General features: G+C 36.3%; 2 protein-coding genes and 2 long non-coding RNA genes across 7 annotated transcripts; 1 reads left to right on the top strand and 3 right to left on the bottom strand.

Annotated features, from left to right (window-relative positions):
- The first annotated feature begins 36,217 nt into the window (after window positions 1–36,217).
- Rab3GAP1 (RAB3 GTPase activating protein subunit 1) lies at window positions 36,218–75,334 on the top strand. Of its 2 annotated transcripts, XM_014240467.3 has the most exons (8): window positions 36,218–37,576; window positions 37,632–37,804; window positions 73,670–73,794; window positions 73,849–74,058; window positions 74,117–74,239; window positions 74,324–74,424; window positions 74,500–74,625; window positions 74,701–75,334. In XM_014240467.3, the coding sequence occupies exons 1-8, from the start codon at window positions 36,338–36,340 to the stop codon at window positions 75,187–75,189; spliced, it is 2,586 nt and encodes an 861-aa protein (XP_014095942.2). In that variant the 5' UTR covers window positions 36,218–36,337; the 3' UTR covers window positions 75,190–75,334. The 2 variants fall into 2 exon arrangements, with proteins under 2 accessions (XP_014095942.2, XP_014095941.2); XM_014240466.3 differs by having other exon boundaries at window positions 73,670–74,058.
- LOC118682500 (uncharacterized) lies at window positions 46,450–50,369 on the bottom strand. 2 transcript variants are annotated; one of them, XR_011395139.1, is made up of 3 exons: window positions 50,324–50,369; window positions 48,415–50,014; window positions 46,450–48,003 (listed from the first exon to the last, which is right to left on the bottom strand). It is a non-coding gene; the product is annotated as an uncharacterized lncRNA (long non-coding RNA). The 2 variants fall into 2 exon arrangements; XR_011395140.1 differs by having other exon boundaries at window positions 46,530–48,003; window positions 48,415–49,284; window positions 49,345–50,348.
- On the bottom strand, window positions 64,487–110,236 carry haf (leucine-rich repeat and fibronectin type-III domain-containing protein hattifattener). 2 transcript variants are annotated; one of them, XM_036371409.2, is made up of 8 exons: window positions 109,911–110,233; window positions 70,154–70,359; window positions 68,788–70,056; window positions 68,022–68,719; window positions 67,527–67,665; window positions 66,925–67,049; window positions 65,523–65,804; window positions 64,487–65,068 (listed from the first exon to the last, which is right to left on the bottom strand). In XM_036371409.2, exons 2-8 carry the CDS (start codon window positions 70,313–70,315, stop codon window positions 64,939–64,941), a joined length of 2,805 nt encoding a protein of 934 aa, XP_036227302.1. In that variant the 5' UTR covers window positions 70,316–70,359; window positions 109,911–110,233; the 3' UTR covers window positions 64,487–64,938. The 2 variants fall into 2 exon arrangements, with proteins under 2 accessions (XP_036227302.1, XP_036227304.1); XM_036371411.2 differs by lacking the exon at window positions 65,523–65,804 and having other exon boundaries at window positions 109,911–110,236.
- A 292-nt stretch (window positions 110,237–110,528) lies between these two features.
- On the bottom strand, window positions 110,529–114,430 carry LOC118682499 (uncharacterized). Its single transcript, XR_011395141.1, has 4 exons — window positions 112,918–114,430; window positions 111,863–112,526; window positions 111,563–111,629; window positions 110,529–111,479 (listed from the first exon to the last, which is right to left on the bottom strand). It is a non-coding gene; the product is annotated as an uncharacterized lncRNA (long non-coding RNA).
- Window positions 114,431–137,764: the final 23,334 nt, after the last annotated feature.

The following is a 137,764-nucleotide window of genomic DNA, read 5'->3' as shown; positions in this document are numbered from 1 at the left end:
ATAGGTAGTAAGAAAAACCCCCTGTACCAAGAAGCGTGCAAAAATATCAAAAAATGAGAGTCATGCAACTAAACTTGAACCACTGCGAAGCTGCACAAGAGCTCCTCAAACAGGCGGTATACGAACAGAAAGTAGATGTGGCTTTACTCAGTGAACAGTACAAAAACTTAAGGAAAAGCTTTCCAAGACAAGCCGCTGTTAGGGAAATCCTTCTACACCCAAACAAAAATTTGTGGGATCAACTTTTACAGTTGCTATATCCCGCCAAGCGTATCTCAAAATGATTTTGAAAAAATCTTAGATGATCTGGTGAGAGAAGCATTAACTACTACAATGAACGTGATCGCAGGCGATTTCAATGCATGGGCGATTAAGTGGGTTAGCATTTGTACAAACAGGCAGGGAATGCCCTGCTAAAGTCGTTCTCGTTGCTAAACATGGTGTTTCTAAATACCGGGAACAAAAACAGTTTCGAGAAAAACGGTCATGACTCTATCATAGATATAACTTTCGTTAGCAGCTCCCTGGTGCGGACAGCAAGCTAGCAGGTGTGTGACCTCTAAACTTAAAGTGATGATCAAGCTATTTTGCTTTAAATCGGGCCCTAAGCCGCCCAGAATCGAAGAAAAACGCTCGCAAAACCGGTACAAATGCAAGGGTGGCAAGTCGAAACCTTAGACGTAGAACTGTTTGAACTCTTGCTAGACGCCAATATGAGATGTGCGAAAGACGCAAATCGGCAGACGGAGATTCTGGTAAGACACATTAGCAAATCACACGGCTCTTCTATGAGCAGAAGAAAAAGTAGAGCCTACAGAAAACCCGTATACTGGTAAGGTAGTGAAATTAATACCCTAAGAAGTGAATGCCACAAAGTGAGGAGGAGCTGCCAAAAGAATCGGGGATCAACGGATCATACGGAACTACGCAAACGCTTTGCAGAAAATGCAATGTCCTTAAAAAAGCAATCAAAAAGAGTAAAGCATGTTGCTTCAAAGAACTTTGTGGAAAAATCGACGAAAATCCGTCGGACGATGCTTACAAGAGAGTAATGTCGAAAATCTAAGACGGCAAAGGGTAAACACCGACCTGCCTCAAGCTATTGAAAAACGTCGTACAAGCCCTCCCAGCGCAGCCTACAGAGAAACTTCAGGCTCAAGCAGATGGGCATGTGGGAATGGATGCCCCAACAGTCAACGACGTGAATGTGATTGAGGCGGCACAGAGATTTGGTAATGCTAAATCACCAGACTGGCTAGCTGCAACAAACCTTCAGCTTGCTGGACAAAAAACTCAAGCAGTGCTGATCACAAGCAGGAAGAGGTTCGAAGGCATCACGCTTAATATCGACGGCTATAAAATCACCACTTGTTGACACTAGACTTAAATATAAGACGCACATTGACAAAGTCTGTGAAAATCCGGCTTGTGGATCAAGTCAGCATGCGCTATTGGCCAAAGTGGAGGGGGACCAGCACTGCGGAATAAAACCTACGTCAAGAAATCGAATCTGTAATTCGGTTCAGTGCCATTAGAGTCACCTGCGCATTCCACACAGTATTTCACGAGGCAGCTGGGATCATAGCGAGTATCATACCACTGGATATAATGGCCATAGCAATCAAAAGAGTTTACGATAGATTCATGAGTATAGGAAGGCGACTAACGGTTTCGGAGCGGAACGACGAAAGGCAAATAAGCATCAAGGAATGGTAGAAACGATGGGGCGCAGCAACGAAGGGAAGAAGGACCCACAGGCTTATTGGAAGCGTGCAGGCATGGGTAGAGAGGAAACATTAACAGGAATATCTCCACAAATACGGCCATGATGATAGAACAAACTATTCCTTCTGTGACAGAAACGGATAAAACGCGCTGCACATCTTCTTTTCCTGCCCGAGGTATGGAAATGGGAGAGCAAATTTGGAGAAGCTAATAGCGCAGTTAGTGACGCCAGATAACATAGTACGTCACAGGATTAAATCGAAATTGGTGTGGAATCGAATGAGAATGTGGTCTGCGATAGTTCTGCAAGAACTTAGAAGGAAAGAGTGGCAACGGAACGAAAGCAGAAGGATGAAGGAGAGATAAGCATGAAAAGCGTGACGAGCCGCATAGCCAAACTTGGCCGCAATTCTGGATGGACGTGGTCCCAAATGAGGTGCACCGTTAGCAGACAATTCGAATCGTGCATATCGTCCACAAAAAATAATATATCTTGGAAGATTCTACCTCCGAAAAAAATGTATGCATTATTTGTGTGGCAATGTCATATGCACATATGTAAGTATGTACATATAGAGCAGTGCGCGCACATGTTCTTATATAGATTGATAGATTGAATAGAGGTATACCCTATGGTCTATTTTGCCCTTCTCTATGCCACAGCGACTCACCTAGCACCAGCACATTGACGAACCCCAATATACTATTAGGTGCTAGTCAGGCGAAATGATCCCTATTAGGGAACATGCATCCAAGGACCTTATTTCGGCATCTGCAACCTGCTACGCAGTCTACTAGCAGGTGTTCTGGGGTTTCCGGCTCTATGCCGCAGAACCGGCAGTTTGCACAAGGCACATGTTATTACTGATAAGTGATAATGGCTAGATGAGTTACGCCTCCCCCCTCCATACACGCCACTGCGCGCCAACACACCACATCAACACGATCCACAACAGACATCACACCACTCAGACCACCCACACATACACATCACATCACACCACAACTCTACACAACTCAACACTCAAAAGGGGCTAACAGAGGACCAAATCTTCCCTTTTTCGTTAGCGAATCGCACCGACGAGACGTCCGCAAGTTGCCCGTGTTTTTCCCGCAAGAGTACGAGCCGTATCCGTTTTCTTATTTTTAAATAAAATAGCCAACAAAAGTGCAAAAGGTGAGTGCGCAAACGAAGTAATTAAATATTGGTCCTTCGAGCCATAGTGAGCGGCACTATGGAGTGAATAAAAAAAAACAAAAAAAAACTATAAATTCGAGAGAAAAAAAAGTTCTCACAGCACAGCACAAAGTGTGGCTAAACGTTAAAATACACACGAAAAAAAAAAAAAGACAAGTGCTGTGCAGTGCAGTGAAAAAAAAAACATATATACACATACAAAAAAAAAATCAAAAAGAAAAAAAAAAAAAGGTTCTACATAGATAGAAGTGCAGTGCAGTGGAGTGACATATACACATAGATAATAAATAAAAAACCGTACCAGCAAACAACAACAACCAAACCACTCCAGCTCACCAAAATCACCCACCGCAGCCAAGCAGCAAAGGACTGGGCAACAACGAAAGGCACACGCACAGGCACAGGCACATAGTTAAAATATTGTCCCTAAAACCCCTTGGCGGAAACCCCAAAGTGAGTCGTATCGATTCCATTTAGTATATGTATATATCCTCTTATTGTATGTATGTTGAAATTTATGCCTTTGCGGTTTATTTTTTACAAAAATCCGTCTTAATAAAGGCAATAATAAAAAAAAAAAGCGGTTACCAAACTGTTTCTATATTTCGGTTTCTTTTCCGGTAAAAACCAAAATACCGCTAAGATATAAAACAGTTTGGTAAAAAATATATATCCAACGAACTCTTGATTACCTAAATGCTTACCGTTGTGTTCAAATAAAAAATAGTTCTAAAACTAAATAATTCAAGTATTTACTTGCACCAATTTCCAGCAATACCCCTTATACTTAATCAAGTATAAGCAGGATTGCGTAAAATAAGCAAAGGCAAATCAAAAGCAGAAACAAACAAAAGCGAAAACGTACAAAATAAATTTAAACATACATATACATATTATATTTAATATATATAAATATATACATACATACTATATTAGGAGAAAACCTCCGTTTAAAGCATTAAAATATGTATGAAAATATTCAAACATACATATTATACTAATAATTGCTATACATACATATATTACTAAGCATTTGCATATATATATACATATATACATATATACATAAATTTTACTCGAACAACTGCGGTAAATTATTCTACTTTTCGCGATCTTTTCGCACTGCGTACATATATACACGCTCAGGTATACGAAAATACATTAGTACTTCGCTTCAAAGTCCACATTGGCAAATATTCCGCAATACCCCTTGTTCTTTGTTAAACAAAAACAAGTAGGATTACATTTAAAAGAATACCTGCGGTATATTTTTTCTTTTTCGCGGTCCTTTCGCACTGCGTACATATATACACGCTCAGGTATACGAAAATACATTAGTACTTCGCTCCAAAGTCCACATTGGCAAATATTCCGCAATACTCCTTGTTCTTTGTTAAACAAAAACAAGTAGGATTGCATATATACATATAATATTCTAAGTCCACATTGGCACATATTCGCAATACCCCTTGTTCTTTGACCAACAAAAACAAGCAGGATTGCGCAAAAATATTTAAACATTAATATATTATGTTTAAATATTTTTGCGCAATCCTGCTTACAGATGTACATATGTACAAAGTGCATTGATCTCTAAGACGAGCTCTCAATTGCGCATAACGTCAAGTACATATGTATCAGCTGATCCGCTTATAGGTATACCCTATAGGAATTACGGACACATAATACTTACAAATAAAAGTAAAAATAAAAAATATTTGCGTTTAATATTAATCAATTAAATAATATTAAAGGAAAAAAAAGCGATAAAACACGAAATACGCGTAATATATTCATTTCATAAAATAAAAACTCTTATTATCATAAAAGAGTTAAGTACTCATACGAGTTTAAAAAAGTTATTAATTTGTTAATTTTTAAAAAAACAAAAACCAAAGACCCTTATTTTCTTAAAAGAGGTTTCAAATACATATATTTCTTACATTGAAAATATTTTATTTTATTTCGGCGCATCTCTTAAATGAGCTCAGACTCGAAAGATTCTAAAACAACTCAGTTGCTAAAAATTCCAAAAATGATTTCTGACGAAAGAAGTCCATGTACACCTGCAGAAGCTACACGCTCAAAGCAAGGTGCTACAAAGCAAAAAAGAGGGAAAGACATTACATACAGTAAATTCATTGCTGAGAGTGACAGCTTAATAAGATACTGCACTCGATTTTCTTCTTCTCCGATTCAAGATAATTCTGAATCGGTATTAGAAATCAAAAAAGACAATCTTGACAATTTTTGGTCACGTCTCCAAGCTGCATATGATGCAATTGTAGAATCTGACGACTCAGATCTACCAGAAAATTTCAAATCTTCGGCTTACGCAAAATACGAAAACTGCTTAGACCAATTCGAAGAAACTAAAGCAATGATTTTCGATCAACTTAAGCTAATAAAAGCAATTGCACCTACTCCAAATCAGCGAGTAGAGCTGCCACAAATACAAAGTCATGAGGCAAGTTCAGGCATCCATCTCAAGGTGCCCACATGTGATACAGAAATATTTCATGGTGGTTATGAACAATGGCCGTCCTTCCGGGACATGTTTACAGCCGTTTACATAAACCACCCAAAATTAACAAATGCGCAAAAATTGTATCACCTCCGATACAAAACAAAAGGTCAAGCAGGCGTCATAGTCAAACAGTTCGCACTAAATGACGATAATTTCAATCTGGCTTGGGAAGCTCTAAAAGCGAGATACGAAAATGAAAGAATATTGGTCGATAAGCAAGTAACGATACTAATGAACTTGCCTAAAATTCAGAAAGAAACAAGTGATGAATTTATTACATTACAATCCACTGTTTCTAATTGTTTATCGACACAAAATATTCCCACAGACAGCTGGGACCCTATTCTGGTAAATATATGCACCGCGGCATTACCAGAAAAATCGTTACTTTTGTGGGAGCAATCGCTCTCATCTCGGAAAAAATGCCCAACGTGGCAGCAAATGAAAGAATTTCTAACTACCCAATATGAAATAGCAGAAAGGGTAGACAAAAAACTAGTTAGAACTAAAAACGTTCAAAACGACCTCAATAGAAGCTTTAATAGACCCCAAACCAGTAGCAATAACCATTTAAATAGAAGTTTTTTTAAAAATCAATCGTTCACGTCAGAACAGTATAACCAAACGTCATGCGAACTGTGTACAGGAGGGCATAAACTTAAATCTTGCGATAAATTCAAAAAATTAAATATTGTCGATAGGAACAATTTTGTGAGAACAAAAAGACTTTGTACAAATTGCCTATCACATGCACATACACTTAAAGAGTGCGAAAGCAAATTTAATTGCGTTTATTGTCATAAACGACATCATTCAATGCTGCATTACAACACATTTCCCAGCTCACCCCCAAACAGCGCAAATATGAAAAGAGCCACGGGTTTAGTTGCAAACAGCAAATCCCGAAGTGCGAAATCCCGAAAATTGCCAAGAAGCACCATGCTGCTCAAAGGCATTAAAAACCCAAACGCTACACAGCGAAAATCAAAGTACAGTACTACTACCAACAGCAGTCGTCTCCATCGAACACCGAGGAGAGCTGTTTAAACTTAGAGCCTTAACAGACCAAGGATCACAACGATCTTTCATAGCGTCGAGGCCCCAAAATAGGCTACAACTGCCAACAAAACTAGCCAATTTTGAAATTACGGGAATGGGCGGAAGAGTAGTCCAAAACTCAAATAAAATCTGCCGCATTACCCTAATTTCCCCCCAAGCGGATAAGCATATACAAGCAGAAGCTATAGTCTTACCGCAACTAACAAATATGCTTCCAAGCTATCATATAAATAGCAAGCATTGGCAAAAGGTTTCACACCTAAAGCTAGCAGATCCCAACTGCAACACTCCCGCTCAAATAGACCTTCTATTAGGCAGCGATCTCATACCACAGATAATACTCGAAGGTATTGAGGAAATTTCGAATACACTATTGGCACAAAATACTATTTTTGGGTGGATCCTAAGTGGACTAGTTTCGGAACCAGTTACCACCATGACCACTCAGGTTGAGGAAATCTCAAACGAATACCTCAATTCACAATTGAAAAAATTTTGGGAGTTAGAAGAACTCCCCCCCTATATCAATCACAACCCCTGAAGATCAGTATTGTGAAGACTTTTACAAAGCCACAACTACTAGATCAGATAATGGTCGGTACGTCGTACGACTACCACTAAAACAACAATTTCCCAACACAATCGCCTTAGGTCACTCTCGCACCTCTCTCAAACCAGTATATGATGGTGTGTTGGAAGAATATCTCCATTTAGACCACATGGAGGAAGTAAGTCCATGCGAAAAAATCTTAAATGGCAAATATTACTCATTTTACTTGCCTCATCACGCAGTAGTAAAGCCAGACAAAAAAACAACTAAAGTAAGAGTTGTCTTTAATGCATCAAGATCCACCAGCTCGGGGAATTCCCTAAATGATATCCTATTTACGGGACCCACGCTCCAACCAGATTTAATGCTACTCATTTTAAATGGGCGTATATTCAAATACGTATTTAACGGAGGCGTCGAAAAAATGTATAGACAAATAGCCGTACATAACGACGATCAAGATTTTCAGCGAATTATTTTCCGAAAATCTCCCAATAGTCCACTCCGCGACTATAAATTAAAAACAGTTACCTTTGGCGTCAACTGTGCTCCATATTTAGCCATTCGAACACTGCACGAATTGGCAGAAAACACCAAGTCAGAATTTCCTCTGGCAACCCAGGTGTTAAAAACACAAACGTATGTAGACGAAATTCTGTCTGGAAGTCACAGTCTTCCACAAGTATACGAGTCACTAGCACAAGTGACACAAGCCCTCAAAACCGCAGGGTTTCCGTTAAAAAAGATAACGGCGAACCACCCTAATATCTTAAAGGACATACCTAAAGAAAATCTATTGGATACTAATTTCCTTAAATTCGAAAAGGAAAGTACAACAAACTCTCTCTCTCTGGGGATCCAATGGAATGCGATATCTGACCAGTTTTCATACACTACAGAGTCAATATCAGCATTATCCGCCATAACAAAACGCCAAATTTTATCCTCTGTGGCAAAACTTTTCGATCCCGCAGGATGGCTTTCGAAAATTATGATACAAGCGAAAATCTTGATACAAGAATTATGGCTAGACGGAACCGACTGGGACGAACAAGTGAAACCTCTTCGCTTAGAAAAATGGTCCCAGTTCGCAAACAATCTGGAAGAAATTTCCCAGATACAAATCCCACGATGGGTAAACTATTTCCCCGAACACAAAGTCGAAATACACACTTCTGTGATGCCTCGGAGAAGGCATACTGTGCCACTATCTATGTGCGCACACAAAGCGATACTGCGACCAAAAGCCACTTATTAGTAGCAAAAGCAAAGGTGGCTCCTTTAAAAACGCTAAGTCTATCTCGACTTGAGCTCTGTGGCGCGCTACTACTCGCAAAATTAGCTTCCATGGTGGAGACCCATTTAAACATGAAGAAACATAGATTGTATCTCTGGTCCGATTCTGAAATTGTTCCAGCCTGGTTGGAAAAACCACCACATGCATGGAAGACGTACATTGCTAATCGAACGTCTCAAATACTTGACCTAGTGGGGTCAGCCACTTGGCGACATGTAGCCAGTGCTGACAATCCTGCTGATCTAGGTACAAGAGGATGCAAACCCCTACATCTCGCCACCACCACCCTCTGGTGGAATGGCCCCCGATGGTTAACAGAATCTCCCGATTCTTGGCCACAATCGCCCATGCGCAATATAATAGCCCCAGAAAGTCGAAAAATCGACTCCTTTCACACAGCAGTGGAGGATACTGACATCCTTGAGCGATTTTCATCGTTCTCCCGAGCCCTCAGAGTAATCGCCTATATGTTAAAGTCAACGCGCTACTTCAGCCGCGATATAACACTATTAAGAGAATCAAAACCCGTTGACACAAGGAGTTCACTCTTAGTTCTTAACCCATTCCTAGACACGAAAAGTCTGCTTCGTGCGAATGGTCGGCTTGCCAATTCAAGCCTCACGTATAATGAACGCCATCCTCTAATCATACCAGAGAAATCTCGACTTGCCACTTTACTCCTCAATTATATCCACTTACTTATGCTCCACGCAGAACATCGCCTAATGCAACATATAGTCCGCCAAGAGTTCTATATTCCCCGACTTAAGCCCCAAATAAAAAAATGCATTTTCATGTGCAAGATCTGCATTCTGCATAAGCAGAAGTTGCGAACGCAGATTATGGCAGCACTTCCACCGGAACGCTGTAACTTCGCTCTGCCTTTCACAGTCACAAGTGTCGATTTTGCTGGGCCTTTTCAAATAAAGGCGTCCATGCTAAGGTCGCCCACCATAAAGAAAGGCTATGTGGCTGTCTTTGTCTGTTTTACGACAAAAGCAGTGCACCTCGAGCTATGTACAAATCTGACTAAGGAGGCTTTTCTCGCGGCATTTGCTCGCTTCGTCGGACGACGCGGCTTCCCCTCAAAACTAATGAGCGATAACAGCAAAACCTTCATTGGAGCCCAAAGAGCCACTGAAAAACAGTTTGTGGATTTTATTAAACAAGTATCACCTGAAATTGTTCAGAAGTATGCTCCCCAAGGCATTAATTGGCAGTTTATCCCCCCAAGCGCTCCTCATATGGGTGGTTTATGGAAATCAGCTGTAAAAAGCTTCAAATCCCACTTCAAAAAAGTAGCTGGAAATTATAAATTCAATTATGAAGAATTCACTACCTTATTAACCCGAATTGAAGCCGTTCTCAATTCACGGCCACTCACAACACTCTCGCAAGATCCCTCCGACTTCACAGCCCTAACTCCAGGGCATTTTCTCAAAAGAGCACCCATTCTGGCCATACCTGTGCCAGGCGTGGGGTCGCTATCCCTATTAAATCGATGGGAAAGAATCAAAATTCTCCATCATGATTTCAGCCGCCGATGGAAGGAAGAGTACATCAAGGACCTTCATAAAAGGTACCGATGGAAAACTCCACAAAAGGCACCAAAGCTTGGAGACTGTGTTATCATACACGATGATTGTCTACCCCCCACAGAATGGCTACTTGGCCGCATAGAAAAACTATATTACGGTTCCGACGGTCATATACGTGTAGTTGAGCTCCGTACTCAAAGCGGAACGCTGACAAGACCGCTCGTGAAATTATGTTTTCTGCCAACCGTATCTAATGACAAAACCGCAAATAACAAACAACCGATCTTACCGCGACGCAAATGAGTTAGTCGTATAACTAACCAATAAACCCGCAAATGACAAAACCGTTATAAACCAACCATTCTAACCGCAATGATCGATCAAATTGACGATCCATTCCTGCCACATACCGTGGCACATTCGCCATAAATTTACATGCCACAAATGTATAATCATTCCAACTTCTTCATACAGATCAATATGGCAGCAACACCAACGCCAGCTGTGAGCACCATACCATGCTGCACCGCACCCCAAAGCGGACCGTCGGGCGACAACTCGCCCCAAGCCGTAGATCGCAGCAGAGCAGTCATCCGGATCGCTCCCGAAGACAGGCAGCTCCACCTCCCTCCAGACCAAGGCGACAGGAGGCATCAACGCGGCGTCGGCAGCCCAGGCCAACATACCGCCGCTCCACTGGCCTCAGCAGTGTTGTTGCTACGCTGCAGCAACTACAGCGATTGCTAGGCTAGAATTCGCCTAGGGGGGCCGGGATGGCTAGATGAGTTACGCCTCCCCCTCCATACACGCCACTGCGCGCCAACACACCACATCCACACGATCCACAACAGACATCACACCACTCAGACCACCCACACATACACACCACATCACACCACAACTCTACATAACTCAACACTCAAAAGGGGCTAACAGAGGACCAAATCTTCCCTTTTTCGTTAGCGAATCGCACCGACGAGACGTCCGCAAGTTGCCCGTGTTTTTTCCGCAAGAGTACGAGCCGTAGCCGTTTTCTTATTTTTAAATAAAATAGCCAACAAAAGTGCAAAAGGTGAGTGTGCAAACGAAGTAATTAAATAGATAATATTGAGATTTGAAAGGGTAAAGGTGAACATACATACATGTGTGTGCTTGATACATGCGTACAGGTATATAAGTTTTAAATGATGAGAGGTAAGATTAATAAAAATTACTATTGTAATATACGAAATTTATTTAGTATATTATGATAGTATGATATGCTTATAGTATTTTATATACAATACATAGCATATATATGTATGTAAATATACCAGATATGAAAGTATAATATATAATATTATATTTTCAAACAAAAGAAATATTTAAAAATATATGTCTTATTTGCACATTCACTATAAATATTACTTTGAAAATTGCATAATTAAATTAGAATGTTATCAGTTTTGCATGTATTTATAAAAATTCGCAAATTATATGTATAAACGTATAAACATAAAAGCCAATAGCACAAAATGTTAATGAATAAAGAAGGCGCAAATGTTAAATGAACTCTTTTTGAGTACTAATTTGTAGTTTCATATGAGGGAACATCGAAGAATATAACTTCGAAAAAGAGAAATACACCACGCAATGTGCGAAAAGGGGAAAAGGCTATAGATAATATTTAGAATTGTGTTTTCAATTTCTGTGATATGACAAAATTTGTAATTATTAAAAGTTTTTTGAACAAGGAGGATTACTGGTAAAAACCCCAGAATTCATAATAAAATAAACATTTAATACGCAACTTAAACGATATTTTTATTTTGATTAAATTTTGCATTGTGAGTTTACTTTTGCGCAGTCAAAATAATAGCACCATAGGTATTATTTCTGCTAGAACGTACATAATTTCAGAATTCGATGAAATAATTGTAAAGAAATCGTAGAAATATATTACCTTTATGAATTTTTAGTTAAGTTTAACGAGCACAATATGGGTCGAGGAAAACACTATACGCCTAAACGGCCTATATTATGAATGGAAAAGGAAAACGCGTGGCCGCAAGCGAGGAATGTAACCAAAAATTATAGCACGCTCAACCGGGCTATGCAAAGCAAAGCCATTTACGCCAGCAACGGAACTGAATTTGGATGTTAGTGTAGAGGCAGTTCGCCATTGACTGCGGGGAACAAACTAAATGCTCGCCGTATTAGAAAAGTGCCTCTTCTCACAGCAAAACATGTAGTAAAGCGCATACAGTTTGCGAAAATCCACTTTGCCCCAGTTCACAAACGGACTCTTTTGTCGCCCAAACCGGTTTTTCGTGGGCGAGGGGACGCTTTGTGTTCTTGTTCATAACAGTTCGCTGCCACGCATTCAGCATTCCTTTTCATATTGATATTATTTTCATGGTTGCAATAGTGCTCGATTTCAAATGAATATATACGATATTATGACGAACACGGATGATAGAACAAAATAGAATCGACGATAAATTGTCAGAAGCAAGTAGACAGCGAATTCGAAGTTGCCAGAATGTTCTACTTGCGAACTTTTGTTGAGTGCTGCCATGTAAAGAGCAATTAAGACAGAAGTTGTAAGTTTGGATAATGAGTAGTAAAGCGTTATGTTGTTGGAATTAGAAATAAAGATAAGTGTATAGCCATTAAATTGGGATTATATAACACTCCAGTGATCGAACTCAAAAGTGAGTTATAGGTAGACGATTAATCGAGAAATCCGTTAGAATTACAATTTGTATGAGGTTTGCACCGCAATCTAGGGTCTATTGTGCGCTCTCCTCCATCACATGTATACCTAAAGGCCCAACACTCTGATAAACTCTAGCATGACCTCAAGAGCTGTGGTGGGGCAAGTTCGCATTTTTTCAGATGCACAGACGCAGGCAAATCTTTGCAGCTTTGATAGTTGGAAACCTATCGAAGTCTGCGATGCTTTCGATGCCCAGACCACCGCTCCATATGTAACGATAGGCCCTCACGATCATAGTATACAGCTATCAGATGATACTTGGCTTGCAGCCTCAGGGTCTGCCGGCCAAGCGTCTGCACACCATGAGCGCTTTTGTGGCTTTAGACAGTGTTAAGTCGACGTGCCTATTCCACAGTAAGGTGGAGTTTAATGAGAGAAGGAAACCTAAGTATTTGACTTCCTTAGCCTTTCTAGGAGCTCCTGTGTGGAAGGAGCTCCCCTTCCCCCTCGACAGCTAAGCCCTTATTTTGTTCTCTTCCTGCGGCAGCTGGAGCAGTAGCGAGTAGCGGACTGAGTGGCCGCCTCATCCACCATCATAACTTCCTTTGTGGTATCTTGCACCCGCTGTGGTTTTAGGCTTCCAAGGCCTCATTACCATGGCGCTGAACCTAAAGTTCAGCCTAAATCCCTCCTTCCGGAAGAATTTGTAAGACTCATCATCATTGGTAATGTTGAAACTCCATCCGGCGTCCTCTATGCTGCTGTCGACAACCCTCCAAGTCGATGTACTGAGCCCCTCATTTTGATTTCTTATGAGACCAAGCTCAAACTGGTAGTGTTTTCCTGCGCTCCTCGGAAGAAACACCGTCATGATATGCATGGGCGGTATATCTTCACCCCTCTTCATGCATAGGACCGTGCCCTCAACCCATCCGTGTTCCTTAAATAGTGCGCGCTCCACTGGTACTGAGCGTCCAGGAAGCTGAACTTGCGCCTAGCTTCTGGCCCAGTCTGTTCTCGCTGTCCGTTTTGATGGTTGGTGTTGTTGTTCGATCTTTTGGTCTTGCTGAATTTGTTTGTTTGTACTCATCACCTTTGGCTCAGAATGGAGAGTTTCCAGGTATTGTCTATGTCAGAGGGAACACAAAGGTCTGCCGCGCCAGAGTCTCTTGACGCGGTAAGGCCACCGTTATTTCCCGAGGCGGCCCGGTGTTGGGAATACTCTGTTTAAATACAGCCGAATTTACCAACTGGATGCAACTCATCCAATGGGCACGGGAACCCTGGATTAGAAGGTGTCAGCTCTTGATCATGGTACGCTTGAAGCCCATGACAACCCGTATGAGGAGTGTATATTAGGAAATTTGAATTTCGTTATCTATTTTTTGTATGTAATATGCAAATATGTATGCATAAAACAATAGAAATATATAGGAAAAAATTAAACTACGCCAAAAAATTTGCCGATAATGAGCGATAAAATAGTCCCCATGTGAACGGAGTATTAGAATGGCTAGCTGAGAAGTGGCCGAGAATTCGATCTTAATTGGGCGTACTTTTCTTACTATGGTGTTGGCCCAATTCATTGTATTAAAACTAAATGTATACGTTGATACTTTGCAAAACGTGATGTTGCCGTATCCCTAAGAGGAAATGCCGTTACTTTCGACAACGCTGCAAGATAATGAGCCAAAGCATACCAGCAAAAAGGCGCGTAGTGATTCCAGGACAATCAGGCTTGACAAAGCATGATCGAATGGCTTCCACAATCGCCAGATCTGAACACATTTGAAAATTTTGGGTCGATTAAAAGAAAGATGTGTTTAATTGTCAGCCAAAAAACAATGCTGAGCTATATGCTGCTATTAAGCGGACTTAGAGTGCAATCCCGGGGAAATATGAAGAAACTAGTTGACTTCATGGCAGGATGATGTACCGCTGTTATTGCCAACAAATTTTTTGAATAATGTGTTATTATTATTTTTAAAATTTAATTACTATAAAATGAATACATGTTTTTGATATACAGTTTTGTTATTTTCTTTTATTTAACAAAAATCGAGTGGAGGTGCTATTTTTTTGACCGAGTGGGTTTCTTGAAGTTGAGAGCAGATATATCGAAACTTTTCGATAAGGAATTAAATACTATTTTATTGTGTGAGTTATAATCCTGTTTGTTGCACTGAGTTTATATAAAAAGTAACGCCTGGATTGTTAAACAGTTCCCGAGATTTTGTTTGTTAAACATATATTACCGGCGAGGTGCTATTATTTTGATCGCAGCTGTATGCGAGTTGTGTAAGCAATATGCTTATTAAACATATAATATAGTATAGTAATAAAACTGTGACTTAAGCGATAACGTACCCACTTTTGTGGTGGCTTAGGTCGTAAGCGTGAAAGAAATAAGCTCAACTCGAATACCAGCATTTACGTTCGAATTTTACCATATCTTACTTAATAGCATATTTTACTTCCTGAGATAATTAAAATATTTTAAGAAAATGTGTTCATATGTTTAGGTTTATTGCAATAAAACTAGAAAAACTACACTAAAACTAATTATAACCAATTTCTACATATATTTTAAATACTTTTATATAATAACTACATACAAAACTACAATACTTGTAATTTCTATACTAAACTTAATTTTTTAACCCTAAAAAAAAAACTTAAAGAAAAGCTTAAAATAGAAGAACATCTAAAGTTGGAAGATAAATTAGTAACATTTTAATAAGTTTGTACTAAATATGTAGGTATGTACATATATGCTTAATCACTTACACAAAAGAACACACCTTTTACTTATTGCCCTCAATCAATGGAATTTTAGTTTAAAATAAGCCCTACATAAACCCAATTTTACTTTTATTAGTTTTTTTAGTTTACGAATCTTTAGGCGTTGAATGCTTTCTTGCTGCTTCTCTTTAGCCAGCCATTTCGCATTTTTAAACCACAACACTGTTACTAAAGACAGTTATTGTCGGTGGTCCAGGCATTCACCAGCTTCTAAAAGCCATTCCGGAAAAAGGTTTTTAGTACTATCCACTATGTCATCCTCGATGAACTTTCGAATACCATAAAAATGCCCCTATTTTTCGAATAACTCTTTATACCACTTCATCTGTATCCAACAAATTTCAAACACTCTGTCAGCCGGATTAATTAGTCGCAGATCGGTGCAATCTTTGTAGTTTTTGAGGGATTAAAAACTCTGAGTGCTTATTTGAATCTCCTTGAGTCTTCAACAGCTCTTTTGCACAGTTATCGCGCAGTGTAATACCGCTGTACTTGTAGTTCCGCAGTATTTTCTTCACTTTCCGCAAAATGCTCTTCGGGAACGTCAACTACATCAACGGCATGTTGCTCGGAATTATCAGTTACATTACAAGTTATGATCTTCTCTGCTGATATTCCAACCCAGATTCATATCGTCGTCGCAGTTTAAACCTTTATTATTAAATCTGCATCTCAATGTTTTCGTTGAGATAAGACGAGCGACTATGAATTGAATATCATAAGCCGATGGATGAATATTTATCCCCTGAGTAGTCCTAATTTTATAAAAACAGTTTACTATCACGTCTTGGTAGAATTTTCCTAACAATATAAATTTAACATCTTTGTAAATAGCAAAGATTTCTGTCGATAAATTCATCGTTGCAAGCATTGAGTATTTATTTGCCGAAATATTTACAATCAAGCTTATCGAACAAGTCGTTCATGCGTTTTACAAACATTTGTGTGGCTTCGGTGCATTTCAATACATGTCCATATATGCATCTGTGCCCAATAATCCCTGAATGCAATGTCGATGCCAGCTCCTACTGAATTGCTGAACACCTGTGAAGCTTTTAAGTTGTGCTTTAATAAATTATTCCTAAGCGACTTATGCAAATGGCAATAGTCATATAAGCAATAAACTGTTTTGTCACTGATTATGAAATATGGTCTGCATTTTGTAATATTTAAATTGCCATATAAACGGACATTCACCGAACCTTGAACGCAAATGATCGCTTTTACATTGAGTCCTATCATTTCCAAGACCGTTCGTATTCGGACATTTCCCCAACAAGAGTTTTTAAATTATTTATAACCTTAGGAATAATCCCTGCCATAACATATCTAATTGGGTGCCTTCGCAGTAGAGATATTTTATGAGGCAGCGCAAATTGAAGATCATCCCTCAAGAAGCTATATGCCTTCGTTGACATATACTTAATATTTTGCGCTAAATTTTTTTGATCTTAAGTGTACGTAATGATTGTATTAACAATAATCTAAGAAAATCAGTAGCATTTTTGGATTCAATGATTATCCTATTCTCTAGTTCAAATACTTTTTGTTTCAAATCCTATTCTCCTGCCTGAGCGCATTCATTCGTTCAATTCAGTTCAATCTGCTGATAAACCCGCGCGAACCGAGCGCAAGATTCGCGGTCACATTTTTAGGAATCGAGGTTGGAGGAAACACTATATTGCTTACGCTTCACTTCGAGATCCGAATATAATTAGAATTTCTTAAAACTTAAATATTCCCCCCCTTCATCTGATTTCTACATGAATATTGGCGTTTAATAGGCAGCAAAGCCACTGCAACTGTTTATAAAATAATACATGCTTCGGGAAATCTCCCTCCTTAAATCTATTATTTGAGACATAATTCACATCAAAATGAGAGTCAGAAATAAATAACTTAATAACGGTTGCAGTATGTTGCACTTATTTGTAATACAAAGGATTTTTGTTCGTCTGATGATCTTTTAACACAGCAGGTTCGTTTTCGATAAGTGAATAAGATCATTGGAATTTCCTAGCATATTATAATATATTAGTATATATGTATTAACATAATTTATGTTTAAAATAATAATTCTATTAATATCATTAATATTATATAATATATTCGTACTTGGTTAAATGAGTTAAGCCTCTCTCTACATGTACACGCCCCACACGGGAAAATCTGGCGCACCCTAATAATACGCACCACACCTAAGAACACCACATCACTCTCCAAGCTTGCACCAAAAGACGACACTTCACACCGCTAAGCTACAAAAAAGGATAGTCCCCACACCAATCATCATTCGTTAAATACAATTCGCTACATCACAATTCGACATCTAATTCTATTGACATCGATCCGCCAGCGCCGATTTTCAACGCTCCAACGCATTCGACGTCAATTCGATACCACCGCTTTCATACACGCTAGATTATTTCACGCAACAAGTATCTCTTCTCCAAATATTGGTCTCCGAATAAAACTTATATAAATTTAGTATTCATACCAACAGTGTATAAATAAAAATTAAAATTAAATAACTTGTACTATTTAAACATACGGGTATTTTCATTTTAAATACTCACGTGAGTTTGAGTGCTATATATATTGAAACATATACTTAAATCCATTGGTTTGTGTTCCCCACTACTATAAGTAAACAGTACTAATTATGTTATGTTTTGTGATTTAGCCATATTATATGAATATATTATATGTACATAAAATGTCTTTCGAAATAAATACCCCCAAAAGCAAACGAAACGAATACATAAACCCTGATAGGCACACATACATGAATATGGATTCACTATGGCAATATCACATAACATTTAAATATATATAAATTTGTTACTTACCAATATTTAACGTTGGAACAGTTCCAGTTCAGTTAATTGCTTTTTACACGGCAACATCCATGTTCGCCACACTGCCCCTACCTAAGTCTGATCGTCCAGATTAGACATATTTACGGTACCAAACGCTGCAAGCCATTCCAGATGAACCACCTTCATTTTATTCCTTGGACTTCCAATGATCTGTATGCGATACAGTACATCATTGAGTCGTTTAATAACCTGGTATGGTCCTTCCCAATTACACTGTAATTTGGGAGATAATCCTTTTTTTCGTTGTGGGTTATATAACAATACCCAATTGCCTTCAATAAAACCCTCAGGGTTTATTGCCTTGTCGTATTTTGCTTGATTGGATGCGCTGTCTCACCATAGCATGTATATCCCTCATCTCGTCTTCTAGGATGCTATTAAATTACTTAGTATTCCTTCCTCCGTTGACGTTAATTCCAAATTTTAAATTTATCGGTAGTCGAAGATCATTACCAAAAATAACCCTTGCTGGAGTCTGCCCCGTTGTTTTATGTACAGCAGACCGGAACAAGGATATATGGGTATCCCACTCTTTTTGATACTTGTCCACAACTTTCCTCAAATGTTCTTCCAAAGTTCGATTGAATCGTTCTACCATGCCATCGGACTGCGGATGTAGTGCAGTTGTGCGGGTTTTCCGGATACCCAGCTTCAGGCATATCTCCTGTATTAAAGCGGATTCAAAATTTCTTCCTTGGTCAGAATGTAATTCTATTGGAACACCATATCTCGATACCCAATTGTTGACGAAAACATCCGCTACTGTTCCTGCCTCTTGGTTAGGAATTGCGTATACCTCTGGCCATTTGCTGAAATAGTCCAGACTACCAAAACATATCTGTTTCCTAATTTACTGATAGGAAATGGACCGGCTACATCCATGGCTATTCGCTCAAACGGCGTACCTGAATTGTACTGCTTGCTTGACTCCTGGACCGCGGCCTTTTAGCAGCAATGCACTCGACACAACTGGCGATCCACTCCGTAACTGAATAACGACAACCAACCAAACAAAATCTTTGTTTTAATTTCTCCAAGGTTTTAGTGATACCCATGTGTCCCCCACCTGGACCGTTGTGCAGCTCGTTGAGAACTTCAGGAATTTTTTCTTTTGGAACAATCATCAGAGCTCGTGAACTTTGCACATCTTCGCTTTCCCATACGCGATGCAACCAGCCAGACACTAACTTCAAACTATTCCATTGTGCCCAATAAGCCTTTGCGACTGGGCTTTCTGCAGCTATTTCTTCTCTCGTTGGACGTTGATTCATCTTCAATCCGTATATTACACTTTTCAAATCTGGATCTTCTTGCTGACATTTCCGTAGCTTCTCCGGATCCCTGTGTATTGTATTCTTTGGCCTCAGCTTTTGAGCAATGTCTGCATTCCAAATTACAGGAACGGCGGGACATGGCATCAGCATTTCCATGACTACTACCTTTGCGATGTTCTATAGAGAAGTCGTAATTTTGGAGTCTCTCAATCCACCGTGCCAAATGTCCTTCTGGTTTCCTGAATTGTAGAAGCCATTTTAATGCTGCATGATCTGTCCTCACCTGAAATCGCTGGCCATAAAGGTACCTATGAAAATGTTTAATGCATTTCACCAACGCCGGTTATTACCTCCGAGTAACACATTAATTTCTCTCTGGCTTGATTATTGTCTGGCTGTAATACGTGACCACTTTCTCATGCCCATCAAGGACTTGTGATAGAACGCTTGATACTGCAAACCCATTAGCATCCGTATCCAAAATAAACACTACTCCTGGGAACGGGTATGCTAACATTGGCGCAGTACTTAACCGTTTCTTCATAGTTTGGAAAGCCACTTCCTGTTCTTTATTCCATTCAAAAACGCTGTTCTTTTTCTTGAGTTCATGGCCGTTACTAGCTACGCTGGCAAAATTTGGAACAAATCATCGATAATAAGTTCAAAGTTCAAGGAAACTCCGCAATTCAAGTATTTTATATATATCAAATATTTGTATATTTTTAGAACTGGGCCAGTCTTTTACTGCCTCTATCTTTTCCTTAGCTGTGAAAATGCCTTCCGTTGTCACTTTGTGTCCTAAGTAGCTTACTTCGTTTTTGAAAAGGAAACACTTGTTTGGACTCAGCTTCAGACCAGCGCTAGCTATCCGTTGGAAAACCTCTTCCAAGTTATTAAGGTGTTCATCGAAGCTTTACCCATGATATCGTCGAGGTATACCAAACAGGTGTTCCAGTGTAATCCTTTTAATACCTGGTCCATAAGTCTCTCAAAAATAGCAGGAGCGTTACATAATCCAAAGGGCATTACGGTAAATTGCCATAGACCATCTCCAACGCTGAAAGCCGTCATTTCTTTGTCTTCTTCGTTTACCTCCACTTGCCAATAACCACTTTTTAGTGTTGAGAACAATTTTTTGTCTGATAACGAGTCCAGTGTGTCATCGCTTCTAGGTAGTGAATAACTACTACACAAAATCCCATGTTGCCATCTTTCTTCTTCACAAGTACTACAGGTGAGCTCCACGGACTCTCTGATGGTTCGATTACGCCGCTTTCGCTCATTTCACGTATGGTCTGGCTTACAACTTCAGGTTTTGCTAAAGGAACGTTCCAAGGAGCCTGGCGGATTGGTCTTAATAAAATGTTTCACAACTTTGGTTTTTCCTGGTTTGGATCGTCTTTATCAAATATGGATGAGTATCTGAGAAGAAGTTGTTTAGCCGTAGTTTGATAGTTTGCCTCTAGTTCCTCGGTCCATGCGTTAGTTTCGCGCGATATATCATTTTCGCCCATGGAATCTTCCTCTATGACTTCGTCAACGATATCTGCCACTATAAAGTTGTGTAACATGGCTGCCTTTCCAATTACGATCTCGCACGTTACCTTTCCGAGAACTAGGGTATCTTCTCCAGTAGCAGTACGCAACTTTGTCCCAGCTAACGGTCTCACTTCTTTCTCAACAAGATCAGATCGAACTATGGAATGTGATGCGCCCGTATCCACAGTCAGTATGCGTTTTTTACCGTCTACACATCCACTAACGTTACCGTTACTCGTATTCCTGCTTATTTGTGAAATGGAGATTACAGGGCATTTGCTTGCGGGAGCCAGTCCGTGCCCTTTTCGGCTGACTCGATTGGTTTGATTTGACATTTACTTGATCTTCCACAGCTTTGCATTTACGTCCAACTGGATTATTGGGCTGGTTACAGTTTCGTGCAATATGGCCATTTTTCCAGTGCTGCATGTTGTCAATTTTTTCAAGTAATTGGTTCACCCAAGTGGGTTCGTCTATATCTACTTTGTGAACTTTAAATGTTTGATTGCAAAGCAGAGATGTAGTTTCCTGTGTCAGAGCATACGAAACGGTTTCTGCAAACGTCAATTTTGGACATGCTAATGCAGCGAAGTGTGTAGTGTTATCTCGCATTCCATTGACGAAAGTCTGAATTTTCGTGTCCTCGATGTATTCCATGGATTTATGTGCTAAGTGAGCTAACCTCTCAATCTCTGTAGAAAACTCGTGCAGAGACTCATTGGCTTTCTGGCGGCGATTTTGCAGCTCGATTTGAAAGATCTGCTTCCTGTGCTCACTACCATACCGTCTTTCTAATGCACCCATCAACGTTTCATAACTACTCGCCTCGCAGTTTGGAATGGTCTGTAAAATCTCCGATGCAGATCTTTTTAATGCAAAGAACAATGCAGCTACTTTATCTTCAGCGTTCCAACTATTTGAAGATGCCGTATTTTCGAATTGAAGCTTAAAAACGCGGAACGGAACAGTGCCATCAAAGGATGAAGGTTTTACCTTGGCAGAAGCTGTTACACAATTGGCCGATTTAATTGTAACTCGCGGAGACGATTTTTCAATTCATCCATTTCAGTTTTAAATTTTTCCCGCTCTTTCGAAATCTGTGAGGACGCTTCTGCTATATGTGAGGTCACCTGTGCTGATATAAGTGCATCTTGCGCTGCGAATTGCTCTTCCAACCGCGTTTCTAACGAGGACAATTGGGATTGTTGTGTCAACATTTGTGATGACACCTCTGCTATTTGTTGGGTTATACGTGCATCCTGTTCTTTAAATTGTGTCGATATTTGCGTTGACATCTGAGACATACGTGTATTCTGCTCTGTCCCCATCTGCGATATTGCAGCAAAAATCAAGTTTTTGTTCACCATCTTTGACGAGCTTTGAGCCTCTTCCTTTTCTTCTATCTTTGTTGTCTCTTCCTCTAATTCCATGTGAAATACATATTCCTCAACATCAATGTTTTCGGCCTCTATGGCCTCTCTCAACCATGATTGTAATTCAGTTTTTAATCGATTTGTCGCCAAACCACGCTGTTCAAGCTTCTTTTTCAGTTGTGGAATCTTCAGATCGTTGAACTTGGCCATTTTCAAATAATTATCTCCTTGGGAATTTATTTGAAAATCCCACTTCCGACACCAATTGTAACGGATTTCTCGATAAATCGTCTACCTGTAACTCGCTCTTGAGTTCGATCACTGGATTGTTATATTAAAGTCCCAATTTAATGGCTATACACTTGTCTTTATTCCAACAACTTAACACTCTCTTTCATATTTCAAGCTTTTCTTAATTTTTTTTAGAGAAATATTGAGACGCAGACTCAATAATAAAGGTTTAAACTGCGAAGACGATGCTGACATGAATCTTGATTGGAATATCAGCGAGGAAGATCATAACTCCCTCGATGATTCCGAGCAACATGCCGTAGATGTAGTTGACGTTCCCGATGAGTATTTTGCAGAAACTGAAGAAAATACTGCGGAACTACAAGTACAGCGGTATTACACTGGTTACTGTATTTACTAAAAATTTCTCTCCAAATCCAGATGCAATAATTGTGCAAAAGAGCTGTTGAAGACTCAAGGAGATTCACATAAGTACTCAGAGTTTTTAATCCGCTCCAAAAACTACAAAGATTGCACCGATCTGCGACTAATTAATCCGACTTACAGAGTGTCTGAAATTTGTGGGCTTTTAGAAGCTGGTGAATGCTTGAACCACCGACAACAACAGTTAAAGTGTTGTTGCATAAAAATGCGAAATGGCTGTCTGAAGAAAAGCAACAAGAAAATATTCAACGCCTAAAGATTCGTAAACTGAAAAATTAAATAAATAGAAAATAGGGCAATAAGTAAAAGGCGTGTTTTTTTGTGTAAGTGATGAATATTTAGCACAAATTTATAAAAATTTTATTAATTGTTCTTGAACATTTAAATGCTCTTCTATATCAAGCTTTTCTTTGTTTTCTTTTTTCAGGGGTAACAAATGAAGTTACAAGTAGTTTTGTATGTAGTTATAAATGTATTTAAAATATTTGTAGAAATTAGTTATATTTAGTTTAAGTTGCAGTGTGTTTTTCTAGTTTTACTGGACATGAGCCTAGTTTTATAAAACAGATGAATTATTTTTTTGGTTGTTTTTTCTCTTTCTTTATTGAATCTTTCCTTAAGATATGTACAATAATATATTCAAATCTTAAGACTAGTTTTATGAATTAGAGTTAGCCAAGCGTGCCATTTTTTATGTATTCAAATCTTACAATATATCTTAATTTTCTATAATCACGGTTAATTTCTTCATGAATTGTAGGAATGAAAGATCTCTATAGAAGAACACCCTATAAAATTCATGTTGTCAGCTTAATCACAGTAGCACTCTTCGTGTACACTTAGGTCAAAATATGCCAATGTTACAAAATAAGACAGGAAATAAACCAAAGGAGACTTGCAGACAAATATACGGAACAGAATTAATCCGTTTTAGAAAACAACTACACTAAAAGTGAGAATACTTTTGCTTAACAGGGGGAGAGTTAAGGAATGTATTCCTATCTATACATAAATGCATCAAAAAATCCTTATCTCTAACAAACAACGCAAATGTATCAAAACATCATTATCCACAACAAATAGCCTAAAAGTATGAAAACATCAAAACATCTTTATCTCTACCAAATAAACCAAATGTATCAAAACAACTATATCAATAATAAGTATAACATGATTATACGTAGAAGTATAAATAGCAGTAAGCAAACTAAATGTAAAACAGTTTTTACAGTTTCCAGCGATTCCCAAACGAGCCTGATGTTGAAGTAGCCAGATGCTATTTCTAGTGAGGACAGACACTCCTTGACTAGCTTTGATTGCACGGTTCGCACGCTCAGAGCTAGTATTGTCACCCAACTGTCGGAGTGGATCCTCACTTCTCTAAACGAGGCTGAACTACGTAGCAGTACTTCTACCGCCACCTTTATAGCAGCCGATTCCGCCTGAAAAACACTACCGTGGTCCGGTAGCCTGAAGCTAAGATTAACGGAGAGCTCCTTATAGAAAACCCGCCCTCCAACCTTCCTTTCTAGCTTCGCTCCATCCGTGAAAAAGCTCACCGCGCCTCCTCTGCAGCGACTTCTTCCCATCCACATCTCTCTCGACGGAAAATGAGCAGAGAAAGAGCCGCCCCGAATGGCCTCAGTGACGCAGTGATCTAAATTTTCCAGAATGCAGCTGAAGGAGGTAAGAATATCGGCGTGTCCTTGTTCGGACCTCTTCATAAGCCCAGCTTCCCTGAGCCTTAGAGCACACTTCGCAATAATGCACCTACCGGAAATGTCCACAGGTGCTATGTTTAAAATAACATTAAGAGCCACCACCGATAGCTCTCCCTACCGATTGATTTCGATGAGCGCCGCTCTTTCGACCCGCTCAAGCTTTTTAGCCAGTGTGGACCTTTCAAGGCAGACACCATAGAACATTATTGGCTTGACTACGGGTTCGTCGAGCTTGAACACAACCTTAAGGGTCCCCACCTTTTCCCTCTCTTCTCAATGTGTGGCCTCCAGCAAAAGTTTCTATCAAAGATAAACCCTAGGTATTTCACTTTATCAACAGGTTGAAAAAGTGAACCCCCGAAAGAGGGGAGAGGCACATTTGGGATCCTATACCTCCTAGTAAATAATACCATTTCGGTTTTAAACATCATCAACATAGGCTATCACCCGACAGCCTTGCTCCTCAAATTCTTTAAGAAGTCGTTTACCACCAAGATCCAGAGCAGTGGGAGAGTACTCCTCCCTGCGGAGTTCCCCTATTAACCTTTTTGGTTGACTTGGCACTACCCCACTCCACTACGACAGTTCTGTCGCAAAGAAGACTGAAAATGAGATGTTTGAAGTTCGATTCCACCTCAAACTTTTCGAGGGCTTTAACCACTGCCTCTGGCCGCACGTTATTGAAGGCCCCTTCGATGTCGTGAAAGGTGCCCACAAAAAATTCCTTGTGCTTGAAAAATATCTCCAGCCATGACACTACATCATGCAAAGCAGTGTCGACCGACCTGCCTTTGATATAGGCATGCTGCGCCTGTAACAGTTTACCCCTCGGTATTCTGCTCCTAATGTATAGATACATAAGTCTCTCCAACGTTAGGATAGGCTGATGGGTCTGAAATGTTTTGCACTGATGTGAGAGCTTCTACCGGCCTTCGGAATAAACGTAACCTTAACCTGTCTCCAGGCTTTCGGGACATGGCCCAATCTAGCACAGTTCGCGTAAATGGGGACCAGCCAGCTGCATAACATCTTGATCATACGCTATAGTTGCGCCGGTTTAATGCCATTAGGCCCCATGGACTTCAAGGGTTTGAAAGATTTTAACGCCCAGATAAGGTGACGATCCAAAAAGAGATCGAGATGGTCCAAAAAGGCTGTACAGCCCTCCTGAAACTCTCCCAGTAGCACTTCTTCAGCAGAGCAATTTAGCGAAAAATTAGCATCCAGGAGTAGCTTCAACCACTCCTCGCTGCTCGTTGTCCAACTAATATCTGCATTTCTCAGTTACCCCAATGGAGTAGGATTTGTTGCAAGAATGCGCCTTAACCTTGAGGACACATGACAACCCTCTACACTACCGGAGAAGGATCTCTACGGGGCTCTCTTGACTTTTTTCAACTCGGACTTTTAAATGGCCGGTCCGGCCTTGTACAATGCGCAGTCGTCACTAGAACCAATTTTACGGGATTTGTTGAAAGTCTTCTGCTCCAAGATCTGATCTCCGTTAGCTCCGAAGTCCACCAAAGGGGTTTCCCTTTGCTTTTCTGAGTTCTCAGAAGACAGAAGCTTTCAAGAGTAGTTCTACTAACAGAGTTGAAAGGCTCGACGAGTTGCGTGCAATGAGTCTTCGTATGACACTAACCATTTCTTTTTTCCCTATGGTCCGACCCCGTCGAAATAGCTCGTTTCCTGGGCCTCCCAATCTGGAATTTATTACTCAAACGGGGATTAGGTAACCGTTACAACAACAACAACAACGAGCTCATCAATCGCATCCGCAAATAGGAATGAATCCCTGTTGGCTCTGGTTGGAAGAGCTGATCGAAGCTTCCTGCAGTACAGGACCCAGTGGGTATTCCTGAAATTTCAATAGGTTTTTGAGCTCCGGGCACGAGGGGTTCAAGCTGAAACCAATATATTTATGATCGGAGAAGGAATCGTCTACTAGAACCCTCCATTCCGAGATCAAGGGAGCAATTTTCCAAAGGTAGGGCAGTTTCTAAAAGTGACTCACCTCTTGCGTTAATGTCCGAGCTCCCCCAGACGGTGCTCCTCTGCGCCTGGACTCTGTCAGAGCCCTCCTCGGCAGGTCCGGAGGTGGCTGCACCTCGTCGTCGTGCGGCATGTAGACTAAGATAAGCCAGAGTTCTCAAGCACTGTCCTCCAGCCTAGCAGTGACGACATCGTCGTTGCTGAAATTAGACAAAAGAAAAACGTTGAGTTCGTTTCTGATCAACAAGCAGGCTCTATTTCTACCTGTACTGCCAGGAACTTATGGATTTTTTTCCTTAAACTAGAGGTACAGTTGCTGCTCAGCCACGGTTCCTGGATAAGGACAACGTCGGCTTCGTCCCAGCTTAGACGAAGCAATAGATTGGCGGAGGCCGCCTTTGAGGGGTGGAGGTTAATATAGAAAATCCTCATCCTCCAAACTCCTCTCCAGCAGTGCGAGTTCCGCACCATCATCCGTACTATCGACCCCAGCCTCTTCGAACAGGCGTTCGAGACTGAAGAATCATCTGACGATCCGCCTCCCGTGTTCACCACATCCGAGAGGATAGGATCGATGTCTGTTTCATTGTGGCCTGTATGTATATCATACAGGACTTTTTCATTTGCCTTGAGCTCTATCCGGCTCGAAGGACCAAATGTCCAATTGTTGCCTGTATGTATATCATACAGGACTTTTTCATTTGCCTTGAGCTCTATCCGGCTCGAAGGACTAAATGTTTCATTGTTGCCTGTATGTATATCATACAGGACTTTTTAATTTGCCTTGAGCTCTATCAAGGCTCGAAGGACTAAATGTTTCATTGTTGCCTGTATATATATCATACAGGACTTTTTCATTTGCCTTGAGCTCTATCAAGGCTCGAAGGACCAATAAATAAACTCAATGAAGATTCTTAAATGTCTTACCGCTGGTGGGGGACAGAAAAGACCTTAATTGAGCTTAGAAATATTTCATTCAGATTTTATTTTAATTTTGTTTGTCCTTATACACTATTTAAATTCTAACTTAAAGTATGTGTACATGTGTATGTTTGTATGTATCGTTACACGACATTAGGTTGTTTTTAATTGTACAACTCAATCCATGTGCGTGTGCGTGTGTTCGTATGTTATCTACAATATTTTATGTGATGTGACATAATTAGTGTTCAAGTGCACCGAATTATAGTGCATAAATGTATTTTCAGAACTCTTTTTCTATCAATGCATACATTTATTTATGTATGCATATGTATTGCAGCATATAGTTTTATGTTTGTTAATGTCTATATGTAAGTTTTGTACTGCCACAGCATTATTAAAGATAAGCTTGTTCAAAGATATTTGAACAATGTCCATTTTCGAGTGGGTCACTCCCACACTCTCTTCCACTCCAAGTGGAGGCAGCGGGCGATCCGCCCTGGCTTCTGTTGGGAGCATCATAAGAACGCCCCTCTCGAAGCCATAGCTTTTGGCCCCCTTTGCAATGCTGAGAGGAGCGAGGGACTCCTTGTTTAGGAGTATCAGCGCTTGCCGATATGGCTCCTCGGTCCTCTCCCGTCTAACCTTGGGTAAGAAGAGATGGATTTCAGTACCGCAATATCTCTTCAAATTCGGTCGGGATAGAGGGTGACATCTGGAGATCCGATGGGTATAGTCCAGGGCTTCCCCTGACCACCTTCATAAAGACAGCGGAGATAGCAGCCGCTACCCGCTTTCACTCATCATGGGAGATGACTCCATCTCTACGGCTGCCGTCGTACACACCGAGCTTTATTGAGCTGGCGGGTTTAGCGATTTCGCTAAACATCGGTGGTTTCCGACCCGAGGCTTCTTGCCGAGGGAGGATTCCCCTCCTGCGACCTCTGTCGCTTAATCGAGGTGTGGGGCTTGCTCGGCACCACTTTCTCGTCGTTCGCGTCGCTCAGAACCCTTTTGGCCCACTCAAGTGGGCTAGCATGCTGATCAGATTTCTGATCAGATTGATTTCCACCGTAGCGTTTCCTGCGCCCCTAATGAATTTCGCAGAGGTTCCTTTGCTAGTACTGATGATTCCGCCTCGCTCTTCCGCCGTGCCAAAGGTATTAGTCGGCGACTAGCGATGGTAAGCTACGCACCCCTGGAATTTTTGTCCTCATTTTTTATAGGGGACGATTTCGTCCCCCTAGGTGAAGATGTACCCCCGGGGACCGTCGAATTTTGCAGACGTCGGTTTCGACCTGCTTACACCCTCGTCCTTAGTTATGTTGTTGTAGTATTATTCATTTTAAGGGGGTCCCTACTCACAGCTGCTATCCATTCTCTGGAAAGGTAGTCGCTCTTCATGTTTCTGAGGTTGTCTCAGCTACGGGGCCAAGGCGAGGGTTGACGCACGCCCTTATGAGACAATGCGTTCAGAGCCAACCAGCGCAAAGAAGGAGTCATCTCAACAAACATTTACCACACAGCCATTTCTGCAGGGTATTACCCCTGCATACTCAGGTGACAGAATACCACGACCACCAGCCCAGGGTTCAAAAATATCTACAAGTATCTAATAGTCCGAGCTATGTCCATATCGGCATTACAATATACGGGAGCAACCATGTGATTGGACAACACTACGTCAATTGTTCATTGATGAATTTGGCGAAAATACTACTTTTATTTTGGAAATAAGTAATATAAAATTTAAGAATATCGTAAAATTATTGTGCGAAGAAATTAACATAGAAGTACAAGTATGTAGAGTAAATGATTGTATTAAATTTAAAATTGAAAATATATCCACCAAAACATTTTTTGTATAAAGAGCTAGATCAAATTAGTTTAAAGACGTTAAAAAGGGAATTGCCAAATTATTTGACTGCATTAATAAGTGCAAATTTAGCAACTGGCCTTAAGTTAGCAATATGAATTTTAAAAGAAAATAATGTATTTGAAGATGATAGAAGACTAAACGAAAGCAAACAATATTATAACCAAAGAAACATCCCATTTCTCAGAGTTTTCAACCTCTCTAGTTATACTAACAAAAATTATTGTAGTGCGCTTAATACCAACAATGTACCTAAAATAAATTCGCAACCAATAAGAAGGCAAAATGAAATTAATTCGAACCAATCTAGAATACAGCGATACGACACTTGGAATTTGAGCAGTCAAGTTTTTCAATTAGAAGCCTCGGAGGTTTGCCCATGATCGAATTAAAGATCGAGGATAAATTTATAAGGGTCTTGATAGATACGGGGTCTTCTGTCAGTTTAATTAAGCCCCAAGTTCTTAGTAGTAGAATCGTTGAAATTGAACCAAATCACTAACAACAGCTGCAGGAAAAGTATTACTTAAGCAGATTCAAGAAGTTTTCGACAATTGCCATAACCACAAATTTATGTTTTACGTATATAATTTTTCTGATAATAATTATACTCCGTCAGCTCAACTCTAACATCGATTTAAAAATAATACAATTAGCTTACAAAGTAATATACACAAATTTTTCAACAATGTTAAAAATTATACACACACTAACTATACTGAATGTAATGATGACAAATTTACTGTCAAATTTAGACTCAACCATTTAAGTAATGAAGAATCACAAAAATTGAATAAATCTGCAAAATATGACGAAAATGTTCCTTTTGATCTTCCATTTTTCAACGAACGCCAAACGAAAACTACGCAACCGATCAAAAACCTTTTTTTACTGATTGACAGCTGAATTTCCAACTATCAAATAATAAAATGTGTTTCATATTTGGACTACGCCAGCAAAACAAAAAATTCAACTGAAGCCACATATTAGTGAAGTCCGCAATTACTTAGTTGTCAACCCAATATTATAACAACTTACTGTATCTTTCACACTAAGATTCTTGAACCGGTACAAGGGTTTTCTGAGTGGTTCGAACCACTGAACCGAACCGCATCGATTTTTGGAATGGTTTGCAGCCCTGATTTCTACAAAAACAAAAATAAAATTTAAAAATAGGGCAAAATTCATTAACAACAACAATAATAAACCAAACAATGAACTAATTAGTAAATAATATTTAAAAAATAATCTAAATCACTCAGAGCGATATACTTATTAAATGTACCTTTAAGAATTTTAATCATTGAAAAATATTTGAATATGTAATAAAAACATTCTTAAAGTTACAAATTTTAAAACATAACACAGCAACACTGTAGTAGATTTGAGGCGTTTGCACGTTTTAGTGTTAAAATATTAGTATGCATACTGTACCAAGTGTTACTTTAGTAGTAGAATATTTGAGGCAACCCGTACCAAGTGGGATATTTTTGCGTGTGCATTAGTAAAAATCTTAGGATTGGTTACTTGTACATTTATACAATGTTATATAGTCACACGTTACAGTCATCATGGAGCGCAACATTACGTAGTCACAAGAACTTTTAAATTTAAGTTAAGTTTTTCAGTTTCGGTTTATATTGTGACGAACACGGATGATAGAACAAAATCGAATCAACGATAAACTGCCAGAAGCAACTAGACAGCGAATTCGTAGTGGCCAGAATGTTCTAGAAGCAATGTTTTGTTACAGATTTACTATATAAGGGCTGCTGGATTGTGCAGCAAACACAGTTCTAGTTAGAGTGTTGTGATAAGAGCAATCAAGCTATAAGCAAGAAGTTGTAAGCTCGAATAATGAGCAATAAGTGTTAAGTTGTTGGAATTAGAAATAAAGATAAGTGTGTAGCCATTAAATTGAGACTTTTATTTAACAATCCAGTGATCGAACTCTAGAGTGAGTTACAGGTAGACGATTTATCGAGAAATCCGTTACAATTGGTGTCAGAAGTGGGATTGTCGAATAAATTCCCAAGGAGATAATTATTTAAAAATGGCCAAGTTTAACGATCTGAAAATTCCACAACTGAAAAAGGAGCTGTAACAACGTGGTTTGGCGACAAATGGATTAAAAACTGAATTACAATCACGGTTGAGAGAGGCCATGGAGGCGGAAAACATTAATGTTGAGGAATATGTCTTTCACATGGAATTAGAAGAAGAGACGACAAAGATAGAAGAAAAGGAAGAGGCTCAATGCTCTTCAAAGATGGTGGACAGGAACATGCTTTTTTCCGCAATATCGCAGATGGGGACGCAAATGTCGACACAATTTAAAGAGCAGGATACACGTATGTCTCAGATGTCAACGCAAATGTCGACACAATTTAAAGAGCAGGATACACGTATGTCTCAGATGTCAACGCAGTTAGAAACGCGATGGTCAACGCATTTGGAAGAGCTATTCGCAGCACAACATGCACGTTTTTCAGCACAGTTGTCAGCACCGAAAGAGCTCGACGCGCATATGTCAGCGCAGGTATCCTCACAGTTGGAAGAGGAGGAAGCATGTGAAGCAGGATCTTCACAGTATGAAGAGCAAGAAGCTTGTATACCAGCAAAAGTGTCTTCGAAGTCGGAAGAACTGAACGGGCGTATGCCAGCGCAGGTGTCCTCACAGTCGGAAGAGGAGGAAGCGTGTGTACCAGTACAAGGGTCCTCACAGTCGAAAGAGCTGGAACTGCGTATGTCAGGGCAGGTGTTCTCACAGTTGGAAGAGAAAGAAGCGTGTGAACCAATAAAAGGTTCCTCACAGTTAGAAGAGCAAAAAGCTTGGATACCAGCACAAGTGTCCTTACAGTTGGAAGAGCAGGAAGCGTGTATACCATCACAGGTGGAAGATCAACATAAAAATGAACCTGAAACAGATGACTCTGTTCAAGAAGATCCAGAATTGGAAGGTGCATTACATAAGGTGGAGTTGAACCAATGTACAACGATTGGAGAAATAACTACAGGAAGGCCAGTCACAAAATCATATTGGACAGAACGGAGCAGTTTAAAGTTAGTGTATGGCTGCTTGCATCGAGTATGGAAAAGCGAAAATAAGTAACCCTTCCGAGTACTTATGGTTGTTCCAAGGGTTGAAATTCCTGATGTTCTTAACGTGCAGTACAAATGTCCAAGAGGAGGGCACTTGAGAGACATGAAATCCTTGGAGCATTTGAAGGTTTTATTGGACTGGTTGTCAATCAGCTATAGAAAGGATTGCGAAATATGCTGAGAACATTGTAGCTAAAGGATCGAGGTCCAGGAGTCATGGGCAGATGAAACAGCACAATTCGCGAGCGCCAGTTGAGAAAATAGGCGTGTATGAAGATGGTCCATTCCCCACCAATAAATTAGGAAATAGTCATGTTTTGGTAGTCAAGGACCATTTCAATGAATGGCCACAAGTATACACAATTCCTAACCAAGAGACTGAACCAGTGGCGGAGGCATTCATCAACAAGTGGATAACGAGATTCGGTGTTCCAATGGAGTTACGTTCTGATCAAGAATGGAATCTCGAGTCAGCTTTAAGTCAAGGGATGTACCAGAAACTGAGTATCCGGAAAACGGATGGAATTAACTCCAAGAAGAGAAGGACGGCTAACGATGTCAGCACCAGCCTAGAAGACGAGATAGGGACATAAAAGCTTTGTGTATGGTATCGCAAATATGTCTAATCGGGACGATCAGACTTAGGTGGAGGGCAGTGTGACGAACACGGATGATAGAACAAAATCGAATCAACGATAAACTGCAAGAAGCAACTAGACAGCGAATTCATAGTGGCCAGAATGTTCTAGAAGCAATGTTTTGTTACAGATTTACTATATAAGGGCTGCCGGACTGTGCAGCAAACACAGTTCTAGTTAGAGTGTTGTCGTGATAAGAGCAATCAAGCTATAAGCAAGAAGTTGTAGGCTCGAATAATGAGCAATAAGTGTTAAGTTGTTGGAATTAGAAATAAAGATAAGTGTGTAGCCATTTAATTGGGACTTTTATTTACCAATCCAGTGATCGAACTCAAGAGTGAGTTACAGGTAGACGATTTATCGAGAAATCCGTTACAATATTATAAGAAATTTTTGTAACAAACTTTGAAGTAAATATAGATATGTGGTAACGTAAGTTCCCACAATAGAATCTTTTGTTAACTGTGCTTTTACATTGGGACTCTTTTGAATCTCATTTTTTTCAAATTCTCTTTTGGTGTTGCTCTGTGCATTCACACGGGCAAAAAGAGTCCAGCAACTCGAGTCTAGTTTTTCTGCATTCCTTTTCACATAATGGGAAAACTTTAGTATAACGTCCCACGCTTTCGGGGATAAAATGGGTATGGGCGGATAGAGGAGATCCTCCAGATCAAGAATATATATAGATATAGTCGCGGGAAACTTATAGTTTTCGAGATATTTGGGTTTAAAGTTCAAAATTTCGACTATTTAAAGTACGCATTTTTCCCATTTCGAATGAGTTATACACTTATATTTTCCACTTTTATATCCACTAACACTTCACTAATTCGTTTGTACACATTTATTTTACATTATATAGTGCAAAAATAGTTTAATTCAATAATTAAATTATTGTTAAATACTATTATTTCTGACAATAGCAAAAGGGTTGCAAAATTTCAAATAACCAGTGTTACCTTATCGACATCTTTTGTAATTGAACTGAAAGAAATTAAAACAGATAATACCCCAAATACAGGAATCCAAAATCTAGAGAAATAAACTATTACAAAGCATTGATGTTAAGTATTATGTTATACCCTCTATGACAATATTACTTTTTTCTTGTAGAACTTATTTTTGCGTTGGCGGCCTTCGGCCGCGCTTCAAAAAAAATGACCCTGGTCGGTCCAACATCGGGGTGTATCAAAATATTTTTCGCGCAGAACTTCTTTCTGAGTTGGCGGCCTTCGGCCGCGCTTTAAAAAAATAACCCTGGTCGGTCCAACACCGGGGTGTATCAAGGTTTTTTTGCGCAGAACTCCTTTTTAAGTTGGCGGCCTTCGGCCGCGCTTTAAAAAAAATAACCCTGGTCGATCCAACACCGGGGTGTACCAAAGTTTTTACGCGCAGAAATTCTTTTTGCGTTGTTTCCTGTATCTAGGGTACAATCTCTCTGTTTATTTTATTTTTCTTCGTTTACGAAATATATTAGTATGGCAACACTGATGTTTTGACATTCACAACCACTTTTTTATTGTCAAAATTATTAAAATTGAAGAATGATTTAAATAATGAAATAAAGCAATTTTTGCAGCACCTAATATAAAAAAAATTTCTAAAAACGAATTATTCAAGTGTTAGTGGATATAAAAATGAAAAATATAAGTGTATAATTCATTTTAAATCGCAAAAATACCTACTTTAAATAGTTGCAATTTTTAACTTTAAACGTAAATATCTCGAAAACTATAAGTTTCTCGCGGCTATATCTATATATATTCTTGATCTGGAGGATCTCAATAAATGAAGTATATATATGTTACACATCCAACATAGAAATATACAGTATTGGCCAGTTATTATTAAATTAAATTATTCATTTATAAATAGTATTATAATGCCAATATATGGCTTCAATTATATAGATCATCCAGAAAAACTAATATCTCCCACACGCTAAAGGACGATAGTTCAAGTACAAGCCGTAGAACTTTAGCGCAGCCTTTATGCCCATGACTTGGAATATTTCAATTCGATATGTAGAAAGTCATAGTAGACATTTTCGAATTCTTGATTTTCATTTCATAGTAGATATTTGCGAACTCGTGATCATCCGAGATGACAGTCCTCTGCGTATAATTAGCAGTGTTGCCCGATACCTATCGTACATATTTAGCCTTCTCGACGCGTCACACTCAATCTTGCGTTATTTGACGAGACACCAGCAAAATGGAAATTGTTGAGTGTTACCTAGAAACACAAATACACAAAGTAAATAAAGAAGTAGTTCATTTAAGCATTGCGCAGTCATGCTTACTTGTGTTGCACGTTCACCCAAAACTCTGCGCGATCAAAGTACCAACTATTAGCTAATGTCTGTTAAAAACGCGGTTAATATTACCAATCACCCATTCGAATGCCTGGGACGACAGACGGATTTCTTCGGCTACCTACTTCGTGCAAGGAGTGAAGCGCGGTAAATAGCAATACACTCCAATGTAAGTAATTGATCGTTCGAACCTTGAAGCACAATATAAGGCAACCCTTGGAAACACCATTGTTAAATAAAAGTCCCAATTTAATTCCTATACACTTTTCTTTATTTCTAATTCCAACAATTTAACACTAACTGCTCGTTATTCGAGCTTTCTTCTTGCTTATATCTCAATTGCTCTTAACACGGCAACACTCTAACTAGAACTGTGTTTTTTTTAGAACATTCTGGCAACTACAAATTCGTTGTCTAGTTGCTTCTGGCAATTTATCGTCGGTTCGATTTTGTTCTATCATCCATGTTCGTCACAATAACATTTTTTTTTTATGTGGAACCGTGACATAAGGGGTACATATATATTTTAAACTGCGACAACACTACTAGAGATTTATAATTTGCTGGTATCTTTCTAACTTGCGTTGAAGAGAAGAAGTATTAATTTTTTTTAAATTGTTTAATACAAAAGATCCTCAAATGGCTGAGGAAATAGATGACAGTGGCTTTTATAGACAAGATTTTAGCACAGTTTCCGACTGGGAAGTTTTTAATGCCCAGTTAGGAGATATTATTCAAAAGTTAAATGCAATTGAAATTGATGCTACAAGCAAAGTCGATACCTATCCACTTAACTATAAAGTATACACAGAAACTTTTTTACTACATAAAGATAAAATTTCTGTAAGTTTTTATTATTCCACAATCTCTGAAGATCGAGAGAGAATTTCCAAAGGAGACAAAAATTATAACTCGATGTATTACGATCTTATGAATGTTAAGCGAACTTTCGGTCCTCCGTTTAAAACTTCTGATCGTGGATGTTTACATGTAATATCTAGTTTATTTGGATTGCGACGGTTTGCGGTCATCCATCCACATCAGTCAAATTCAAAATATATTACTAATTCCGCTGAATTTTGTTTTTTTCTCAGTGCTGCTACGATTGTGGCTGCGGAATATTGCACGGTGCCAATATTTGTACAAATTTATGATCCAAAGTTAAATATTTTTTTTGGTGTTGGAATGAATGCCACGCTACGCACTAATTTTGATATTATCGTTCTTAAACAGTCGCCTATCGACTGCCGTTACTTATCTGGCTTACTGCAAATTTTTAAAGAAAAACTTTCGTTGAGTATTGTGCAACCCATTTCATTATCAGTACGAAATATATATGCACTGCCAACTATACGGTTTAGTTATGCAATGAATGTCCCATTTCAAAAAATTTTCGATGGAAATGATAAAGACAAAAGTTCGTATAAAAAAATAGCCCTACCATGTGGTTATATCCCAGATTCGGGTACAGATGTATACTTTGTCTATAGTTGGGTAGAAATTTCGGAAAATTTTGCAATAGATTCGCCATTCCATACTGACTTTATACCTTCAAAAGCGCATAGTTGTAATATGTACCAAACAGCAAACGTTGTTTCCTATTTGACGAGTTGTTTACGAGACTTTTTAAAGTTATATAATAGTAAAGAAGCCTTAGAAACATTTGTAGGACGGGATGTTACTAATATGGCAGCTTCACTACATCACTTGACAGACCCTCATATGAATATCAATGAAGGTTTTCAGAATTTAAAGAAAATTGCTGGACCATTAAATGAATCTGAACTGAAGTCATTTATAGCATTTATGTTCCCAGATTTATACCCAGATAACGATAATTATTCCAATATAAATGATATAATGACACTAAATATTGAGGTACTATATAAACTTGTAAGAATTTGAAACAATGAAATTATCAAATATATTGCAGTGTAATACCCACCGGATAAAATCATCGCCATTTAACTCTTTAGCCAGCCGTCTTAGCTGCGTACTAGCTACTTGTAATGCTCATTTTGGTGGGAAAAATGGACTTGCCCAGCTTTGGATTGCATTTATTAGGGAACTCCGATTTATATGGAATTTTAGACTATCTATTCAAGGGTGAGTTTTTGACTATACATATTATTGTTGCCGAATTTATATTCGTTTAAGTTTCTCACGTCAATTGTTGTTGGTATAACTCCATACCGTATAAAACCATAATGTTGGCTATTAAATGTTTTCGTTTTTTTAATTGACTTGATAGTTTTTAAAAAAAATTTATTGCATCTAAGTTGGATGGTACAGGAAGTACTCTCACCAATCTGTTTGAGTGTATCAGTAGCTGATTAGTATACTTAGTACGAATCACCTCGACATCTTATTATATAAAAATATTTTTAATTGTTGTTCATCTTTATTGGCTATTTAATGCCATCTATTTTGTATGTTTTTTTTAGCAAAATTTAGTTTGGTGTTAAGCCTACGTACCATATTTGATATCTTATTAGGTATATTTAGGGGTGTTGTGGAATCCAAAATACATTTGTGTAGTTGTCAGAATTGCAAACCAGTTCTGATTTGCAATGGTGTCACATAATCTGATTGGATTTTCGTCTTTTCGAACATACGCAAAACCAATATTCGAATCAGCTGTTTACTAATGTTACAAAAAAAAAATTGAAAAATTTAAAATACTGACTAAAATCTACTAAAGTTTATAATGACTTCCGCTATGCTAGCTTTTATTTTATTGGAAGAAAAAAGCAAAGAAAAAATGAAAAAGAAGATAATCAGGGGTGTTGTAGAATCTGATAGTTGTCGGAATCAGAATTGAAAGCGGTGAAAAATGTAGTAAGTGTCATGAATTCAGATATTATTGTACTAGTTTGACGTTCGAAACAGAAATTGTATCAGTTTTGGGTGTCACGGAAACCAATTTAATCGGCTTTGTTATCTGAAACAAAGCAAGAGCATAGTCGTCAGATTTGAAATATAAGTTAAGAAACTATTTATATAATGATTTAAATTATTGTTACTATTTAATTTATCGTTTTTTCTATGTATATATTTTCAAAAAATGTCATAATTATTAAGTTTATGAAGAAAAACCCGATATTTTAAGAGGATTTACAAAACATAATAAACGTTATTTAACACCCAAATGCGTCTTTATTTAGTCGATATTGTAATATAAATCTGTAAAGTAAGCAAGTAAGCAAGTGTTATCTTTATATGTTCCTGTTACTGTTTTCTTCTTCCAATAAAATAAAAGCTAAAATAGCGGAACTCATTGTAAACTTTAATAGACTTTATTCTGTATTTCAAACTTATCAAACGATTCCAATTTTAGTCATTTGCAAGTTTTGTCACAAAAGCAAAAAGCTGGTTCGAATCTTGGTTTTGCATATGTTCGAAAATAACATAACGAGAGACCTATTTGAAATGGTTGCCTTTTCACAAATCTATCTTCTATATAAGTATATAACAAAGAAAGTGTGTGTATGTTCCGCGTAGGCTCCGAAACGGCTAGACCGATTTCCATGAAACTCTAAGGAAATCTTTAGATTGACCTGACGAGTAATTCTCTAGAGTTTGGTGATCGGAGCACTTTTCTTTTTGAATTGTCAAATTTCTTTTTGAACTGTCAAATACAGTTCATTTACTATGATGATATTCTATTGTTTTATAACCCAAATTTGTATTGACGCATGCGTTGTGGATATATATGTCATTATGAAACCTATTGAAGTATATTAAAGTAAATAATTAAGGTTTTTTAAGAATTCAAGGTAAGTTGTAGCGCTGCGAATGTATTCGTTTACTGATGTGTTTTAGGTGGATTGTTACAACGGAAAATCCAATCATATTTCTTCACAGAAATTAGAAAGTATTGGTAAAAAACCTCCAAATCAAAGAAAGCTAAGGAAAAAAGAGCAAATAAAACACCTGAGGAACGTGAGTTACGCCTTGAGAAAAATCGTAACAGAATATCTACAAGAAGAAATATGGAAACTGAAAAAGAGCGTGAATCACGGCTTCAACAAAATCGTGACAAAGAATCTTCATCACGAGCTACCGAGACAATCCAATTTAAACGCACCTAAGTTATGCAACGGCACCAGATTAACAATTAATAAATTGTCACTGAATTTATTCGAAGTCATCGGTGGTAAATTCAAAGGCGAAGACGTACTGATTCCACGAATACCGATGATATCCAACGATTTACCGTTCGAATTTAAGCGATTTTTTGCAATAACTATCAACAAAGCACAAGGTCAATTGTTGACTATTGCCGGTTTAAATTTGGAGAATTCGTGTTTTTCATACGGCCAATTGTATGTGTCTTGCTCCCGAGTCGGCACATTTATAAACTTATACTCATCCAGAAGAGGCCATCTTTGATCAACAGAGGCCGAATTGTGTTCCATCAGGACAACGCCAGGCCACACACGTCTTTGGTGACGCGCCAGAAGCTCCGGGAGCTCGGATGGGAGGTCCTAATGCACCCACTTTATAGTCCGGACTTGGCACCAAGTGATTACCGTCTTTTCCTGTCCATGGCGAACGCGCTTAATGGTGAGAAGTTGGCCTCAAGAGAGGCCTGTGAAAATTTGCTCCCAGAGTTTTTTGTCAATAGGGACGCAGCCGTCTACGAGAGGGGTATAATGCAACAAAGTACACAATGGACAAATGTACACAAAGTTATAATCTTTTGAAAAATCAACAAAAAACCGAATGAACTTTTTACTTGAACATATGATGTATACATGTTTATGAAATGTTTTAGGAGGTTTCTTTTGAGAATATGTTTCTAAAATTTTTAGATAATACTACATATTGCTTTGCCTAATGGAGTTTTTTTTTATTAATAATTGCCTTAGTCGTTATTGAAGTGTTTCTGTTTCAGAAATCTTTTCTTTAACTTTCGTTTCTAGTGCATTTTCTTTGATACAGCCAGTCCAGAAAACGAGCTGTATTGACGGTGTCAGACCATGAATGTATCCCACTTAATAGCATGTAAAGAGGTGGTTAGGTTGTATTTTAAATAAATTGCTCGCTAAGATCTTTGGAGCAAATGCAAAAATGCATATATTTGTTTTATTAACGATTAAAATTAATTCTAATGAGCCGAATTATTTTTATGTTATTTATTTATTATCAAACGAATACCCCATTTTTATTTCAACAATTAAAAACGATTTAAATGAACAAAATCAAACCGAATGCGCTAAATATAGCTTATTTTCACATGTGCTTAACAGTTTCTTCATATGGCAGAAGGTAATTTCAGGTAGTAAAAATGTCACTATCAGAAACTAGCACCCCCCCTCACCCCGCTCTCAACTTCTGCTAGTGTTTTGAGTCAGCTAGTCATAGTTATGGCCAATTCGCATAGAACTTTTGCTTCGCTTTGCGTCAGGCATTTGTTTTGATAGAAAAGTTCGATGTACGCTTTTGTATGAGTATGTCCACATAAAAAGTTTTGATAACTTTCATGTTTTTACGCTTTGCCAAGCATCAGCCGCCATTTTTATCGGACCATATTGAGAGAGGAGTTAAATAAATAGGTTTAATTGGGCATGCAAAGAGGTGATTAGTGTCGTGCGGGGACTCGTTGCATGCATGCGCTAGGGTCACTCTTGTTTCACCCGGCAACTCGAACTCTTGTTCTGTAATAGGTGGTGTTTGGAGTAAGCCTTTCACTTGGAGAGAAACTTGGTCGGTGTATGGTGCTAATTTGTCGACGTGTTGCAGGAATGTTTCAGCATCAAGCAGGTGACAGATAGTTTCGGCGAAAACCTCCGACCAGTATGTGCTTGAAAAGAAGTGTGTTAAGCTGGCCTGACTTTGTAAATGTTCGGCAGAAGACATCAGGAGGCATCCTGCTCCGGAATGCGGTGTTCTGGCAGGTCTGAATCTTCTCCATCTGCGTCCTGCTGGATCCAGGCGATCATATTGGGGTGGCGTAGTTGATGACCGGCCGGCTCATTGCCTTGTATGTTGCCAACAACGTCTCTTTGTCCTTGCCCCAAGTGTTGCTTGTTAGCGACTTGAGGATCTTGCTGCGGTTCTGTACTTTTGTGACTATCGCGGTTGTGTGCGGAGAGAAGGAGTGCAGACTGTCAAGTGTGACGCCTAAAATTTTTTTTAGATTTCAAGTCATACTTTAATGAGTTTTTTGAACAAAGTGTAAGATGAGCCTTAACCAAAATAATTTAAATCCGAATAAATTTGGTAAATTCTTAAATTTAGTATACGTTGATACCTATATAACTTTCGAAACGATAGGCAATTTACTCGATAATAGTCATCGAACTTCTCGTTTTTTTACACGGTTTTATTTTGCAAAAGACTAGACTACAATGGAAATTATTTATTAAATTAAAAAACAGAAAAACTCAGGATTTTTATGTTTAAATAGGTTTACTTTAAATATTCAGCATTCCCTCTACAGTATTCGGATCTTAACAAAAAACGTTATAATATTTACATAAATAAGGTAAAATTTATATTGTACGTAATCCAAACTTGTTTTATGGTTTCGGTAACTCCAAACGCAGGATTTCCAAATTTTCGTCCACGATGCAATAAAATCTATCATGTCATGTGACAATCACATTATTTCTAACATTTTATATTTATATTATAACAAATAGTAGTGTGGTAGTGTAATCTCAGAATACTCAGAACGACCACTATTTGTGTTGTTTACAGTAACTTAAAATATTCATTTCGGTCAAAAAATGGAATTAAATGCATCGATGAATTTAATTAAATTTTTGGTGATGAAGCTCTATCAAAGGCCAATGTTTATAGATAATATGGTGAATTCAATCGTGGTTGTAGATAACTCCAAGACGAATTTCGTGAAGGTCGTTAAAAATTAGTTGAAATTTTTTAAGATTAGTGGCATACAGTCCATACTTAGGACTACATGTTTTCATTAACACTTAAATTAATAAATATTACCTATGCTGCGGCGCATCGACTAAGTGGCGCGTTCATGTAGTCGTTGTTGTTGTAATGGTAATCTAGTCCCCGCTTGGGTGGCAAGTTATAGTTTGTTTGTTGTCGAGGTCAGCTAATAGGAGGCCCAGGAAACGAGCTGTTTCGACGGGGTCGGACCATAGGGAAATGGGTGTTAAAAGAGTGGGGTTGGCTGGACATGCAAATAGGTGGTTAGTGTCATGCCAAGACACTATGCATGCAGGACATATAATATATTGGGTATGTCCGAGTTGATTCTGGATAAGTAACAGTTTAACCTGCTATAGTATCCAGAACGAGGTTGCGCAAGGGGCACTCTAGATTCACGAGGCAACTCGAGCTCTACGTCTGCGATGGGTGGTGGTTTGACTCCTAGCACGCCATTCACTGAGAGGAAGTCGATGAAAGTGAACGCTGCTTCTACTGTGAATGGCGGTCAGTGCTTGTCTAAAGCTTGTTGCGTCCGAAGTCTGATCGGCGTACTGTCTAATGTCGTCAACGTAATCAAGGAAGGACCTCTTGATGTTCCTAGGAGGCGGTTCCGCTCCATGCAGATGACTACAGGGGTGGTTTCTACGAAAACATCCCAGCAGACACAACTTGGAGAGGAGCTCGTTATGTTCCTTAACCGGAAGCATACGGGCCTCACTATGAAGGTGTTCTATTGGGGACATCAAGAGGCATCCCGTGATAGTCCGGAGTGCAGTGTTTTGAGACCGACCGGCCGATTGCCTTGTAAGTTGCCAGCAACGTTTCGAATGTAACGCCTAAAATTTTAGGGTTGTTGGCTGTCGGGGGAGTTTCGAAATATATAAATTAAACAGCAGCGGGGAGAGAACATCGCCCTGTGGTACCTCCTGTGATATTCTTCTAAGTTTGGAGTTTTGACCTCAAAACAGTTCGGAAGAATGCCGTCCGCTCAGGTAGTTCATAGTCCACCGCTTCAGCCCTGGAAAAAGCGTGGATTGTTCTATATCCTCAAGTAGCGTTGTGTGGTTGACTGTGTCAAAAGCTTTTGACAAGTCCAACGCTACTAGGATCGTCCTCTCGCACGGTGGCTTCTGGTTTAGGCCATGAACTATTTGGACGTTTATGATGCTTAGTGCTGTGGTGGTGATGTGCACTTTTCGGAAGCAATGCTAATGGTCTGCTAGACTCAGGTGGTAAGTGAATGTTTTCGGACGATAAGACTCCCCTTTGTAGGCGGGTTTCCCAGGTTTCGGTAGTGGGACCACTCTTCCGACTTTTGATACATCGGGTATTTGAAGAGTGGTCATCGACAAGTTGAAGACCTTGGTGAGGTAGCTTACTCTCGTCGAGCCTAGATGTTATAGCATCACCATGCTTATTCGGTCAGAGCCAATGGATTTGGACGATTTGGCCTTTTTAATGGCACCCTGAACCTCCTCATCGGTGAAAGTAAGTAAGTGGTGCGCAGTCTTTTGACATTTTGCGCAGCCGTCGGGTAACACATCGTTTGGCGGCTAAAATAGCTCGCGCACTTCTTCGGGTCCGAGAAAGCATGGCCATCGAATTTATTTTTAACTCGGTCGTCATGTCTCCTCGGATTAGCCAAGGCATTGACAGTAGTCCAAAGCTTATTCACACCGGTGGAGAGATTGCAGGACTATAGATGCGCTATCCATTTTATCCGCTTATGTTGATTTACCATTTGCCGAATATCCAAATTGAGATCCCTTATTCGGGGATCACACGGACCGGCATGGCGTAAGGTGTCGCGCTCTTGCGTGCGCTCATCTGCTTTGGCTGGGAAATTAGGGCGGAGTTCCGCTGTTCTTCCTGCCGGTATGAAGCGAGCAATAGCAGCAGTGATCACATTGCAGAATTGTGCGGTTTTCAACAGAAATAAAATCGGGAGGTTTTTTAATCAAGATAATTATGGGCAGATGGTCTGATGCGAGAGTTAGCATAGGTCGCCAGGTTATGCTATTTATCAAACCACCGCTAGCGATCTTAATATCTGGCGAGCTATTACAGGCGCCTATAATTCTGGTGGGGGCTTCGTCATTTATTGTGCAGAATGTCGAATCATCAATTTGTTCCGCCAGCTCTATCCCCCTACGATCGTTTGACAGGCAGGAATGCCAAAGATCGTGTTGCTCGTTAAAGTCGCCAGCACCAAACGGTTTTCACCACGAAGTAGCACACCTATGTGTGGGTGATATCCTGTTGGGCAACATGTAACTGGGGGGATGTATATATTAAATATCTCGAGCTCGACATCGCCTGACCGGACAGCTATACCCTGAAATTCAGGGGTAGTGTCCCTGCGGTTGATGTCAACATCGATTAGACGATATTGCACCGTGTTGTGCAGTATGAAGGCTAGGCCTCCACTATTATCTCGCTCGCGATCTTTACGTAAAACGTTGAAACCTGCACAACCCAGAAGATCTGCGGTTGTTTAGCTTGGTTCCTTGGACCGCAGCTATCGATACGCGTTCCCGGCTCATAAATGCAACTATCTCGTCGATATTACTCTGGAGTTCGTTGCAGTTAAATTGTAGAAGTCGCGTTTGTCTCGGGTGTCCGGTGGTGATCCTGGGGTAAAGGAGGCACGTGTAGGTGGTGGTTGTTGCAGCTGTAATATCCGCATGGGCGGTTGTCGCACTGTGTGTTGTTTGGCTACGCCGCTATATGGGATTGCGGGAGCAGACGTGCTGTAGGAGTAGGTGTAGGGGCAACGTATGACGCAGGTCCTAAGATGGCTCCATCCATTGCATGTGTTGCACCTAACCTAGGTGGAGCTTGGATGGAGCCTTTTAACGCAAATGCAGCAGAAGAATTCCTCGAGGCCCGGGTGGGACTCGATGCCAGCACGGGTCAGGAGGATACGGAGCAACCCTGCTGCTAGGCGTTGCTCTAAGGACGACAAACTTAAACTAAAACTTACCGATCCAAACAGGGTTAGATCGCCGAAATAACAGCCCTTGGACGGATAAAATCCGGGTCAATTTCGGTAACGTAGAACCGGCTGTTGTGGGAATTGTCATGTCTTCTTTCTCATTAGACGGCGGTGTACCCTTGATTTTACCCTTCTTTATTTGTAGCATTTGTTGTGTATGTGTAACATACGCTTAACTGCTAGTTTTATTTTCGTCTCTTTATGACTTAACTAGACTTAACAAAAATTTTCATAAAATTGAAAAATTTCACTTAATATAGCTAAATAAGGATATAGTCTGGTAATTCCAAATGTGAAGTTTAATTTGCATAACATGGTAGTCTTAAAGTTATCTTTTCATTCAAATTCGTAAGTACAGAAAATGTTTAAATTAATATATAAAGTTAAACTAGTTTTTATAGTTAATAAAGTGTTGGATGCGTTAGAAGAAATGTTGTAGAGATATATACATTACATATAACCTCATTTATTCATACGTACAGCCGCAATTTTTGCCGCTTCATATACATATATCCCTACAGTGCATATAAACGACTATCACTTCAATTAATTCATATTTTTTCCGTTATTGTTCATGTTTCACTTAATATATAATTCCAAAGATTTTTTGATAAAAATGTACAAAGCCAATGTCTTTTAATTTAAACCCAGTGTTACCGATGCGACAAATCTCGATTACCTTTTCCTTCAAGCCCGGTTACCCGTTTTTACCCGACACTGTAACCAACTCAAATCCAAGAGCAGCAAATATAAAAATTTATTTATAATCTCATCCTTGCAGTATTAAAAGAATTATTTATTAATTACAATGCTTTATTTTAAATAATATTGTCATAATTTTTTTTATAAAATACTTTTATAAATTTAACACTTACAATTATTATACAAGTCATAACGTAACATATAATACATTAACATACTTTTCAAAATATCTTTTATATCCCAAATTTAAGCATTTAACATTTCATCATTAGGCTCAAAATTATGATATCATTATCTTTGGATAAAAAGTTTTTGGTAATCAAAATAGACTTCAAAGTGTCAGTTGATACATTATTTCTATGATCTGTTGTAACATTTTTAAGGTCACTAAAAATTTTCTCAACCGATACATTTGAAAATAGTAAAATTATTGTAGTAAAACGTATACAACTTTTTTCAGATTGTTAAACATAAATTCATTGTTTCCTTCTCTTTATATTCGTGTGCTTCAAGACCCACGTAAATATTGTCTATTGAGACAAACAGTCGAGGGTTTTTGTGATCCATGTTTAAAATGTCGTCGTTCCTTATGTAAGCAATATCGATGTAGTTTGAACACAGATCTTTCAACATTTTCTCAATCTCAGGTTTCACCTTGTGTAATACAAATTTCTATTTTTGAAACATTTTGTTACATTCTGTAAAAATACCTAGTGCATAACTTAAAGACTGCAAAGTAATAAAAGTGAACTGATTATCCATGGTTTTAATCATAGTTTGTACTGTAGGAGATGGGTCTGAAAGTAACTGGCCTTGGAGAAAACCCTGTAAAGGTATTGTATGTATTCTCTAGAACTCGGTCAACACCATTTTTCAGTGATAACCGACGTGTGTTACTCAGTGACAAGATTCTGTGCAAACTTACTTCAAAATACTCCTGGAATTCTTGCAACTGCTTAATCCTCTACCAACTGATGAAAATATGACGCTAAATTACGAAGTAGTTCTTCAGCAGAATTAGACAGTTTGCTACATTCATGTGAATTAACAATATGTATGCCGTGACATGAACATTTGATAAATGCTAGGTCGTCATTATCTTTCTTGAATAATGCAATTTTCGATTTGTGTCCTCCAGCCATAACATTGGTAGTGTCAGAAGAGAACCCAACTAAATAGTAAAAAGGTATATTTTTTGTGACAAGACTTTCTTTTGTAAAGAATACAATATTGATACTCTTTTTTTGCATTCTTCGAATCAAGAAAAATCTTTGTTATAATAAGTCCAAGTACAAAAATAACGGAAAATGATAGGCATTTCGTTGCTACTACCGCAGAAAGTATTAATTCCGCTCTTTTTACTTGCCTATTTAACGGAGTTTCTTCAAATAGAGTATCAATTGCATGATTTTTTACAGGTTTCAAAGATATTTGATTTATGTCTTCTTGACTTTGCATGTCGTTTGAGACTACCCTTATTATAGCAAATTATTTCACTCATAAATACTTTACAAAATGCTTTGTTTTTGTCATTATAAACTGACATCTTCAACCATTCCTTAAACTCTGGATTTTGCAGCCAAGCATTACAGAATTTTGGAATCGCAGGTTTTTTCTTTTTCAAACTTTTTAATTTTTTATTCCTGTTCGACCTATTTTAACTGCATTCAGAATCACTAGGTGAATCTGAAATTTCAATCTAAAAAAGTAAAAAAGCTTTATTGATTGAATATAATAATTGATAATTCATTTTCATTATCATTTTTTTCTGAAAATTTAATTTAGAATTCCGTTCAGAAGTTGAACTAACACACCCGATCTATATTAATAAAGAAAGTTACCAGGCTAAAAGATTAAAAAAAAAACAATGACTGATAATTAACAATTGCCCAATCTTAACAATAGGTTCAATTATTTTGTATTAATCATGTGTGTGCGTACATATGTACATTTTAACACCTAAAATACGTCAACTGACACCAAACTTTAATATTAAAATTAATTTCTGTAAAGTTCTTTAGAGCTATTAGTTTATTATAACAGAACAAATAAATAGAATTTTATAAATAATTGACAGTAATAAAAGTTCTATATTCAATATTTGGCATACACTGTTGCAACGACTAAAGGTGATTTTATATATAACTATACCGAATATGAACGTATTGTGACGAACACGGATGATAGAACAAAATCGAATCAACGATAAACTGCCAGAAGCAACTAGTTAGCGAATTCGTAGTTGCCAGAATGTTCTAGAAGCAATGTTTTGTTACAGATTTACTATATAAGGGCTGCCGGATTGTGCAGCAAACACAGTTCTAGTTAGAGTGTTGTCGTGATAAGAACAATTGAGACATAAGCAAGAAGTTGTAAGCTCGAATATCGAGCAATAAGTGTTAAGTTGTTGGAATTCGAAATAAAGATAAATGTGTAGCCATTAAATTGGGGAGTTTTATTTAACAATCCAGTGATCGAACTCAAGAATGAGTTACAGGTAGACGATTTATCGAGTAATCCGTTACAGTATTTAGGACAAAATTTAATTGGTTAGTTTATCGTGAAAATCATTCTTCATATTCTAGTACTGCGCAAGCGCTAATTATGATTACAAGCGGTAAAATATAAATTTAAGAGGAAAATCATTTGTCGTTAGTTTTACTCATAAAAAAATATGCTTCATATGTTTCAACATTATCCTCTTCTTCTATTTCTGTTGTTGTTGTCGTAGCGCAGAAAATATTCCTGTAGTAATTTCGAGGAATGGTACCGAGTTGACAGTCTTTGGCCGGATAAATATCGGGGGTCCGTTCCGGTTGCTTAGACCCAAACGTCGAGGGAACGGCTTCTATTTCTGTCACCCTGCGTGGATTGTGGTCGCATTTAGTTGATCTTATCAACTTTTTGTCAGTTTCCATTGTCGCATTGTCTTCAACATGTATTTTTGTAAGGTATTTTCTCACGTCTTTTTCATCCTCCTCTAATTCCAGAGAGAATTTAATAAAGTTTCGTCGAATTGATTAAAGCTTGTTTCACTCACTCTTTTGCTGGATTTTCCCATCCCCATTTTCTTAAACCCCGTGTTGTCGTCTGTATATACTTCTCCTCCTTTTTATGTGTCAATATGTTTTTTTAATTCTTAGTCTTCGTATGATATCACGGATATCAACAGACAGATCGTCATTATCCTTATTAACAAATCCTCTGCGATATTTGCGTGCTATTTCCTGATACCAGAAAATCCTAATTTTTGATTCATACTTTTTAAGCTCATCATCGTCGGCCGTATTCATTTCCTAATATAGCGAAATCTGCCTTTGATTGCCGCCACCACTATGCCAGAAGATAGGCTATTGACCCTTGCCTCTCCTCTTCTCAGAGTCTTTTTTGCTTTCTTAGTTTTTATATGATAATGATGACCTCTCATCACACAGATATTCTATTTCTTCATCCATAACTGTCTCATTGAGTATTTTTTCGTATTTTCTGTCAATGTAGCTCCACAATTTCTTAATGTCTGATTCGTGTTTTTCAAGCATATCTTCGTCTGCCGAATCCAGTTCTCTTCTACAATAATTTCGTAACATAAGTTTATACTTGCTTTGATTGCATCCACTACTATCTGTTAGTCCTGTGGCCATCTCTTTGGACCTTGTATGGTTGCTGCGGATTTCATTCTATATCACGTCAAAGTCGGTGTTCGACATTTCCTATTTTATATATTTTTTAAATAATATTTAAATAATATTCAAATTACGGAAATACTTCCTAACTAAATTATCGGTTTTCTTCTTTTAAATAATACCAGGGTTTAAGGATTTGGATTGAGCTCTCTTGATTCGTTTAGATAAAATCTTTAATATAGCCTTTATGCTTATCAATACAACACTTTTAATTTTTTGCTTGGAAGACCAAATTATGTATATATGCTCATCAATTCAGGTCTTTTTATTTTTGGCTTGAGCTTCTCATCCGGCTCGAAGGCTCAAATGTTAACGAGCTGTATAATAATATCTTACCTCTAGTGGGGGCTAAAATTGACAGACACCGTCATCTAGTGAGTACTATTTCATTCTGATTTTATTTTACTATTTTCATTGCTTGTTTACTATTTTTAAGATCTATTTTATCTACCTGAATGTGTGTATATGTCCATTGCATTGTCCTGCATGTGTATGTGTATATCTTGCATAGATAATATTAGGTATGCTTTGTATTGTTAAGTGTTAAATGCATGTATGCATTTGTTTCTTTGTGTTTGTTTATGTTTATATGTTTTGTTTCGGCATTGTCGACGATAAATATGTTCAAGGATATTTGAAGAACTATAGACTAGAGCAAGTTTTTAACTTTGTTGATTTGGGAGTTACTATGGACCCTAAGCTTAAACCATGGTTTGAAAAAAGTTTTTAGTGTTTGTGTGTTGTCGTATGTTACTAAAATTTTTATACAACTTTGGTTAGACCTATATAGGCATATGGTTCTGTGGTACGGAACCCTAGTTACCAAATCCATAGCGATTTTCGATGGCTTTAGTCTTCTGATGGGTTAAGTTTTCCTCCATACACTAGTCGTTTAAAACTTATAAATCTACCCACACTTAGATCTACCCTACGACTAGAAATGCTTGACATAATATTCTTAGTGAAAATCCTGAAAGGAACAATTTGCATTTTTCCCTTGTCTGAAGTTAAATTTATTATCTCTGCTCGCTTCTCGATGCAGTTTCGACCCTTACGGTTAAAATCTTATACTTGTAGATCAAATTTTGAACTAAACGAGCCTTTCTGCAGCATATGTCATGCTTTAAATCCTCATTCCTGCACATTTGATTTATCTGACTTACTTTTCAAAATTCAAAATACTATATTGTTTTCTCTTAATAATTAAATCGTAACAATTTATAATAACGTAATTTTAAATCCTAAGTGAGATCTCGACGCTTAAGAAACGCAAAAAATCAAAAACTTGCAGAAATCTTCAGCTAATTTTTCAATTTGACAGACTCAATAGATATAGAACTTTGGGGCGAATCCGGTGAATCCACCCAACTTTTATTCCACTGAAAATCGGGTAACATATGCTAAAACACTTTATTACAAAGGTACAGGTAAGGATAAAGCACTAAAACATAAAGCACATTGGAACAAATTAACACGCAATTTTACGGGGAGCGCACTGTGTTTCTCACACTGAACCATTAAAATGAAATATTTGTGCAATAGTGGACAATTCCACTATGAAAACGAAAGGTGTAGCGCGTTGATCTCTCTCGCAACGAATACATTGGGCGGGATGATCCAGTCCTATTTTTGTTAGTTGCTGGTGTACAGGCGCGGTGTTGTGATATGTTGTGTTGTCTGAGAATGTTAATAAATAGAGAAGGCGCAAATGTTAAAAAGTACTACTTTTCACAAGAGGGAACATCCCAGAATTTACAACAAAATAAGTAATTAATAGAAAAATTCTTCAACACATTTTTGTGCGTTGCATGAACAATATCTAATAGGCAAAGGACAACAATAAAACAGTGGATAAGCGGCCTCGATTTCACTTCTGCGGTGGCTCAGGTCGTAAGCGTGAAGAGGCTAAGCCATTCCGAATACAAACGCTTACGATCGAATCCTATAAATCATTAATCTTAATTTTTATTTGTATTTTATTTTATTTGACATTTTATCCCATCTCGATTCAATTACTTTAATAGCATATTTTACTTCCCGAGATAATTAAAATATTTCAGGAAAATATGTTCATATGTTTGGGTTTATTGAATATTCCCTTATTTAAGCGTATATTTACACAATTGTGACAATCACAGATATGTACATTCTTAAATACACGTACGCTGATGCTTGCTTCTTCTTGCCCCGCACAAACACTGACTTTTGTCCACACTTTTTGCTTTTTGTGAGAAGCAAGTTGAACGATCAAGGAGGGATCAGGGGCGCACTGCCACATAATTATTTCAAATATAGTTTTATTAATCGAATTTATTTAAAAATAATAATTTATTTTAAATAAGTATGAATTTATGTGTATTTATATTTCTACGTAAATATTGTTATATTATGTAAATAAGCCCTAAGATATCAGTATGTCTCAATATAAGTTAATCAATATATAAATATGATATAAATCCTCCTTTATTTCTGACAAAACGTTGAAAAAACCAAATGACAACTTTGCCCACAAACATACAAGATGCGTTCCATAGTAAACAGTAAAAAAGTAACAAAGTAAACTCTAGTGGCGGCATTTATATGTCGACTAGTGCGTTAGAATCTGCTATCCTTTATCGACTTTCCAATTTCATGACATTTCATCTATTGGAAGTGAAGTTATTGCGTTTTAAGTGTCAGTATGTTTTTGTCATCGGTGCAAATCGGTGCGGTAATTGACTGGCGACCAAAAATTGCTCAGAACTCAACATTCGAAGGACATCATTAAAGAGGCAAAAAAAGACCCGAACTTTCTTTACAAGGTTGTGACTGGTGACGAAACGTGGTGTTTTCAATATGATCCCGAAACGAAACGCCAGAGTGCTGAATGGAAGGCGCCGGACGAGCCGAAACCCAAAAAATCGCGCCTGGAGAAGTCAAAAGTAAAGACAATGCTGATTCGTTTTTATGATTCCAATTGTATTGTCCACAAAGAATTTATTCCACCCGACCAAAACGTTAATGCGGTATTCTACCTTGGAGTTTTGAAGCGTTTGGTACGCCGTATTCGACGTGTTCAGCCCGAATATCGCGAAGATGGAAGTTGGCGTTTGTTGCACGATAATGCGCCGTCTCATCGATCGACGCTTCTGGCCGATTATTTGACCAAAAATCACATTTTAACAATCAACCACTCTCCGTATTCACCTGATATGGCAACGTGCGACTTCTTCCTTTTCGGAAAAATTCATTTGCCGATGAAAGGAAAGCGTTATGCAGACGTGGAGGCCATTCAAAAGGCTTGCACCGACATACTGGCGATCATACCGGGAAACGAGCTAAAACACTCGTTCGACATGCTTTGGGACCGTGCAAAAAACTGTATTAAAGCGGAAGGAGACTATTTTGAATAAAGTTAATTGATTTTGCCGATAAAACCATTTGTTCTGTCTTTTTGTTCAAAGTTCTGTTTAATTTGGAACGCACTGTAGGTTGATTAAAGAAGGAAAACTTTTGTCAAACTGTTAAAAAATAAAATAATACATTCTAGTAAAAGACTCTATAATTCACCCATATGGACAGTATCCGAATAAGGAACTGGTGAAGATGGACAACTCAAGCGAAGAATGGTTATAGATTTCCAAAAATTTTACAAACAAACAACAGCTGACAGATATCCCTTTCCGGACATTACAATGACACTTCAAAACCTAGGAAATATGACATATTTCACCACTCTAGATTTAGAATCAGGATTTCATCAGATCATGCTTAAGAAGAAGGACAGAAAAAAAACAGCTTTTCCAGTAAATAGAGGTAAATATGAGTTCCTCAGGCTTCCATTTGGATTAAAAAAAGCACCATCAACTTTTCAGAAATGCGTAGATGGCATTCTCTGACCTTTCATCGCTAAATGTGCGTATGTTTGTATTGATAGATACGCTAGAGCAGCATTTGAAAGATATCTCAGATATAATAAACACTCTTTACAAATCAATCATGAATGTATCAGAAAATAAGTCAAATTTTTTTCAAAAGTAGACAGAATTTCCGGGACACATAATAAAAAAAATGGCATAATGCTTAGGTTTGCACCGCGACCATGGTCTATTGTGCCTCTATCTATCTATGTAGACCCCAATAAAATCAAAGCTATAGATGAATATCCAATTCGAAAAAATCTAAAATAACTTCGATCTTTTCTAGGGCTAGCTTCCTATTACAGGTAGGATTTGTAGGATTCGATCTAACTGACGCTATTAACTATGCAATTGGAGCAGTATTGAGCCAGGGTAAAAATCCTATACAATTTATATCAAGAACACTGAGCCAGACAGAACATAATTACTCAAAAAACGAAAAAGTAATGTTAGCTATTGTTTGGGCTTTACAAAAACTTAGGACTTATTTATATAGAATAGCACACCTAACCATATGTGTATACAGACTATCAAACGTTAATATATTCGATATCAAAAAATAATCCGAAAGCACACCCAAAGAGGTGGAAAAACCAAATAGAATAATATGGAACTGCTCTAAAATATAAACCAGGACATGAAAACGTAGTAGCAGAGACGCTCTACCTAGACAAATACACACTTCATCCAATGTATCCGAACACTCAGCATAAACTTCAGAAGTTAAAAATATTAGACAAATACAATTATAAAACAAGTGAAGTGAAAATATTCAAATCACCAGCTCCACAGTACATATGTGTACATATATGCAAATATATTTCGACATGCGAATGGAGGAAAAGGAATTTCATGAATATTCACATATAAATATCTACATTTATATGTTATTTCAATGTTTATTTTTGTTCTGAAAACTTACTCGTGCAGTCGAAAACTGATTGTTTAAACAGATATACATATGTACATTTATATTTTCATTCAAAGCTTATTTTGTATTCATATATTTCATTATAAGAATGCAAAATAGTAGAAAAATAAATAATCAGTTATGATCTGTATTTTACTTTCACATACAAACGCAGTGATGCGGTTTGAAAATCGATTTAGCCTATTCCAGAAATCTAATAATTTTTTGATGTGATTTCTAAATGAAATGCCCTGTTCTGAAAACCGAATTCACATATTTAAATGTAATTTGAAAACAAAACAAGAAAAAACGTTAACTTCGGTTGCACCGAAGCTATAATACCCTTCACAGGTAAAAAGGTTCCTTATAATAACTTTATTCAGATCTAATTTCGTGAATCGGCAATAAAAAATAAAATTTTTTTCCAAGCAGGCACTTTATGCCGATCGTTCAGTTTATATGATAGCTGTATGACATAGCGATCCGATCTAAACAATTTTTTCGGAGATTATATGCTTGCCTTAGAAAATAACTCATGCCAAATTTCGTCAAGATACCTCGTCGAATGAAAAAGCAGCTTTATGCTATATTCATCCGATCAATACAATTTCTTCGGAGATTCCATTGTTGCCTTAAATAATAACTCATGCCTAATTTCGTGGAGATAACTCGTCAAATGAAAGAGTTTTCCATACAAGCACTTGATTCCGATCGTTCAGTTTGTATGGCAGCTATATGCTATAGTCATCCGATCCAAACAATTTCTTAGCGATTTATATTGTTACCTTAAAAAAAACTCATGCCTAATTTCGTGAAGATAACTCGTTAAATGAAAGAGTTTTCCATACAAGCACTTGATTCCGATCGTTCAGTTTGTATGGCAGCTATATGCTATAGTCATCCGATCAAAACAATTTCTTCGGGAATTATATTGTTACCTTAGAGAATAACTCTTGCCAAATTTCGTAAAGATATTACGTCAAATAAAAAAGTTTCCCATACAAGGACTTGCTTCCGATTGTTCAGTTTGTATGGCAGCTATATGCTATAGTGGTCCGATTTCGTCCGTTCCGACAAATGAGCAGCTCCTTGGTGAGAAAAGGGCAGGTGCAAAATTTCAGATCGATAGCTCAAAAACTGAAGGACTAGTTTGCATATATACAGACGAACGGACAGACGGACATGGCTAAATCATTTCAGCTCATCATGCTGATCATTTATATATATATTTTATAGGGTCCCCGACGTTTCCTTCTGGGTGTTACAAACTTCGTGGCAAACTTAATATACCCTGTTCAGGGTATAAAAACTAAAAATTTGTGATTTCTTCTCTGCGTACATGCCAACATGAGATATGTGAGCGGAGGTAGGTTCGAGGGAGAGTTTGCTTTCAAGAGCTCTCCATTTACTTTAGCTTCAGGATACCAGACCACTTTAATATATTTCAAGCAGAAGTGCCTACAACTAAGGTAGCAGTAGGAACACTGCTTCGAAGTGCAGCTTCATTCAGAGAGGTGTGTGCTGCATTCGCACAGCTGTAAACTTTCAAAGTTGACGTATTTGTGCCAAAAAGTGTATGCATAAATTTTCACACCTTATTTCGGTACAAATATACACCAGTATTTGTAAATTTTATAATTTTGTTTATTTTTGATGATTTTAAAGTTTTAATTGAAAAAAGCTAGTTTGTATGTGGGAGTAATACTTATTTCCCAATTTTAAATATATTTTTGGGAAATACAAATAGTTATTCATTTATTTTAGTTAATTAAGTTTTACAAAGTTTATTTCACAAAAGCTATTAAGTTTATAAGTAAAGGTTTTTTGGCCCAAATGTATCAGTCAAGTGCGCGAGCGTGTCTCCTTTTCGCCGCTGTGCTCTGTCCTTTCATCAAGTCTTTTCGTTAAGTCAAAGAGGGTGTGTAGTGTTGCATACATACGTATGATATTTCAGGTTAGGGTTACATACAATTATGCGCTAATCCGACATTCGGCCTTCCTGACTTATTGTTTTAGACCGAACGAAGGTTACCATTTCTTCATGAAATCGGCGATGGTGGACCCTCACCCGTTGCCCCGAGGAACACCTGTAGCTATTACCTGATGCTCTGTATCTTCCCTCACACAGTAATCCTTAAAAATATTTCCAGAGTAGCAGTAACGATTTTGAAATGAAGCCCTAAAATATATACCCTCCACTTTTTAGGTGCCTCGGCAATCGCTAACGCCTCCAACTTGTACGAATGGTACTTCTCTTCTGCTGGCTTTGTCATATACTAGATTGGGTGAAAGCACAAATCTTCACTATCTTTCTGTAAGAGTATACCACCATATTCACGTATCGAAGCGTCCGTATGAACTTCAGTTAGAGCCTTCGGATTGTATGTATAACCGTAATACTGGCGCACTAACCAGAGAAGCTTTCAGTTGCTGCAGCGATGCCTGCTGTTCGTTCCCAAACACAAAAGCAACATCCTTACGCAACAGGTCAGACAGGGGTTTGGCGACTACTTCATACCCTTCTATGAAACGATAAGAAGTCCTAGAAATCTTTGCACCGCTTTTTTTATCCATAGGTATCGGAAAATGGCTTACTGCTTGAGTCTTCGCTACTGATGGTCTTATTGTATCACGATCTATAATGCAAAAAAAAATTAACAGTCGCCTTCTGGAACTGGCATTTCTCCCAATTAATCCTGAGGTTATACTCAGCCGCCCTGTTTAACACAGCTTTTAACCTATCTACACCCTGTTCAAAAATAGTAGAAGGAATTATAAGACCGTTCATGGAAGTTACCACGACACCATCCCTCACGAAGTTCCGAAGCACTGCAAAAATGTACCGAGTGAATACTGCTGGAGAATTGAAAATACCGAAGGAGATATAAATGAATTCGTATTGATTTATATATATATTTCCGCGAACTCGACTCTATCGGCATGTGGAAAAACGCATTCCGTAAATCTAACGTTGTTAGTACTTTTTCGCCTTGTAATCTCACAATAACATCATCCGCGGCATTGGAAAATTTTCCTTCATGACAATACAAACGTTTGGTTCCGTCTTTTCCCACCAATACGATCGGCTATGCATACTCGAAAACGGTAAGCTGGATTATGCCTTGCTCGACAATGTACCTATCGGAGTAGGACATATGTCTTGGCCCTTGAAATATCGGACTATCATCAGTTAAAAAAATTTTCATGGAAACTGGGGAATCGTGCTTACTACTGCATTTCTTGTTCTCATTGAAGATGCGACAAATCTACCTGCAAATTTTTCTCTGACATTACTTCTGCGGTCTTACACACAAACTCTAAATTCGTTAAGAACGTCGATTTTACCTTTACTTTTCTCTCCTATAGGGTTTGGAACCTTCGTTTCCTTCAACTTTGCTCTAAATTTTACTTCGCCTTCAGTTATGACCAAATCAACCTGCTATGATTATTCCCGATTATTGCCTCCTAAATAAAGTTACGCTCGCGCACATCGTGGAAGGTGCTATCCAGTTCGACTTCATCTACGCTAACTTTAATTACGAAAGTACCAATAGTTGTAAGGATATTATTTCCTATTCCACGAAGATTTATATTATATCATTGGACAGATCAATCTTCCCCAGCATCATCAGCACGTCGTAACGCATGAGGCATAGATCGCTACCAGTGTTTAGCAATGCTGACAATGTTAACCCATTACTAGATAATCCTTTGAAATGTACACAGCCAGTGGACGCCATACGCATCATTTCTAGCGTATTCGCTTTAGCACCCTCGCTCTTCACCTCCATTTTCTTCTGCGATACGATGTCTTGGCTGATTACACCCAAAATACGTTGATTGTCGTTGCTGTTTGCAAGTATTTGCCAAATGACCCGCTTCCTGGCATCTATAAAAACGTTTTATAATAGTTCCCTGAGTTTTGGAAACATGCTTATTGTCTTCACGATTGTTTTGAAATGTGCTTGGATTGACGCCCCGAGCGAACCTTTTCATAAACAAGGACCTCAGCTTTCAATACTTCTATCGAACTAGCCTGAACAAATTAACTTTGTTTGGCCTGGTGTCTGTGATCCCCTCTACAAAATATTCGATGATACTTTTTCCGTCTAATTTTATTGGTCTATCTATTTCCATTAGGCTATAAAGATACTCGCGGCAATTTTCGTTTGGGTGCTTTCGCCGATTCCTAAGTGCCCGATGTACTTCGAATTACGATGTTATTACACCAAACTTTTTTTGTAAACATTGTTTAGGAACGACAATTTTCGCAGCACCTTTCAATAATTGCTACCCATATACGAACTTTTGACTATGAACCCCCACCCGACTGTCGTGGCATTGGAATTAAAATTTTCGACCCACTCCTCAACTGGGTGTTGGCTGTACCACTAAAAATTGAAAACGATCTTTCAATATTGCTATGGGTGAAAACCGAGCTCTCCGATCTCATCGCCGTCAACATGTTATTTCACACTGAGCTAGTTTCGCTGTCACAGCCATCGTTTTCGTCATCTGAAGTCAGTCCAAAATGTTCACAAAGTCTGTCTTGTAATGTCACTTTACGGCCATTTGTCGACAAACCCAGTGATATTAATTTTTTATTCAAACCGTTCACTGTCAATAAAGAAATTTTTCCCTGTTCATATCGAATGTTAATAAAAGCAAAAATATATATAGCTAAATACTGAATTAATTCTTGTATATTAAATTCAAATTTAAGACAATTAGTTGTCACAATTATCCTCCTAGACAAGTTAGATTAGAAATTCAAATTTTTATGAATTAACTCATAATATAATTAAGGTTTTTAGTTATTTTTTACAAATTTTGTAGTAAACATAAGCTAGTTTTCAACAATATAAGTTATTAGTTTTAATAATCGGTATGTTGGCCAAAATATTGTATTTGCTCTTTACTATACTCTTAAATTTTATAAAAATTATTTTCTTTTCTTTTGACAATTTGCTATTACAATTACTCTCCTTTAATTACTTAACTCATATCTGTCTTTTGCTTATGTTTATATATTATACTTATTCTTTTTCTGCTCCTTTAACTGATTGCTGACCGCTTCAACTGCTTACGATTTCCTCTGCACTGTTCTCGGAACCTTAGTTTGACCACTAGCGCACTTGTCAAAAGTTACCAGCGCATCGACACTGCGCTAGTCCACAAAATTTGTCAATAGTTGCCAACTATACTCTTTGTTGCTTACGCTTTACGAAGACAACCCAACACTATGTTGCATTCTACATGCTTGTGCTCTCACTCGCTGCTCTCTTTAGCTACAGTATGATACCATTTGACGACAGCGTCTATTCTTAAATTTACCGTTGATTTTTGCTTGCTGGCGCTCCTCACGTACAGTTTCTTTTCTTACAAAAAGTTATGTACCACACGAAACAGTCAATTTCACAAAAATTTGCTTTACGTGAACCGTTTTTCACACTGTGTTACTGAAATCTGAATTTGCCGTTCTAAAATTGCCAATTTCCAATTTATTTCACCGGCACAGTACTTAATTGCGTCACACAAAAAACCACTGTAAAACTTTACAACATTCTAACGTCTACGCACTTGCAATTTTCTAGCACTTTTACTTTCACATACCTTGGACACGTATCAGCATCCACTCACGAAACCGTTTTTAAGGTTTTTTTCACGCACCTTTTTAACACTCTATTTCGACGCGCATCCAGTCAGTCGAATTTATGGCACCACTTGTTGGAATTATAATGATAACACTTTTTTGATTTATTTTTAGGAAACACAAATCTTTTATTCATTATTTAAGTTAATTAAATTTTACAAGTTTATAAGTAAAGGTTCAACTGTATCAGTCAAGTGCGCGTGAGAAAGTGTCTCTTCGTCGTCACTGTCCTCGTACCTTTCGATAAGTCGATACGGTGTGAAGGTTTGCATACAAGCGTATGTCATTTCAGGTCTGGGTTGCATACGATGATACGCTAATCTCACATGTATTTGCTTAATAAATAATTTCTGTGTATTTTGCGTATTTGAGTTCGTGTTGCTTCGTCCTTGAAGTTAATCTTCCACATAATGTGCAATTTTTTGTGTTCGCCGATCTTCCACAACTTAAATGTTATATTAATTCGGGCTAGTAATTATATATTTTGTTAATAATATCCAAGGGTCATATTATGAATGTAAAATGTGAAAAATTACCTTCTAGTTTTCCAAGATTTAAAGATTTCGATCCTTTTAGCTAAATTGTCATACTCAAAAAGCACCCTCTTTTAAATTTGGCGCCATGAAGAAGTGCCAACAAAGAAGTTTTCTGCAGTTGAAAGCTATGTTTTAAATGAATTTATTGGTGAAGGTAAATATCAAAGCGATAAAATCAACAAAATAAAGAAGTGCGAAATTTTGTGAGTATACTTATAGAAAAGTGGAGACCTAGCCACGGAATAATAGCAGTAATTGAAGAGCGAAACAAAGAGTGGTTGGACGGAAATTTTCTACTGCCTGACCCAATAATAAATATGTCATTTGAATACTGAAAGACGGATCTTCAAGTACGAAAGGTTGAAGCAATTGTTGATGTAAGCCCGTGTAAAGAGTTGATGGTGGCCGCCAGTAAGTCTATACAACAGTGGAAAGAGTAGTGCTTCGCAATTATTTCGATGGTTGATTTTAATCCAGAGCATTAAAATTTTAAAAAACTGTCGAATGTGATGTGTATTATTGATAAGAATAATAAGCAATACGCAGAGACAACTGCAAGTGTTTTCAAACCACCACCTATTTTCATACCACAAGTTAACAATATACAATAAATAAAATGACAATCAGTTTCTCAACTCTAATTGGTAGAGAAAACTTTTCAAACAAGTCAGGCAGAGACGTGCAAGCCAGAGTTATGCCTGCAAACAATGACTCTTTAGACTCTAATAAGACAATTTTTCACACTTATTAGTTAAAAAAGGATAATCCCTATAAAATTGTAATAAAAAATATTCACTATTCCACACCCATAGACGACATTAAACTTGACTTATCTCAAAAAGGTCGCACTGTAAGAAACATTGTCACTATTTTTTGCTGACCTACAAGTAGAACCATAAGCAAACAACAAAAGAGGACCACCAGACCGCTCTTTGCGAAAAAGGCTCTCTGCCAACTCCAAGGACTAACCAGATCCAAACAAGTCGACTAATAATAATCTTAGACCTAAAGTCGACATTCGCTCAAATCCTGAGCAACCCGTTTACAACAACAAATTCAGCTACGTAGAAATTACAAAAGGACAACAAAGCACTGCTGCAGATAGCCACAGAACTTTAGAAAAGTTAGAAGCGCTGATTTTTAACTAAATTGACCTCATGTCTTCTCTTGTTTTAAAATTATTCAATTAAGTCTTAAGATGGCAATTTAAAACGCACATGGACTTAGCAAGCATAGATATCACATTTTATTGTAACTAACAAAGCAGATACATTCGTGATTTCGTCTTTTTTTTTAGTTAATGGTTATGATCTTATTACTTGCATCCTGATGGTAAAGCACATGGCGGATCTGCAATTATAGTAAAGTCAACTTCAAAATATAAGAGATTGGAACCTATATCGTTGCCTTTAGTTCAAGCCGCGTCCGTTGAAATCACTAGCATTAATGGAGGGATTGTCATAACCGCACTGTATCTACCCCGCGTTTCAATTTCAGTAGTTTCAATTCCAAACATCCATGGTGGGGGTTTCGTCTTACTAATCCCAAAGATCGCGAACTATATGCATGCATTATGGAAACAAATTTAAACGTGCTATCTACTGGCTGTTCCACTTACTGGCCCACATATCCCTGCATGGCCTCTGATTTGATCGAATTTGCTGTTCATTTCATCACACAAATCTGCTTGAAATAATAAATAATTACTATCTTAGCTTAGACCATTCCTTTCTAATTATTCATTTTAATTTGTCTGCTCTACTGACTGCTCAGAAGCAGCGTATCATAAATAAGAGATCCGACATAAAACTTGTTTAATATAGACTTTAACATGGATATAAACTTAACTAGAGATTTAGATGATGCAGTAGAGACATTTACTAACAAAATACACAAAACCGCCTTCTTAGCCTAAACCAACTGTGGCATTAAAATTTCTCGAACACGTAGAAACACATAACCATATTTTGATGAAATCTCTGAATTAGTTAAGAGCAAGAGGCTACTTCCAAGGATTTGGCACAACAGCAGGAATCCATTAATAGCCTTTAGAATTAGCGGAACTTAAAGAATAATTTATTGGAGAACATCTAAAAAAAAATGTATTCAAACAACGACGATGAGTATAACATCTGGAAAGTCATAAGTACTTAAAACGGTGTACCATAAGACAGGATCCGGTTAAAGATACTAAAAATATATGGTGCAGATTAAACATAAGCAAACCACACGCGTTAACCAACCATCTTAAAGCTATATTTGAGTGATTAAACTGCAGTAATACCAGCCAACGTCATTAAGTCGAAATACCTAAACCTCTTACGCACGTAAGGCTTTCAGAGGTACCGTCTGAAATTCCGCGATTAAATAAATTAAAGTCTCCAGGTCATGATATATCGGCGCTTGGACACTCAAAAACCTTTTTAAGAAATGTATATTATTTTCTTGATTTTAAATAGTAGCTTCAAACTGAGCCATTTCCCCACGCAGTCTAAATGTGCTGCAATTATAATGATACCAAAGCCAAACAAGCCACAAAATTAATTATTTTCACATAGACCAACAAGCCTGCTGACAATATTCTGTCACATACTTAGTAGCTTGGAGGAGACAAATATTGTAGTGTAATTTTTCAGACGTTCGGCAAGCATTTGACAGAGTCTGGCACTATGGTTAACTATATAAAACCAAAAAGATACTACCTACTCTACTTTATCTTTTCGTCAGGTCTTATCTGAGTCACAGGTATTTCTACGTTAAACTTCAAGATGAAATCTCAGACAAACACGAGATGAAGGCAGGAGTCCCACAAGGTAGTGTTCTGGGACCAACACTATGCACCACAAATATGCCAATACTGGAAAACCATAATTTACCGGTTGTCACCTATGCAGACGGCTTTGCTATACTCTCATCAGCTTACTCGGCTAGCGAAGCTGCTGAAACTGCACAAGCACAGCTAGACTACTGATTTTGGAGCATTTACACAGATCTTCCAGTTGCGAAGCCTACAATATTGGCAAAATCAACTCATATCACTTTCACATTGACAAAAATGTTGCTTGGCCTCAAATTTAAACTTAGTTTGCAAAAAAAAATTAACCAGATTAAAATTGCAAAGAAAGTACTTTACTTTTTTCAAGTTTGCTTTACTTCTGAATGGTAATGTCAAAAGAAGTTTATGTAATAAATTACTAATGTATATTTCATTTAATATATAATTAAAGTTGTCGAAAAATATATATTTAAGCGTTTGCAAGTTTTTTAATATTATACAATATTATACATGCGTACATATCCATATACAAAATATACAAGCGGTAAATAACTTAAAAATATTTAAATTTTAATGTAAAAATAAATTATCATGGGTTGTTATTGCCATTGCTCCGCATTTACTAAACTATTAGTATTAAAATGTTTATACTAATAAAATAAACGTGGAAAATTAAATCTATTATCGCCCTGTATTGGTATATTAGGAATACCTTTTCTTTTATAAAAATTACTATCATTTCGAAAAAAAATTTTGTCGCTCTCCGTAGAAGTGTAATTATGCTCTATTACGAATACCCATATACGAGGTTACATTTCATTGCGATCAGTATGTGTACTTGTATAATTTCGAAAACTCGGCGTGACCCAAATGACATGTATGTTCTAGTTTCGTTGACTATTTGTTTATAAGGGTGCTTTGAAATGTGAACAATACATATATAAATTTAAGCCATATTTTGAGAATTATATGTGTTCTTATTATAGTTATTTCAGATATCGTTTCGATATGGCCGTGTGTAATGTTCGTAATCATGAGCAATACAATGTCATTTCGATTAATGGCTGTAATAATGACGCCACTCCATTCCAACATTAGGTAAATTCGTAACGTTTTACCAGAAAATCTCGTTTGAAGTTAATACATCATAGAAATATCAGGATAATAAAACCTGCCCTCATAATGGCACCAGACCATTGCGCGTTGTTGGGTTCCTTGCCATGTAAATGTCCATATCGTGGTCAGTCCAGTTGTCAGATGTGTCACAGTAGTTGTTTATCGTATGCGTTGAACCAGCTTGAGAATATCTAAAATAGTAAGATTTAAAAAGTAAACAAGTTAATTTATGTGTATATATATATAAATTAGAATATTCAATGATTGCGTGCATATGAAATATGTATATATAGTATTTTGATATAATATATAAAGATGTATATGTATAAATGCAACAAAATTTCAAAATGAAAAATGTTAAAATATAATTTAATTAAATTTGATCCTCAGAAAGAATACTGCCGCTCTTCAGAATAGTTTAAACCTTAAATCGGAAATGGCGTTGAAAATTTATTATTGCCTTTAAATCTTAATATTAGATAGTAGACTTAGATATTCTGCTAAAACAATATTTTTAAGTGAATCGTTTTTGTAGAATATTTTTTTGGAAAATTAAAATCTTTATAATAGGAAATCTTTTGGATGCCAGAAACGTTGATCAAACCCACGTATTAGAGCATTATTATTTTTTTAATTAATACTTACCGGCTGCCAGGTCTATGATTATGTATATGTGTTGAATTAAGTTGTTCGCGTGATCTCGACCGTGGACGTGAGCGCCTCGTACTTGAAGTTATGCTGGTTGGACCATGCGTGGAACCAGCATGTGAAGCGCGCGACAAACGTTCCGATGCGGCTGCTAAAGACTGTCTGGATTGTCGAAGTTCTGGTCGAGAGTTAATCAAATTAGTCGGAAACGCAGCGCCTAAGTAGCCGCGATGTGAATTATTTGAAAAACTGTGGTGGGATTGACCATCAGCTATTGATCTGTTTGAATTCCAATGTGGATGTAGAGGGACGTGATTTGTGAGGATTGTGTATCACATGAATTGAAATGTGGAATCAAAAAAAAAAAACATTAGTCATATACGTTTCAATAAGATTCTTCTCATACTAGAATATAACACGAATTTATTATTTTACTATTCCAGATGTTTTGAAAGATATTGCCAATTCTATATCATTTATTGGTATTTCTGCGATAGTTAGTAGGATTACAGCACGCGATTTAAACTAAAACAAATCGTGCTAATATTTTTTGCTTCTTTTTAGATGAAGGTTCTGCAATGAATCATACTTCGATAATCTAAGTAGTATTGAATGAGAAAAGATTTTAAATACCATTTTTATAAATTCTAATGTTTTGAAGTTATCTGGCACAATCCTCGATTTGTTTTCAATAATTATTGCACTAAGAGGTTAGGCCAGTCGAAGGTTTTCAAAAACACGGGTTTTTATTTTTGCTTAAAGTACACTAAGGGGTCTAAAATCTTTAATTAATTGGTATAACTATGAAAAAGTAAATTTTTCTCTATCAAATCCGCTGAAATGTCGAAACCTTTGAGTCAGTCTGCTTGAACATGTAAAAATGTATCCAGTAAATGTTAATATTAACATGTTTTATACACAGAAGTACAAGATTAATAAAGCCTGAAAGAAAGCGATTCGGTCTCTTGTTTCCTTACTCCCAGAATAAATTGTTAAAATTAAGTCTTAATTAAGTGTCTTAACTAGACTGGAATAACCACTCAATTCACAATAGACCAACAACGATTAATACTGGTCGCATGATAATTTCATTTGAACTTTGATATAAAAAGACTAATATAATGTCATTACCATTAGAGCTGAAGCAAAAACAAAACTATCGATAGCTTGCATTGACAACTATAGCCATTGTTCGAATGCACTACCTAATTAACATGGAAACATAAGTTATAGTTGTCAATTTGAAAAAAAAAAAAAATTTGTAAATTAAAAATTTCAATGCTCATATTACATTTTAGAAGTCGTAGAAATGTGTTCAAACATTATTCAATTAAATATTCGATGGGCAGGAAATGTGATGTTGATACTAGAATATTTAAGTTTATAAAAAATGACATACCTCGCTTTACCCACCTTCCCAGGCATACCAGAAAAATTACTTCGCATATCGTCTTGATTATCTACGGGATAAATTCGTGGTCGTGGAATCGATCGACCGCTATATGCAGAAACTTGATCCCATTCCTGTAGTAAGAAAAATATATGTATATACTGATATAATTTCATTACTAAATCTACACAAATTTAGTAAAATTACTTTCCTACTTATTTACGATCGCCCTTAATTAATTAATTTATTTAAATTTAGTTTAATTAATTAATTAATTACCCAACGATTACCTTCCTCCCGCCCAACCGACGCGAAGGGCGCAATCCGCATTACACTAGTTTAATTATTGATGCATATAAGTATGCCGTTAAAATGTTTGTGGCCTTTGCTATTGTATTGTTAAGAAATTGTGTATTTCGAAAAAAATCAATAATTTATATCAAATAATACGCTTTTAAAAGTTTTTCTATTGTCATTTAAATTAAAATTGAGATTTCGCATTAATTTTTGACGATTTCAATTTATTACACAAACATTTTAAAGCAAAAGGCGCTTATTATTGGATTTGCACCAAATCATGTATGTATATTAAATAATTATTCTACTGTTACCTTATGATTATTAAATGCGGATAAAGTGGCGATGGAGCCCAGAGGTCCTGGGGATACTGCTGGTCCGCAACAGCTTACTGGTAATCCCCCAATAGGTAAAGGGCTCTTCTTTTGCGTATTCTGGAGTTTACGCGAGCGTCTATATTTGAAATTCAACGATGTGGCAATTAATATATGGTTATATGTGCATATTTTTTGTTGATTACTTCTAATTTCTAATGAATTATTAGTTCAGTGATATTTTATGAAGGAATTTCTATAAAAATTATCATCTAATCTGAATCAGAATAATTGAGTAATCAACTGGACGTATGCGCTATTGCGTAATAAAAGAAAATCTAAATGCTATACGGAATATTTATGAATGGATCATTAGAGAGAAATATTGGTAGAAATTTAAAAGTTTGCTTTACTTTCGTAAATACATTCATCTAAACATTTTACAAGAAAACAACCGCTCAAAGTAATAAGACGGTTTAAAACAAATGACCTTACCTACTTGCGGCTATAAATACAATTACTGCTACAATAATTGTACCACATATTGCCGCACTTGCTGCAATTGTTATCTTGTCCATGTTAGAAGTCTGTGAAGCAACTGTGCGTACTTCACGGCATTGATGATAAGGCACCGTTTCGGGAGTCACATGTAATTCCTCCAATGAAATTACACAAACAATAATGCATTCCTGTGCTGGTACATTCTTTATTTTAAACTCGCGCTCACTTGCTTCTAGCGGTGGTCCTTGCTTGAATGTCTTTTCGCCGAATAGGCGGTATACCACCCGGAAGCCAAGTATATTAGCTGTATCTGAATCCCATTGAATGATGACAGAGTTGTCTTGACGAAAGGCGTTCTTTACTTGTACTTCATTAGTGTCGTCGAACCGTGTGTCGCTTTGTGGAGGAAAACTTAGTACAAGTGGTGGACGCTGCTGCTTTTGCGTTTTGCTATGTGCTATTACTGTCGATGTTGTGGAGCTATTCAGTCGCCATGTGACCGATTGCTTGTTGTTATTGAGCGAATTACTGGCACTGTTATTTATCGCATTAGTTACTACTGCTTTGATACCTATGTTGGTTAAAGAAGGCTTCATTGTCAAAGTATTGTTTCCGCCATTAGAGATTGTCGGATTAGTTGATAATGTAGAGGGTGCTACCATCGGCTGCATAGTTGAACTTGTTTTGGTTAGCTATAAACAAGTATATACTCGTATTAAAAAAAAGTTACCTTTATTTAACATATAATACTTTAACTTACTGGATCTATTGTGGGCCGTGCTGTAGATGTCATAAAAGTTCTATTTGTAGAAGCTTGTAAACTACTCGCAGTAGTAGAGGTATTTATTGCAAATAAATCTGGACGGTGAATTTCCATTTTAGGTGTAGTGGTAGATGTTTGCGCAATTGGTTTGGTTCGCGGTATTAATGATGAATCTGTTTCTATATTTTTAAGGTTACTTGATATATTCTGCATGTCAGAGCAGATTAATTCTTCAGGTTGTATGGAGTAAAATCCTCTATCTTGAAAATGAGTTGGATATCCACAAAATTGAGGGTTACGTTCACGTGATGTTACTTGCAAGTCGCCATTGCGGATCCATTCAGCAACCCAACGTAATTTACAATCGCAGTGTAGAAATCGGCCACCCAGTGATAGGCCACGAAGTGTTGAATTTAAATGTGCGAAAGCTGTTTGAGGTACTGTGGTTAATGGATTTCCATCCAAGGCCAGTAATGTAATACCGGGGTTGCCGCGGAAAGCCCCTTCAGGCAATGAAGTTAGCAAATTGAAGCCTATATCTAAAACACGCAACTCCTTTAGTGCATGTATAGCTCCAATGGGGAATTCAGATAGTAAATTATTTAATAAGCTGAGCGAACTCAGTGTTTTGCGAATACCAGCAAATGATGTCTCCCCCAAACTTTGTATAAAATTACGTTCTAAATTCAATGCAGTTAAAGATTCGAGTCCATCGAACGTACGTATACCTCCAGCACCAGGTAATTCCTTAATACCATTCAATGATAAATCAAGGAATGCTAGACTTTTAAGCCCCCGTATACTTTCGGGGATATGACGTTGTTTTGTGCCTTTGAGATTAAGATTTTTAAGACATTTGTCCAGCCCAGTGAAGGCTGCAATGTCTAATGTAACGTTATTATCATTTAACTTCAGAGTCGATAATTTTTTTAGACTTGAGAAAGAACCATTGGATACAAATGTAATGCGATTTTTTGACAAATCCAGCAAGTTTAGTTTGTTTAAAGAATTTATGGCTTTAATTGGTACTTCTGTCAGCCAATTGTCCTGTAGATTGAGATTTTTCAACATTGTTTCTTGACCATTAAAAGCACCGTTTTGAATTTTTCTTATTTGGCAACTGGACAATTGTACATTATGCACACTAAGATTTACGAAGATGTTGTTTGGCAATTCATTGATTGTTGAATTGTTTATATAAAGTAGATCTATCGGTTTTTGTTTGGCATATGTACTTAAAGTGTCCATAAGTAAAATAAAGTTCACCTATTTAAAAAAAAAAAATGTATATATATTCCTAATAAAAACGTTGTGCGTATGATTTAAATAATATATTTCAACATACACTTATATAAATACAAACCTGATCACATTGAACAGAAAGCTCCCGTCCCAAATTATATGCACATATGCAAGATGTTTGTAGTTCCAATATATCTCTTTGCCAGGGGCATTGGGATATTGTTCCCGAAATTATGGAAGCCAATAAGAGCGATAAGAAAAAAATATATATATCCACGAACATTTTGCATTTGTTGAATAAAAACTCTGAAGTTGCGAAAGTTTAATCTGAAAACAATTGGATGTAAATTAAATAGATTATCAATATATACAAGAAGAAATCTCATATACCAATATATATGTACATATGATATGTGTTATCGGGTACCAATCACACGCGGCTGAGTGGCATTTGGTTTTTTTTTTGCTTATTACCAATTACTACCATCCTTCAATATAGTATAATCATATATCAAAATCAGACAATTGCTGAAGATAAATTTAGTAAAGTATCATATTTTGCGCGTTTTTTTAGTTTGGATACTTATATCTTTAATGAAAATATTGTCACATTACTTTTTTTTTATTTACGAATGTTTTCAATTGAAGAATTGCTAAAATTCGTCTCCAGAAAGTAGTCATCCACATAGCAAAATCCTGTTATAGTATTCAGCGTAAGTATACTAACAAATATAATCCAGTAGTCTTATACAATCGACACTCTATATTTTAATATATGTACATTCAGTATTATTAGAAGATAATCAGGGGTGTTCTAAAATTTGATAGTTACCGGAATCGGAATTGTTATGAATTCAGATATTATTGGGTTAATGTTCGAAACAGAAATTGTATCGGTTTTGAATGTCACAGAAATTAATTTTGTCCGTTTTGCTATCAGAAAAAAAGTAAGAATATAGTCGTTGGCATATTTGAAAGGTAAGTTAAGAAATTAATTTATTTTATTGTTACGAATTATTTCTATAGCTGAAAACATAAAAATAAAACACAAAATACCGTAATTATTGAATCTGCGGACAAGAGCATTTACAAAACGTAATAAACGTATCTACCTATCTCTACGAACATCCGTCAAATTGACCGATGGATGAAAATACGTATTTATTTGAAAAAAATCAGTTTATTCAATGAGTTTAACAATTTAAGGCTTCACGTAAAAATAAAATATTAATAATGTAAATATTAATCATATTTATCGAAGACATTTTTTATATACGTATTGAATTTCTTTTGTGCATTTTCCGCATACGATATTTTTACAATACAATAGCTCACTTTTAAGGGAAAGCATTTAAAATACCGCTAACAAAAACTTAATGCCAAATTTATGCGGCTTATTTGGCATGTATTGTGTAAATCTGCAACGGGCTTTAGTTGGAAACAGTTGTTCATCCACTGTGATAGTTGTCTGTAGTTTATAACAAGCCGGTTACTTATAAATCTGTTCCATAGTTCAGATATGAGAACAAATTTATCGGCTTGTAACTTTTCGGATCGTTCGATTCGTTTATCAAAACGTATAAATTTCAGAATTTGCATAAATCAGAGATAAATCAGAGTCGTTGTGTCTCTTAAAAAAGAAGGACCCCATTTTTGGGACCATATATAAGATACTTTCAATGATCTTACTTCATAAGCACGCCGGGTATATAGTATTGCCTGAAAACTATGTAATTCGGAAACTGTAATTTTCCAGTCGTTCTTCAAAACTCGACGTGCCTCGGTTCCGGTGCAGTCTTTCATATGTTTCATAATATGGGCGTCAATTATAAATTCAAAAGCACTAGTTACACAACCCGAAATAATATTTCTTTTTGCGTAACCAGTAGGCCCTGCGATATCCATGAATATAGTATGAACGGACGGCCTAACCATAGTTTCAGTTTCAGTCTCACCCACCGTGTCTCGTCAACTGTAATTTCAATTTCTTCCATTATATCCGGGATGTATTTAGAATACTCGTCCTCTCATCCTCGGTGTCAGAACTAGATATAATCCGTGCCCTTTTCTTGTTACGACGTATATTGAAGAAGTTTTTCTCTTCACTACCCGAGGATCCTTCCATTTCTGCAGTTTCAGTGGGTTCAGAATCTTCACTGTAATCATCAGTTTCATCTAATTTATACTGATCTTCTTCGGAGGACACCTCAGAACAATTCTCATTGATGTTGGCAATTTTGGTCAATTTCTTATTATATCTCGTGTTTTTACTCATGATTGCTCGAAAAGGGTAGTAAGATAAAGTAAAAAATACCGTGCCCAAATCAAATTACCCTATTGTAAATATTTACAATAAGCGGGTGACTACAATAACCAAAACTTCTGCACACTGTCTTCGAAAATGTTCTTACCACTGTCACTGCAGCAACTATACTGAAGACCGAGTCGTTCCTTAGAGATATTTTCAGAGATTATCGCAGCCTAACGTCTATTACGCTATTGAGATAATAAGTTTGGGTATTTTATACCTTTCTTTCAGTCTATTCTATTGAAGATACAATTTTACAAGCGAAGCAAAAATATATAGGGATTGTTTACGTAATCAGCTAACCTGTTAGTTTAACGGGTCCCGTAGAAGTAGGTATACCACATGTGAATCTCAAAATGTAGAAGGTTTAGAGATATTTTTGCATAAATTCTTTAGAAGAAATGATTAATTTACAATGAAAAACCATTTAAATCGATTGAGCGGCTTTCGAGATATTTCATTGCAAGGTTTGAAATTGACTTAGTGTTAACATCATAACAAATGCGTCTTTATTCACTAGGTAATGTGATATAAGTATGTCAAGTATGCATGTAAATACAAGAATACAAGTATCGTAAAAGCAAGCTAAATCTCCCCTGGTGCATGAAGGGGGTTACTATGAGCTCTTAATATTTTCCTTTTAATTTTTCCGTTGCTTTCTTTTTCCAATCAAATAAAAACTAAAATAGCGGAACTCATTGTAAACTTTAATAAAATTGCTTCCAAAATTATCTAATAATAATAAAAAATCTATCAGATTCTGTGACACCATTGAAATCTAGCTTGGATTCCACAACAATATTTGAATATGCATATTCAAATATTCATGTTTTTAAAGTGTTTTTTTTTGGAGTTTGAATACATTGAATATCTTAAAAAAAATATGTTCATTTTATATTTTACTTATTTACGAACGTCTCTAAATTATTAGATTATTTATCATTTCATTATTTATTTTTTAATTTTTTTTAATGATTATTTATCAAAATTGATATTCTAAAAATAATTGACATTTTATGATATCTGTAAAAAAATTTGGAGATGCTGCCAAATATTTTGTACAAAGATTCCTAAAAATATAAACTCGGGGTTGCCTTCCGCAAATACTAATAATGTTATAATATCCAACGCAAGCATAACGGCAACTATAATCTACAAGCCTTCCGCAATAGAGGCGTGAGTGTATTGAATTATCTCCTTAGTTCTTTTATTTATCTTACGCGCTAAAAATTTAAAATGCATACATATATATTTTCTTGTTTATTATTGTAGATTATTAGCAAATAGCCATTGTAAAATAATCCTAATTTTACCATGTTTTTCTACTAGAATGTCAGGCGGGTTTCCTGATACACGTACTTGTCTGTTAAACCAAAAACTTCAGATGCTGAACTATTGCATTGAGCGTTCCAAATGTCGAAAGTATGGAAGCAAAAAATGTCTAAGCGACATGGGTAGTGATACTGATCCTCAAGGTCTAAAAGTAGTGGGTTCCAATTTCAAAGAAGTTTCAGATGAAGCAGGCGATGAAGACGAAGACGAGTTTTTTGACTGTACAGAATATGTTCCAGAAGGGCGCGCGAAGAGATTAGGGGATGAAAATATATTGGATAGTGATGAACCATTGTACATTCCTATAACGCAAGATCCTGTACCAAAAACAGAGGATGAACTGCAAGCAGATGCAGAGGCCATGCTTAAACTGGGATCAGGTTCAGGTCTGAACGAAATGTTAAACATATTGTTTTCATTCACTATTTATTCTGAATCAAATAGGTTTGAAGATTCAGATGATGTCATCTTCTTTACTCTCTGATATGGAGGCATTTAAAGCAGCAAATCCAAAGGGAAAGATGGAGGACTTTATACGATGGTATAGTCCGAAGGATTGGGAAAAAGGTAGAGTTGTATTTCGAAAACGAACTGTTATAAACTAAGAATGTATCTTTTTTATGTAATGTAACGTAATGTATGTTTTTTCAGATGATTTTGGAGTGGGACAACTGAGTGTGCGCATGCGAATTCCAGGCAATACTTGGCAAACAGTGTGGAAACAGGCACAACCGGTTCCAGCTACCAAACAGGTATACATTTTCAACCAGACATATAATTTTTCTTATTAATGAAATAAATAAACTTGGTATAATTCTAACCTATAGAAACGTTTGTTTGATGAAACAACAGAAGCGCTAAAGGTTCTATCCTATTTAGAAACCAGGAATATAGCTGAAATCTATGATTTGGTTATAATAACGGTACTGCATGCGGCGATAATAAAGTTTAAGGCATGTATATATTGTATATATATATAACAAAGTTTTTTACCTACTAATTCTGATATCATTTGTTCTGTTAAAAAGGATATTTTACAAACAGAGAAAATATTAGACCTTTTCGAATATAAAATTGAAGCCTTACTTACTGACTTATGCCTCATATCACGCGCTGTTGAGATTATTGGCATAGAAGGTTCTGATATTCAACAAACAAAATCACAATTTGAAAATCTAATTAAGAAACTTGAAGAATATGAAGTTCAGTTCTACCAATATAAATGCTTTGAACAACTAACAGGGTACCCAAACAACATAACCTTCGAAGAAGCTAAATGCAAATTTAAAGAAATTATTGAAAATCAAAACAGTTGCAGCATAAATAGTGCAGAGGGCATCGGCAAACATATTATCGCATCCAATGGGGGTGAATTGCATAGCAATTTAATAATGAAAGAATATGTTTTGCGAGTGCGAGAGAATGTAGCAACAGGACCACATTTCTTGCGGGCTGTTGTAACAGGCGAAGAAGTACGTTTATGCGGTGCCTTTACCGAGAACACCACACTTATTTAAGGATATACTTTTAATTCAAAATACATATACATATGTATTTGTAATAACATTTTATTTTTTCAAATTTAATTTAAACTTAATTCCGACCACTAGGCTACTCATAGTCTTTAAGGACACGATAAATAAATTTTTATTTTTGCTTGAACAGTTCTTTTTTTAAGTGTCACGTTTAATTGAAATTGGTTTTGCAAAGGCTGGGTGCCAAACGGCAAGTTTTTACTTTGTGTTGAAATGGAGTGAAAAATCTTACTGAGGTAAACAAACTTTACATTTTGTTCTGCAAAATGGAAAGTAAAATTTGGCAATTGAAATTAAAAACAAATATAGAAGGGTTAAGTTAAGATGTATCCGATAATTTTATACTCTCGCAAGGTAAAATGATACATATATGGAATTTTCGTATAAATTTCAATTAAAAGTAGGAAGTATTGCATTCCTTATTTACAATCACAGACAAGAAGATACAAATTACTTTATCGCCTGAATAAAGATGTATTTATGCTTGCTTGCATTTATTTGTATGCTTGTATGTATTTACTTGCTTATTTTACAGGTTTATAATACTTTATCGCCTGAATAAAGATGCATTTATTATGGCGTTAAATTGCGTTTTGTAAATCCCCATAAAATATCTGGATTTATTGGGTGCAAAAAACCCAACAATTAACTAAATTCAATAAATATGGCATAGTGTGCTTAATTCTTATGTTTCCCCTATCAAAATGGAGGTACGTTCATTCGTAACTATAAAATAAATAAATTTCTATATTTACATATAAAATCTGTGAACAACTATCTTTTTACTTTGTTTCTGATAACAAAACCGATAAAATTAGTTTCTGTGGCACCCAAAACCGATACAGTTTAAAACATCAAACCAATAATATCTGAATTCATGACACCTACTACATAATTTTTTTATCGGTTTCAATTATAATTCCGACAACTATTAGATTTTACAACACCCCTGATTTACCCGATTTTTATTAAATTTTGGCACAAGAGCATGCTGTCATCAGAAAAATATTTCATACAAACTTCAAAACTAGAACTCATAGACTGACCGATATGTTAGAATATATAGATATTTGGTGTTTGAGCCCTTGAAAAGTTATAGCCAGACTTCGACAATTTTTGGGCATAAGATATTAAAGCGTATGATAGAAATGGTCGAGTACATCACATAACAAATTTGGTTGAAATTTGTCGGGTAGTCCTGGAGATATGGGATTTCATCTAAAGGTGTGCAATGCAGTATGCATGATGCAATTAGTACGAAAGAGCAAACCTGGCATCTTTGCTAAAATTTAAATTGATCCTGAAACTATCTGTCGATTAATCAGAGTTATGACCTTAACTCTGAACATTCTCCAATCTATTTAACCTATAGTGAAACCGTCATCTTTAAAGACAAAACAGCAGCGTACAAATTAGGAATACTTCAGAAAAATCAAGGAAAGTTATGAAAGTAAATATCACTCTATAGTAAATGTAGACCAACTAGAATCTGAAATTTTACACTTTATAACAAGTATGCAACATTAAGTTTAGAGAAGCACACAAAGAGTAAGGAAAATTGCTGTGAACTGTCAATATTCCAATAATATATGAGAAATAAATATAAAGTAAAATAAAGTTTCGAAAGGTCTTAATCGGAAAATTAAGAGGTTTAAAAATGAAATGTTCTCAAAATATCTTCGGTTCTTAACCAATGGAAGGAATTCCGATTACTCTTTGGAAAAGCTGTAAAAGACTACAAACACCAAAAACGCAAATATGTCACATTCAAACAAGCGCTGATACTTGGGCCAGAGATAATAAATACTTAGGAATGCCACTCGACTCTAAGCTACGGTGAAAAGTTCATGTAAAAAGCAAACGGAAAGAGCTAGACATACGACTCAAGAATATAAATTGGTTAGTTGGTAATAAATCAGTGTTATCTACCGAACATAAGTTACTTATCTATAAACGAGTACCGACCGATATGGAGCTATGGTGCACAACTCTGGGAATGTGCTAACGCAAATAGGAAGAAAGTCATCCAACAATTCCAAAACAAAATACTAAGACTAATTGTGCTGACATAGAGCGTGACCAAGGTGTAAACTCGGTCAACGTAAAAATATTAAAAATTGCAGCAGCACATAAAGCAAGGTTGCTAAACCATTGTAATGAAAAAGTAGGCATGTTAACTTCTAGAGATGGACTATCAAGACGACTCAAACCCAGCGATATTTCAAACTAGCCAATACTCAGAATAATTTTGTTATAATTATACAATTAAATCATATTCAAATGGCTTGTTAGTCTTTCTTATATACATTTTTGCACTAGTTCAGTGTTATATTATATATATAATAAAAAAAAATAAAGTTTTTAAGTTGTTTTATTATTTTTGTGGATTTTTTTTTTTAATTTTATAGGATATAGTAGAGAAAGGCATTATCGGTGCCGTTGAAGACGACGTGCGTAGCTTGGAGGAAGCCAGTCAAAAGAACAACTTCTCGAGGCCAATAGCCTCACAACTATAGAAGTTAACGACTCAAAAATTTCAAACGAAATTAATATTTTCGCTGCGCCTAGCGCTTTCCCACGCGCACCGGTAGCGCAATAAGTTCAACGGACAGTTCGGACGAATTTGCTGATGCTATGTCTGCACCACAACTTCTACTCACGTTGCAGTAACATGTGCAACTCTTTATTGTCTTCTTTGCTTTTGCTTTAAATAATTTTAAAGTTTCTTTCTAGTTCAGTCGTAAAGTACCACTCAATGAAGCGAGACGCTTCTTAAATAATAAATAAAACTTTATCAAATAATAAAATATAACTTTTTATTTAATTGGCGCCCAACGTTAAAAGGGTTTACGCGAAACAGTAAAATTTTTGAAATCGTGTACGCGTAAAGTACCTTGTGCTCGATTGTTGGATAGAGCAAACCGGATCGGAAAATCAACTTTTCTGCAGTATCGAAGGCTCCTCGAGTCACCGGCTAGGACAAAAGAGGGAGAAGCGTCGATATCTACCGGACTTAATTTAATTAAAATTTAAGCGAAATACTTCGATTTAAGAAAAGCAGCAAATCAAATTTAATTAAAATTTAAGTGAAATACTTCGATTCAAGAAAAGCAGCAAATTAAATTAAATTAAAACTTAAGTGAAATACTTCGATTTAAGAAAGCAGCAAATACAAATGAAATATATCAACCTAAGAAAATATTTTACAACAAACAAGTCAAAAACTTATACACTGGTGAAATTTTCTAATAAATAAAAATAAATAAATATTAAACATTTAAAACGTTTAAAAAATACGCAACAAACAAACAAATAGCAGCACAAAAATTCAACAGTAACAGTGCCCGTAACCCGAGAAGAAACATCAAAGTTCAGCTTTATTCACAACAACAACGGTACTCACAATCCAGAAGCGGCAACGACGTTCAGCACTATTCAACAGTGATAGCAAAGAGCAGCAGCAGAGTTCGGGAAAAATCAGAACAAAATGAAGTCCATATTATTACTATAAGCGTATCATTTTTAAAATAAGATAATTCTTTTACTTTGCTTAGGTTAACAACAATAAGCTTAGGAAAATTTAGAATAAAAATTCAAAAAAATTTTTTTTTTCTTTTTCCAATTTTTAATAAAACTAATTAACTAATTTTTCACACCACGAAATTAATAAAAATAATTAATAAAAAATAATAGTAGTAAATAAATAAAATAAAATAAGCAAAATGAATCCAAATAACCTTGTAAGGCCACCAGTTATCCAAAATGTAAATCAGCCACCAGCTGCCCCAAATGCCAACCAGTTAAACCCAGACATGGAAATAGCAATAAGTCAAGCAGTACGCAGAATTTGTTTAGCAGAATGTCAGGCCATAGTCCCAAATTTAGTAAATCCCAGGCAAAACATTTTTAGAGATCAGGAAATAGACGAAGCGCATAGAGCTAATCTAGGAGACTTAGACAAGGTCCCAGATGTAGTTAGATGCTTAAGAGAATTTTCTGGAGACCCGAAGGAATTCGCCTCGTGGAAAAAAAGCGTAGATCGCATCATAAAATTGTTCGATGTCACTAAAGGCACCCCCAAATATTTCGCAATATTGAACGTAATTAGAAATAAAATAGTAGGTCACGCAGACACTGCATTAGAGTCTTACAACACCCCCCTGAATTGGGAAGCCATTTCAATTTGCTTAGAGACACATTACGCGGATAAACGTGACTTAGGAACCTTAGAATATCAAATGTCAACACTCACCCAAGGCAGTCACACAATCGAACAATTTTATCAGGAAGTGTACGCACATTTAACCCTCATCCTTAACAAAATAGGTTGCATGAAAATAGGTCTGGACGCCATGCAACTTATGACAGAAACGTATCGTAACAAAGCTTTAGATACTTTCATTAGAGGACTAAGAGGTGACTTACCCCGACTTTTGGGAACAAGAGAACCAACTGACCTTCCACAAGCTTTACATTTATGCCTTAAACTAGAGAACCAAAATTACAGAACTCAACAAATTAATAAAAACACACCCCCACAGAATCCTAGACGAAATCAAAATAATGGACAGCCACAATTTTATCCACACTTAGCTCACTTCCCACAAAATCAATATAGGTATACACCCCAAACAAACTATAATCCTAGAAATCAACAGTTTAGCTCCCAATCGCCATATAATCCTTTTAATCCACCGCAACAACAATTTCACAAACAACAAAACAACTACCCACCACAACAACAATTCCTTAGACAACAAAATAATTATCCGATACAACAGCAATATAACTTGCCACCACCAAGACCCTTTCAACCAAAACCCCCTACACCGATGGACGTAGACAGATCCTTGCAGACAGCAAGAGTTAACTACGTTAACAGACCACAAAACATGGGACAAGCGATACGTAGACAAGCCCCAGTCTCAAACCAACTCCACCAAACCCCGGCAAAATTTCAAAGAATTAACCAAATAGAGAGCACGGACGTGGACGAACAGCAACATCCTTTTGACGAGTACTACGCACAGATGACTAGTGAAGAAGAAGAACTACAACCCATAAACAAATACCTGGAAGGATACGACGAGGAAGAAAATAAAACAGCAAATTTCTCTGATATCCATTTTTTAGATTAAATCAATCCTCGCTGCCTTACTTTCAATGTAAAACAGTTGAGGGAAAGATTCTTAAATTTTTGATAGATACAGGTTCAAATAAAAATTATATTCAACCTTCTCTAGTTAAAAACCCAATACCTAATGAAAACCACTTTTACGCAGACTCAGTTGGAGGAAAAATTTCAATAATACACCATACAAACCTTAACCTTTTTGGAACTAAAATAGATCATAAATCTGTCAATATACTTGAACTCCGAATAAATCATTTACCGCAATCACAGGCAGAAAAACTCCAATCTCTTTGCGAAAATCACCCAAATCTTTTCACAGACCCTGACGAAAATTTATTTATTATTAATCAATTTATTCGCGATATTATCCATACCCAATGACAATGAAGGACGAAGTAGAGAAGCAAACAAATGAATTATTAGACCAAGGCATAATAAGACAATCAAAGTCCCCATATAATTCACCAATATGGGTAGTGCCGAAAAAACTCGATGCCTCGAACGAAAAAAAGTATCGAATGATAGTAGATTACAGAAAACTGAATTCTGTAACTATTCCCGATAGGTACCCAATCCCAGAAATAAATGAAGTTTTGGGGCAAATGCAAAACCAGAAATTTTTCACGATCTTAGAACTTAAAAGCGGATTCCACCAAATCCCACTTCTTCAAAAAGATATTCCTAAAACCGCATTTTCGGTAAACAACGGTAAATACGAATTTACTCGGTTACCATTTGGGTTAAAAAACGCCCCTGCAATTTTCCAGAGAGCCTTAGATAACATTTTAAGAGATTTAATTGGCAAATGTTGCTACGTCTACATAGACGACATAATAATCTTTGGCGAAGATGAAGAAACGCACTTAAATAATATAAAAAAGGTGTTTGAAACGCTCGAAAAAGCGAATATGAAAGTTCAAATTAACAAGTGTGAATTTTTCAAATCGAGGTTTAATACTTAGGCTTTATAGTATCCTCGGAAGGCATAAAAACTAATCCTAAAAAAGTCGAAGCGATTAAGAACTTTCCATATCCGAAAACTTTGAAAGACCTAAGGTCATTCTTAGGCATGTCCGGCTTTTACAGGCGATTCATTAAAGATTACGCCAAACTAGCCAAACCGCTCACCGCTCTTTTAAGAGGGGAGGAGGGACGTATGTCCAAAACTATGTCCGCCAAAACTCCAATAATTCGAAGTCCACAAGCCATTGAAGCATTCAATAAAATTAAAAGCACACTGACATCTTCCGAAGTAATGTTACAATACCCAGATTATAAAAAAGATTTTCACCTTACCACAGATGCATCCAATTTTGCTTTAGGTGCGGTTTTGGAGCAAGACAAAAAACCAATAGTTTTTATATCCAGAACACTGAATAAGGCAGAAGAACACTATGCCACAAATGAAAAAGAAATGCTCGCAATAGTATGGGCCCTGAAATCATTGAGAAATTACCTTTACGGTTCAGCAGCTATTAAAATTTACACAGATCACCAACCGTTAACATACGCACTAAGTAACAAAAACACCAATAGCAAACTCAAAAGATGGAAAGCAATACTGGAGGAATACAATTATGAAATGAAATATAAATCAGGAAGCTCTAACGTAGTTGCAGACGCACTATCAAGACCGGCACAAGATATTCAGGTTAACTCCATGACTGTCACACAACACAGTGACAAAAGTTCTTCTCAAAATTTGATACCATTTACAGACGCCCCGATAAATGTTTTCAAAAACCAAATAATCCTCGAGAAAGGAGAACAGGCCTCTCACAATTTCAATATCATTTTTCCTACATATCACCGACATACAATTATAAAAGACGACTATGACAACGACACGCTAGTAAGCACCCTAAAAAAATGCCTAAATCCCTCGGTAACCAATGTCATAAAAACAGAGGACAGCATCCTCGGAAAAATTCAAGAACTATATCCCATTTTCTTTTCACAATTTAAAATAAAATATTCCCGAAAAATAATTACAGATTTAGTCAATGAAATTGATCAAGAAAATGAAATTCTTGAAGAGCACAATCGCGCCCATAGAAATGCAAAGGAAAATAAGATTCAATTGTTAGAAAAATTCTACTTCCCTCGGATGAGTGCAAAAATCAATAAGATAGTAAAACAATGTAAAGTGTGTAAACTAAGTAAATACGAAAGGCATCCAGAAAACACTATACTACAAGCCACACCAATTCCAATGTATCCAGGTCATATTGTCCACTTAGACCTTTATCATACAAACAAAAAGGTAATATTAACTGCAATAGACAAATTTTCTAAATACGCAATGGCACGTATAGTAAATTCTAGGGCTACACAGGACATTAAAGGGCCATTAAGAGATATGCTAATGTCCTTTGGTATTCCAAAACAAATTGTAATAGATAATGAAAAGACTCTAAATTCTGCTCCAATAACCCATATGCTACAGAACCAATATAATATAGAAATATTTAGAACTCAACCTTACATGAGTACTGTGGACGGACAGATAGAACGTTTTCATTCGACTTTATCAGAAATTATTCGCTGCGTCAAAGCAGAAAAGGTTCACGACTCATTCAACGATCTGCTGAATAGATCCATTTTTAAATATAATTATTCCATTCACTCATAACAACAATAAATAGGAAACCAGTAGAAGTTTTCTTTGGAAGGACAGTAACAACTGATCCAATGCAATTGGAACAGGAACGCCAGGAAGTAGAAAAAAATCTGATAGATAAACAAGAAAAGGATTTAGAATTTCATAACCAAAATAGAAAACTATTTAAAGAATTTCAGGATGGGCAGACTATTTATGCAAAAATTAACAAACGGCTTGGAAACAAGCTCTCCCCCCGCTATCAGGAAGAAATCATTAAAAAAGACCAAGGAAACACAGTTTTAACTATGTCCGGAAAAATAATTCACAAATGCCACTTAAGTCTTAACTATTTCCAGATATTTTACCACCCTCTGCTACGGAGAGGTTCAGATTCTCGACTACACCAACGCACAAATAGTGACAATAGAGACTGGGACAGCTAAACTACAAACATCGACATTCAAGATAATTCACGTAATAAACTTGGAACAATACGAACCGATACTTTACGAAATAAAAAGGACCCTTATAGAAGACTTGACAGAACGAGACGAAAGTTACCCTTACCTAACTCACGAAATTAAAATTATTGAAGCCATCATACAAAGACTAAAACCTACTCGAACAAAAAGAGCCATTAATGAACTCGGCACCATATGGAAATGGGTTGCTGGATAACCCGATCACGATGATGTTCAAATAATTTCCGAAAAAATAAATGATGTTCTAAGAAATAATAATAGGCAAGTAGTTATTAATAGATTAGTGGAAGAAAGAATCAATGAACTAATAAACAGAACTAACAAAATTACAAACATTATTAAATCTAATGAGCAAATAAAAAAAGATTTATCGAAAGAATTAGAAAGAAAACTTAAGGTAATGAAAGAAGAAATAATAAATGTAGATTATGCAATTCAATGGGCAAAGGCTGGAATTATTAATTCATTCATTTTGTCAGATCTAGAATTAAGAATAACTAAAGAATTTTTTGATGAACAAAATATGATATATGTAAACCTCTTAGAAGCCATCGAGTATGGAGATGTTAAAATAGTATCAAATGCATTAACTTTGATTTATATTATTAGCTTGCCAAAAACAAATGAAGAAAATTGTAAAAATTTACTAGTATAAGCAGTAAGAAAGAACAATTCCATAATCAAGATTCCAAATAATAACATAATAGTATGTAAGAATGATGTATAAGAAATTATAAGCAAATGTAAAACGCTCAACGACGTATCAGTTTGTAAAGAAGGAAACTTTAAAAATATTTCAAATAGCGCATGTTTGCCAAAATTACTTCATGGACAATCATCTGCTTGCACAATGACAAACGCACAACATATACCACAAATAGAAGAAATTAACCCAGGAATACTGCTTACAATGGGACTATAGAGATAGGAGAAAAGTTAGTTAACCTGGAGGGAACATTTTTAATAGAATTTCACAACGCTACCATTAAAGCCAACCAAAGAACTTACGAGAGTAGACAAATTTCTAAGACTAAACCTTTACCTGCCATAATACAACCAGGGAACATATCCTTAAGTTTTGAAGAGATCCTTTCACTCAAAATGCTGAAGGAATTACACAGTGTGAACACTGAAGAAATAAAGGCTTTGGGAACTAAATACGAGTTTAGTGTTTACAGCCTATCTGGAATCGTAATACTACTTTTAATTATACTTACGATTAAAATAATCTTCCGAAGACGAACTAAATCATTTCCGGTAACAACAGTTATCGATAAGACCGAAAAGATTCCAGACATAACAGCCAGTAAGCAGGATGGAATTTTAAAGACTTCAAATATTAGCCTGATGACAATGACCTCACCGCACCTCAGTGAGGACACTGAGCTATTTAAAGGGGGAGGAGTTAACGACTCAAAAATTTCAAACGAAATTAATATTTTCGCTGCGCCTAGCGCTTTCCCACGCGCACCGGTAGCGCAATAAGTTCAACGGACAGTTCGGACGAATTTGCTGACGCTATGTCTGCACCACAACTTCTACTCACGTTGCAGTAACATTTGCAACTCTTTATTGTCTTCTTTGCTTTTCCTTTAAATAATTTTAAAGTTTCTTTCTAGTTCAGTCGTAAAGTACCCGTCAATGAAGCGAGACGCTTCTTAAATAATAAATAAAACTTTATCAAATAATAAAATATAACTTTTTATTTAATTTAGATATAAGAAACGCATTCAATAGCGCAATATGGGTCAATAGAAAGTCGATTCAAATAGCCACCCCTACTTGATGAAAGTGATACGAAGCTATCTTAAAGACAGCGAACTGCTATACAATACAAGTGACGGCCCTCAATGAAAAAAAATCCCCTCTGGAACAGTGCAGGGATGCATACTTGGACCAGACCTGAGGAACGCCAGCTACGATGGAATTTTAATGCGAGACGACTGCTACCTCGTTGGTTACGCGGACGACATCTCCGTCGTCATAACAGCTCGTACTACCGACAAAGCAAGACCCAAACTAACACAAATCATGCTGCGAACACATACATGGCTGTTCTCATACGGCCTTAGCCTAGTCGCGGCAAAAACCGACTTGGTCCTGCTTACTAGGAAACACTTCTCGCTGCAGGTTTAATCAGAAACTATTCAAACGACGAAACCTCTAAAATACCTACATAGGTATAAAAATGGGCAACAAACTGACGTACTGGGCTCAAATTCAGCATACTGCTAAAAAGTCAGCCAATATAACCATGTCGCGTTCAAGAATTATGGCAAATATCGCTGGCAAGTAGAAGGACACTGTTCATGGACACAACATAGTCAGTGCTATTATATGGTAGCGAAAAACGGACCTACATTAATATAGTATGAAACATGGACGGAAAGTGCTTGCTAAAGTGCAGAGGACAGTAGCCCTTAGAGTCGCCTCGGTTTACCGCACTGTATCCGAATCCGCAGTGCTAATAAATTTACTTGCAAAGTAGAGAAGATAATTCTGACTATGGAAGAAAGACGGAATAGAAATACACATGCCGACAAGACAACAGGCGAGGAAGCTGTAGAGGATGTAGAGATGTGGCACAATAGAAAACACGACGAGGTGAACTACTACATAACACAAATGCTCTCCCGTCACTCGAATTTCCGAAAATGCAATATGGGAAAAACAAAAAATCCTGCATGTATTTACGTAGACGAACCACTTGACGATGAAAACCATACCTTTTTAAGTGCCATCGATGGAAAGAAGTACGGCGAACATTAGAAAACAAAGTTGGACAACGAAATACGGAAAATCTAATAGAAAAAATGATAGCTAGTGGCGAAAACTGGCATCATACTGCGCACTTAAAAAAGAGACATGGAAGGGAACCCTCCGGCCCCGGAAAATACGACTCAATGGAGCCAAATAGCTTGAAGCTGGCTGCAAACCCGTAGGCATCTCTAGACGCAGAGATTTTGAAAACCTTGTCCTGAAGTAATGCCAAAGCGGTCTCCTGGCAATGGAGAAATCCTTGATAGAAGGGGGTGGGAGTATTTTAGTGAGTACGCCACTCACCTAGGATGACGATGGCTATATAGTGCGAAGGCATTTTAAATCGTCCTTACCGCCTAAAACACAATAAAAAAATTAGCAGTTTCATAAAAGGGCCAGCATAAATTCAGCTGTGTGACCAGTATTTACTGCATTAGCGAGAAGGCTCAAGCTTTTCCCCATCATCTTAGTTGTGAAATTGTATGCTTGTGACGCATTTATTCAGCGAGTTATACTAATTTTAGTAGTTTTCAATATTATCCACTCCCCGATGGCGTGGTTATTATCTGATTTTACCCATTTTCACAGCGGTTTGAAAGCGGGCAAGTTTCATCTAGATATCTCAATTTTTACTCAAGTTATTTCTTGTGCTATTTGACTAGTGCATTTCTGAGAAGTGTGCTCTAAGGCTCAGCATAGCTAGGACACGCTGAAATTTTCTCCTCCTTCAACTGCATTCTTGGAAACTTGGACCACTTCGTCGCAGAGGGCAGAGGATGGAGAGAAGAAGTCGCTGGAGTAGAGCCGCAGTGAGCTTTTCCAAGGTTGGAGGGGGCGTCCTTGCCACGCTCACATTGGAATGGGACCGAGTTGGATCCCCATAGGCATCTTGCGTTCTAGTACTGGATCAATGTACCTCGCGCGCGCTTTACTGCTCTACTAAAATGGTCACTTACGATTTAAAACAACAAAAATATATATATGAGCATATATATATAATATTTATTAATCGAAAATTCAGTTTTAAATGAATTTTTCGAGAATTCAGTAGTATACCAAAAATATCTTGGATTTAATTTTTAAAGGTATTGAAATAGCCCCAGTCTTTGTTTCTTCTACTACCGGAATTTCACCAGTCCTTTAGCCTGCTGAAAGATATGAGTGAATTTTCAAATATTCCAATTGTAGCCGGATAATTGTATAGCTGTTCTGTAGCGGATCGTGATCTTCTTTTGACATTTGTCTATATCCAATCCTTCAAGAAAATTATTCTTCCACTTTGCTACAAAAAGATATATACCATTAAGATCTGCTTACCAACTTTGTAAGTATAATATTAATTTTACTTACATTAGTTTAGTTCATTAGGTTGGTTTTCGGTACTTTAAGCTAACTCCATCATTTTTTATTTTACCTTTCTTAACCTTTTTGCAGATCCTCTTATAATAGAATAAATAATAATATTCATAAATTTATTTTTACTAATTAATAATATAATACAATACTTTCTGACTTACATGTTACATATTAAAATATATACATTTTTAAATTTCCAATTATTTTTACTCTCTTGTTGTGTTTGCGGCTTTAATTTCGTTTATTCGTGAATGCATATTCACATATATTACCTGTCAAAATTTTAGCTACATAGCTCTTGAGGAAACAAATTAAAGTTGTAAAACTTTTCACAACGTTAAGTAATCTAAGAATATTTACATATATTATATAATATATTATACATAATACTACGACTCGCATTTCAACGTGCGTGCTAACCAATGTAAACTAAAATTAGTTCTTCGGATTTAATGGGCTGGATGCCTTGGTTCCTATTACTTGCTCGGTGGAACAAACTCATAATTTGAGTAACCTAAATAATAGTGCCTTCCTAACTAACTTGTTGAAAGTTGTTGGTGTTACCAGTTTAGACTGGTCAACCCAATGTCCAGATTTAAATATATAGAGCCTCTATCCTTTTTTGAAATGCAAATGAACAATTTTATGAGATCATTTTCCTTTATATTGATATGTCTTCAGATACTCTTCAAAATTAATGAATTCTGCATCAAGACGCCTTCAAACAACTATTGAAGCCAAATGAGGTTACAAATTGTACTAAATTCCCCTTCATTTCTTTACCTTTGCTAAATTTCAATTTTGTGTTTTTAGTGTGTTTGTGGTATGTTTAATCGTCATGTTGGGGGTCGGAAACATTGTATTCATGGACAGGGTCCCAACCTAATTCCAATTGAAAATTTGTTGTCTTATCTAAAACATGGGGTCCAGGCACACCGAATTTTGTCGAAAAGTACGCTTTTAACTGTTTTGCCAGAGGAGTAGTAAAAATACCTCGAAATATGTCGTAAATTGGTAGAATGTAGAATCACGAATAAACGAATTTAAATGAACGGCCGCAAACACAACAAACAAGTATTGGAAATATATAGTCACTTAAAACTTTAAACGCGTTTTTCTCGAAACCGTGTTTTCAAAGTAGGTTGTTAAGATTTCTCTCAAAATACTCATCCGATCCTAATGAAATTTTACACAGGTTTTCGAGGTATAATTTACAAGGTCTTGAATAAAGGATTTTTTTGTTCAATTACAATAACTAAAAAAAAAAAATGTCGAGATTTTCTCACAATTTTTTGCATTTTTTTTTGTAAAAACGTCTGCCAAAAAAAATTTTCACTTCTTTTGTTTTTTCAATACTTAGTTTATGGTGTTAACTAAAGCACGTTTTTGTTTTCTTTTAACTTTTCATGATCCTGTAAGAAGTTCTGCTGGTTACACGGAGGCACATTTTTTCCTGCCGGAAATGACGTAATGGCAAAGTATAGAATATTTTCCTTTAAAATTTCACAAAATCATTGTTAAATATGTATCTTTGGAATAGTCAAAAGCTTCAATAAAATATTTCATTTTATATATTAAAAAAAAATTATGGAAAATTTAATTTTACCTAATGTAATAAATTTTTGAAGAAAAGTGTGAGTAATATTTTCTTTGACCAATTATTGGATAAGCTATAAAACAGCTATACAAGCATCGGGTTACAATTCGAAAATTTAAAATCTAAATAGACTAGGACCTTTAAAATAAGCGTTTCATTAAAAACAAATTTAAAGTTTGGACTTTAATTTTCAGAAATTATGAGATTTACACAATTTTAAAATGTCTAAGGCTTCGTGCTGGAAGAGCGTCTTAAAAACATGTACAATCTGAGGTGTTATGAAATCCAAGACAGATTTGTTTTATTGCCAAAATTGAAAACCAATTCTAATTTTCAATGGTGTCACAGTATCTGATTGGATTTTCGCCTTTTCGAATATACTCTAAACTAATATTCGAATAAGCGGTTTACTAATGTGACAAAACTTGAAAATTAATAAATTTGAAAGTAATTCTATTAAAGATTTCAATGAGTTCCGGAATTTTATCTTTAATTTTATTGGAAGAAAGCAACGAAAAAATTAAAAGAATGATTTTAAGAAATCACAGTAATCCACTTGATGTCCAGGGGTTTGCATTAGTTTGCATTTACTTATACTTGTATGCTTGTATGTATTTACTTGCTTAATTTACGGATTTATATCGCCTAAATAAAGCTGCATTTGTTATGGTATTTTTTAAACTTCCTAAAATATCTGAATTTTTTTTCCCTCAATAATTATAGCATTTTTTGTTCTATTCTTGTATTTTCCGCTATAGAAATAGAGACACGTAAATTCGTAATAATAAAATAAATTAATTGCTTAACGTACATTTAAAATCGGTCAACGACTATCTTCTTCTGTTTCTGATAACAAAACGGACAAAATTAGTTTCTGTGACATCCAAAACCGATACAATTTCTGTTTCGAAGATGAAACCTATAATATCCGAATTCATGACACCTACTACATTTTTTTTATCGGTTGCCATTCTGATGGGTGAAGAAAAACTACATTCTCGAAAGCTTCATTTAAAACAAAATATGAAGATAAAATATATACATACATATGAATACCCAGTGCAAGGAGCGTAGTAGTCGGCTAACTTTTTGTCTCAAGTTCTCAATTAGTAATACTTTTGCGAATGAATGAATTTTTTTTAGTTTAGTTAATATTGTAATTAGTAAAGAAAAGTATTTTTCATACATTTTATTCATTTTGAAAATATATTTAATAAATAAATTTAAATTAAATAACAAGAAAAAAATCCAAACGACGCAATTGCGTTTGTTTTGAATTTCAATTATGAAAATTTTACTTTTTATTTGGCACAGCAAAATGTAAATGTTTACACCAAAGAAAAATTTGCCCCCCAATCCAACAAAGAAAAGAGTTATCGATTTGCGCACAACCTAAGTCGTATACAAGTCTAAGTTGTGCCAATTGTACACTCCAATTTTAATACAAAAACAATTTTGACGTTTGTCTTGGTATTTAAATTAGTAAATACATTTGTAAAATGAATGCAATTTAAAGCAATTACTTTGCTTTGCTAATTACAATATTAATGTGACTAGAAACAAACATTAATTGGAAGATTTGTTATTGCTTGAAAATTTTAGGCAACGTTCTAGCCTACTACCATAGACTTAGTTGAAGTATTCGTCATATAGGACGTCAACGCCTTTTGCGAACCTTAAGAGCGACTTGACATCTAATTTTGATACTTTATCTAGTCTCTTGAACTGCGAAGCTCCTAGTTATTTAAGCTGAGATCTGGATAATGCTGGACAGAAGCATAGGAGGTGTTCCAGTGTCTCTCTCACGACTACTTCCCTGCACTTCTTAGTCCTTGTGGAGAATTCCAGAACTGTCCTCTGCAATGTCGATTAGCGGTAGGTTGAATAACCTTTCTAGTGCAGCCGTTGGAGTGGCTCTTAGTGCTCCCGATATGCAGAGAGCAGCAAGTCGTTGTATCCGCTCCATCAGTTTTCTGTAAGAGCTTTTCCCCACACCAATGCACCGTAAAGCAAAATGGGCTTGACTTCCGCTGTGTAACACCAATGCATGAGGCCAGGTGATAGGCTCCATGTGGACCCCAGCATTTTCTTACATGCACATAAGGCATCACTGGCCTTTTTAACTCTCTTCTCCACATTGACTTTTCACTTCAGTTTGCTATCCAAATTATTCCCAGGTACAAACCTCGTTGAGTCTCAGGACTTTCCATGGCGGGATTTTGTACCTCCATGTGAAGAGTAGCATATCCATCTTATCGGCATTTACTTCTAGGTTCTTAGAGCGTTGTCCATCACTTTACTTATTGTGTCAAGGAGCTTCCCCGTCACTAGTATAGCTATGTCGTCTGCACAAGCTATCAGTTTGCGTGCTTTCCTTTCAAATTTTCTAAAAGCTCATTACCTCCAAGTGACCATAGCAGTGGTGACCATACACCCCCTGAGGAGTTCCTGTTTGCGCTATTCTGAGCAGTTTGGCTTCGTTCCATTCCGCATTAATCCTCCTGCAGCTCACTAGATCTTTATCTATAATATGATAGCAGGCATGTTAATATTCGGTTTGGACAAATCTTTTGAAAATGCTATTTATATTCATTCGAGAAATGCATTCCTTAAGGATATCTCTTTTTTATCTTTTCTTAAAAGTGAAAATTCAAACGCCTCTTCTATATGTTTTTGCGATTTTTCTTCAAAAATAGATTGACATTTTTATTATAACAGTAGCCTTTCTGCAGTATTATAATATTGGTGTTACAATATTTTTTGCCTTACTTGATTTACTAAAAAGTAAAACATTTAAATTATAGAAACACCAATGCCAAAAGCTACCAACTTTTTTGTGAAGAAATTTACTCCCCTGAACTATACCGATAATCTATTGACTTTATCACCATTGATAATAAAAATGTTATTTCATATGTGTTCGTAACTGTCTAGATAGTTCTTATGTTTGTTATTATTATGTTTTACATTTACAGTTTTAATGCATTAACTCTTATTTTACACCCCTATTGCGGAAGGCTACTGGATTGGAATTTAAGGTATACTTGCGTTGGATACTATAACATAATTTTGCTTTGTGGATTGCTACTAAAGCTAATTATTACAGTTAAATATATTTGTTTAATCAGATTCATACATAAAAAGACAATGTATATTTCAAAAAAATATTTCCCAACAAAAAAAAAATAATACTTGTAAATTGCAAAGTATTTAAAAATGAGCGATTTTTTGAAGATCAATTCTGGAAAACTTTGACATTAGAAACGTTCGTAAATAAATAAAAATGCGCATTTACTATAACAAGGGCTGAACATATAATATACAAAAAATGGCGAATGCAAACTTAGTTACCTTCACTAAGTAGCCGATTGTTATGTATATTTTGATATGCTGTTACCGAACGGCAACTATACTCGCGCTAGTATAAATACGCAATAGAAGTGTTGAAGTTCCAATAGCATAATTTTGTTTTATTTCAAAATTAATGCATTAGTTTTTAGCAACCCTAATCCTACATAAAAAAACTTAATAAATTCAATTCTTCTTTAACCATGTAGTTAGTTAGTTATTTGAGACACTCAAAACTTTCTTTCAGCACCCCAAAGTAATGCATTATTCCTTCAAAGTTTTTTCTAATCATTAATTTAAAACTTGATGTATTTTATTGGGAGTAAACAATCATAGGTACAGCGCATTCGCTTCCACCTTGAGCTTGATATGTGCGTACAAAATTTGAGTTAAAATTGAGAAAGCTAAATAAAGATTCATTCTTGATGTATTCTTCAAATAAGGTTCATTCAGTCAAAATACATGGGAAGTAAGCATTTCTCTTAAAAATCTCTATTTCCTTTCGTTTGCTATTTTCAATGACTTTGTATGATGTCATACTTGGCCTTGAGCTTCTTCAGCTTTCATCGTTGTTGCATTCTTTGTTTTTATATCTTAACCAGAAATGTGGTTTGTATATGTACACAGAAATCCATCCAAATGTATATAAATACAAACATATTCTTACCTATTTATGTACACATGCATATATCTGAGCATTTACTTTGATTTTGTTAATATTTATCGTTTTGAATTGTGAAAATACAAGATCTATTGATTAATTTTCAAGTGTTGTTCTGGTGTGATTATCAAAAACAACAACAACGTTTATTTACTTTTTCGCTATTTCGCTCTTTGTGAGAGTAACTTGATGATTACAAATCCAACACAAGATAATAAAAAATAAATATTCAGTCATGCTCCAGTAACCAAATGAAATTGATCTCATTTCGTTTTTACAAACAGAATGATTTCAATTACGGTAATTTGTAAACCGAATGATTCCATTAATTTCAAATTCGGTATATTTCACGTTGAAACAGCTGTTTGCAGGAAATGGCATTTGTTATACTCCTGCTACATGTTGCTACAGAGTATAATAGTTCGGTTCACCTAACGGTTGTTTATATCACCTAAAAATAAATCACGATGACGAGACATGTTGAAATCCGGGTGAGTGTCTATCCGTCCGACCGTCTGTCTCGCCGTGCAAGCTGTAACTTGAGTAAAAAATTGAGATATCGTAATGAAACTTTGTACATGTGCTTCTTGGCAAAAAAGTATGGACGAATTCGTAGATGGGCGTAATCGGACCACTACCACGTCCAGAAAACGCCATTAATCGAAAACTTATAAAATGCCATAACTAAGCACTAAATTAAGATATAAAACTGTAATTTGCTACAGGAGATTGCAGTAGCAAGAGGCACCTGTGGGCTAAAAAATGTTTAAAAAATCTAATAGGTTTAACCACTAAAGCTATGACAGCCAAAGTCGCTTAGGACAAATCATTTGAGATCCCCAACCGATACTCGGCATGTAATATTATCTTTACATTCCTACATTACTATGTGGAAAAGGGTGAAATTATATTAAAATCACGCCTACTTCCCATATAACCAAATTTTATTCTATCTGATTTTTTTACTTTCCAGCATACAAATCAAGAACTAATCAATTTATCCAGATAAAACTTTGCACAAATAGTGTCCTCAAGGTACAATATTTCATCTTACACACAAAAATGGTTAGAATCGGACCATAACTTTCAAGAACCCAGACGCCAAATATGTGAACTCCAGTGCGTTTAGCTGACTTTTTGGTATATCGGTCAATCTGTGAGATATATTATTGAAATTCGGAGAAAATGTTTCTTTGGTAATTATATACCGTGTGTCAAAAGTAGGTTGAATCGAATCAATACATCCCTTCCAGTTGACTATATACCACATATATCGGCCAATGAGTGTAACCTTATGCCTAAAATGGATAAAATCGGGTCTTAGCCCTCATATAACTGATATTCAGAATTTTGAAACATTTACAAAATTTGTTGCTAATAAGTTCTCAAGTATACATGAACAATGTCAAAAATTAATGCAATCAACCCTTCCATTTCTATGCCAATATATCCTATATATTCCGACTTCCATCTGATTTTAAACCGTTTAGGATGGTCAACATATGTATATGATATTTAAATGAATGTTAAGGGCATAGAAAGCTGCTAGTTTCTGGTAGTGAAATTTCTAATAGCAGAAAATAGCCACTGCCATATGCAGAAACAACTGTTAAAACAATTTTTTTTAAACAATTTCGAATTTTGAAAATAAAAATTTATTTGTTTAACTTTTACGTGTTGATAGATGTGATTATTAAAACAACATTTTTATATTTTCTTGCTAATTTCGCTCTTTTTGAGAGTAACTTCTCAATTCGTTCAGTATTGTTCTTCCTGATAGCCAGCTACAAGCAGGTAAGAAGCAAACTAAATGACTTCGCGTTGCAAAGGACTCTTTGATTTCCGATTAAATTGTCAAAATATATTTGTTAATTAAGTATAGAATTAGCCCAGAAACAGAAGTAACGTTCAAATATGGGTTACTTAAGACATGTAAGTGTTTCAAAATATTATAATGTTTTGTTTTATGAGATCAAAAGGTTAATTTTGCAAATCCTCTGGGAATAAAATATATATGTACATATATTAGGGTCTAATATAGGGCGTCTAGTTTCTAAAACTAATGATTATGTATACTTTTCTGTGAAATGGAACCGATAAATACCAAAACAATACAATAAAAATCTTTAAACTTATTCCTTCACCCAGTAGCACCTCTATCAAATATTGTGCACTTTGATAGCGCCCTCTCGAATCAAAGAATTTCGAATCATGTTATCCATGAGGAGAAGGCTTTAAAGGGATAAAGCAAAGTTTTATTTGAAATTCTTATCGTTAAAGTAACACCACATATTATTACTTTTAATCATTCACTTTTTTTATTTAAAAATTACCAAAATATTTTCACTCAATATTATTCTTCACTTCACTAAAAAATTTTCACTATAAACTCATAAATTAAGTCTACTTCACAAACTTAACAAAAGTGGTTAAGTTTTCATATACAACTTACATGCTATTTTATACTTCTTCTGGTAAAACTTTAGTATACCGTCCCAGGGTTTCGGAGATAAAATAGGTATGAGCAGATAGAGAAGATCCTCCATATCAAGAATATATATAGATATAGCCGCAGGAAACTTTTAGTTTTCGAGATATTTACATTTAAAGTTGAAAATTTCAACTATTTAAAGTACGCATTTTTTCGATTTTAAATTAGTTATATACTTATATTTTTCACTTTTATATCCACTAACACTTCACTAATTCGTTTTTAGACATTTTTTTTATATTATATGCTGCAAAAATAGCTTTATTTCAATGTTTAAATCATTCTTCAATTTTATTAGTTTTGACAATATGAAAAGGGTTGTAAATGTCAAAACACCAGTGTTGCCACACTAATATATTTTGCAAACGAAGAAAAATAAAATAAACAGAGAAATCATACTCTAGATACAGGAACCAACGCAAAAAGAATTTCCCGCGGCTATACCTATATATATTTTTGATCTGGAGAATCTCCTCTATCCGCCCATATCCGTTTTATCCCCGAAAGCCTGGGACGGTATACTACAGCCGACTCCTTCTTCTTCTCATTTCAAAATAATTACGTTACAAAATGGCGGATGGCGCAATCTTGTATTCCATCATTCTGGTTTAGCAAATATAAGAGGCATTTTTTGGAAAAACTTTGTATACCTGGGGTGGTTGATTGTAATGATAGCACGCACGTCACACGCAAGTCCCACAAAGAATATAAGCTATTTTATAAAAGGAATCGATACTACAGTATGGTGTATGACCATTGAGCTCCTGTTGTCTCCTTACAAAATTATTTACGAAATCTTGTTTATTATACTCTCGCAACTTGTTGCTACAGAGTATAATAGTTTTGTTCACCTAACGGTTGTTTGTATCACCTAAAACTAATCGAGTAAGATATAGAGTTACAAGTATATATATATATAAATGATCAGGATGAAAAGACGAGTTGAAATCCGGGTGACTGTTTGTCCGTCCGTCCGTACGTGCAAGCTGTAACTTTAGTAAAAATTGAGATATCTTTATGAAACTTGGTACACATGTTTCTTGGTACCGTAAGACGGTTGGTATTGCAGATGGGCGTAATCGGACTACTGCCACGCCCACAAAAGCCGTTAATTAAAAACAAATAAATTATTATTTGGTACACAGAATCACATTAAGGAGGGGCATCTGTAGTTAAAATGTTTTGTTTTTAAATGGGCGTGGTCCCGCCCCTAATAGGTTTAATGTGCATATCTCCTAAGCTGCTAAAGCTATAATAACAAAATAGCAATATATTTAGCACCTCTACCTACAGTGTGAAATTGGGTGAAATCGGGTGACCCCTCCCACTCATCATATAACGGTACTGTTAAAAAATACTAAAGGGGCTATAAATCAAGCACTAAACAAGTCAGAGACATTAAATTTTAGCTCTAGGGTGGTATGAGATGATTTTATAGGAAAGGCGTTCAAAATTAGTCAGTGGGCGTGACACCGCCCACTTTTAGGTTACAACCCATATCTTGGGATCCGCTTAACCGATTTCAACCAAATTCGGCACATAACATTCCTTTCATATTCCTATATTATAGTGCGAAAATGGGCGAAATCGGACTACAACCACGCCTATTTCCCATATAACACCATTTCAAATTTCATTTGATTCTTTCACTTTCCAGTATGCAAATCAAGCAACAATGATTGTGACCAAAAATTCTCTAAACTGTTCAAGCCCCTTTGTACTGAATATGTGAACCTCAGTGCCTATAGTTGACGTTTTACCGAAAATATCGTTTAACATAGAACAAAGCGGTAAGATCCGCGAAGAAATCTAAAACGAGTATACCATTTGACTTTGCGAGAGTATAAAATGTTCGGTTACATCCGAACTTAGCTCTTCCTTACTTGTTTGCTATAAAATTGAATGGAACTGTCTTCTGTCCAATACTTTTATATTTGTCCCAAAAGATTAGTAAAGTTAAGCATAAATATATCACCAGGCTAATAATCATAAAGTCAAGAATAACCACTTAGCCAGCTAGAAACGTCGTTGTGATGCCCAATGCTAATAAGTATAACTCAAAAAGACCGTCATATATCAACGACAAAGTGCCTTGAGCCTGCCACATATTTGTTGATACAGCTAATATAGCCAATTCGCTTGGCTCGTAGAAGGTATGACTACCGTGTTGCATTAGCCTTAGTATAGCGAAAGCTGGACAGTGGAGGAGAAAGTGTCTACATGTTCCCACCTCACCTTCCTTCATGCAGCTTTTACATTTTGCGTCCTAGAAACTGTTTAGCCTCACCGCATGAGCACCAATATGAAAGTATATCATGTTGGCGAGATGCTAAGGGCAAATATGAAGGATCTTGCTGTCCTACTGGTGATGGTTGTTATTGAGCTCACACGTTGGACGTTGGAGAAAGGCTTCTTGCGAGTTGATTAGCTTTGCAGTATCCAGCGATTTCGCTATGACCAAGTACCCAAACCATTCTGATAACAGAGTCATTTGATGTTGTTGCTAATAAAGCCTTGACTAACCTTGTGCGCACTGTCAGCGAGCTCAAGAAGAGTATTGCCGCTCTGCTATCGGATTAAATGAACATCCCTTTGAATAAAGCTGCACTTCGAATAAGTACATCTACTTCTACTTTGATTACAGCCTCTTCTGATTGAAAAATACTACAGTGGTCTGGTAGCCTGTAGCTAAAGTTAATAGAGCGCTTCCGACAGAAATATTCTCTTCCACCTTTCCCTTAAACTTCGACCCTTCTCCAGCGGTTTTCCCCTTCCTGCCTTATAGATACGTGTGCAAGGAAGAAAGTTGTGCACATTAGAAGTTGATATATTTTTTAAATTAAATTTAGACATGTGAATTCAGTTTACACAACAAGTCACTTAATTTCGATACCAGATCAAATTATTATATTTCTGGAACAGGTCAATTCGATTTTTAAACTGAATCTACTAGTTTTTATGCAAAAATGAAATACAAAGCAAAGCTGATGAATGAACCATATATACAGTGAAAAATTAATCGGTGCTATTTTGTCGAGATATCTTGCATAATGACCGATCTGAAAGGTATTAAATCAACTAGAATAATGCAATTTGGGGGCATGGGGTAAGAGAAAGAACCGATTTGCAATAAATAAATGCATTTTAAGAATCAAACTACAATGTGGTTAAGAAAAGATGCCCACTAGAAAAAAAAACTAAAATTAACATCCCAAAATTGTTATATTTGAGTCATTAATTTAAACTGAACTAAAATTTTAGGTTTCTGCACTGAATATCCCGTGTATAAAAACCATTTCTGCTCGTAGTAGATAAAGGTTAAGGCAAATAATTACGAGAACTGAAAATAGGACAAATGTTTTATAGTTAGGGAGTTGGTAACAACTCTAGATTACACCTAATTTGGCTCTGGTCTCTCGAAAGTAACGATAATTTGTTATCACCCTCTTTAAAACATATATGTACACTTGTGTACACATGTCTAAGACAAACAGTAGAGTTACGGCATTGAAATGTGCAACTGTTGCAAATTGTTTTTATTACATTAGTGTGCAAGCAATGCATGACACATAAGATATGTATACAAGATAAAAAAAGACCACAACCACAGCAACGGTACTTGTTGACACAAGCTTGTTGAGCCGGAATATGTTAGAAGCCAACTGACCCAAATAAATTCTTCTAACACGACTCTTGCAATTTACAATGCACTGCAAACAAGTTCGACAATAGCGAACTGCTCATAACAGAATAAATTGATCTCCGAGTTATTTGTGGTAAAATCAGGCCCATTTCGTAAAATTATATTTTTTATTGAACATTTTTATTAAAGCTTTGCTTTTATATCTGAAAAAAAGGGTCTTACAATAAGGGTTGCCGTTTTGATCAAAACAAACCAAAAGTGAAAAAAATTTTGACTAATTATTGTTAGATACTTCTTTGATTTAAAAGGTATAAGGGCTAATTTATATTTCCAAATAATAATTTCGAGTTATAACTTTTATAATATATTTTTATTCTACATATTTGGAGTTAACGTCAATAATTTTTTCTTTTATGTAAAGAAGCAGGAATGCAAACATTGAAGGATTTAATTTAATATAGTGCCTGAGTTAAAAGAATTATCTGTTTTTAATTTTTTAGGAGAATTCCTGTAAAGGAAACGCTACAAAACGACAAATAAAAATATTCTAATGAATTTTCGATTGTTTGTTGAGGTACAAAAATACTATCGAAAAGCGGGAAAGTCACTATAATCGTAGTAGTAAAGGAAATATTATACTATATATTAGAGAACATCAAATGAGGTGAGAATGATTTTTTGACTAGGTTTTGTGTCGAAATTAATTGCGCTTTTATTTGTTTACTATTACTATTTAAGCAAAACCAAATTGGATTTTGCCATAATAATATAGAGTACTACATGTTTGTTTTTATTACAAAAACTAAATAACTTTTTTAGCACCCATTTATACGAGTGAGAAACAGTTCGTCCTTAGGTCAAAACCGGCTGTTCGTATTGATTGACCTTGGTGCTTTGAACACAAAGACGACTGCACGACAGCGCAATTTTCTTGTCATTTATTCCTTGGTTAAATATTGAAAGTTCAAAAATCAAAAGTTTTAATATATCACAAAATCACAAAAAGGGTTTAAATAGTTCCTGCATATGTTTAACGGATACATGTATAATAATATTTAATTTTAATAAATGTTTGGTATTTTAATTTAAATGCCCAAAAGTTATTATTTTGACTGATCTGGCTACAATGCAAAATGTTATAAAAAACGCTAATTTTGAGGCGCTCTCACTGTGTGTACAGCGTTTGATGGTGATTTATTCTCAGTTCTCTTCAGTTTATATTATATGTTTCTACAATCTACATCTACATATGTATGTACAAACAACAAATGCCAGTTCAAATTTCTAGACATTTTCGAAGCGCTTACAGCCAAATGCGTTAAATACTTCATATTAAAAAGCTGCTGAGTTGGAAGTATTTGACCATTGCTTAGTACTTATTTGGTGCCACTCAATCCCGAAGTAATTTAAATTTGGATGCAAATCAGCAACTATTGTTAATATGAACCAGTTGTCTGGAAGCCTGTTTGTAATCTGTTTTGCTAAACAAAAAAGAAAAATTCTTAAATTTTTCTTTAATATTCGATAAGTCTCTGGGCGCAAGCTTATGTGCCATATCGATAAAATCAAATCGAAAGTACATTAAAGCTATGTGCATCAGATGGTTCTTTGAATTAAACTCAATCAATTTCGAATCTACCAATTTTTCTAAACAACATAGTATAACAAGTCGGTGAAACAAATTTTTGTATAACCAAAATATATATTCAATGGTAGATTCAACGTTATCACTTTGAAAAAGATTGGAAAATAATAAAAATGTGTCAAATTGTCGAAGCGTAAATAGATGAGGTTGTCCAGTAATTTGCTTTGCTTTGTTTTACTACGTCTCCATATGAACGTAATCTGTAACCCATTTTTCAGTCCAAAAAATTAATATTAAAAATTAAGAAAACCCCTGAAAATAATTCCAAAAATATAACACCATCAAAAAAATCCCATTCAACTCTATTAATTTCTCAATTCAGGGGAAAACCCCCTAAGTTGGTAACACTGCTGCATGCGTTTCAATTGAAGAGAAACGTTATTTGGGACTAGACACCGGAAATGATGACATTATGTGAGACTCTCTCATTTTCCCTAATTTTTCAGTGATTCTCTTTTTCTGATTATTAAGATTAGCGAATTTTGAACAGCTGATATCAAAAAAGAGGCGGGATGCCAGAAATAAACCCTCTAAAAAAGCTAACAAAAGCAGTGCGAAACGAAATTTCAAGGAACGACAAAAATACTTTTGAATAACGTGCAACTAAAGTTTTTTTTGCTAATTTAATTTTAAATGTTAATCATAAAACCATAATATTATATTATGACTTGTATTGTTTCTTTGTTATAGTATTTTTAATAAATATATTTCTTTTTTTATGTTATATGATGTTTTAAAAATTTTATAATATAAATACACGTATTTAGGGATGTATATGCGTGATGTAGGCTTACTCGGGAACCGCGCACCTAAAAATAATATCGAAATGCAAAATACCCAAAAGCTATTTTTAAAATACTCAATCCATTTTCTTTCGACAGTGGCATGATTGACAAATGTTATAAAAAATGTGGGTTTCGACAGCTCAATCTCGAATCAAAGAGTTTCGTATCATGTCATCCTTGACATCGGGTTAAGAAAACTACTTCTACCGGGGCTACATTATGGCGGACAGTTTACATTCTGGAGTAATTTGATACCTACTTCTGACTTAGATAACGTCACACCCACCCTCATTTAAAAAGAAACTAAATAGGAATAAACTCATCATATCATATCGATTACCTTTTTCTAGTTATTATTCAAATGTGCCCAATAAGCACACATAAAACCATTAAAGTGGGTTGAATTACCAATTCATCGAAATCGTCAATTGGAAATAAAACCGCTTCATGCACTTATGTAAGCGTACTAAATGCGACAAAGTAGTATAACAAACTGCAATGGCACCTTATACCATATCTACATGTATTTGTACTGTTCGCATACATACATGTGCATATTCATACATACGTATACCTATATTAGATTTCTACGCATGCATCTACCTATTAGCACTTATAATTTGTACATATATAGTAACATTATTAAAAAATACAGCTTTCAGTACAACACAAACGAAAGTGGAGAAAGTCAATTGATAGTGCAGATTGTTTTTGGATGGAGCTTAGTATTATGGATCAACAAATTTTGATACCATTACTATGTACATTTCTAAAATACATACTTATGTACGTATGAATACTTGTATACTGCATATATCTACATACATGCAATACAGCTATGTACTTTTGGTTTGATATATGTAATGTTTTTGCTATTCTTTTGGTGTCATTGTGTTTGTAACCTCAATAAAAATAATTTAAACAAGTAAGGAAGGGCTAAGTTCGGATGTAACCGAACATTTTAAACTCTCGCAAAGTCAAATAGTATACTCGTTTGAGATTTCTTTGTGGATTGACTGATATTTTCGGTAGAAGGTCAACTATAGGCACTGGGGTCCACATATTTAGTACTTAGGGGCTTAAGCAGTTTTGGTTAGATTTAGACAATTTTTGGCCACAAGGTGGCATACTTTAATCGCATTATTCACGCAAAGTTTTATCCTGATACAGTCATTGTTGCCTGATTTGCATAGTGGAAAGTGAAAGAATCAGATGGAATTTAAAATGGTGTTATATGGGAAGTAGGCGTGGTTGTAGTCCGATTTCGCCCATTTTTGCACTATGACATGTACCGAATTTGGTTGAAATCGGTTAAGCAGATCTCAAAATATGGGTTTTCACCTAAAAGTGGTCGGTGCCACGCCCACTGTCTAATTTTGATCGCGGTTCCTACAAAGTCATCTCATACCATCCCAGAGATAAAATTTAATGTCTCTGGCGTGTTTAGTGCTTGATTTATCGCGCTTTTAGTAGTTTTTAACAGTACCGTTATATGGGGAGTGGGCGGAGTTGCCACCCGATTTCAACTATTTTCACACCGTCAATAGAAGTACTAAAAACATTTCCTTCCAGTGAATTTTGTTATTATAGCATTAGCGGTTAAGGAGATATGTACATTAAACCTATTAGAGGCGGGACCACGCCCACTTAAAAAAAAAATTTAACTGCAGATGCCCCTCCCTAATGTCATCCTGTGTACCAAATAACAGTCTTGTATCTTATTGCGGAGCTTAGTTATTGCAATTTATTTGTTTTTGATTAATGGCGTTTTGTGGGCGTGGCAGTTGTCCGATTACGCGCATCTGCAATACCAACCGTCTCACGGTACCAAGAAACATGTCTACCAAGTTTCATAAAGATATCTCAATTTTTACTCAAGTTAGAGCTTGAGCAAAAACAACAGGTTGCGAGAGTATAAAAATGTGCTTAAAGCCAGAATCATGCATAGAATTCTTCTTTCCTATGATGAAAAGTTTGTTTAGTAATGAGCATTACGAATACAAACATGTAATAACATACATATGTATTTAAGTACTATTTTTGTATGTTGTTATATTTACCTATACTCTAGCAACATGTTGCTACAGAGTATAATAGTTTTGTTCACCTAACGGTTGTGTGTATCACGTAAGACTAATGGAGTTAGATATAGGGTTATATACAAGATGCGTTCCAAAGTAAACAGTAAAAAAGTAACAAAGTAAACTCTAGTGGCGCCATCTATATGTCGACTAGTGCGTTAGAATCCTTTATCGACTTCCAGTAAAAATTTCATGACATTTCATCTATTGGAAGTGAAGTTATTGCGTTTTAAGTGCAGTATGTTTTTGTCATCGGTGCAAAAATGAGCTTCGAACAAAGGCCAACATTAAATTTTGTTTTAAAATTGGTAAAACTTTTACCGAAACGGTTCAATTGATGAAACAAGTTTATGGCGATGATTGTCTATCCCGTAGCAGAGTGCACGAGTGGTTTCAACGTTTTCAAAGTGGTCGAGAGGACATAAATGAGAACTGAGCCGAAACCCAAAAAATCGGAGTTTTGAAGCGTTTGGTGCGCCGTATTCGACGTGTTCGACCCAAATATCGCGAAGATAATGCGTCGTCTCATTGATCGACGCTTGTGGCCGATTATTTGACCAAAAATCACAGTTTAACATTCAACCACTCCCCGTATTCACCTGATATGGCACCGTGCGACTTCTACCTTTTCAGAAAAATGCATTTGCCGATGAAAGGGAAGCGTTATGCAGACGTGGAGGCCATTTAAGAGGCTTGCACCGGCATTCTGGCGGCCATACCGGGCAACGAGCTAAAACACTCGTTCGACATGCTTTGGGACCGTGCAAAAAGCTGTATTAAAGCAGAAGGAGACTATTTTGAATAAAACTAATTGATTTTGCTGATAAAACCATTTGTTCTGTCTTTTTTTTAAAAGTCCTGTTTACCTTGGAACCCACCTTGTACATACATACGAGCTCGCATACATATTGACGCCGAATTTTGCACATCGTCGCGAGTTGACAAAATTTGTTTTAATCGACAATTTTGCGACAATGCCGGTCGGCTATATTGTCACGTTTGTAGTGCTTTGCTATTGAAAATTGACTTATGTTCTTTTGAAATACTACGACTACCGATTGGGCTGCATTTTCATAGCGTCGTATTTAGATAAAATGGACTAAATTGAAAAACTATGAAATAATGATGATAAGTAAACATATAAAAGTACTATATGCAGTGTGCTTAGAATATATAGAAGTAATAACGGATTTTTATGTCGCTTGCGCGAATGTTTTTTTTTTACAAAAGGCATGTAGTGGGACATACATACATATATTTATTTATGTTTGGGCATGCGAATGGAGGAAAGGGAATTTCAAGAATATTCACATATAAATATCTACATTTATATGTTATTTCAATGTTTATTTTTGTTCTGAAAACTTACTCGTGCAATCGAAAACTGATTGTTTAAACAGATATACATATGTACATTTATATTTTCATTCAAAGCTTATTTTGTATTCATATATTTCATTATAAGAATGCAAAATTGTAGAAAAATAAATAATCAGTTATGATCTGTATTTTACTTTCACATACAAACGCTGTGATGCGGTTTGAAAATCGATTTAGCCTGTTCCAGAAATCTAATAAAGTCCTCTTTACTTTGGAACGCACCTTGTATATATAAATGATCAGGATGAATCCGTCTGTGCAAGCTGTAACTTGAGTAAAAATTGAGATATCATTATGAAACTTGGCACACATGTTTTTTGGTACTGTAAGATGGAAGAGACCCACAAAACGCCATTAATCAAAAACAAATAAATTGCCATATCTAAGCTCCACACTAAGATACAAGCCTGTTATTTGGTATACCTTAATAGGTTTAATGTGCATATCTCCTAAACCACTAAAGCTATAATAACAAAATTCACTGAAGGCAAATGAATTTGACAGTGTGAAAAGGGTGAAATCGGGGGACAACCCCGCCGTTCCTTAAAAAAACAACTAAAAGCGCGATAAATCAAACACTAAACACGACAGAGACACTAAATTTTATTTCTGGGATGGTATGAGATGACTTTATAGGAACCTCGTTCAAAATTAGTCAGTGGGCGTGGCACCGACCACTTTTAGGTGAAAACCCATAACTTTGGATCTGCTTAACCGATTAACAAAATTTGGTACATAACCTTCCTCTTATATGTCTATTCTATAGTGCGAAAATGGGCAAAATCGAACTACAACCACGACTATTTCAAATATAACAACATTTTAAATTCCATCTGATTCTTTCACTTTCCACTATGCAAATCATGCAACAATCATTGTATCGTGGTAAAACTTTGCGTGAATAATGCGTTTAAGGTATGCCACCTTGTGACTAAAAATTGTCTAAAACGAACCAAAACTGTTCAAGCCCCTAAGTACTAAATATGTGGACCCCATTGCCTATAGTTGACTTTTTACCGAAAATATCGGTCAATGTGTAAAATATATATTGTAATTAAAATGCATATAATAAAATAAATAGATGAAACTCTCGATAATAGTATTTTTTGTGTCAAAAATTGGTTGAATCGGATCAATACTTCCTATAGCCCTCTTAAACGTAACATAAAGATTTTTAAACTTCCGGGTGACTTTATACCATATGATTGGTGATGGTATGTGAGGTACCTTAATGAAACAGTGGGAGCATTTTATTAGTCTGTGCCATGTTAGTAGTATGTGGTATTGGCAAAAATTGATAAAATCGGCTTAATACTACTCTCAACTTTCATATACTACTTATTATGCTTTTCGTTATTCTAACCAGTTTCATGCCGAATATATCGGTCAATGAGTATTAATATTTTTTTATATTATATATCAAATTGCTTTAAAATATGTTCTCGATATCTGCCAATATATATATGATTTCCGTCTTTCCACCTGACTTTAAGCCGTTCCGGTTGATCAAATGTGATATTCTAATAAAATTTAGTGTATAAGTTTTCTTAAAAATTAAATGGTTTGATACTGAACTCGAATGAAATTAGTATATACCTTGGTCTAAACCTCACACTTTCATATAATGAATTCCGATATTCTGATTGACGTTTTTTGCATAAATATAAAATTTAGCCACTTTGTTCGAGTTAATATTACATTCATACATATGTATATCTCACTTCAAGATGTTTGTTTTTATACTCTCGCAACCTGTTGCTACAGAGTATAATAGTTTTGTTCACCTAACGGTTGTTTGTATCACCTAAAACTAATCGAGTTAGATATAGGGTTATATATATATAAATGATCAGGACGAAAAGACGAGTTGAAATCCGGGTGACTGTCTGTCCGTCTGTCCGTGCAAGCTCTAACTTGAGTAAAAATTGAGATATCTTTATGAAACTTGGTAGACATGTTTCTTGGTACCGGGAGACGGTTGGTATTGCAGATGACCGTAATCGGACAACTGCCACGCCCACAAAACGCCATTAATCAAAAACAAATAAATTGCCATAACTAAGCTCCGCAATAAGATACAAGACTGTTTATCAGCTCTACCTACAGTATGAAAATAGTTGAAATCGGGTGGCAACTCCGCCCACTCCCCATATAACGGTACTGTTAAAAACTACTAAAAGCGCGATAAATCAAGCACGAAACACGCCAGAGACATTAAATTTTATTTTTGGGATGGTATGAGATAACTTTATAGGATAATTAGACAGTCGGCGTGGCACCACCCACTTTTAGGTGAAAACCCATGTCTTGGGATCTGCTTAACCCATTTCAACAAAATTCGGTGTATAACGTTCTGTTTATATTTCTATGTTATAGTGCATAAATGGGCGAAATCGAACTACAACCACGCCTATTTCCCATATAACACCATTTTCAATTCCATCTGATTCTTTCACTTTCCCCTATGCATATCAAGCAACAATGAATATATCGGGGTATAATCGTGAATAATACGTTTAAAGTACGCCACCTTGTGACCAAAAATTGTCTAAATCGAACCAAAACTGTTCAAGCCCCTAAGTACTAAATATGTGGACCCCAGTGCCAATAGTTGACCCTCTACCGAAAATATCAGTCCATCCACAAAGAAATCTCAACACGAGTATACCAATTGACTTTGCGAGAGTATAAAATGTTTGGTTACATCCGAACTTAGCCCTTCCTTACTTTTTATTATTATGAAACTCCCGTTTTCTAGTTTTTATTCAACATTTGTTTCGTAAAGTATTGTTTTTTATTCTCTGAACTATCAAATAGCGTAGTACTTCCAAATAATTGATGCAATGCGAACTTTTTGCAGCTTTCTTGTAGTGCTGCCCGTCTGTTTGAATAGCTGCTGAAATGTCTCTCATGCTTGTCGAATCGGAAATAACCTGATGATGTTTTCGGTGAACTGACTCTCGTTGAATTCCATTATTTTTATACTTACAAACCTATACATTTCAGCAACATGCCAAAAATTTCTTTATGTTATGCTTTTTACTGTCAAAAAAAATTTTACGCAATTGTAAATCATACTTCTTCCATATATTGTAGTTTAATAATTTAAAACTTATTTTTTTTACTACTCAACTATATCAAAAAAGTCTGACATAATATCAACAATTTTTAGAAGCCATTTTTCCTTAAAATAAACCTTTAAAACTTATGTATACATACTTATATACAAAACATGACATCAAATATTGAGTACGTAATACTTGCGGATACAAATAGCTCTTCATCAAATTTGCAAAAATTATATTTTCTCGGTACTGAAGTACTGCACAATTAGTATAAAGCTCAAAAGCAGAACTCACACTTCTGAAAAAGGACTATATGATTTGCAAAAAAAATACAAATTACACAAATGAATCAACATAAGGAAGACAAGTTTTAACCAAACGCTTAATCGATCATATTTTTTTCATTTAGGCTTGACTAGATGATCACATTGTTATTTATATACATACTTTACATACCTTCAAATAGATTAATTTACAAAAAAATAAAACTATAAAAATTACTCTGCGGATTAGCCTTTCCTGAAACCAAGCTAAAAATCCGTCATTATGTTTATAGTAATCGCCAGTTTTCGATTTGACAAGTAACTTAGTGTGTTCACCAACATATTTTAACCAATATCACCCAATACTTTTTTAATTTAGATAATGAAGTTCAGTTACTCATTTCATTAAAGAGCACACTTGAAAATATATTTGGTAAGTGGTTACGCCAACGCCTTATTTGTTATCGAATAATATTAAATTTATTCAGCTTTCTAAGCCATAACGGGCGCATACAGAATTATTAATCAGAAAATTTGCCATAATATTTGCATTATACTTAACGGTATAAGAATATTGTTGGTATACTTGTAAGTATCGTTAAAATAACTTCAATAACTTTTCGCGTGTTGCATTGTCCGTAATGGACACAGCGTTGTATGCTTTAGTTTACACGACCACATATAAATATGAACATACTTATGTGTGTGTGCATGTTAGCATCAAACTCCAGCGGAATGCTGTATATTCCACACCATCACGGCGCACAGCGATCGTGCCGATACTATGTATTAACGTTTCTTCAGCTACTTCTGGCCAAGCGCTCAATAATACCAGTCCATTGTATATAGTAGTCAAACCACAGCTTTGGCCGCCACACGATATGTATGTATGCATTGTTAGTGTTTAGAACAGGTTTGAAGGGGGAAAATTTTTAATTTTATGTAAAAGTAGTATACATATGTATGTAGATAGATAATAAACATGTATTATATTTAAAAATAGTAAGAGTATTGAAATGTGTTTAATGAAAGTTTTTATTCTATAAATTGGAGTAAACCGAGTATGCGCTCTTCGTAAATATGAGTATTAATAATATTTGTTATTGCGTATGTGTTTGAACGAGTATTTTCAATTAAGAAGTAGCAGCACTATATTCATATGTATTCAGGTATGCAAGCATATATCCCATATGTTTTAATAAACCGATGACAACAACACGGCAATTAACACTTTGAGACCTTTTTAAGCCAAACGCTTCCAAATAAAATACATATAATATTTAAATAACAGAAGCACTTTACTCACACGCGAGAGATATTAAACTTTTTATAATTCGTAGACACATGTATGTGCGTATATACATATGTACAAATAAACGGGTATAAGCAAACTTATACATGAGTATTCACCTCTATATTTCGTACAAAAAACCAGAAAAACAGTTCTCCACTTAAGTCCGAAATGATTGCGGTTTAAACCGAAAGCTAGCCACAGATCCGTTGTGGCAAGCCGAAACCTCAAGAGACGACTGGTGCAATACCTAACATCACCCACTTGTTCAACCAACAAAAGACACAGATCTTAGTAACAGAGGAGTAGCAGAATAGTCAGTGCTAATATTGGAACCGGCATACAGTGGTAAATACCAACATTTGAGTGAAGAAAATGTGTATACCCAAACAAAAGTCAACACAAGTTCGGATTAGTTTTAGTGCCCAGTGCAGGCTGTTGCAAACGAAAGAAGTTTTATTACCACAATGTATTTTCTTACAAATTGTATTATATGGATTTATTTGAAGCAGCTTATCCAAACTAATTTCAAATGACCAAATAAACAGAAACTGTTTTTTACAGAAAATGTGTTACCCTTTCAAAAAAATGTAATCATTCGGCAATAGAAAAATACTTTTTGAAAATTCTTAAACCGAATACAGTTGAACTGCTTACAGGAAAAATTAATTTAGCAATTTAGTTTGTTTACTTAATACTATTGCGGCAAACCATAATTAAAAGCTGGATATTTAAAAAAAAAAAACAATTTTTAAAGTCGCCTGCAATAATGTTACAAACCGTAGATATTACAACTACCAATTTTAATTTTTAAATTTAACTGAATATTTACCTTTACTGCTTGGGGAAACCAACTCACACTTGAACCTATTTGAGTTTCTAGTACTAATTATTTAAGAAGAGAAGAACAAATACCATTTTCTTAGAATTCAAATCAAAATACTTATTTAACAATTGCCACAGCTAAGGTAAACACATAAAGTTGTCGTCCAATATAACGAATCTTATGTTGTACATCTAATTATTTGTATTGCGATTTCTTGGAAATGCATTAGTTCCAAAAGCTTTGACAGTTCAAAATTGTTTGATACTGTACATATTTTTTTAAACAAATTTATTGCTTCTTCATATTTAACCTAACTTTGCATTCGTTATATAAAAACGTCAAAAAATATAATTTTGATGGTTTGTCAAACCGAAAACTCGTTACTTTGAAAGTCCGTCGTACTGACAGGCCGCCGAGAGTAAATACGGGTATAGAGACATTGTACAACTTTTGAATTAAATTTATTCTTTATTGCAGTTTTCATTCACTTTTTCATGTAGGACGTTTCCGTACCTTTTTTGTTGATGGAAACATCGTCTCGACATGCTCTAAATTCTCTGCAATAATCTTGCATTCATTATAAATTTCTTTCCACTGGTCGCGCAGAAATTGGAAATCCATAAGAAGTCTTTCTATATTTCTAACTTCAGCGTCGATGGTAGCATTGTATACTTATGTTTTCGTTGGATGTGATTTTGCGCTACTTCATATTTACCGTTCATATTACTACCATTATCGTAGCCCTATCCACGGCAATCTTCCAAAGGATGGTTGTAATTTTTCAATGTTATGCAAATTAAAGCAGCAATAGCATCTCTTGTCTTTTCATGACAACCTTCAATACAAAAGCGAGAAAATGTTCCTTTATCGGCAATCAGAACGTTTAACATAAATAAATGTTCGAGTTAATCAACTATCAAAAGCACTCCAATTTTTACCAATTACCTTAATTTTTTGGAAAATACGGACCCTTCGAGAACTCCGGGCTGGGGGAAAAATAGTTCAGAATTTGCTTTTATGTATTAAAAAATAGAAAAATTCGATTATATAAAAATACTAAAAAATTGTATATATAAATAATTTATTAAAAGATGATCGGTATATCCATTTAAAATTTTTTTAAATATAAAATATGTTTACTCTAATAAGAAGTAACGTTAACTTATTCTTCTTTCCAAGCTTTAGCAGTATCCAGGGATATTCATTAAATTTGTCCAAATTAACTTTGCCTTTCGAGCCACTTACCATCGTTGGACGATCCTCTACCTCCGTCTCTGTGCTTGTCTACTATTATTCCGATTCTTTTACGAAATGCCGCTTGGATTTTCTGCTTTTGTTTCAAAACTTGTAATTTTTGCTCTGGAGCTTTAGCTTGCCACATTTTGAAGACAGACTTATACGAAAGATATAAAAAGTATTCAGAGAAGCGTATTCTAGCATGAAGTGGGGATAAACAAAATTCGAAATATTCTCTGTTCACTTCTTGCTTTTACATTTAGCAGCATTTTAGCTCTATGCTGTATTGTCTAATAAACTTTGCAGATGGACTTCAGCATGAGATTCGTTTGCAGAAATATTCTCTGGGTATTTCTTTTAAATATACTTTGATAGCTTAGAAATAAATCAAAGTATATTTTGCTATTCACGAAGTTTCTTATAAGCAATATAAGGTGGTATCCACTATGAGTGAAATTATTAATTGGGATTTGCTGCGAAAAAGGTTCGCATTCGAGGTACATTGGGCAAAGCAGAAATAGCGGACTAATCAATTTTGGTCAGGTGCTTTGTTCTCCGCAGAATAAACCTTTGGGCGACACCGACAAGATGTATTTTCGATGGCTTGCAATACAATTTGCTCCTTTACATTCAGCCAATCATATTGGTATTGGAGTATTGGTGGAAACGATTTCTTTACATGTGAAATAAAAATTAAAAATAAATACGGTACATAATTAGAATTGTTTTAAATAATATTAATTAAATGAACACAGAGGCTTCGCTGGGCAAATTGGACCTTCAAAAAATAATAAGGCTTTAATATTTTTACGGTTACAAATACATGCGCAAATTTCCGCACTTTAACACTTTCATTACCTTGAGACTCTGATAAAGACAAATAAAGACAAATATAGACAAATCAAATAAACATAAGGGGGAATCGGCGGCGACACCTTTAAAACATTATGTAAAAAAATTGAAGACGCACAAAAAAAGGTACAAATATGTGGCATAAAACACTAATTTCACAAAAAACACAAATCAGGTTAGTCTTCATTTATTTCATATGATAAGATAAATACCTTTAAATTCAAAATCCATTAAAATTAATTTTAATTTGTTAACCTAAACATTTACCAGACCAATTTAAAGTGCGTTTTGAAAATTTACTTTTAATTGTATTTTTGGAAAGTACCGTTAGATTTTCAACGAAAACCAGTTTGCAAATAAGAAGATTTGACAATATAGAGGCAATTTGTATACGTTTTGACGTTATCAACATAATTAATAATTATTGCAACACAAGTAAGGAAGTGCTAAGTTCGGGTGTAACCGAACATTTTATACTCATGCAACTTGCAAGAATCAAAGCCCGGGAAATTCTTTCAGGTCCTGTCAAAACTTTATATTAAACAAGTAAGGAAAGGATAAGTTCGGATGTAACCGAACATTTTATACTCTCGCAAAGTCAAATGGTATACTCGTTTGAGATTTCTTTGTGGATTGACTGATATTTTCGGAAGAAGGTCAACTATAGGCACTGGGGTCCACATATTTAGTACTTAGGGGCTTGAACAGTTTTGGTTCGATTTAGACAATTTTTGGTCACAAGGTGGCATACTTTAAACGTATTATTCACGATTATACCCCGATATAATCATTGTTGCTTAATTTGCATAGTGGAAAGTGAAAGAATCAAGTGGAATTTAAAATGGTGTCATATAGAAAATAGGCGTGGTTGTAATAAGATTTCGCCCCTTTTTGCACCATAACATAGAAATATAAAAAGAATGTTAGTACCATCATATGGGTTTGCACCTAAAAGTGGGCGGTGCCACGCCCACTCTCTAATTTTGAACGCGGTTCCTATAAAGTCATCTCATACCATCCTAGAGATAAAATTTAATGTCTCTGGCGTGTTTAGTGCTTGGCTTATCGCGCTTTTAGTATTTTTTAACAGTACCGTTATATGGGGAGTGGAGGGGCTTGTCACCCGATTTCACACCGTCAATAGAGGTGCTTTAGCGGTTTAGGAGATATGCACATTAAAATTATTAGGGGCGGGACCACTCCCACTTTTAAAAAAAATTTAACTGCAGATGCTCCTCCCTAATGTGATCCTGTGTACCAAATAACAATCTTGTATCTTATTGCGGAGCTTAGTTATGGCAATTTATTTGTTTTTGATTAATGGCGTTTTGTGGGCGTGGTAGTTGTTCGATTGCGCCCATCTGCAATACCAACCGTCTCACGGTACCAAGAAACATGTCTACCAAGTTTCATAAAGATATCTCAATTTTTACTCAAGTTAGAGCTTGCACGGACGGACGGACGGACAAACAGTCACCCGGATTTCAACTCGTCTCTTCATCCTGATCATTTATTTATATATAACCTTATATCTAACTCGATTAGTTTTAGGTGATACAAACAACCGTTAGTTGAACAAAACTATAATACTCTGTAATAACAGGTTGCGAGAGTATAAAAATGTTGCGAAAGAATTCAACATTCGTTATACGAAGAAATCGTGAATAAATTACAATCAAAATTGGTAATAATAAATGTTTTTAATCATTTTCAATTGACAATTAATACGATGATGCATCATATTAATTGTATAAATCTACAAGTAACCAATTCTAAGATTTTCTATAATACACACGCGAAAATATCCCACTTGGTACGGATTGCCTCGAAAATTCTACTACTAAAATCACACTTGGTACGGGTTGCCAACCAATATTCTACTACTAAAACGTTCAAATGACACAAATCTGCTATAGTGTGTTGCCGTGTTATGTTTTAAAATTTATAACTTTAGGAATGTTTTTATTACATATTCAAATATTTTTGGGTTGTTCTAATTCCTAAAGATTAAATTTACTTAGTATTATTTAAATTATTATTTATTGTATCGAAATATTAATTAATGTTTCCAATTTCATCAAATATATTATTGTGTAACGGTGATTTAGAATATTTTGTAAATATTATTTATTACTTAGTAGATTGTTTTGATTATTGTTATTGTAATTGTACCTCATTTCTTATATATATTTTCGTTTTTGTTCAAATCAAGTTGAATATTTCAACTTATAATGTTAATGTTAAATTGTTAATGTAATTAACATTCATGAACCTGATTTATGTACTGATTTTATGTATATATCTTTTCGAGTTATAATTGTTATGAAAAGTAGATTGTTTTAAAACTGTATATTATATTGGTGAATATAGGCCTCCTGGGGAACAAGAGGTGGTGAGGAAAAGCAATAAATATATAATAATCTTTTGTTACGAAAATATTCTTGAAAGTTTTCATTAATATTCTCAATTACAAATACATGTTCACAAACAAGTTGTTAAACTGCAATACATTCTTTTTATTTGCATCGCTGTGTCGAAAAATGCAGAATCGATCAGGTGATCACGGCTGTTTCACGCACATAGGAAAACAGCTGATTCTTTGGTTATTTGTAGGATTATACATTGATCATATTACTTCACTTCCAAACATACGAGAGTTATGAGAAATCGATACATTTTACTGCGCTTAAAATAAGTATCAGAGAAAAGGAATTGTATCGGAAGACCAGAACTTAAGCATGAAACACAACGAAGGCGGCAGACGACAGGCAGCATCTGTCATATATTAAAATACACACGTCCATATGGTCACAGTACTATGATAAAGTTACTTTTACGGCGGCAGACTTGAGGTTGTCGCTGTCGCCAAAATAAAAATATTTCTAATTTTGCCGACTACAATGGACAGCTGTACTGATGTCACTAATATGTGAAAAGTAAAATTATTCAAACTCTAACAAGTCTAACGTTATTTTACTAACAGAAGCATAAAATAGCACTGATATATCATTTGTAGTAGCAATTGATAATTTAAAATCAATGAATCGACCTATTTAGTTCTTTTTTGTACAAAAAATTTCACTTTGCACAAATATTTAAATTTTATTCAAGTGAAAGGTTTTAGTATGGCAACAACGAGTTTGTGTACATCAACTGTTTGGTATGTCGCTGTCTTCAAAATGTTTAAGAAGTTGGTTTCAGGACGCCATTTGCAGGCAAGAAAGTTTTGCTGCTGTACAGTCGTGTCGCGCCGTCGTCTATGTATTTAATACACTATTGCTGTTAGCAATTAGTAACACTGAATGAATGAGCAACACTGCAATTGGCGTTGTTTCAAATTCTTCAAAACTGGTACACGTTAAAAACATATACGTTTAAGAAAAAACTCCCACTGGTTTAAAAATATAGAGCTCCAAGTATAAAAAGTTATTATGTTGTGTTTTATTTATACATAATATGCTTGTTATGGCGCCTAAGATTTTCACTAATACACACGCAAAAATCTCCCACTTGGTACGGGTTGCCTCGAAAATTCTACTACTAAAATCACACTTGGTACGGGTTGCCTGCTTATATTCTACTACTAAAACGTCCAAATGACACAATAGATGCTATAGTGTGTTGCCGTGTTAAGTTTTAAAATGTATAAATTTAAGAATGTTTTTATTACATATTCAAATATTTTTCAGTTGTTATAATTCGTAAAGATTCAATTTACATAGTATTATTTAAATTATTATTTACTGTATTGAAATATTATTTAATATCTCTAATTTTATCAAAAATATTATTGTAGTCGGTAGCGCGCCTATCTTGCAACCTCAGAGGTGGTGAGGAAAAGCAATAAATATATAAAACCCATTTGTTTCGATAATATTCTTGAAAGTTTTTATTATTACTTATTATTAAATGGCTAAGTTTAACGATCTGAAGATTCACAACTGAAAAAAGAGCTGGAGCAACGTGGTTTGGCGACAACTGAAAAACTGAATTACAATCACGGTTGAGAGAAGCCATGGAGGCGGAAAACATTATTGTTGAGGAATATGTCTTTCACATGGAATTAGAGGAAGAGACAACAAAGATAGAAGAAAAGGAAGAGGCTCAATGCTCGTCAAAGATTGTGGACATAAACATGATTTTTGCTGCAATATCGCAGATGGGGAAAGAAATGTCAACGCAAACGTCGACACAATCTAAAGAGCAGGATACACGCATTTGGAAGAACAGTTCGTAGCGCAAGATGCACGTATATCAGCACAGGTATCCTTACAGTTAAAAGAGCAGTTCGCAGCGCAAGAAGCACGTATATCAGCACAGGTGTCCTCACAGTTGAAAGAGCAGGATGCACGGATATCGCAAGTGTCCTCACAGATTTCGGAAGAGCGGGATAAAATTAAAACTAAAGTCGATGAATTGAGAGATCGTCTCCGTGAGCTACAATTAAATCAGCCAATTATGTCGTCAGCTTCTGCCAAGGTAAAACCTCCATCCTTTGATTGCACTGTTCCGTTCCACGTTTCGAAAAGACGGCATCTTCAAGTAATTGGAACGCTGAAGATAAAGTAGCTGCATTGTTCGTTGCATTAAAAGGATCTGCAGCGGAGATATTACAGACCATTCCAAACTGCGAGGCGAGTAGTTATGAAACGTTGATGGGTGCATTAGAAAGACGGTATGGTAGTAAGCACAGGAAGCAGATCTTTCAAATGGGGTTGCGAAATCGCCACCAGAAAGCCAATAAGTCGTTGCAGGAGTTTGCTACAGAGATTGAGAGGTTAGCTCACTTAGCTTATGCACATAAATCCATGGAATACGCCGAGGACACGAAAATTCAGACTTTTGTCAATGGAATACGAGATAACACTACACGCTTCGCTGCATTAGCATATCCAAAATTAACGTTTGCAGAAACAGTTTCGTATGCTCTTACACAGGAAACAGCATCTCTGCTTTGCAATCAAACATTTAAAGTTCACAAAGTAGAAATAGAGGAAAACACTTGAAAAAATTGACAAAAAATCTACGGAAGCACATAAGAAAAATGATGGTGTGCTTAAATGCTTCAACTGCGGAATGTGGCCATATTGCGCGCAACTGTAACAAGCCCAATAATCCAGTTGGAGGGAAACGAAATGCTGAGGCCAAAGAAGACATTATAGATGTCCGATTAATGACTATAACATCAGACTGGGATTCGGAGAAGCTACGGAAATCTCAGCAAGAGCATCCAGATTTGAAAAGTGTAATACATGGATTGAAGATGAATAAACGTCCAACGAGAGAAGAAATAGCTGCAGAAAACCCAGTCGCAAAGGCTTATTGGGCACAATGGAATAGTTTAAAGTTAGTGTTTGGCTGCTTGCATCGCGTATGGGAAAGCGAAGATGGGCCAAGTTCACGAGCTCTGATGATTGTTCCAAAAGTAAGAATTCCTGAAGTTCTCAAGGAGCTGCACAACGGTCCAAGTGGAGGACACATGGGTATCACTAAAACCTTGGAGAAATTAAAACAAAGATTTTATTGGGTTGGTTGTCGTCAATCAGCTACGAAGTGGATCGCCAATTGTGTCAAGTGCATTGCTGCTAAAGAGCCGCGGTCCAGGAGTCAATGTCAGATGAAGCAGTACAATTCAGGTGCGCCGTTTCAGCGAGTAGCCATCGATGTGGCTGGTCCATTTTGTATTAGTAAATTAGGAAACAAATATGTTTTGGTAGTCATGGACTATTTCAGAAAATGGCCAGAGGTATACGCAATTCCTAACCAAGAGGCAGGAACAGTAGCGGATGTATTCATCAACAATTGGGTATCGAGATATGGTGTTTCAATATAATTACATTCTGACCAAGGAAGAAATTTTGAATCAGCTCTAACAGGAGATATACCAGAAGCTGGGTATCCGGAAAACCCGTACAACTGCACTACATCCGCAGTCCGATGGCATGGTAGAACGATTCAATCGAACTTTGAAAGAACATTTGAGGAAAGTTGTGGACAAGTATCAGAAAGATTGGGATACCCTTATATATTTGTTCCTGATGGCTTAGCGGTCTGCTGTACATAAAACAACGGGGCAGACTCCAGCAAGGGAAATTTTTGGTAATGTTCTTTGACTACCGATTGATTTAAGATTTGGAATTAACGCTAACGGAGGAAGGAATACTAAGGAATTCAATAGCATCCTAGAAGACGAGATGAGGGATATACATGCTATGGTGAGACAACGCACCAAAATTATGAGCGATAAGATGAAAGCAAAATACGACAAGGCAATAAACTCTGAGGGTTTTATTGACAACGATAGAAAGGGTTATCTCCCAAAATACAGTGTAATTGGGAAGGACCATACCAGGTTATTAAACGACTCAATGATGTACTGTATCGCATACAGATCATTGGAAGACCAAGGAATAAAATGAAGGTGGTTCAGCTGGAATGGCTTGCAGCGTTTGGTACCGTAAGTATGTCTAATCTGGACGATCAGACTTAGGTAGAGGGCAGTGTGGCGAACATGAATACCAGAACAAATCAGAATCGACAATAAACTGCCAGAAGCAACTAGACAGCGAATTCGTAGTTGCCAGAATGTTCTAGTAGCGAACTTTTGTTAAAAATTTACTATATAAGGGGTGCCGGACTGTGCAGCAGACACAGTTCTAATTAGAGTGTTGCCGTGTAAAAAGCAATTAAGCTATAAGCAATAAGTTGTAAACTCGAATCGCGAGTAATAAGTGTTAAGTTGTTAGTATTGGAAATAAGGATAAGTGTATAGCATTAAATTGGGACTTTAATTTAACAATCCAGTGATCGAGCTCAAGAGTGAGTAATACTTGTAGTTAGACGATTTAATCGAGAAATTCGTTACAATGTGCATTAAAAAATTCACGAAAAGCCTGTCAAATTATTATGGAATAGAGAATAGACTTTTAGATGAATATATTGGCCTTACAATTTGTGTTTTGATTTTCCGTTTCTTTTGGGTTTCGCAATTGAAAAATGTATGGTAAAAACAGTTGAATTGTTTACTGCGTAATATGGACATTAACAAAAATTAGTGAAATTAAAAAAAAAGTGTTCGGTCATGTTCAAAGACGGAAACAAACAGAAAGAGGAAGAAAGATGGTTTTTTTGTACGATTGCTAGAAATGAAGATACGCCTTTCATCAAGATAGGTCATTCCACTACTTGATGGGTTAGAACCTTTCAGCTCCTTGCAAAAGCGCTCCGAGCATCCATCTGTGTTTACATTCGGAATCTTCTATTTCAAACAAACATAAAAAAATAATAAAAAACTATATATTCATATAAAAGCGTTAATAAATACCACTTTTATCGCATATTTCTGCGACTACTTTCCGTGATTTTTCTTTGTTTTTATGATTAAAATAAAGGGCATCTCGTTTGTCGTACAAATATTTATTTTTTTTTCGACATTTTGAAGCAAATTTTCACTGAAACATTCGTCGTCTTCTATTTTCAAACTCCAAACAATTTATTCGTTGGCAAAAAGCGAAACAACTGATTCCGTACGGAAGTTGCGACCAGTTTCGCATTTTACTTAAAGACGTGATATGATGCCGAACAAAGCGATGATATTAGAAATAAAAGTGACAGCAACGCTATAAAAGCAGTTTTCGAAAATATAGGGTCTTATAAAGGTATATACATTTAGTCACTAATAGTTGCTATTAGGCCTAACACTGTTTAACTTAAGAAATATTTTTGCAGAAAGTGGTGCGAAAACCAATAAAATAACTACGTGCATTTTATTCTTCATCTGTAAGGACACGAGACCCTTTCATATCATAGAAGGAGCGGTGCTATTTAGTAATTTAAAAACAAGCCAACTGTGCGAAAAATATTGCGCGATGGCGGAATTATTTCAAATGACAATTCAAAAGGTTTTTAAACTATGCTTAACTTTAGATATTTGTACCGAAAAATGGCAGAACGGTCTTTTCTTGGTCTAGCCGTTCATTTTTTAGAAAGTACTACATTCATAAATTGTGCTTTGGCACCAGACAGTTATCTCAACGTCTTACGGCCGATTATGTTGCAGAAACCTTGAAAACGATTCTTAATAAGTGGAGCATAGAGCTACTGAAATTTAGATGCATTGTGACAGATAATGGCCAAAATATGGTTTCAGCTGTTGGAATGGTTGCCTCTGAAAAGCATCTTCTACCATGCTTTCCTCATACCATCAATCTCGTAGTACAGGCTGATTTAAAAAGTCCTTTAATTGAAATCGTTTTCGTGAAAGTAAGAAAAGTATTATATGGATAAAAAACAGTGTTGTAAATTCTGACAAACTGCGAAAACTCGAGGTATGTTCCCGCTGGAATTATCTGATAATTGAGCGCTTTATACAATTGCTGAAAGTTGTTTCCGTATTACTTTAAGAAAGCTCGTTAAGCCCAAATATGGTTACAAGGCAAGAAATAGAAATTTTGAAACAGGTGATCGTTCCTTTAGAGCCATGTGAGTATTTGATTAAAGAAAAATCTGCTGAAAACTATTTAACTTTATCTAAAGTTGTAATAATGATAAATTGTTTAAGCACAATTCTCCGTAAATTAACATCGCATCTACATAAGCCATTACAAGTATTAAAATTTAATACAACTCGCTGCTTTAAGCACTCTCCTGGATCCCAGGTTTGAAAATATCAATTCGCTTACATGTTATTTTAAAACTGCGAAAACTCATTAAAGAAGGTACATTAAATTCATCCAGTGTGGAATACAGTTCTGTACGAAAACTCACCATCAAGGATTAGTTATAGGAAAAAAAAAGCAAAAAGTACCAGTCCTAGGGGGACGAAGTGGCTCTTTATCTGTCTTCGTCCATTTCTTTGAAAAACAATCCGTTAGAGGAATGTGAAGATATGCGTACTACATTTCCTCAGTAGCAGCTTACCTGTAGTTGGGTCGTCTGTTCCTTGCGAGGGCTTTTATCTAAAACTGGTTCAACGATATCAAAATAATAATACAACCATTAAAAAGTATACAAAAATGTTGTTTTATTAAAAACTTTCCGCTACTAAGTAGGCATCGATATATTGATTGAAACAAGTATCCATTTGTATTCCGTATTTGTCCGTAACTGTTGCACACTATTTCCCGTAATTTGCCTCTCTTTTGACGGCATCAGGGAGAGTTAATGACTCATTTGATTATCATACTGTTGCACACGGCACCAACTGAAGTTGACTCAATATATGCCTTGGTGCCCAAACAGTCACCGACATTCCTCCCTTTCTTACTTACAGCCCGTATCAAACCAAATTTGTCACAAGTTATGCCACTATTCTATTTGTATACACGATTTTTCTCACATTTAGTTTTTTTCGTTATAATTTTTCTTAATGTAAAACCTCAAAACTAAAATCCAACTATTAACATGTAAGGAAGGGCTAAGTTCGGATGTAACCGAACATTTTATACTCTCGCAAAGTCAAATGGTATACTCGTTTGAGATTTCTTTGTGGATTGACTGATATTTTTGGTAGAAGGTCAACTATAGGCACTGGGGTCCACATATTTAGTACTTAGGGGCTTGAACAGTTTTGGTTCGATTTAGACAATTTTTGGTCACAGGGTGGCATACTTTAAACGTTGTACCCCGATATAATCATTGTTGCTTGATATGCATAGTGGAAAGTGAAAGAATCAGATGGAATTGAAAATGGTGTTATATTGGAAATAGGCGTGGTTGTAGTCCGATTTAGCTCATTTTCGCACTGTGACATAGAAATATGAAAAGAAAGTTATGCACCGAATTTGGTTGAAATCGGATGGACGGACGGACAGACAGTCATCCGGATTTCAACTCGTCTCTTCATCCTGATCATTTATATATACATAACCCTATATCTAACTCGATTAGTTTTAGGTGATACCAGTTGTTTGTTAGGTGAACAAAACTATTATACTCTGTAGCAACAGGTTGCGAGAGTATAAAAATAGTTTACCTTTTTATAAATAAGTGTATTCGACTGTCATTTTGAGTTATTTTAAGAATATTTCAAATATAATATATTCAAGTTCATTTTTTAATTACTACAAAATATCCAGATTGGCAGCCATAGGTCGTAACAGTTGATTCGGGACACGGTTTTGCGTCGGTGACTGTTTTTACCTTTAATCAGTTGAACCACAACTACAAGATATAGATAAGAAATTGTAGCGCCACATTGTAGCTTAAGCAGAAAACTTAAATTATTCATTTCAGTTCTCTGGTTAGAATATATACTAAGGGCACTACAATATAATCAGCGACAATTCAATAAGTGGAAACAATAACTACAACAACAACCACCAGCCGAACCAGAGAATGTTAATGAATAGGGAAGGTACAAATGTTAGTTGTTCTAAAATCTAAATTGTTATAAGAGAACATCGAAAACCTACAAGTTCAAAAATTAAATTTCACCACCCTATCAGGGAACTCAATGAACTACACCACTCTATAAAGAAACCAAGCAAAATGAACATACATACCCAGATGTTCTTTGACATGCGTATGAACCAAAATTAAAATAATAAAGAGGGAAGTAATACTAGAAGCACTACAGATAACATTTTATTAAAATAATCTAATGTATGAACTCAAACATCTCTCATTTTTTTACTTGTTTCAAATGACCGATTTGTATGCGAATATTCTATTCGTATGAATATTCAAACGTATGAAGGAATATGTTGAAAGAGACCTTGAACCTGATTGGTTCAATTTTAACGGACAAAATAGAAATACAGCTATTATTTGGTGCGTAATTATGCCAAAATAAAGAAAGAGAAAATCCAATAATTGCAAGTATGAAAAATATTATGAATTGGTTTGAAATTGCATCAAAATAGAAATGGAGGAGAAATGGAATTTCAATGTTGGAATTAAATTTCCTTATGTATGATACCTAAGTATATATGTATTGTCGTATATACGTTTAAATAAATATATATTCAATTAAAGTATGTATTCGTTTTGTTTGCTGTTGGGGGTATTTATTTTGAACGACATTTTGTGTACATATTATATATAGGTACATATAATATTGCAAAATCACAAAACGAAACATATTATTAGTACTGTTTACTTATAGCCCCAATTAATTGGGGTATGTAAGTATATGTTTCAATATACATTTATAGCACTCAAACTCACGTGAGTGTTTAAAATTAAAATACCCGTATATTTAAAGAGTATTTATTTTAACTCTTATTTACACAAAAGAAGACGAGGTCGGCAGAAATCCTTCACTGAACCCTCCCCGAGGGTGCCGACTGGTAATAGATACCACAGTTTCATAACGTAAGCGGGGACGAGCTGGTAACAGTCCACCCCTGCCGTAGACGTGAGGAATCTAGCTAAGGTCAGACTTCTTATCTATGTGTTCGATGTTCCTCAATAGCCACATACAGGTAAGGAGCCTTACCATGGTCGGGGGTACTATGAAGGGCTGGATCAAGGTGTCATGCGACCCGTACCGAGGATCAACCTGGCTCTTAAATAGCCCAGTCTCAAACGGAGCTTACGGATACCTGGCGCCCTCCGTAATATATAGCGTGGGCTATGCGCAAGCGGACACACTTTCCCCCACACTCGTGGGACCATTTATGAACCAAAATATAAGTAAACTAAACCAAAACAAAAACAAAAATCGGAGAGAGCCCGGATCTCCACAAAAAAAGCCGGAGGGGGCTAGTTGCTCCCAAAAAAGAGCAGCGTTTGGAGCGAGCTCGGCAACAAGCATCAAGAGCCCGAAGGAAGAGTCCCCAGAGTCCAATGGAAATGGGTGCGGGCTGGGCTGACAAATGTGGCGCTGGAAGTTCGACTTAGCAATCCAGGTCCGCTACCGTCATGCACAGATGCCGGCTGGTACCAGAGCCAGATTAAAATGATTGCACGCGATGACGAGAGATCGGTCGCCCTATACAAAGCTGCTATAGCCATTGGAGGTATTCCCGGCGCAAAACTGGTAGCAGTAGATAAAAAAGACATACCATCCAGATCAAGAGCAAGGGTATGGATCCCGGCTACACCATCACAGCCGGATCAGATTATGCAGCTCATAAGAGCCTGCAACCCGAGTCTGCCCACGGGGGGGTGGAAGTTCATCAAGGCATTTGACGATAGTGTAGCAGAATCTGTCGTGGGGACCATAAAGGCCACGATGCAGATTCTGCTGTTACTAACAAATGAATCCATCGAACCGCTGACAAAAAGTAGCGTGGAGATAAACTACGGATTCACGAAAGTAAGAATTACATCGTACAAGTCGGACGCCGATGCTGCAGACCATCTAGCATCGAAAAGCGAGACATGCGAAGTAGAGGTAGATCCTATGGAGTCCTCGAGCGATGTGGAAAGTATAGAGCAAGATGAGTGTTATTCCGGGTCTGAGCTTGCTGCCAGACTCTCAAACTTATATATTGAGAGAGAGCTTTTAAGCGACTCTCAGGCAGACGTAGATACAACATTAGTTAATGCGTCTTCTATAAATTAATCTTCATCACAGCAAACTAGCTTCAGCAGCCCTAATTAACCGCGTGTCAATAGAACAGCCCGAGTTTGTCCTCATTCAGGAGCCATGTGTTAATTGAGGGCGTGTTTGCGGACTGAGGACACCGACCTATAGGTTATTTATGGCTAATTGTCAAGGTAAAATCAGTGCCTGCATAATGGCAAAGAAAAACCTTAATGTTTTTTATATTACATCATTACAGCAATAAGGACACAGCAACAGTAAGCTGGGAAACGAGTACATGCAGCTATCGGCTGGTGTCATGCTACATGCCATACGAGAAAGAGCTGGTGCCACCTCTGATGGTAAAAGAGGTGGTACGGGATAGCGAGGCATCCAAGTACATGATTATACTTGGATGGCAGCACAGATGTCAACGTCAGAGGTGAGCGTCTCTTCAATTACCTACTAGACACTAAGCTACTGTTGTGTAATAAGAGAGGTACACCAACGTTTATCACAAGAAAGCGACAAGAAGTACTGGATATCACGCTTGTGTCGGAAGTACTATTTTACAGGGTAACCCAATGGAGAGTCCTCGTAGAACATTCCTTTTCGGATCACCGATATATTGAATGTATTTTAGAAGAAAGGGCCGATAGAGGCATTGACTTCAGGAATCATAGGAAAACGAACTGGCATGTGCACATGCAAGAGCTGTACAATAGTAAGGAGGATCTCGATATCCTCGATTCATTGAATCTTGTCGGCAAGCATTAGAAGTGGCTTGTCCAATAACTCGCAGACTAGGGTTATTATTACGACCTCCTTAGGTCATACAAAAAGAAAGTTAGGAGAGCAAAAAGAAACTCTTGGAAATCTTTTTGTAATGATATCGAAAACACAGCGGAAGCATCTCGACTAAAAATCTCGACAAAATAATGACTCAACTGGTGCATAGTATCGGTTGGCTTCAGAAACCAGGCAGCTCTGAAAGCCATACTGCGGAATATACTCAAGACAGTGGAGCAGAAATGGACCCCACTCTTATAAACATAGTGTCAGAAAGCAACGTACGCTGGGCAATAAAAAGCTTCAAGCCCTTCAAGTCGCCGGGACCAGACGGTCTATTCCCGGCTCAATTACAGCAGTCGCAGAATTACATAATGGATTGGCTAGTTACCATTCTTAAGGGGGCGCTGCAATTGAACTATATCCCTTCGCTGTGGAGGGAAGTCAATGTAATATACATACCTAAGGCAGGTAAAAGGTCGCATACAAGTCCAAAGGACTTCAGGCCAATTAGCCTCTCCTCATTCCTTCTAAAAATTCTGGAAAGACTAATAGAATTACATATAAGAAACAAACTAAAACCAGATAAGTTAGCTGGTTCGCAGCATGCGTTTACTAAAGGAAAATCCACAGAAACCGCGCTGAGCTCTGTGGTGGCGGAGATTGAAAAATCTCTGAAAATTAAAGAATACTCTCTAATTGCCTTCTTAGATATAGAAGGAGCCTTCAATAATATCCAACCTAGGGCCATACTGAGTGCGCTTAAGGATCTGGACTTCTCTGAACCTCTCAGAAAATTAATTGAACAGATGCTCACGAGTAGGTCAATAATTTCAAAGCGTCAACGATGTTCAGATCCGTCCAAAGGAGTACACCTCAAGGAGGCGTGTTATCGCCACTTCTCTGGATCTTGACAATCAATAAGTTGCTGTGGGATCTAGAAAAGAAGGGGGTACATGTTGTGGCCTACGCTGACGATGTAGCAATATCGGTTAGAGGTAAATTCTCGAATACTCTCACAAACCTTATGCAAACGATCTTGAACAATATAAACCTTTGGTCTGTATCGAGCAGATTAAAATTAAATGCTGGTAAGACAGAGCTAGTATTGTTCACCAGAAAGCATAATTAAATGGTTGCAGACTAACAATTGGAGATAAGGCAAGCTACCTAGGACTAATCTTGGACAGGGAGTTTTCATGGAAACAAAACTTGGATGCTAGGCTGAAGAAAGCAGCCACAGCACTCTACACCTGTAAAAGGATGGTGGGCCCCAAATGGAGGCTAACGCCTCGGATAGCTTATTGGCTCTATACAGCAGTTGTCAGACTAATCATTGACATACGGTATATTGGTATGGTGGCCAATAATGGATAAGAAATACGCGGTGAGGCTTATGGAAAGTGTACAAAGAGCAGCCAGTATATGCATTACTGGAGCTCTTAGAACAACGCCAAGCCAGGCACTAAACGTCATTCTACATTTATTGCCAACAGACCTGTTCTGTAAGCAAGTGGCAACAAAGTCAGCTCTCAGACTGAGGGAATCCTCCCAATTAGGCGCCTGCAACGAGGGGCATTCTAGGATACTTAGTTTATTCCCGTGTTTACCCAAAACCACGGATTTCCACAATCCAATAGAATTGAAGCTAAATTCGATCCACAATATTGCCTTCCCCACCAGAGAGGAGTGGGAAAGGGACGAGGTGGACAGGAATGCAGGAATTTGCATCTACACGGATAGATCCAAACTAGATAATCGAGTCCGAGGTGGTGTCTTCTCTGCAACTTTGAACACCAAAATCGCCTTTTGCTTACCAGACCACTGCAGTGTTTTCCAGGCGAAGATCACAGCAATCAAAGAAAGCCTTGTTGTATTGACAAAAAAGTGTGCTCACAACAAGGAACATATATATATATACGGATAGGCAAGCGGCCTTGAAATCACTCAAGTCTCCTGTGGTCTCATTAAAGATAGTGAAAGAATATCTTGATCTATTAGAGGATCAAACATCCTACTTCACGATAAACCGGCAATTGGTTCCAGGGCGTAGTGATATTGTTAATATTAATGTTATGCTAATGTTAATGTTAATAGGTATGTTAATGTTAATATTAACGTTAATGTTAATTGGTATGTTAATGTTAATGCTAATGTTAATGTTATTGTTAATGTTAATGGGTATGTTAATATTAATTGGTATGTTAATGTTAATGGGTATGTTAATGTTAATGTAAATGTTAATGTTAATGTTAATGTTAATGCTAATGTAAATGTTATTGTTAATGGTAATGTTAATGTTAATGGGTATGTTAATGTTAATGTTAATGTAAATGTTATTCTTAATATTAATGTTAATTTTAATGTTAATGTTAATGTTAATATTAACGTTAATGTTAATGTTAATGGGTTTGTTAATGTTAATATTAATGTTTATATTAATGGTAATGTTAATGTTAATGTTAACGTTAATGTTAATGTTAATGTTAATAATGTTAATGTTAATGTTATTGTTAATGTTAATGTTAATGTTAATGTTAATGTTAATGTTAATGTTAATGTTAATGTTAATGTTCATGTTCATGTTAATGTTAATGTTAATGTTAATGTTAAAGCTAATGTAAATGTTATTGTTAATGGTAATGTTAATGTTAATGGGTATGTTAATGTTAATGTTAACGTTAATGTTAATGTTAATGTTAATGTTAATGTTAATGTTAATGTTAATGTTAATAATGTTAATGTTAATGTTATTGTTAATGTTAATGTTAATGTTAATGTTAATTAACGTTAACGTTAATGTTAATGGTAATGTCAATGTTAATGTTAATGTTAATGTTAACGTTAGTTAATGTTAATGTTAATGTTAATGTTATTGTTAATGTTAATGTTGATGATGATGTTAATGTTAACGTTAATGGTAATGTTACTGGGTATGTTAATGTTAATGTAAATATTAATATTAATGTTAATGTTATTGTTAATATTAATGTTAATGGTAATGTTACTGGGTATGTTAATGTTGATGTTAATGGTTATGCTAAAGTTAATGTTAATGTTAATGGGTATGTTAATGTTTATTTTAATGTTAATGTTAATATTTACGTTAATGTTAATGGGTATGTTAATGTTAATGCTAATGTTAATGTTAATGTTAATATTAATGTTAATGTAAATGTTATTGTTAATATTAATGTTTATGCTAATGTTAAAGTTATTGTTAATGTCAATGTTATTCTTAATGTCAATGTTAATATAAATATTAATTTTAAAGTTAATATTAATGTAAATGGGTATGTTAATGTTAATGTTAAGTTAATGTCAATGTTAATATTAATATTAATGTAAATGTTAATATTAATGGGTATGTTAAAGTTAACGTTAATGTCAATGTTAATATTTATATTAATGTAAATGTTAATATTAATGTTAAAGTTAATATTAATGTTAATGGTAATGTTAATGTTATTGTTGAGCTGAGCTCAGGGCTGCAGCTTGGCGAGCTGTGGACGGTCTAAGTGCTTAGGTTAGCTGCGCATACTCAATAAGCAGCCCCTGACCAAGAGCGACAGGAGAGGAGGGTTCGGCTTAAAAGACTTGAAATATCCTAAGAGTCTCGGGTGACGTGGTGAATAGATGCCGCCTCAAAATAAGCATCCACTACCCCAAAGGGGCTGCCCCGAGGGCACCCATGAGAGGGAGGCAACAGAGCGACGAGGGATGCTACAAACGGAAGCCGAGAGAACAAAACGAAAAGGAAAAAAAAAGATTATAATAATAATAATAATAAAATAAATAAATAAATCCCCATTTGCTAAGCTCATATGGGGTCATAGATGGCGGATACTGATCTCAGTACCTGCAAGACGTAGGTTAGCTGCAAATATAAATTAAGCACCCGACCAAGAGCACAGCATGTTGCATTCTGTTACCTCAGTATGCAAGAGTGACGTCTTGCAGAAATGGCCTTCAGGGTAATGTCACAGTCGCCTCCGTCCCGTTAAAACCATGTCAGGTCTTTAAGTACGTTCGATGCTACGTCGCCATTAGGTTGGCGGTACAGGCTCAGTTGATTTAAATCCTGACTAGTGCTATGGTCCTGGCTCTGTACACGAATTCCCATAAGGTTTCGTGTCAACCCTCGTGTGGCCTCCCTGCAATGCATAGACAACCACAGGGACCGAAAATGCAACTGTACGATCGAGCGGAGTTGGCGGCTTGAAGCGGGACCCTTTAAAACATGAATACGAAAAACGAAACAAAAGAAAACAAACTAGAGAAACACCAAAAAGCACAAGCGGACAACGAATTGAACGCAAAAAGAGGCAAAGCAAAATCATGCGCTCGCCACCTTAGATAGGAAACGAGAGGGTAATCCAAACTACGCGCATGGAAGAAACCGCCTCCCCTGTGCCTAAGCCAGTAGATGCAAACAGATAACAGGATCCCGGCTCTCGACCAAAGCTCTCGAAACGAACACAGCTCTCCAAGGCAGGAGTTTCAGCTTCTAAAGTGTCGCGCCACCCTCAAAAAGATGAAGATGGCAATGTTAAGACAGAAAAACATAAGCACCGAGGTGAAAAATGGGGTATCCGAGCTAGGCGAGCTATTTGACATTATAGCTAGCCTGCGACGGAACTGGATAAAGGCAGAAAGAGATACAAGGCGCACGAACGCAACTAAATCCCTAGAAGCATGCAAATGTTTCAACGCCAGTGACAGATCTTCCTTAACGGACTGCACTCAGCCCAGTAAAACAGGAGTCAGAGAAAAGGGGACCCGGGAATACCGTGTGGCATGTAGTTAAAGGGAAAAGAAACAACAGACAGAACGAGACAAAATCGCAGAACAAACCCCTGGCTACACAAGACGGACAGAAAGCTAACAAGCTTCAGGAGCACTGCTAATTAACCGGTAGAAGGTCGCAGCTATGCCGCGGTGCTCCAAACCATACGTCAACACGTCATGGCGGATCAAGACAAGGTGGAAGTCCAGGCAATACGGAAAACAAAATCAGGGGCCCTGCTCCTCGAACTTAAGAAAGGAGAAAAACCAAAACCAGAGCTCCAAAACGCGCTTAAAAACAACCTACTTGGTAAAGCTTCTATAAGCAAGCCGAAGCAGAAAGCCACAATAGAGATCCGAGACCTCGACTCCCAAACTATCGCAGCAGAAGTTACGTAATCAGTAAGAAGACTGCAAGAGGAAGCAGATGAAGAAATAACAGTGAGGACCAGCGCCCCAAACACTCGCGAACAAATACCGTATATGTGACATTGACAGACAACGCAAACAGGATACTTAAGGAAGGCCACATAAAAATAGGATGGATCAGCTGCAGGATGAAGCTCATGAAGGAAGTCAAAAAATGCCACAGATGCTTCATCTTCGGTCACCTACAATGGGAGTGCAAAGAGCCTGATAGGAAAGGCCAAGGATTATGCATACGCTGCGGGAAATCCGGGCACAAGCTGAAAGATTGCACAAACATACCGAGCTGTTGCCTCTGTGTGGAACAAAAGCATAGCCTAACAGACCATATCCCAGGGTCTCGCACGTGTGAGTCGTATAGGGAACAAATGAGGATATGAAGATCCTGCAGTGTAACAAGCACAGAAGCAAAACCACTGACTCCCTGCTACCACAGCTCATGCTGGAATTCGGAACCGAAGTAGCAATCATCAGCGAGCAATACAGGATAGTCCAAGACGGAACATGGTTGGAATACATCACCGCAACAGCGGCAAGGAAATGGTTTTGTCTGGATAAGCAACTAAAGCATCACGATAATTAGCAGCTACTTGACACCGAGCGATCCTATCTCAGAACTCCAAGCAAAGCTCGATGCCATTGAGGATGCCGCGCATCACCCAAATCGGCACTTAATCATAGCCGGAGATTTCACGCCAATGCCATGGAATGGGGCACACCGACAACAAATTCGAAGGGACGCAAAATCCTTGACATGGCAGCTAGATTAGGACTTATCGTTGCCAATAGAGGGTCCCAAACAACTTTCAGAAGGCCGGGATGCAACGACACAACCCCGATATTACGCTGGTATCTGAAGGATTCGCAAACCAGCTACGCGAATGGATCATCATGGTAGCGATCACCAATACATATTCTACCTCATAGGTCCAGACAAAAGTCAAGCAACAGAGGAACACGTAAATGGAACGTTTCCAAGCTAGACTCAGGAAAGCTCCTCGCAAGCATAGACAAAAACCCACCAAAATACCACGCAAGTAGCCCAGCTAGGTTTATTGTCAAAGAAACACTGAGCAGCATCACATAGGTATGTAAGGCAGCCATGCCTAAAATAAAAGGCGGACATCCAAAGAAAGCAGTTTATTGGTGGACGGACGAAATACGAAATCTGAGACAAACTTGCCTGCGTAAAAGACGACGATACACAAGGGCTAGAAGAAGAGGAAGAAACGAAATGAAAGAGCATAAGGAATATAAAGCTGAGAAAACCGAGCTGAAAGATGCAATAATAAAGGCAAAGAAAAATAAATGGGAAGAGCTACGTAGCGATATAAACAAAAATCCTTGGCGTCTCGGATACAAGATCGTAATGAGAAACAGTCCATCCCAGAGTTAAACGCTGCAGCCATGGAGCACATCGTAAACACTCTGACTCTGACCCACCAGAGTATATGCAAGAGACCTCATGCCCACCATTCACTCTGGAGGAAATGAGCGTGGCCGTAAGAACTTTAAAGAACAAAAAAGCCCCCGGCCCTGACGGGATACGGCGGTGTATGTATAATGCATGTTTGAACGAGGGCATCTTCCCAGAAGTATGGAAGAGACAACATCTGACCCTGATAAGTAAGAGCAAAGGAAACCTAGAAACACCATCAGCATACAGACCTCTGTGCATGCTAGATACAGCAGGATAGTTACTTGAAAGGCTGCTGAAACCCCGCATAATAGGCGCCATAAACAATGCTCTTATCAGAGCGACAACGTGGCTTCAGACCAGGCAGGTCCACAATCGGAGCCGTTGAAGACGTCGTGCGCAGCGTGGACGAAGCCAATCGAAAGAACAACTCCTTGAGGCCAATAGTCCTCCTCGCAACAGTAGACATAAGAAATGCATTCAATAGCGCAAAATCGATAAATATGATAGACGCACTAGAAAACCGATTCAAAACGCCCCCCTACCTGATGAAAATATATATTATACAAGGTGTGTTCCAAAGTACACAGTAAAAAATTAACAAAGTAAACTCTAGTGGCGCCATCTATATGTCAACTAGTCCTTTATCGACTTCCAGTAAAAATTTCATGATATGTCATCTATTGGAAGTGAAGTTATTGCGTTTTAAGTGTCAGTATGTTTTTGTCATCGGTGCGAAAATGAGCTTCGAACAAAGGGCCAACATTAAATTTTGTTTTAAAATTGGTAAAACTTTTACCGAAACGTTTCAATTGATGAAACAAGTTTATGGCGATGATTGCCTATGCCGTATCAGAGTGCACGAGTGGTTTCAATGTTTTCAAAGCGGTCGTGAGGACATAAATGACAAATGAGCCGAAACCCAAAAAATCGCGCCCGGAGAAGTCAAAAGTAAAGACAACGCTGATTTGTTTTTATGATTCCAATTGTATTGTCCACATAGAATTTATTCCACCCGACCAAAACGTTAATGCGGTATTTTACCTTGGAGTTTTGAAGCGTTTGGTGCGCCGTATTCGACGTATTTGGCCCGAATATCGCGAAGATGGAAGTTGGCGTTTGTTGCACGATAATGCGCCGTCTCATCGATCGACGCTTCTGGCCGATTATTTGACCAAAAATCACATTTTAACAATCAACCACTCCCCGTATTCACCTGATATGGCAACGTGCGACTTCTTCCTTTTCGGAAAAATTTATTTGCCGATGATAGGAAAGCGTTATGCAGACGTGGAGGCCATTCAAAAGGCCTCATGACGGTCGTACCAGGCAACGAGCTAAAACACTCGTTCGAAATGCTTTTGGACCGTGAAAACAGCTGTATTAAAGCCGAAGGAGATTATTTTGAATAAAATTAAATGAGTTTGCCGATAAAACCATTCGTTCTGTCTTTGTTTTATAAGTCCTGCTTACTTTGGTACGCATCTTGTAGGGTAGTGAACTGTGGGCCGATACATTAAACGTGAAACATAGACGGAAAGTAGTTGCTAAGGCTCAGAGAACAGCAGCCCTGAGAGTCGCCTCGGCTTACCGCACTATATCCGAATCCGCAGTTCTAGTGATAAGCTGCGTAATCTCAATAGATATACTCTAAGATGGAACGGAAATACACATGCAAACAAGAGAACAAGCAAATAAGCACACACTCGAATTTTGGCAAGATCGGTGGACGAGGGAGCGTAAAGGAAGATGGACCGCCAATTGATCAAAGATGTAGAGATACTGCACAGTCGAAAACACGGCGAGGTGAACTACTACCTAACACAAATGCTCTCCGGCCACAGGTATTTTCGAAAATACCTGTACAACATGGGAAAAGCCGAGAGCCCTGCATGTATTTACGGAGACAAACCACTCGATGATGCAAACCATACCTTCTTTAAGTCTCATCGATAGAATGAAGCTCGGAGAACTCTAAAAAACAAAGTTGGAGAACTAAACACGGAAAACCTAAAAGCGAAAATGATAGCTAGCGGCGAAAACTGGCAGCAAATTGCCACATACGTAGAACATGTACTGTGCATCAAGAAAAGAGACATTGAAGCGGACCCTCCGACCAATTTCACTCAATAGAAGATATTCAGCCTGTTGCTGGCTACAAACCAGTACGCATCCCTGGACGCAGGGAGAGTAGAAACTGACCCGCTATGTGTCCATCTTGGAAACCTTGCTCTGAAGTAATGCGAAAGCGGTCCCTAGGCAAGGAAAAAATCCATGATAGAAGGGGGGATTGTTTTAGTGGGTACAACACTCACGTCGTATGACGATCCCTATATAGTGCAAAGGCATTTTAAACCCTCCTTACGGCCTAAAAAAAAAATGTTAATGTTAGTGCTAATGTTTATGTTTATGGTAATGTTAATGTTAGTATTAATATTAATTTTAATGTTAAAGTTAATGTTAGTGTTAATTTTAATATAATATTATTGTTAGTGTTAACGTGAATGTGAATGCTAATGTTAATGTTACTGTTAATGTTAAAGTTAATGTTAATATTAATATTAATGTTAAAGTTAATGTTAATGTTAATGTTAATCTAAATATAATTTTAATGTTAATGTTAATGGTTATGTTAATGTTAATGTTAATATTATTGTTAAAGTTAACGTTAGTGGTAATGTAAATGTTAATGTGAGTGTCAATGTTAATCTAAATGTTAACGTTAATGTTAGGGTTGATGTTAATGTAAATGTTAATATTAATGTTAATGCCAATGTTAATATTAATGTTATTGTTAATGTTAATGTTAATATTAATGTTAATGTTAATATTAATGTTAATGTGAATGTGAATGTAAATGTGAATGCTAATGTTAATGTTAATGCTAATGCTAATGCTAATGCCAATGTTAATGTTAATGTAAATGCTAATGTTAATGTTATTGTTATTGTGAATGCTAATGTTAATGTTATTGTTATTGTTAATGTTAATGTTAATGTTAATGTAATCTAAATGTAAATGTTAACGTTAATGTAAGTGTTAATGGTAATGTTAATGTAAATGTAAATGTTAATGTTAATTTTAGTGTTAATGTTAATATTGACGTTAATATTATTGTTAAAGTTAATGTTAATGTCAATGTTAATGTAATCTAAATGTAAATGTTAACGTTAATGTAAGTGTTAATGGTAATGTAAATGTAAATGAAAATGTTTGTAAATGTTAGTGTTAATGTTAATATTGACGTTAATATTATTGTTAAAGTTAATAATAATGTCAATGTTAATGTAATCTAAATGTAAATGTTAATGTTAATGTTAATATTATTGTTAAAGTCAATGTTAATGTCAGCATTAATTTAATCTAAATGTAAATTTTATTGTTAATGTTAATGGTAATTTTAATGTTAAAGTTAATGTTAAAGTTAATATTATTAATGTAAATGTTATTGTTAATATTATTGTTAGTGTTAATGTGAATGGGATTGCTAATGTTAATATCAATATTAATGTTAAAGTTAATGTTAATGTTGATCTAAATGTTAATGTTAATGTTAAAGTTCATGTTAATGTTAATGTCTATGTTAGTGTCAATGTTAATCTTAATGTTAACGTTAATGTAAGTATTAATGTTAATGTTATAGGCGTAGTGAGATGCCGTGAATTGCGAACGGCTTCAATTCGAATTAATAATGTAGTGAATTCTTCATAATTGAATTTGTAATTTCCAGCTACTTTTTTAAGTGGGATTTGAAGCTTTTTACAGCTGATTCCCATAAATCACCCATATGAGGAGCGCTTGGCTGGATAAACTGCCAGTTAATGCCTTGTGTTCGCATCTTTCGCTTATGCGTGGTGCAGATTTTGCACAAGAAAATGCACTTCTTTATCTGGGGCTTAAGTCGGGGAAGGTAAAATTCCATGCGAACCATATGTTGCATGAGACGATGTTCGGCATGAAGCATTAATGTGGATATAACTGATGAGCAATGTGGCAAGTAGAGACTTATCTGGTACAATAATGGGATGGCGTGCGTTATGCGTTAGGCTTCCATTCACAGCCGAGCCGACCATTCACACGAAGAATATCTTTCGTGTCGAGAAATGAGTTTAGAACTAAGAGTGGACTTTTCTTATCAATTGGTTTTGATTCTTTCAATAGTGATATATCGCGGCTGAAGTAGCGCGCTTGAGTATATGCGATAAGAGCGACCTTTGCCTGTTGTAATTTTAGGTGCGTCACTGTATCGTATTGGGAGTTTGCTGATCCCTTGACTTTGGTTTTGAGTTGCTCTATAAATTTTAACATGTAAGCAACTACTCTGAGGGCTCGGGAGAACGATGAAAATCGTTCGAGGATGTCAGTATCTCCCACTGCTGTGTGAAAGGAGTCGATTTTTAGACTTTCTGGGGCTACATTGCGCGTGGGCGATTGTGGCCAAGAATCGGGAGATTCGGTTAACCATCGGGGACCAGAGGGTGGTGGTGGTAAGGTGCAGCGGTTTGCACCCTCTTGTACCTAGATCGGCAGGATTGTCAGCACTGGCTAGGTGTCGCCAAGCGGCTGATCCCACTAGGTCAAGTATTTAAGACGTTCGATTGGCAATGTACGTCTTCCATGCCTGTGGTGATTTTTCCAACCAAGCTAGAACAATTTCAGAATCGGACTAGAGACAATCTATGTTTATTCATGTCTGCACAATGTTAAATGGGTCTGCACAATGGAAGCTATTTTTGCGAGTAGTAGCGCGCCACAGAGCTCAAGTTGAGGTAGACTTAGCGTTTTTAGAGGAGCCATTTTTGCTTTTGCTATAATAAGTGGCTTGTGGTCGCAGTATCGCTTTGTGTGCGCACATAGATAGTGGCACAGTATGCCTTCTCAGAGACATCTCAGAAGCCGTGTATTTCGACTTTGTGTTCGGGCAAATAGTTTACCCATCGTGGGATTTATATCTGGGAAATGTCTTTCAGATTGTTTTCGAACTGGGACCATTTTTCTAAGAGGTGCATTGAGATTTCCTCAACTTGAGTTGTCATTGTGGTAACTGGTTCCGTAACTAGGCCACTTAGGATCCAACTGAAAATAGTACTTTGTGCCAATAGTGTGCTTGAAATTTTCTCAACACCCTCGAGTATTATCTGAGGTATGAGATCGCTGCCTAATAGAATGTATA

The sequence above is a fragment of the Bactrocera oleae genome, chromosome 3 (assembly GCF_042242935.1).
Source record: "Bactrocera oleae isolate idBacOlea1 chromosome 3, idBacOlea1, whole genome shotgun sequence".
Classification (NCBI taxonomy): Eukaryota; Metazoa; Arthropoda; class Insecta; order Diptera; family Tephritidae; genus Bactrocera; species Bactrocera oleae.
This window is presented reverse-complemented; position numbering and strand designations above follow the sequence as displayed.

Excerpts from the sequence above, each read along its gene's own strand:
- haf (XM_036371409.2), bottom strand. The coding sequence starts at position 70,315 with ATGTTCGTGGATATATATATTTTTTTCTTATCGCTCTTATTGGCTTCC. Across the intron at positions 65,805-66,924 it reads GGGAAGGTGGGTAAAGCGAG|ATCAATAGCTGATGGTCAAT; the intron begins GTATGTCATTTT and ends GAATTCAAACAG. Across the intron at positions 65,069-65,522 it reads AATCATAGACCTGGCAGCCG|ATATTCTCAAGCTGGTTCAA; the intron begins GTAAGTATTAAT and ends TTACTATTTTAG.
- Rab3GAP1 (XM_014240466.3), top strand. The coding sequence starts at position 36,338 with ATGGCTGAGGAAATAGATGACAGTGGCTTTTATAGACAAGATTTTAGC. Across the intron at positions 74,240-74,323 it reads TCCGAAGGATTGGGAAAAAG|ATGATTTTGGAGTGGGACAA; the intron begins GTAGAGTTGTAT and ends ATGTTTTTTCAG. Across the intron at positions 74,425-74,499 it reads CGGTTCCAGCTACCAAACAG|AAACGTTTGTTTGATGAAAC; the intron begins GTATACATTTTC and ends TCTAACCTATAG.